At 44.8% G+C, this 144,179-nt stretch overlaps 4 protein-coding genes across 5 annotated transcripts; 1 reads left to right on the top strand and 3 right to left on the bottom strand.

Moving 5' to 3' along the window:
• Nucleotides 1-27,347: 27,347 nt before the first annotated feature.
• LOC106564425 (GTP-binding protein 1) lies at nucleotides 27,348-39,871 on the bottom strand. 2 transcript variants are annotated; one of them, XM_045691002.1, is made up of 15 exons: nucleotides 39,800-39,871; nucleotides 39,383-39,575; nucleotides 38,564-38,675; nucleotides 37,533-37,713; nucleotides 36,865-37,048; nucleotides 36,519-36,683; nucleotides 36,267-36,390; nucleotides 35,974-36,088; nucleotides 34,139-34,283; nucleotides 33,862-34,044; nucleotides 33,399-33,534; nucleotides 33,018-33,196; nucleotides 32,652-32,777; nucleotides 28,509-28,559; nucleotides 27,348-28,175 (listed from the first exon to the last, which is right to left on the bottom strand). In XM_045691002.1, exons 2-15 carry the CDS (start codon nucleotides 39,563-39,565, stop codon nucleotides 28,050-28,052), a joined length of 2,010 nt encoding a protein of 669 aa, XP_045546958.1. In that variant the 5' UTR covers nucleotides 39,566-39,575; nucleotides 39,800-39,871; the 3' UTR covers nucleotides 27,348-28,049. The 2 variants fall into 2 exon arrangements, with proteins under 2 accessions (XP_045546958.1, XP_045546959.1); XM_045691003.1 differs by lacking the exon at nucleotides 28,509-28,559 and having other exon boundaries at nucleotides 27,350-28,175.
• Nucleotides 39,872-40,653: 782 nt separating this feature from the next.
• On the top strand, nucleotides 40,654-45,493 carry LOC106564424 (galectin-2). Its single transcript, XM_045691004.1, has 4 exons — nucleotides 40,654-40,836; nucleotides 43,663-43,742; nucleotides 44,234-44,393; nucleotides 44,951-45,493. Exons 1-4 carry the CDS (start codon nucleotides 40,834-40,836, stop codon nucleotides 45,095-45,097), a joined length of 390 nt encoding a protein of 129 aa, XP_045546960.1. The 5' UTR covers nucleotides 40,654-40,833; the 3' UTR covers nucleotides 45,098-45,493.
• A 3,206-nt stretch (nucleotides 45,494-48,699) lies between these two features.
• LOC106564423 (urotensin-2 receptor-like) lies at nucleotides 48,700-51,898 on the bottom strand. The gene has a single exon (XM_014130513.2). It carries the CDS (start codon nucleotides 50,671-50,673, stop codon nucleotides 49,657-49,659), a length of 1,017 nt encoding a protein of 338 aa, XP_013985988.2. The 5' UTR covers nucleotides 50,674-51,898; the 3' UTR covers nucleotides 48,700-49,656.
• A 172-nt stretch (nucleotides 51,899-52,070) lies between these two features.
• LOC106594511 (arf-GAP with dual PH domain-containing protein 1) lies at nucleotides 52,071-89,678 on the bottom strand. Its single transcript, XM_045691001.1, has 11 exons — nucleotides 89,240-89,678; nucleotides 83,485-83,618; nucleotides 82,774-82,865; nucleotides 74,238-74,320; nucleotides 74,005-74,117; nucleotides 70,978-71,124; nucleotides 70,782-70,865; nucleotides 70,633-70,695; nucleotides 55,248-55,319; nucleotides 53,024-53,255; nucleotides 52,071-52,815 (listed from the first exon to the last, which is right to left on the bottom strand). Exons 1-11 carry the CDS (start codon nucleotides 89,325-89,327, stop codon nucleotides 52,787-52,789), a joined length of 1,137 nt encoding a protein of 378 aa, XP_045546957.1. The 5' UTR covers nucleotides 89,328-89,678; the 3' UTR covers nucleotides 52,071-52,786.
• Between the last annotated feature and the right edge of the window lie 54,501 nt (nucleotides 89,679-144,179).

Raw genomic sequence — 144,179 nt, 5'->3', positions numbered from 1 at the left:
CAGTGAAGGGCCCGCTCTGTCTGTCTCTCTGTCTGTCTGTCTAAAAATTTGGGGGCTGTCTCGCGCACTTGCCTCGTGGTTGGTATAGCGCCTCATAATAATGCCCCTCTGCTTTTGCTGCCTCAATCTCCTCCCTCGGGCAGCAATACTCCCCAGCCTAACTCCCGGGTCCTTTCCCATCCAGAATGTCTTCCCAAGTCCATTCCTGATAACGCTGCTTGGTCTTTTGGTGGTGGGTAGTTCTGTAACGGCTGTCGTAGAGAGGGAACCAAAGCGCAGCGTGTTGATTGCTCATGATGATTATTTAAACTCAGAACACTAAAGGAAAATAACAAAGCAAAAACGAAAGCGCACAGTTCTGTCAGGTACATAAACTAAACAGAAGACAACTACCCACAAACACAGGTGGAAAACAAACCCTACTTAAGTATGATCTCCAATTAGGGACAACGAGGACCAGCTGCCTCTAATTGGAAATCATCCCCAAAAAACAACAGCATAGAAATAGAAATACTAGAACCTAAACATAGATATACAAAACAAAGAAAAACACAAAACACCCCCTGTCATGCCCTAACCTACTCTACCATAGAAAATAACATTTTACTATGGTCAGGACGTGACAACCCTTTTAAGTAGATAGTACCATTCTTTCTATGAGTAGAGTTGGCCTGGGCTACAGTTTAATGATATAGTCATAGACTGAATTATACTGTTTCAAGGCATTGTTAATGATGGTTGATGAGTATTACAATATAATTAGTAGAGCATAATAAACTGTAATGAGGGAAAATATGTGGGTGGAATTCAAGTTACACATATTGATAATTATTTTGAATTATATTTCAGATTCTTGGCGACAGGGGACTCCTACAGGACCATAGGATTCAGCTTCCGAGTTGGACGGTCTACGGTGACAGGCATTGTCCCCTCTGTGGCACAAGCCATTTGGGACTGTCTGGTTGGTGAATACATGCCTGTCCCCAAGGAGGAAGACTGGAGGGCCATTGCTGCCAAGTTCCTGGAGAGGTGGAATTTCCCCAACTGTCTTGGGTCCATTGACGGGAAACATGTTGTAATCCAGGCTCCACCTTGCTCGGGTTCGCAATTCTACAACTACAAGGGTACATATTCAGTTGTACTCTTGGCTGTAGTAGATGCCATCTACTGTTTCCGTGTTGTTGATGTTGGTGCTTACGGCAAAGGAAGTAATGGAGGGACCCTCCGGGACTCTGCCTTTGGCCAGGCACTTCAGGATGGCACCCTGGAGATTCTACCACCTGCATCACTACCTGGGGCTGAAGACCTGGGACCTGTTCCCCACGTCTTCATCGGCGACGAGGCCTTCTCTTTAAGACCCAACCTCATGAGGCCCTACGCTGGACGCCAGTTGCCATTGCCAAAGTCTGTAAGGATCTTTAACAAACGACTGTCCAGGGCAAGGTTAGTTGTTGAATGCGCCTTTAGGATTCTGGCAGCCCGGTGGAGAATGTATCGGAGAGTGCTTGGTCTCAGCCCCTCAAATGTCGATGCCTGCGTGAAGGCCACATGTTCTCCACAACTACCTGCGGAGGTCATTCCAGGAGCCGCTCCGGATGGAGATGGGCACGCCAAATGGTCACCTACCTGATGTCACCAGGGCAGGTGCCAACAACGCCCCCAGACAGGCACTGAGGGAGAAGCTGACCACCTACTTCTCATCGCCAGCAGGTGAAGCTCCATGGCAGTATGCCGTGGAGTGATACTGCTCTTTTAAGAGCCCCATAACACAAAGGTTATTTTAATAAGAACCATCCACCATTGTCCATAAAATTGCATTTTTTTCCCCAGATGACTTTATGTATCATTGTCTCTCTTCATTTGGAAGCTATATTTAAGTGACATTTGGGAGTAAATACCACACCTTAACCCCTTCCCTCTCCCATTAACGTCTGTATTATACACACCTGGCATGGTACATCAGGTGAGTGGGAGCACTAATTAAGGTTATACGACATACAGTTAGTATGATAACAAAGGGAAAGGGTAACCTAGGGTCCATACAAATAGTACAGTTTACCACCATGTTCACTGGCCTGACAAAATACAGGTGGGAAAAAAACAAATTAGGAAGAGAATGTGTTTTTACCTTGATCTTGTCTTAGATCTGCGAAGGTGTAGGGAAGAAATAAGCAGATTAAGTCTAAATGAGTTTTAATAAACAACTGAAACAACTGACTATGAAAATATTATAATTTAATAAGTATTCAAGTACAGGAAAGAACATGGTAGGTATGTGTGTTGTAAAAATGTTTAAAAAAATAAAACTATTGAAACAGGTGTGTGTGCGCGTGTAAAAAAATAAAAATTAAAAAAAATGAATGTGTAACCTGTAATTTGTAAGAGAACAACAAGAGCATGTATTTTTGGCACAACTGCAGACAGATACAGGGACTACTCATAAAGCCTAGACGTAGTAGGGGAACTGCAGACAGATACAGGGACTACTCATAAAGCCTAGACGTAGTAGGGGAACTGCAGACAGATACAGGGACTACTCATAAAGCCTAGACGTAGTAGGGGAACTGCAGACAGATACAGGGACTACTCATAAAGCCTGGACGTAGTAGGGGAACTGCAGACAGATACAGGGACTACTCATAAAGCCTAGACGTAGTAGGGGAACTGCAGACAGATACAGGCACTACTCATAAAGCCTGGACGTAGTAGGGGAACTGCAGACAGATACAGGGACTACTCATAAAGCCTAGACGTAGTAGGGGAACTGCAGACAGATACAGGGACTACTCATAAAGCCTGGACGTAGTAGGGGAACTGCAGACAGATACAGGGACTACTCATAAAGCCTAGACGTAGTAGGGGAACTGCAGACAGATACAGGGACTACTCATAAAGCCTGGACGTAGTAGGGGAACTGCAGACAGATACAGGGACTACTCATAAAGCCTAGACGTAGTAGGGGAACTGCAGACAGATACAGGGACTACTCATAAAGCCTAGACGTAGTAGGGGAACTGCAGACAGATACAGGGACTACTCATAAAGCCTAGACGTAGTAGGGGAACTGCAGACAGATACAGGGACTACTCATAAAGCCTAGACGTAGTAGGGGAACTGCAGACAGATACAGGGACTACTCATAAAGCCTAGACGTAGTAGGGGAACTGCAGACAGATACAGGGACTACTCATAAAGCCTGGACGTAGTAGGGGAACTGCAGACAGATACAGGGACTACTCATAAAGCCTGGACGTAGTAGGGGAACTGCAGACAGATACAGGGATTACTCATAAAGCCTAGACGTAGTAGGGGAACTTCAGACATGGCCATAAAGAGAGAGAGGGCAGGGCACTGGAGATCTGAGGAACAGACAGGAGGGGAGGAGAGGTGTGTGTGTGTGTGTGTGTGTCTCTGAAAAAAAGAAAATAATATGTAGCCATAACACAGCGAAACAAACAAATGGCCCCTGGACGTCATGGACCAGTTGATGGAACATAACTTCAAAAAAAGTTTCTACACCCTGGTTGTCAAGACTCCATTTCTGGAAGGGAAGAGAAAAACAACACATACAAGCTTAACATAATAGAACAACATAAAAGGTGAGATTTATGTTAACTAAATACTGCTTGTATAGTGTAGTTAGAGGCATAAATATTGGAACAGCGCGGTAAAGTTGGTAATACTTGCTGTTTACTCATGGAATTTGTATTTCAGATCAAAAGATGAATATGACAGGCAAATACTTAGACAGAAAACTGTTGTTTTGGGATATTTTGTAACCTAGAAACAACAGCTATACATTTGCCTCATATTAATACTTTGATCTGAAATACCAATTAGCCTACATGAGTATATTGTAAAAAAAAATGACCTACTTTACTTGTCGCAACACTGTCGCAACACTTATGACACTACCTGTGATGTAGAGAAAAAAAAATGTACCATTGAACTCGGCTATGAAAAGCAGCTGATACATTTTAACCTTGACTGCTGCTTTTCTTTGCTGAGGCAGCCTCTTCAGGGTTGGCACCAGGCTCATGGCAAAGAGGGTCTCTTCATCCTCCTTCCTGTGAGCATCAGGTTGGGCTGCATCCCTCTCAACAGCTTGGAGGAGCATCTGCTGAAATTAGTTGAGTGGATCTGGGGGCTGGTACCTCCGATGACGCCTGGTGTGACGTTGTTCCTCTTCGTTTCTCTCTGTTTCTCTCCACGGCCACATCCTGTTCAACGAGGTCCTCAGTGGTCACTTCCGTGAGGTTCATAATAATCTCAGGTGGTCCTAGATCCAGAGGTGCTTCCTCCATTTCATCATCTTCCATGGCTGCACCGGTGGTGGTCATACTTGTGGATGATGTAGATGTTGTAGAGGGTCTCGCTGCACCGGTGGTGGTCATACTTGTGGATGATGTAGATGTTGTAGAGGGTCTTGCTGCACCGGTGGAGCCGATGGTCACACTTGTAGATGACGTTGAGGGTCTTGATGCACCGGTGGGGACAACACTTGTGGATGACGTAGTAGAGGGTCTGGCTGTAAAATTGACACTCGTTGCCATAGGCACAATAAATGGATCCAGAAAAGAAAGAATGTAGCAGAAGCGTCAAGGCTGCTGGCCTGAAGCTGCTGACCTAGACCTCTTCTCTTTCTCTGCCCTTCTCTCTCTCTGATACCTGTCCCCTGAGTCCTCTCCACTTCCTCCTAAAATCTTCTTCTACATAGACATGAACATGATAAGCCAAACCATTACCTAGCATAACTATAGTTATTAGATAGCTATCATGAACATATCACCTACTGTACACACAGACACACACAGTTATCTGACCAAATTATCAGGGGTACAGTAGTATCTACCATTTCTATTACTATTTATCTGACATACACACTCACACTCTTTCAAACATGATTATTTGGGCAAATTATCAGGGGTAGTAACTAGCATAATTTATATGACTATTTGTTTCACACACACACCTCATTGGCTAGGCTAGCTAGCTAGCTAACGTTAACTAGCCACATCTAGCACAAGCCCACTACTAAACTGACCTGGCAATCCTACTATCGTGGACACTTGTCTCCAAGCAGCATTTTTTATGTTTATGTCTCTCTAGCTGTCAGCAGTTGTGTCAAAAAGACACAGTTTTGAGGATACTGTGAAAATGATTCATGTGTCCAACCGCATGCGACAATCTGCAAAAGATACCTGCATCAGTATAGTTTCCTAGCTGCGCAAAATGTTATGCAGCAGTGATGCAATGATGCAGTCGGTGTGTTCGAAGGGTAAGGCAGGTGGTGCTGGAACAGCAGGTGATTACACTCCAGTCAGCACAGACCCAGACAACAGTCCAGCACAACAACACCCCCTTAACCAGACCCAGAGAGCTGGAGGTGGAGAGAGACAAATCTGCACTCTGGACTGTGGTGAAACAACTTCAACAGGAGAAAAAGCAGGAGGAGGAGAAGAACAGAGCACTAGAGGAGAGGATCAGACTGCTGGAGGAGAGTGTGAGGGGGATGGAGTGTGACAGAGAACAACCCACTAGAGAGGTGGCTACCCCCAAAAAGAAGCCAGCAGAACAGCCGAGCCTCTGACCAAAGTCTCGACACCACAGCAAAACAGTCCACCCCAGACCCTGACCACGTCGACATCACAGCAGGACAGACAAATGAAGAACCCCAACCCCGGGGGATCTCACCCCCTTTGAGCACCCCCCTGTCAGCCACCCTGATAGCCCTCCTGACAACCCCCCCACACCCACTGAGGACATACACAAGACACAGATTGTACTCCATATGGACTCAAATGGGAAATATATACAAGAAAAAAACTTTTTCCCAAACACAGTGTGTCTAAACTCTGGTGTCCAAACACCCAGAGCGCCCTAGACCTTCTGTCTGAGGACCAACTATGGTCACCCAGCCACATAATAATACACACAGGTACAAACGACCTGGGAGCACAGCAGGAAAGGGTGGCCACAGCACTCAAAGGAGTGATTGAAAATGCTTCTTCTACTTTCCCCAATGCACAAGTGGTTATATCCATCCTGCAACCACGAAAAGACTTCGACCCTGCTACCATACAGCGGGGTAAACGCAAGTATTTCCCATGACTGTGCCTCAAAACCAAATGTTTACCTGGCCCACCACTCCACCCTGGACTTGAACAGCCTCTATGACCAGGTCCACCTATACAAGGCAGCAGTGCCCACCTTTGCCCAGACCCTAAAGGACATTGCTCTCAAATGCAGCCCCAACACTTCACAGGAGCCACAGAGCAATAGACACCCCGCCCAGACCAGCAAGACACAACACCACCAGCCACGTCCACACCCCCACACCAACCAATCAACACCCCCCCAAGTCAACCACGCCCATACCCCATTTAGGGGTCCTCAGATCAGGCCTATTCACCTCTTGCCCACCGCATGCACCCCACCCCCGCAAAGAGGGCCTCAACATGGAAGTCACACATACTCCCAGGCCATGAGCGGGCAAACAGGCCCAAACCCCACTCTTACACTTGCCCAAGCCAATGGCATGTACCAGATGCTTAGCTGGCTCTGTTTACACTTACTGGCCTGAGGCCAAACCACACAACCAACAACATTGGACACTTTATGGAACACAAAGCCTTCACTATCTTATCCTGGAATATCCAAGGCCTGAGGTCATCTGCCTTTGGCCTAAAGAGCAGGAACCTGGACTTCATCAAAGAAATCGAAAAAACAGACATTGTAATCCTACAAGAAACATGGTATAGAGGAGACGGACCCAATGGTTGCCCTCTAGGTTATAGAGAGCTGGTAGTCCCATCCACCAAACTACCAGTTGTGAAACAGGGAAGGGACTCAGGGGGTATGCTAATTTGGTATAGAGCATACCTAAAAATGGCACCGGAGCAGAAGGCAGACGTTTTACATGCCCCCAACCGATTGTGTTTTTTTTATCTGCATTGTCTGTCCCCAGTGATCTGCGTAAAGAGGAGGCGGAGAAAGAGAGGCCGGAGAGCGGGCTGCCTGCTGAGAATTCGAAGACGATCGAATAAAACCCCACTTCCTTCAATTCTGCTAGCAAACGTGCAATCTTTGGACAATAAAATCAACGAGTTACGGGGAAGACTAAACTACCAACGGGACATTAAAAACTGTAACATCTTATGCTTCACGGAGTCGTGGCTAAACAACGACAATATCAACATACAGCCGGCTGGTTATACGATGTACCGGCAGGATAGAACAGCAGCGTCTGGTAAGACAAGGGACGGCGGACTATGTATTTTTGTAAATAACAGCTGGTGCACAATATCTAAGGAAGTCTCGAGCTATTGCTCGCCTGAGGTTGAGTATATCATGATAAGCTGTAGACCACAATACCTACAGAGAGAGTTCTCATCTGTATTCTTCGTAGCTGTTTACATACCACCTCATTCAGAGGTTGGCACTAAGATAGCACTGAATGAGCTGTATTCCGCCATAAGCAAACAAGAAAATGCTCACCCAGAGGTGGCGCTCCTAGTAGCCCGGGACTTTAATGCAGGGAAACTTAAATCAGTTTTACCAAATTTCTATCAGCATGTTAAATGTGCAACCAGAGGGAAAAGAACTCTGGACCACCTATACTCCACACACAGAGATGCATACAAAGCTCTCGGTCACCCTCCATTTGGCAAATCTGACCATAATTCCATCCTCCTGATTCCTGCTTACAAGCAAAAATTAAAGCAGGAAGCACCAGTGACTAGATCAATAAAAAAGTGGTCAGAGGAAGCAGATGCTAAGCAATAGGACTGTTTTGCTAGCACAGACTGGAATATGTTCAAGGATTCCTCCAATGGCATTGAGGACTACATCACATCTGTCATTGGCTTCGTCAATAAGTGCATCGATAACGTCGTCCCCACAGTGACTGTATGTACATACTCCAACCAGAAGCCATGGATTACAGGCAACATTCTCATTGAGCTAAAGGCTAGAGCTGCTGCTTTCAAGGAACGGGACTCTAACCCGGAAGCTTATAAGAAATCCCGCAATGCCCCCGACAAACCATCAAACAAGCAAAGCTTCAATACAGGACCAGGATCGAGTTGTACTACACCGGCTCTGATGCTCGTCGGATGTGGCAGGGCTTGCAAACCATTACAGACTACAAAGGGAAGCACAGCCGAGAGCTGCCCAGTGACACGAGCCTACCAGACGAGCTAAACTACTTCTATGCGCGCTTAAAGGCAAATAACACTGAAACATGCATGAGAGTACCAGGTGTACCGGAAGACTGTGTGATCACGGCGATGTGAGTAAGACCTTTAGGCAGGTCAACATTCACAAGGCCGCATCGCCAGACAGATTTTCAGGACGTGTACTGTGAGCATGCGCTGGACAACTAGCAAGTTTCTTCACTGACATTTTCAACCTCTCCCTGTCCAAGTCTGTAATAACAACATGTTTCAAGCAGACCACCATAGTATCTGTGCCCAAGAACACTAAGGTAATCTGCCTAAATGACTACCGACAAGTAGCACTCATGTCTGTAGCCACAAAGTGCTTTGAAAGGCTGGTCATGGCTCACATCAACACCATCATCCCAGAAAACCTAGACCCACTCCAATTTGCATATCGCCCCAACAGATCCACAGATGATGCAATCTCTATTGCACTCCACACTGCCCTTTCCCACCTGGACATAAGGAACACCTATGTGAGAATACTATTCATTGACTACAGCTCAGCATTCAACACCATAGTGCCCTCAAAGCTTATCAATAAGTTAAGGACCCTGGGACCAAACACTTCCCTCTGCAACTGGATCCTGGACTTCCTGATGGGCCACCCCCAGGTGGTAAGGGTAGGTAACAACACATCCGCCACGCTGATCCTCAACACAGGGGCCCCTCGGGGGTGCGTGCTCAGCCCCCTCCTGTACTCCCTGTTCACTCATGACTGCACGGCCAGGCACGACTCCAACACCATCATTACATTTGCCGATGACACAACGACAACAATGAGACAGCCTATAGGGAGGAGGTCAGAGACCTGGCCGTGTGGTGCCAGGACAACAACCTCTCCCTCAACGTGATCAAGACAAAGGAGATGATTGTGGACTACAGAAAAAAGAGCACGGAGCACGCCCCCATTCTCATCAACGGGGCTGCAGTGGAGCAGGTTGAGAGCTTCAAGTTACTTGGTGTCCACATCACCAACAAACTAACATGGTCCAAGCACACCAAGACAGTCGTGTATGGAACGCCGTTTGGGTCTTAAAGCACGTGATCAAAACGTGATCTTTTTAATGCTACGTGTGTAAAGTAAACAGGTGCAGGCACTAAATTAACGCGTGCACGTGTTAAATTAACGCCTACACGCGTCAAATAAGTGCGTGCGAATGTGCTTGCAGGCGGTTCAACATGTGCTAAATAAATGGCTGCAAGCGGTCCTGCACACTTCAAGTTAACGCCTACAGCTGCTAACTATACACCTACACACGCTAACTTAACGCGTTCCTCAATAAGCTAATTTTGCTAGCCAATTTCCATAGCTCCTCCTTTCAACCAGGTTTCAATAATCGGTGTACAGTCAGTTTGATGCAACAACACAACAATTGAAAATGCCGAGAAGAAACTTCCTGCAAACATACCCTAAATGACTGCACTCGGCTTCTGCTCTCCGATAATCCTGGACTTGATGCCCTTGAGTCCACGTTAACAAGGTTGATTATTTTTAAATACTATTATTAATCATAAAGTTGATCCGCACACCCCAGCCATCGCCGCAGTGAGCGGCGCAGTCTTGTAACATTTTTACAGCCCTGCCTGCTACATAAAGGTGATTTATTGTCGAGGAGTACTGACGTGAAACATGTTTTGTATTTTTTAGGCATTTTTTGTATTTTCAGGTATTTTTAGGCTGGCTATCTATAATTGCAATGCCACCTAGCCTTAGTCGCGCTAGCTTGTGATTAGCATGAAAACATTTACAAAACTCACATAAAGTTCATTTGACCTAAGACAACCCTGTAAAAATGTTGCTAATATCTACAACATACCAGCTTTCCAACGGCACAGATATTACTTTTGAATACCCTTTGAAATTGTAATATTTAATCTAAGTTTATGATGCAGTAATTAACAACTTCAGAACCAGGAACGTTAACGTTAGTACTATGGCACTGTTTTAACAGGAATCACAGCCCTATGGTCTCTATTTTAACAAAACGGTCGTCTTGCAGAATGGAAACCATGCAGAGGAGCCTTGACTGTGCTAGGGGGAGGCTGATAAATGTTGCTTCAGCAGATGATCTAATAGATCAAGTATCTCAGTTCATTCAGGAGATTCGTTCCTCTGGCTGGCATGCACAACAAGGTAAGCAGCATTGTAGTGGGTGTGGTTGGGTTTACTGTTGTTTTTTTTGTTCAATCTTGCTCCTCCTGCTGCCCATTGTATTCGTTCTTGGTCAACATTTCTATTTATGTCTTGCCTTTAAAATCCAATATTATAAAAACATTAATTGGCCGCAATTTGTGACAGTTACTATAATTTTGAAACAGTTTTTGGAATGAGGGGGGCGGGCGGTGTGACAATACATTAAGTAGCCTAAACACAGTGTGTTATTGTTACAGCCAGTTCCGGTCACCGGCTCCTCGGACTTGGAGAGGAGCTAGAGATGCACCTTGTTATGCCATCACTCAAGAGCAACTGAGGTTTCTGATGTCCTGTGCTTTCAGTGTGTCTCAGATGGCAGATATTCTACATGTGTCCCGATCAACACTCAAACATTGTCTAAGGTCAGTTGTGCTTGGGAGTAATGCTATAAACTACAGACTTTAGATGCATGGTTTCCAGTTTCTTACCAATCAAAAATTTTAGAATGACTACAATCAAGACAGGACTTTAAAATGACTATGATGATATACATTACCTCATCCCTGTCTATTGTTACACATTTTTGCCCAGACACTTCAATCTGTCACATGCACCATTATATTCTGACATGTCAGACTTGGCTCTGGATGAAAAGATTAAGGACTTGGTGGCTGGGAACGACAAACCTGGACCGGAGGCTGTTCGAGCACAATTAAGGACATTGGGAATCCGGGTGCAGAGACGCAGAGTGAGTGACAGCATGATTCAGAGGCTACATGGAAGGTCATACCGTGTTGCTGGACCAAACTCGTTATGGCACCTTGATGGAAACCATGAACTGATAAGGTAGATGTATCTTTGTGATAGAGACAATTATCTATATCACTGGTGAGAAGTTGTACATCTGAAATTGTTCATCAACAACTAACAGTTCAGTTTAGCAAGCAATGGCCCAATATGTCAATCATGTGGATAATAATTGTTTTATTGTGTTTCTGCTACTTCTGTGATCGATAGAATATCTGCATCATGAAATTAACAAACATGCTTATATTGAGGACATACTGAGGCAAAAACGGTTGGAACAAAGTATTTGTGTCTAAGTGTGAACAACAGGAGAGTCTGTCCTCTTCACTCATTAACTTGATTCATTAACATTGTTCCACATTTTGGATGTTCATTTAAAATCTGGTCTGCTGCTTTGTTATATACTGCAGGAACCTGATGCAGCATCTAAGTGGTAAAGGAGGAGGGTGATGTTTGTATATTTCATGTGGTCAGCTTTTGTATCAACCAGTGCTGTGTTTTCTGATTTAGGTGGAGGATAGTCATACACGGTGGCATTGATGAGTACAGCTGCCTCGTTGTGTTTCTCCGTGCTTCCAGTAACAATCGCAGCAGTACTGTGATGGATTGCTTCATAAATGCTGTCTCCAGATATGGTGTTCCCTCCAGAGTTAGGACGGACCATGGAGGAAAAAACAACACTGTCTGCTTGTTGAATGTAATACATATTGAAAATATTATTAAAAAAATAGAGCTACATGCATCCTTAAAATGTCTTCTTGATCTACACATTGATTACATTCTATAGTGAGTGATGTATGCGGCTACATTTTTTTTCTGTAAATAATTTCCAGAACGCAATCACATTGTGTTTGACAGCTTTATTGCTTTCTCCATGTTTTTGAAATGTCTAAGCCTATAAATGACCTTCTACAGACTACTTCTACAAACGAGGCTACACTTGTGGCAGCAGCTATTCCTGTGCCCCCCCATCTTCTGCACCACTTCCTGTGCCCCCCCTCCACCTATACCACTTCCTGTGCCCCCCCATCTTCTGCACCACTTCCAGTGCCCCCCTCCACCTATACCACTTCCTGTGCCCCCCCATCTTCTGCACCACTTCCTGTGGCCCCCCTCCACCTATACCACTTCCTGTGGCCCCCCTCCACCTATACCACTTCCTGTGGCCTCCCCTCCACCTATACCACTTCCTGTGGCCCCCCTCCACCTATACCACTTCCTATGGCCCCCCTCCACCTATACCACTTCCTATGGCCCCCCTCCACCTATACCACTTCCTGTGGCCCCCCTCCACCTATACCACTTCCTGTGGCCTCCCCTCCACCTATACCACTTCCTGTGGCCTCCCCTCCACCTATACCACTTCCTGTGGCCTCCCCTCCACCTATACCACTTCCTGTGGCCCCCCTCCACCTATACCACTTCCTGTGGCCCCCCCTCCACCATTCCCTGAGGTTTATCGTCCACCTTCACCACACTCGTCTGTTGATGTTGGTGATGATGACAATGAGTAAGTCATCCCTGTCAATAATTCAATGTCTTATTACAGATGTATTTGAGCTTTGTTATTCTGAATGTCTCTTTTAGTGTTGACCTCCAAACACTGCTGAAGTTAATGAGATGCCAACCAAATTAACGTGATGAGGGACAACGTTTATGATTGTGCAATGAGAGGCTTTAAGAGAGCCCGCTTTAATCCGGAGGTAAAAATAGACATGGTTTTTAGGGATGCTGATGGAAAAGGGGCAGCTGATGAGGGTGGTCCCTCAAGAGAATTTCTCCGGCTGCTAATGAGTGCCATCCATTCCTCTACAATATTTGAGGGACCTGATTGGCAAAAATGCCTTTCTTGCAACTCTCAAGGTGAGTTACACTTTTACACCAACAGACACATTTGTTTATGGCAATATATGACTTGAGTAAGATTTTAGATTTTTGTATGTAATGTGTCCTTTATTTAATGTCTGTCTTCTGTGTGACAGCACTCTATGATGGCGTATACAAGCAGGTGGGCCGCATGATTTCTGTCTGTCTGGTACACGGGGGTGTAAAGCCACATTTTTTCAGAGAGGCTATACAGGCAAGTGTGTGGCCTACAACCTCCTGTGCCAGAACTGAAAGAAATTGCGGAATATGACTTCAGAGAGAAGTTGGAGAAGGTAAGTACTGTGATGGATGTTATGTTACTGTTCATTTGCACTAAGTTTAAAAAAAAATTGGGTTGTAGTTCATGAGAATTTTTCCACATCGATTTGGTTTACTTTTGTTGGCAGTCAATCTTTAAGGGTAGTGATAATCAGTTTATTGTTTTGCTAATTTGTCCCAAAACACAGTTCAATAAACAATCTAAGATCCAGTTAGCACAAACTGTTGACGAGGCACAGGAAGTGGTCATGTTGGGTCCAGTGCGATACATTCGTACATTGGAGCGGGATGCCCTGGTGGAGTCAGCCACAAAGTTCTACTTAGAAAGAAGGACACGCGATGCCCTTGAGTAGTGAGTATCCATATATCTAAGGAATCTTAAGTTTTGTTAAATTCTTCAGGGCAAATTCATAGACTTTTTTTTAAACTTTAGATTCAAAGAGGGTCTGGAGTGTCTAGGTCTCCTGCCTTACATGAATAGACACTCAAGCCTCTTCAGAGAGGTTTTCATCTACACTGAGAAACCTATTTTGGCCAAAGACATAGCTTCTCTCTTCAAAGCAGAGCGCTCCCCACCTGGTACCAATCAAAGAGCAATAGAGAGAAGAGTCATGTTTCTGGAGGGACTGGCTGCTGGAGGTGGAAGGTTAGATGCAAAACCATGATCATTGAAGTAACACGGCCCACATCAGTAAAACATCACCTAATCACTCTCACAACTGTGGGACAGCATTTTATAGCCTTATTCTTCCATGGGCCCCCTAAGAACATAATAGATCAATTAAATCCCAAACTACTTTCACAAAGAGTATTGTGTTCTCCAACAAGTGTTACTTATGGACTTTAATGTCCCCCCCTTTCCTTTTTTCAGGGGGGAACTCACCCTTTAACCATGGAGAAGGTTTTCATTTTCACTTCAGGGTCTTCGGCATTCCTAGGCTGGGATTGCCAGTGGAGCCACAGCTACAGTTCTCTCTGCTACCGTACGGCAAGCGGTACCGGAGCACCAAGTCTAGGTCCAAGAGGATTCTAAACAGAATCTACCCCCAAGCCATAAGACTACTGAACATCTAATCAAATGGCTACCCAGACTATTTGCTGCTACTCTATCTATGCATAGTCACTTTAATATCTCTACCTACATGTATATATAAACTCGACTAACCAGTGCCCCCGCACATTCTCTGTACCGGTATCCCCTGTATATAGCCTCGCTATTGTTATTTTACTGATGCTCTTTAGTTATTTGCTTTTCTTTTTTTTAACTGCGTTGTTGGTTAAGGGCTTGTAAGGAAGCATTTCACTGTAAGGTCTACACCTGTTGTATTTGGCACATGTGACAAATACAATTTGATTTTATTTAAATAATTCATTTAAGGGGAATTATCCAAAACGTTTATGGCATGACCACCTAGTAAGTTCGGAATACTGCAGCCAATGTTAATTGATGTTATGAAAGTTTCCGACAGGATTGTCCATCAGCAAAAAAAAGTTGTGTAGTGATAGTTTTCAAAAAACATTACAACCAACCAGAATCAATTGGACACAGTAATACATAATACAGCTTTTAATATTTAAATAAATGTATGATTTCTTAGTGGGTAATCTGAGCATTATGCAAAATAGTTAAGTTATGTATGTCAAGGGACTATGTTACAATATGTGCAATGTTATCATAAATAAATCTTACAGTAAATATGGACATTTCATTTACATGTGTTATGGCAATAAGACACTCTAGTTGGTACATAGGTCGTGATGCAGCAGGTTTGTGGGTAGTGGAGAAGCACAAGTGGGACTTTGAGTGAAGTAACTGGTTCCCTTCTGCAAGACACAATTGTGTGAAAATAAAGCAGAAGGAATTCCTTTGAAGCTGTACTGGTTATATGCCTGAAGTTATTTTACCCTAAAGCTTCGATGGAATATGTTCAAAAGTGAACGTGCACATTAGTCTACTCTGTTCGAAAGCTGACATGTAACGTTAGATGTTAGCAAAGGTTTTACAAGGTTGTCACTAGCCAAATTTGCTTTGTGAACTTTTCTGTGTCTTCCTGCTAATCGCGAGCTAGCGCGGCTAATGCTAGAATTTAAATGAAAGCCAGTCAGTCTGAAGAAGTTGCCTATCTACAGCTGTTTTGCTTAAATACAAGGCTTTGGGCTAAAAACGTAACTCAAAAACATGTCCTGCTTCAGTACTAGGCGATAAGTCACATGTAGATAGCTTGTCTTCCTTAAGTCAATGATAAAGCATAAATAAAGACAACAGTCAAAAATAGAGAACTACCAGGATTTTGAGCATCTCCGTTGTCTAACCTATGTATGCCTGGCCCTGCATGCAAGCAACAATCTTGCTAGTATGTAAGTTAATTTACCTTGATAGTATTAACACAGTCCAATGTCTTTCCGTGGCTGTTATAGTGTAATAAAGATAATCTAACGTTTTACCTAATGATATATAAGGAGGGCATTTGCACAACATGTTTCACAACAGCACACAACAAAATTCCAGAGACATATTGAGCGACCAACTGATACCAATCACGACCACACCCAGAGACAGATGGCTGACTTAAGCCCTAGCCACACGAACTGACCACTGGTGTAAAGAACAACATTCCATGAATATCGCAAGCACCCAGACACGAATTACCAGAAATACACACACACACACACACACACACACTTAGGTGTGTTGGACTCCGAGGACAAAGGACACTGCCAAGGGCCAATGGGAAGTCGACACCACCTGGAGAGTGGACCGTCCCTCCACTCATCGACCAGTCAGGAGAGCGGACCTACTAGACTCAACGTCAACACACTGTTATTTCATTGTATAAATTGGATGTATACTATGTTTCGGGGCTCTCTTCTGCTAGTTCCCTATGAGCTAAACGAAGGAGTCCGTGCACGCTTTGCCAAATATCTTTGTCTCATAATAAACTGCCTTACTATAAACTGAATCACCCGGTCCAGCGTCTTGACTTGTCTCCTCCTCAAATAACTAATCATCAACAATAGTTTACATGTTTTTCAGCAGGGCTTTTAATAAAACACAAGACGGTACCGTTCACTGCGGCTAGCAGTATGACCGGGCAAAATTTGAGGCTAAAGATATGATATAATATAGCCGGGAATCGAGGCTACCGACGTTAGCTAAATTAGCTAGCAAAATATCTGACTTAGTTTATGTTAAGCACTGCTGATCCTGGTGCTAGATTAATGTTAGCTGAATTTTATAGCCAGTGATGAGAAACAGATCCTTCCACTGTAAACTAGCTGATAAACTTTACGATTCAGTAACAAATTTCAAAGACAAAACCTTTATCTTGTAAAGGTTCAAACTCTGCTTGCAGTGGAAAAGGAAGTTCCTTCAAACTGTGAAATCTGGTTGAAAGGAGGAGCTATGGAAATTGGCTAGTAAAATTAGCTTATTAAGGAACACGTTAAGTTAGCGTGTGTAGGTGTATATTTAGCAGCTGTAGGCGTTAACTTGAAGTGTGCAGGACCGCTTGCAGCCATTTATTTAGCACATGTTGAACCGCCTGCAAGCACATTTGCACGTGCTTATTTGACGCGTGTAGGCGTTAATGTAGTGCGTGAAGACGTTAATTTAACGCGTGCACCTGTTTACACAAGTAGCATTAATAAGATCGCGTTTTGACCACGTGCTTTAAGACCCAAACGCCGCTCCATAGTCGTGAAGCGGGCACGACAAAACCTATTCCCCCCAGGAGACTGAAAAGATTTGGCATGGGTCCTCAGATCCTCAAAACGTTCTACAGCTGCACCATCGAGAGCATCCTGACTGATTGCACCACTCCCTGGTATGGCAATTGCTAGCCCTCCGACCACAAGGCACTACAGAGAGTAGTGCGTACGGCCCAGTACATCACTGGGGCCAAGCTGCCTGCCATCCAGGAGCTCTATACCAGGCGGTGTCAGAGGAAGGCCCTAAAAATTGTCAAAGACTCCATCCACCCTAGTCATAGACTGTTCTCTCTGCTACTGCACGGCAAGCGGTACTGGAGTGCCAAGTCTAGGTCCAAGCTTCTAAACAGCTTCTAGCCCCAAGCCATAAGACTCCTGAACATCTAGTCAAATGGCTACCCAGACTATTCACATTGCCCCTCCCCTCTCTGTTGTCATTTGTGCATAGTCACTTTAATAACTCTACCTACATGTACATACTACCTCAACTAACCGGCACCCCCCTGTATTTATTGTTATTTTTTACTGCTGCTCTTTAATGACTTCTCTTAATCTTATGCGTATTTTTTAGGGGCTAGTAAGTAAGAATTTCACTAAGGTCTACACCGGTTCTATTCGGTGCATATGACTAATACAATTTCATTTGATAAATTAATCAAAACAGGAACATTTTACATTTGGCTAGAAATTCAAAAGGAAATGATCATAACAGAGAAAAATGTCCTCCTGTGTGCTACCTATATCCTCCCACTAGAATCCCCATACTTTAATGAAGACAGCTTCTCCATCCTAGAGGGGGAAATCAATCATTTCCAGGCCCAGGGACATGTACGAGTCTGTGGTGACCTAAATGCCAGAACCGGACAAAAACCTGACACCCTCAGCACACAGGGGGACAAACACCTGTCTGGAGATGACAGCATTCCCTCCACCATATTCCCCCCTAGCCACAACTATGACAACATAACCAACAAAAACAGGTCACAACTCCTGCAGCTATGTACATAGTCAATGGTAGGCTTTGATAAGACTCCTATGGTAGGTACACCTATAGCTCATCTCTTGGCAGTAGTACTGGAGACTACTTTATCACTGACCTCAACCCAGAGTCTCTCAGAGTGTTCACAGTCAGACCACAGCAAAATCACAGTCTACTTGAACAGAGCAATACTCAATCATGAGGCATCAAAGCCAAAGCAACTGAGTAATATTAAGAAATGCTATAGCTGGAATGTAGGGTGGAAACCTACCAAAAAACAATTAGGCTACAACAAATTCAATCCCCTTTAAACAACTTCCAGAACAAAACGTTCCACTGTAATAGTGAAGGTGTAAACTTGGCAGTAGAAAATCTTAACAGTATATTTGACCTCAGCTTCCCTATCAAATCTAAAAATGTCAAACAGAAAACTGAAGAAAATGAACAACAATGACAAATGTTTTGATGAAGAATGCAAAAACCTAAAAAATAAATTGAGAAACCTGTCCAACCAAGAACATAGAGACCCAGAAAATCTGAGTCTACGCCTTCACAATGGTGAATCACTAAAACAATACAGAAATACACAACGGAAAAAGAAGAACAGCCCGTCAGAAATCAGCTCAATGTAATTGAAGAATCCGTAGACTCTAACCACTTCTGGGAAAATTGGAAAACACTAAACAAACAACACGAAGAATTATCTATCCAAAATGGAGATGTATGGGTAAACCACTTCTCCAATCTTTTTGGCTCTATAACAAAGAACAAACAGTAGAAACATATACATGATCAAATACAAATCTTAGAATCACCTATTAAAGACTACCAGAACCCACTGGATTCTCCAATTACCTTGAATGAACTACAGTACAAAATAAAAACCCTCCAACCCAAAAAGGCCTGTGGTGTTGATGGTATCCTCAATGAAATGATCAAATATACAGACAACAAATTCCAATTAGCTATACTAAAACTCTTTAACATCATCCTTAGCTCTGGCATCGTCCCCAATATTTGGAACCACGGAATGATCATGCCAATTGTAACGGCCGTTGCAAGGAGTAGACCAAGGCGCAGCGTGGTGAGTGCTCATCATTCATTTATTTACTGAGAACACTTTAAACAAAACGACCAACAGTTCCGTCAGGTTCAACAAAACAGAAAGTAACCACCCACAAAACCCAGGGGCGGAAATCGCGGGGGGGACGGGGGGGACACGACCCCCCCATCCTGGGAAAAATATGATTTGTCCCCCCCAATATATCACTGAAACATAACTATGTAATTTAAATAATATTAATAATACGCAATGAAAGCAATTGTGCTGATTGTAGACACTTAATAGCGCGTTTTTAAAGTTCCAAAAGATTGCGACCCCCCCACCCTTTTCCTCACAATGGTTTGATCCACTGGCAAGGTAACAGAGGGGTCGTAGCCACTGTCTGAAAGGCACTCAATGAACGTAACTGACGTGAGGTTAATCCAGTCAATCGCGCACACACACTAGCTGAATATGCAGAGCTAGCGCGCAAATATGAACTATTAAGCTAGCTAGTACCTATTCCATTTATGTGGCCTCGTCAAAGATGGAATCTTTGCTATCGTCAATTTATTCCGAGATCAGCATGCAGATGATGTAAGTTAGTGCTTCAAAGTCCCTGTGATAAGGTTAGCGATAAACTGAAGTCCAAACTGAACAGAACTACACTCTCTTCTACCATTGTCTTAAATATATTTAATGGTCTCGTTGCAAAAGCTAAATTGTCGCAAGGGAACTTTTATTTATTTATTTTATTTAACCCGGGTAGCAAAGATTATAGCAAACACCACTGAAACTGAATTGGTGCTCGCTAGCTTTGCAAATTCAGCTATTGTTGGAAGCCAGCCAATATGAAACAAACTATTAAAATTACAAAAGGTTGCAGCATATGTTGTGTAAATGGTGAACTCATACAGCTGTCAACTCTTGTCATTTTAATCCGTTTCACATTTGCTAGCTACCTTTTAGATCGAAGCCCAAATAGAATGATAAAAGATAAGATGATAGAAGCCCATCTCCTACTGTAAATAACCTACACACTGTGTGTGTGTGTAGCCAGCCAGCCAGGTAGAAAAATGGCAGAAAAATAAAAGACGGACATCAGAGTATTTTTCAGTACACCAAAACGCAAAGTAAGAACCCTAGTAGCCTAATATCTCAAAGACTAGTTGATAAAATGTTCATAAGAAAGAAATGAAATTCTAATGGAAATGTTTCACAATGATGTCATTAGGCAGAGCAGGCAACAGATGGCACACAGACAGCAGAGTTGGGGACAGATATGCAGGGACAGACTGGCAGAGACAGGGAGTCTCAGGTAAGTTTGTTGAGTCTTTGTTTGGCAACATTATGAAAGGTTCTCAATTTTTTTTACTTGTAAAATAGGAACATTATTGGAAAATGCCATGGATACCCCCACTCTCAACTTAAACTGGTGACTGAACTAAGATTTGTTAAAGGCAATGGTATTGCTGTTGTGAGTAGTTGTGTAGTTTTGGGTACCGGTAGTTAGGAGTACGGCAAACACCTTATTTCTTTGGTTCCTCAATATACATTTACCATATTACAATGTAGGATATGTGTTACAGCACTACTTTTGGTGTCCCCCTCAGGAATTGCTCTTGAGAAAATTTCATGTAATTGTCCCCCCCAAAGTTGATATCAGATTTTCGCCCCTGACAAAACCCAAAGGAAAACAGGCTGCCTAAGTATGGCTCCCAATCAGAGACAACGATATACAGCTGTCCCTGATTGAGAACCATACCCGGCCAAAACAAAGAAATACAAAACATAGAAAAAAGGACATAGAATGCCCACCCAAGTCACACCCTGGCCTAACCAAAATAGAGAACAAAAACCTCTCTATGGCCAGGGTGTGACACCAATCTACAAAAGTGGAGACAAATTTGACCCTAATAACTACCGTGGGATATGTGTCAACAGCAACCTTGGGAAAATCCTCTGCATTATCATTAACAGCAGACTTGTACATTTCCTCAGTGAAAATAATGTACTAAGCAAATGTAAAATCGTCTTTTTACCAAATTATCGTACAACAGACCAAATATTCACCCTGCACACTCTAATTGACAAACAAACAAACCAAAACAAAGGCAAAGTCTTCAAACGCTTTGTTGATTTCAAAAAAGCCTTTGTCTCAATTTGGCATGAGGGTCTGCTAAACAAATTGATGGGAAGTGGTGTTGGGGGAAAAACATACAACATTATAAAATCCATGTACACAAACAACACGTGTGTGGTTAAAAAAGGGCCCAAAACAAAGACATTTCTTCCCACAGGGCCGTGGGGTGAGACAGGGATTAAGCTTAAGCCACACCCTCTTCAACATATATATCAATGAATTGGCGAGGGCACTAGAACAGTCTGCAGCACCCTGCCTCCCCCTACTAGAATCTGAAGTCAAATGTCTGCTGTTTGCTGATGATCTGGTGCTTCTGTCACCAACCAAGGAGGGCCTAGATCTTCTGCACAGATTCTGCCAGACCTGGGCCCTGACAGTAACTCTCAGTAAGACCAAAATAATGGTGTTTGAAAAAAGGTTCAGTCGCCAGGACCACAAATACAAATTCCCTCTAGACACCGCTTCCCTAGAGCACACACAAAACTATACATACCTTGGCCTAAACATCAGCACCACAGGTAACCTACACAAGAGGTGAACAATCTGAGAGACAAGGCAAGAAGGGCATTCTATTATGCCATCAAAAGGAACATACAATTTGACATACCAATTAAATGACCTATCAAATCGTACACAATGTGTAATGGAGGATGGTTGTAAATCTGAGTCCATAGAGGTGTGCTCAGGGTTCTATTTTGGGCCCACTGTTGTTCATTTTGGATATCAACAACATTGGGGATCTTATTGAAACAGCAGATGTTCATTTTTATGCAGATGATACTGTTCTTTATTCAAGTGGTGGTAGTTTATCTTTAGCTTTTGAAAATGCCCAAAGAGCATTTAATATCATACAATAGAATCTATATGATTTAAAGCTGGTTCTAAATTCAGGTAAAACAAAATGCATGGCATTTTCAAATGTCAGGCATGTTACTAATCATGTCAGCGCTACATTGGCTGGACATACTATAGAGCAAGTTAAAGTGTATAAATATTTGGGTGTGTGGGTTGATGACAAGCTGAGCTTCACTGTGCATGTAGAGAACTTGATAAGGAAGCTCAAGCTGAAAATAGGTTTTTATTACCGGCATAAGGCTTGTTTTTCTTTTGAGGCCAGGAAGGAGCTGGTACGATGTACATTACTGGCGGTTTTAGATTTTAGTAATGTTATATATATATATATACACATACATATACACTGCTCAAAAAAATAAAGGGAACACTTAAACAACACATCCTAGATCTGAATGAAATAAATAATCTTATTAAATACTTTTTTCTTTACATAGTTGAATGTGCTGACAACAAAATCCCACAAAAATAATCAATGGAAATCCAATTTATCAACCCATGGAGGTCTGGATTTGGAGTCACACTCAAAATTAAAGTGGAAAACCACACTACAGGCTGATCCAACTTTGAAGTAATGTCCTTAAAACAAGTCAAAATGAGGCTCAGTAGTGTGTGTGGCCTCCACGTGCCTGTATGACCTCCCTACAACGCCTGGGCATGCTCCTGATGAGGTGGCGGATGGTCTCCTGAGGGATCTCCTCCCAGACCTGGACTAAAGCATACGCCAACTCCTGGACAATCTGTGGTGCAACGTGGCGTTGGCGGATGGAGCGAGACATGATGTCCCAGATGTGCTCAATTGGATTCAGGTCTGGGGAACGGGCGGGCCAGTCCATAGCATCAATGCCTTCCTCTTGCAGGAACTGCTGACACACTCCAGCCACATGAGGTCTAGCATTGTCTTGCATTAGGAGGAACCCAGGGCCAACCGCACAAGCATATGGTCTCACAAGGGGTCTGAGGATCTCATCTCGGTACCTAATGGCAGTCAGGCTACCTCTGGCGAGCATATGGAGGGCTGTGCGGCCCCCCAAAGAAATGCCACCCCACACCATGACTGACCCACCGCCAAACCGGTCATGCTGGAGGATGTTGCAGGCAGCAGAACGTTCTCCACGGCGTCTCCAGACTCTGTCACGTCTGTCACATGTGCTCAGTGTGAACCTGCTTCATCTGTGAAGAGCACAGGGCGCCAGTGGCGAATTTGCCAATCTTGGTGTTTTCTGGCAAATGCCAAACGTCCTGCACGGTGTTGGGCTGTAAGCAAAACCCCAACCTGTGGACGTCGGACCCTCATACCACCCTCATGGAGTCTGTTTCTGACCGTTTGAGCAGACACATGCACGTTTGTGGCCTGCTGGAGGTCATTTTGCAGGGCTCTGGCAGTGCTCCTCCTGCTCCTCCTTGCACAAAGGCGGAGGTAGCGGTCCTGCTGCTGGGTTGTTGCCCTCCTACGGCCTCCTCCACGTCTCCTGATGTACTGGCCTGTCTCCTGGTAGCGCCTCCATGCTCTGGACACTACGCTGACAGACACAGCAAACCTTCTTGCCACAGCTCGCATTGATGTGCCATCCTGGATGAGCTGTACTATCTGAGCCACTTGTGTGGGTTGTAGACTCCGTCTCATGCTACCACTAGAGTGAAAGCACCGCCAGCATTCAAAAGTGACCAAAACATCAGCCAGGAAGCATAAGAACTGAGAAGTGGTCTGTGGTACCCCCTGCTGAACCACTCCTTTATTGGGGGTGTCTTGCTAATTGCCTATAATTTCCACCTGTTGTCTATTCCATTTGCACAACAGCATGTGAAATTTATTGTCAATCAGTGTTGCTTTCTAAGTGGACAGTTTGATTTCACAGAAGTGTGATTGACTTGGAGTTACATTGTGTTGTTTAAGTGTTCCCTTTATTTTTTTGAGCAGTATATATATATATATATATGCAGGGCACAACCACTACCCTGAGAGCACTTGATTCAGTGTATCATGCAGCCCTCAGGTTCATTACAAATCAAAGATGTCTAACACATCATTGTGATCTCTACAGCGCTGTTAGCTGGTCGTCATTGACCTTGCGTAGGCTTAAACACTGGTATACACTGATTTATAAGGTCATATTGGGTAAAATACCATTTTATCTCTGTTCTTTTTTAGTCAGGTTGGTAAATAAATATCAATTACGGTCCCACTCTCATTTGCTTTTAACAGTACCAAAAATGAGAACAGGTCATGGTAGAAATAGTTTTAGTTACTTAGCTCCGTGGTCCTGGAATTCTCTCTTGAACGTTTGTTTCAGAGTAGCAGGTCAATAATAGATTTTTCATAGTGAACCTCTTACCCTGTTTTCAAAGCTCAGCTTTCACCACTCCAGTATGAAATGGAAAATCTATTTTTAATGCAAAGCCATGGATCGATGAGTGATTTGATGAACGCAGCAGCGAGCGGGCGCTTCAAGGTCGTGGTGTGTGTTTCAGTACTCTCACGCCACCTCTCCCGCTCTCTCTCGCTCCTACTCACCTTACTGTGCGACAGCATTATTTGAAAAGGCCTCCCATTTACTCAAACTTGGACAGCAATTTCTGGCTGCATCCGGTTCGGTTATTATTGGCTTCATAAAGCATTTGATGTGAAGACAATAAATCTGCAGTGGCCTGAATAAACTCCTTAATCATATCAAAGCCATATCCCCTTGTTATCACTGTTTCAAATACAACTGAAGTGTGTGTGTGTGTGTGTGTTAGTGATTGACTATCTGTATGCAGTGTACTTCCACACCTGCAAAACTCACGACTGAAGTCAGCGGTTTCTCTGTCCTTCCTATAAAGGAAAAGTAACCCTCGTCACTCAACCTTACAACTCTCTCAGTGCTTTCTGTAAACCAAGGCCTCAGCATAGACCACTATCTAAGATCTGTTTGCCTTTTAGAGCACAATCATTAAGATTACATGGAAAGGGGGAGACCTGATCCTAGAACAGCATTAGCATCGGAATGTGAACTGGTCCCTTATAGAAGTGCTGGCAGCCAGGTGATACACACTCCCTGGAAGGCCCAGTATTGACAAAATATGACCAGACAACATGTTGATACTCTGAAACAGCTTTATTTAAAAGGATTTACAACAAACTGGCACCACTGTGTTAAGTTAAACGGCTTTCTTTTTCTTTCGGCGCAACTTTCCTTTTTGTACATAAGATGCATACACAAAAATGTGTTGCTCAGTCCATTCAAAAATAAATGTATACACTAATATTAGCTAAAAAATAAAATATGAAAAAAAAAAAAAAAAAGGTTGTTGAATGTACTGAGATCAACATCCATCATAAAAGCAAAGAATAAGAAATAAAATTAGGTTACCTTTAGACCTGATCTAAGGTCAGTTGTTTCCACCTCTAATACTTCAGGATAACATCTGTGGCTGGATAAACCGATCCTAGATCTGTACTAAAGTATAACTTCTACCTGGTGGTAACAACCAATTCAAGCCTTCCACCACTGAAACCTGTCCCAATACAAACCCAAAATAAAAATGCTCACACCACCTGATAAAACCATATCAAAGCTTAGATTTTTTTTATTTGAAATCATATCAAGTATGGAAATGGCTTAACCTAAACCTTCAATCCCAAAAACCCTAATTCCTCCAACAAATCTTATAGAAGGTGTGCATGACTAGAAACTGAATAAAAACAACAAATCTTAAAACTACTATTCCGCCTGCATTTTTGGGCTCAAACAATGTCCTTGAGAGGGTATTGAGGATAACATGGAAAACTTCTAAATCCTCCTGAAATACTTTTAAGCCATATTAGCCTTCTTGGATTTTCCAAACCCTTTCATCTATGAAAGCCAAATAAATAATCCAACACAGAACACGCTACATGGGTAGCTGAGCAACGATTCCCAAATCTATTGAAATTAATTATAGAACAGATATGCTGTCTGTCTTTTTCAGTTACACGTCAACATTTCTGACTGCAAAAGATGAACAGAACTTTGAACAAACTTTGCATCCATTTGAACAATGTAGCTCACTTAATTTCTCCAAGAGCAAAATCCATTATTTTAAAAACACACAGCCTTCATAGTTTCTACTCAATGCTTTTTTGGGGGGCAGACATGAAAAGGCACACATATCTAAATCATTGGTTCTGTATAGCAGGTTTTCCAAGGCCCAAATTAGTCGTTTTTCCTATTAAAATACAGACAGGGCAAAAATAAAACAAAACGTGACCTACAGTGAGTCCTGATTCAAATGTTTGAGAACCACTGTTATGTATAGTCAGAGGGCAGTGTATGAGCCTAGTGAACATTGTCCTTGGGGTTGGTTAGGTAGGCCTATCCCATGTCTGAACTACACCTACAGTGGGGGGGGGGGAGGTTTTGATCCCCTGCTGATTTTGTACGTTTCCCACTGATAAAGAAAGGATCAGTCTATAATTTTAATGGTAGGTTTATTTGAACAGCGAGAGACAGAATAACAAAAATAAATCGAGAAAAACGCATGTCAAAAATGTTATAAATTGATTTGCATTTTAATGAGGGAAATAAGTATTTGACCTCCTCTCAATCAGAAAGATTTCTGGCTCCCAGGCGTCTTTTATACAGGTAACGAGCTGAGATTAGGAGCACACTCTTAAAGGGAGTGCTCCTAACCGCAGCAGTAAAAAAGACCGGTCCACAGAAGCAATCAATCAGAATCCAAACTCTCCACCATGGCCAAAACTGACTATGACCACAAGAACACCATCTCCACCGTCTAACATGGAGGTGGAAACATTATGTTTTGGGGGTGTTTTTCTGCTAAGGGGACAGGACAACTTCACCGCATCATTTGACAGGGCAATGTACTGTCAAATCTTGGGTGAGAACCTCCTTCCCTCAGCCTGGGCATTGAAAATGGGTATTCCAGCATGACAATGACCCAAAACACACGGCCAAGGCAACAAAGGAGTGGCTCAAGAAGAAGCACATTAAGGTCCTGGAGTAGCCTGGCCAGTCTCCAGACCTTAATCCCATAGAAAATCTGTGGAGGGAGCTGAAGGTTTGAGTCGCCAAACGTCAGCCTCGAAACCTTAATGACTTGGAGAAGATCTGCAAAGAGGAGTGGGACAAAATCCCTCCTGAGATGTGTGCAAACCTGGTGGCCAACTACAAGAAACGTCTGACCTCTGTGATTGCCAACAAGGGTTTTGCCACCAAGTACTAAGTCATGTTTTGCAGAGGGGTCAAATACTTATTTCCCTCATTAAATGCAAATCATTATAACATTTTTGACATGCGTTTTTCTGGATTTTTTTTGTTGGTATTCTGTCTCTCACTGTTCAAATAAACCTACTATTAAAATGATAGACTGATCATTTCTTTGTCAGTGGGCAAACGTACAAAATCAGCAGGGGATCAAATACTTTCCCCCCCACTGTATCCTGTTCTATTAGATTGAGTGGAAACCTTGTGTCTAAATAATAATGAATCGAATAACAAATCTAAACCACGAGACTCCTATGCCAGGTCCGGTCTGTTAGATTTCATCTAAACCTTGTGACCTACGCCATTTATTTCCTGTTAGATTGAATCTTGAGTCAGTTATTATTAGACTGGATGACGACCCCTTAAGACAACAGTTAGATCTGTGTGCCTGAACAACACCATTTCGTTCCTGTCTACATAATGAATCTGTAATAAAAACTAAACCTTGTTTGTTTCTATTACTACACCGTGTCTGTTAGATTGAATAAACAGTTTCTTTCTGCTATATTCCAGGGGCCAGTTCAGTCGTTAGTTGCCATAGTGACATTTAACGATGTTCTAGAACTACTCTGTAATGGTGATCTAACTAGGATGTACATGTTAAGCTGTATCATTTAGGATTAATGCATGTTTCACTTCTAGTCCTCCTTTTCTTTGCTACATTCATTCCTTCTCCCCCAATTGGAAGAAGAATGATTACAAAACAAGATGTAGAGGAGGAGGATGTAGAGGTGAGTATAGAGAGAGGAAGGAGAGGACATGGTGGAGGGGTTAGGCAGTGGTGCCCACTCCTGCTGCAGCTGGTGTGTGTTGTGATGTTGGTGATGCTGTGCTGTTCAGGGCTTTTCCTCGGTGTCTCTGACCCCCTCTCCTCCTGCCTCCACCTCCTGACTTGGGCTGGAGGAGAACAGTCACAACAGAACAAGTGTTACTAAATGTTAAGCCAAGCACACAATTGACAACCACCTCTAACTTTTAGATAATATTTGACTTTAAAAATGAGAATAGACAAATTCTCATTGAAAATAGTTTTTTTATTACACAACATTAGTTCAGGCCTAAACGTCATTTTAATGTTTTCATTCAAGTAAATAACCTTTTTAGTACTTTTAGAAGTCAAAGTTCAGGCTTGCACAGGAAAACACTCTTTAGTGTTGGGATAAATGAAAGTCATGGCAGTACTTCTTTAAGACAAATGGCGCTGGTGTTTCCTTCCCTCGTTCCGTTTACCTGGTTCTCTTTGTTGCCGTCTTTACATAGCGTCTCCTCCTCCCCCACTGTCTGACGCAGACAGCCAACAAGACAGACGGAGGGAGAGGGTGAAGGAGAACGAAAGAGTGACGGGTGGGGGAAGTGTTAAGGAGGGGACGGGGAGACAAGTTTAATGGACGGAGGTCAGGAAAGATGAAAGGAACGAGTGATGGGTCCGACGATAATGGAGGAGAGGAGTGAACGAAAGTGGGATGAGGAAAAAAGATTTAAGTGGAATGAAAATTGAGAGCGGAAGAGAGGAATATTGGCAGACGAGTGAGGGTCAAGGAAAGAGGGCATTTGGAAAAAAAAAAATAGGGATTGCGAAAGACAGGGTGATGAACAATCAAAAGCGCGGGATTAAGAGAGAGAGAAACGAGATGGAGGGGCATCGGAAGAGAGATTAGCCAGCATATTGGAAAAGAGAAGAAAGCTGCTGTTATGACACACACGCCAACCCTGTCCAACTTTTCGAGTACCATACGCGCACGGCATATTTTAGAGTACCATACGCACGCGCCAAATTGGGGTTAGATTTAGCTTTACGCAGCAGGGCATCAGGGTAGACTTCTTTGTGGCAAACAGTTCCTCTGGCAATCATTGAAACCATATTGGTAACGAGGGCACTCAGCATGTCTGAGCAAATTGATTTTGTCCCCCCACACCAAAGGCAGGTTGAAATATTAAAACAAACGCCGAACCAATTATATTAATTTGGGGACAGGTCGAAAAGCATTAAACATTTATGGAAATGTAGCTAGCTCATTTGTCCTGGGATATAAACGTTTAGTTGTTATTTACCTGAAATGCACAAGGTCCTCTACTCCAACAATTAATCCACACATAAAATAGTCAACTGAATCGTTTCTAGTCATCTCTCCTCCTTCCAGGCTTTTTCTTCTTTGGACTTTATGGCAAATGGCATCTAACTGGCTGACTACACCGTTCACGTTGCATAATAAATTTAGACATACTTATTCAATTATTGCACCCACACTGCACGCGAGCGTCTGCGTTGTCAAGGGCTAAAATAGAAGTCAGTTCTGTTTCTGACGCAGATCGCGCTGCAAGTCCTGCCTCTCCCATCTCCTCTTTCCTCATTGGTTTATAGAAGCAGCTACCCACGTGCCAACTCCTCATTGGTTATACCCACGCGGGTGACTGAAAGACGAATGAGGTCAGTGCCGGTAATGCACCTAATTTATGAAAGTTGACAATCGCAATATAAAGTCAAGAGAAGAAAAGGCCTGGAAGGAGGCGATTCGGTAGACTGTTTTATGTGTGGATTAATTGGTGGAGTAGAGGGCCTTGGGCATTTCAGGTAAAATAACAATGTTTATATCCCAAGACAAATTAGCTAGCAACAATAAGCTAGCTAAATAGGACAAAAATAGCTAGCAACAACAAGCTAGCTAAATTGCCATCAATGCTTATCGACCCGTCCCCAAAATAATACTCTAAACCAATTACATTAATTTGGGAACAGGTCGATAAGCATTAAAACATTGATGGCAATTTAGCTAGTTAGTTCGTCTTTCAATCACCCACGTGGGTATAACCAATGAGGAAATGGCACGTGGGTACCTGCTTCTATAAACCAACGAGGAGCTGGGGAGGCAGGACTTGCATGGGAGAGGGAGAGGCAGGACTTATTTTAGCGCTTTTATTTATTTCATCACTTGGTCAGTAGTTTACAGACACTCAATTAGTATTTGGTAGCATTGCCTTTAAATTGTTTAACTTGGTTCAAACCTTTTCGGGACGCCTTCTACAAGCTTCCCACAATAAATTGGGTGAATGTTGTCCCATTCCTCCTGAGAGCTGGAGTAACTGAGTCAGGTTTGTAGGCCTCCTTGCTTTCCCACACATTTTCTATAGGACTGAGGTCAGGGCTTTGTGATGGCCACTCCAATACCTTGACTTTGTTGTCCTTAAGCCATTTTGCCACAACTTTGGAGGTATGCTTGGGGTCATTGTCCATTTGGAAGACCCATTTGCGACCAAGCTTTAACTTTCTGACTGATGTCTTGAGGTGTTGCTTCAATATATCCACATAATTGTCCTTCCTCATGATGCCATCTATTTTGGGAAGTGCACCAGGCCTCCCTGCAGCAAAGCACCCCCACAACATGATGCTGACACCCCTGTGCGTCACGGTTGGGATGGTGTTCGTCGGCTTGCAAACCTCACCCTTTTTCCCTACAAACATAACGATGGTCATTATGGCCAAACTGTTTTTTTGTTTGTTTCAACAGATCAGAGGACATTTCTCCAAAAAGTACGATCTTTGTCCCCATGTGCAGTTGCAAACCGTAGTCTGGCTTTTTTATGGCGGTTTTGGAGCAGTGGCTTCTTCTTTGCTGAGCGGCCTTTCAGGTTATGTCGATATAGGAATTGTTTTACTGTGGATATAGATACTTTTGTACTCGTTTCCTCCAGCATCTTCACAAGGTCCTTTGCTGTTGTTCTGGGATTGCTTTGCACTTTTCGCACCAAAGTACGTTCATCTCTAGGAGACAGAACGCTTCTCCTTCCTGCGTAGTATGACAGCTGCGTGGTCCCATAGTACACAAGTATAAACACTATTGTTTGTACAGATGAACATGGTACCTCCAGGCATTTGGAAATTGCACCCAAGGATGAACCAGACTTGTGGAGGTCTACACATTTTTTTTCCTGAGGTCTTGGCTGATTTCTTTTGATTTTCCCATGATGTCAAGCAAAGATGCACTGAGTTTGAAGGTAGGCCTTGAAATACATCCACAGGTACACCTCCAATTGACTCAAATTATGTCAATTAGCCTATCAGAAGCTTCTAAAGCCATGACATTTTCTGGAATTTTCCAAGCTATTTAAAGGCACAGTCAACCTAGTGCATGTAAACTTCTGACCCACTGGCATTGAGTGAATTATAAGTGAAATAATCTGTCTGTAAACAATTGTTGGGAAAAATTGAGTCCTGCACAAAGTAGATGTCCTAACCGACTTGCCAAAACTAGTTTGTTAACAAGAAATTTGTGGAGTGGTTGAAAAACAAGTTAATGACTCCAACCTAAGTGTATGTAAACTTCTGACTTCAACTGTAGTCCAATAATGATGTATTAATCTCCATGTCCGTTGACACAAACTCCATACATGTCTGTGTGGTGCAGCTCGAGAATCAAGACGTTAGAAATTACATCCACTGAGTGAATCTATTTAGATGTTAAATAAAAAAATAAAAATCAGGCCCCATTCATTTCTGTGTACTATTAACTCGGATCTCGTACATGGACAGAGAATTGCATAGTTGGTACGCAAAATGCTGTATGTTGGCAGGTCTGCACACACACAACACTAAAGACATGAAAGCATACAATGCAGCAGGGTAGAGTTTAACTTTCCTCCTACTCTTCTAGCAAGTCATTATATTACCTCTTACTCCAGGATGTTCTCTAACCCCCTCCCTTAGTTAGAAATATTTTGTGTAGAACAGATGATTGTCTGTCATGTAGAATTGGGAATTATGTCAGCTCTACTCATTACATCTCTGTCCAAGCCCCTCCCTCTACCTAATCCCCTCCCTCCTCCAGGTGTTCGTTCTAAGCCTCGGCCTCCCGGTAGCTCTGCAGTAGCTGTCCTGTGTTGTGGCTGTACCCAAGTGTTCTGTCTAATCCCCTCCTCCATGTCTAATGCTGCGTTCATAACCAAGTGGGAAGGCGTTAATTACCAGTTGTGAAGTCGTAAATACCACTTGAATGCATTCACGTGCTTTGAACTCGTTGAGAAAAGCTGATTGGCTAATGGCCAACAAGCTGCATCAACCATAATCTTGCTTGTAAACCAAGTAGTATTAAAAACAAATATTAATAGATTATAGATAATGAATTAAAGATTATAGATAATTAATTAATTATAGATAATTTCCTTAGTCGAAGACAGAGGTCAGCATGTGGGAGAAGTCAGAGCTCAGGGAAGATAGATGAGTTACCCACTAGTAATTACCAGTAGGAGGGGGCGTTCAAGTGGATTTTTCCCAGTCGTATGTGGTAAATACCACCTTCCCACTTGGTTATGAACGCAGGGTAGTCCCTTTCTTCACCAGTTGTTCAGTCTAAGCCCCTCCCTACCCCGGTAGCTCACCGGTAGCTGTCCTGCGTTGGGGCTGTCGGGCCGCGGTGCGGATCCTGCCTCCTCATTGGCTGACGTGGTGCCCTTCTTCGTGGACTGCATCTTGGCCTGCTGGGCCTTGGTGACTGACTGGAGCAGCTGGAGAGACACACGTACAGGTGGAGTTTGTTAGGAGGTAGTCTGGGACCCTTTAGAAAGAGGTACAAGCCCTTCATAACCCCTTATAACACTTGCCATGTGAGTGTGGTCAAATCTGGTGAAGAGACAGTGAGTTATTGTAACATTGTGAAATGTTTCTCTAAAGGGGTTTAATGCTCCATGACCTTTTATAAACTTATGACCATTCATAACCCCTTACAACTAGTTATAACCCCATACCTTGGTGATGGTGCCCACAGCCTTGGTGCGTCCCTCTCTGAACACCAGTCTCTGGTCTGTGTGGAGGTACTCAGGGGTCTTGATGAATCTGAAGTGGACTGAGGCCTTGTCCCCGGTACGTAGACAGTCTCTGTTCATGGTCAGAATGGTGGCTGTCTGTCTGATGCTGCCACAGTGCACTGAGGGAGAGAAAGTCGGAAAAATAACAAATTGACATACCAGTGGCATAGCAACTGTGGACGTGTCCCATTGTCTCATTTTTGTGTGATTGTAGGGGACAAAGACCTAATATGAATATGGCTGAAACTTTAATGCTAAATTGAGCATTGCCACAGTATACAAGCGATCACGAACACACCCACACGTTTGAAAGCCGCTCACCCATAGCCTGGTATCGTGGTGATATGGTGGTGGGGTGGTGCAGGACCAGTATCTCAGCCATGAACTCCCAGGTAGCCTGCGGTGTTAGTCTGGGAGAGATCATCACCATCCCCTTCCTGATGGAGGAACGCTTGATCTGGAGGAGAAGAAAGAGAGCGGGATGAAAAAGGGGCCCGGGTGGGAGAGGGGAAGAGGATAGAGAAACATTAGGACAGACATTGTGTCAGAAATGTGCCGATTGAGGATTTTTCCAATGGGAGTCATCCATTGATGGATTATGGACAGAGAATTTTCTGGAGAAAAAAAACTAATTGTCCATCTTTTTACATATTCAAATGTCGCTGACTTGAGCTGATCTTTTGACACACAAAAACAGACAACTTATGAATGCAAGTACGACTTCATCTGTGTTATTGTGTCCCTGTGTGGTTGTAGCCTTACAGTCAGATGCCTAAAAACACACCTTTTTGAGTGCGAAGGAGGCGGTCTGTCCCCCCCGGACCTCTTTGACTGGCATCCTCTTGCGGTGGATAGATTTGACAGCGATGGAGAGGAAACTGCCCAGGGGGTCTGGGCCGAGCAGCAGCGTGTCATTGAGTCGTATCAATCCACGTAACGTAGTGCCGGATACTACTGTGCCCACACCCTGAGGAGAGAAAGGAGACGTCAATACAACACAGGTTGTTAAATGATTAGAGTGTGTGTGTGTGTGGTGTTGATGGTTGTGTGTGTGGACTAACCGGTACTGAGTAGGTGTCATCGATCTGGAACTCGGCAGGCTCATCTTCTCTATAGGAGGTTTTAGAAGACAGTAGGTTGAGGAACATCTTCAGAAGGTCCATGTTCTCTCCTGTTACATTGGAGACCTGGAAGATTGGACACATCCTAGGGAGAGACACAGAGAGAGAGAGAGGGGAGAGGAGAGGGGAGCAGGGAGAAGAGAAAGGAAGAAAGACAAAGATGGGACGAAGAAGGAAAGAGTGGAGGAGTAAGGTGACATACGTTACCCATAAATCAATTCAAATGTTATTGGTCACATACAAAATGTTTTGCAAATGTTATTGCAGGTGTAGCGAAATGCTTGTGTTCCTAGCTCCAACAGTGCAGTAATATCTAACAATTCACAACATTACACAAACCTCAAAATAAAATGGAATTAAGAAATACATAAATATTAGGACGAGCAATGTCGGAGTGGCATTAACTAGAATACAGTATATTAACATATGAAATGGGTACAACAGTATGTAAACATTATTAACATGACCAGTGGTCCATGTCTATGTACATAGGGCAGCAGCCTTTAAGGTGCAGGGTTGAGTAACCAGGTGGTAGCCGGCTAGTGACAGTGACTAAGTTCAGGACAGGGCACTGGGTGGAGGCCAGCTAGTGATGCTATTTAACAGTCTGATGGCCTTGAGATAGATGTTTCAGTCTCTTGGTCCCAGCTTTGATGCACCTGTACTGACCTCGTCTTCTGGATGATAGCGGAGTGAACAGGCAGTGGCTGGGGTGGTTGTTGTCCTTGATGATCTTTTTGGCCTTCCTGTGACATCGGGTGCTGTAGGTGTCCTGAGAGCAGGCAGTGCTTCCCCGGTGATGCGTTGGGCAGACCGCACCACGCTATGGAGAGCTCTGCGGTTGCGGGCAGTGCAACTGTGAGGTTCTTAGGGACCAAGCCAAATTTCTTCAGCCTCCTGAGGTTGAAGAAGCGCTGTCTTCACCACACTATCTGTGTGGGTGGACCATTTCAGATTGTCAGTGATGGGTACGCTGAGGAACCGAGGACAGAGAGCAGGGAGAGCTTTTCGCCTTCTCCGCTGCGTTCCTGTTGATGTGGATGGGAGGTGTGCTCCCTGTCTCCTGAAGACCACGATCAGCTCCTTTGTTTTGTTGACATTGAGGTGATTTCCCTAGCACCACTCCGCCAGGGCCCTCACCGCCTCCTCATGAAACATACACCTCCGCCTTTCTTCTTCCAGGAGAGTTCCTTATTCCCGTCTGTGCGATGTACTGAGAACCCAGCTGGCTGTATGGACGGGGACAGTATATCTGGAGAGCCACGATTCCGTGAAACAAAGTATGTTACAGTCCCTGAGCTCATCTACTTTATTGTCCAGGGACTGAACATTAGCGAGTAATATACTCGGAATCGGTGGAAGGTGTGCACGCCACCCGAGTCGGAATATAGAAGTCCACTCCAAACACCTCTTCTGCCCGGTGGTGTTTTGGAGCAGCCTCTGGGATGCGTTCAGTTGCCTTGGGGGTTGCAAACAAAGGATGCAATTCAGAAAAGTCTTATTTCTGTTTGGGTCGCTGGTGAGTTACCGCCGCTCTGATATTCAAAAGTTTTCTGGCTGTGTGTAATAACACAAAAAACGTTCTGGGCCAATAATGTAAGGAATAACACACACACACACCAACAAAAATACTGCACATTTGCTTAGGAGCTAGAACAGAGGTGCCATGCCTGTCGGCGCCATTTTACACACAATGTGGCAAACTGTTCAGATGAAATCAGGAAAAGGACCAAAACCACCACAAGGAAACTGTGTGTTACTTCACTGGTATTTACCTCTCTGAGCTGAAGTTGGATGCAGTGACGATAACATCATCTTTGTTTTGAACCAGTACAGGGATCTTTCTACATCCTGGGGACTTCAGTAACCTCTGTAACAGATGCAGTGTCTCTGGAAAACACACACACAATTATTAACACACATTGTGTTCATTTGTTAACCAAACAGACTAACGGGGAGGAACTACCTGGATTTTTCCAATAAAAAAAAAAGAAGTTACATTTCACTATGATTAATTATCATGTTTTAATGATTTGAACAGGGCCATGTTCCACAGTCCATCTCTCACCTGCTAGGATGTTGGCTGGACACATGTCTATCTTGGTCACCACTACAAAGACTGGTACATTCAGGGCTAGAGCCAAACCTAGATGCTCCTTGGTCATCCCTACAATACCTGCATTACTGCCCACCTAGAGAGGAAAGGAGAGAGAGATGTAGAAGAGTGAGCGAGAGAAAGTCACTGACACAGTAAATGTCTGTGGTGATAAGCAACTGACCATGTGTGAACGAAAACAAACACACCACCCCCATCTCTCACCATGAGCATACAGAAGTCTGGTAGGTGTCCGGTCATTCCAAACACAGTGGTTTTCAGATACTTCTCGTGGCCGGCCAGATCTATAAAGGTGATGACCTTAGAGGACCTCTCACAGATCTTAGTCCAGTCCAGACTGCCCCCGTGATTGTCTGGCTTATTCACCACCTAGGAGCAGAGACAGAGAGAGGTTGGTTTAAATCAGAGTGCTGGACAACACGCTAGGGTCAAGATGAACCAGGCTCTAAGTCAGCTTCGTCCTGTCACTCTCCATCTCCTGCCCATGTCATCCCTATCTAACTTAAATGTCCATAGTGACTCCTAAGTCAACACCAAGTCATTATCTTACATGTCCCTCCTGGTCGAAGCCCAGGATGTCATTCCCCACACTGCTGGTCCTGCCGCTCTCCATCTCATGTTTGTGTCGGAAGAGCTTCTGCCTGGCGAACCCCCTGCCGTTGTCCAGCTCCCCGTGGGTCAACACCCCCAGCAGGGTGCTCTTACCGGCATCCACGTTACCCACCACCGCCACCCTGTATGTGAAGGGGAGAGAGAAGTTAAAGGACAGAGAGCTGTTATGTGCAACACCAAATGTTGCAGAACACTGATCCTGAAAGCAAACCAACTTCTTCTCCCTCTGAGAAGACCTAGTAATAAATTAACGAATGTCTCTCTTCCCCCCCCTCCCAGCATCCCATTCTCCCTCTGAGAAGAACTAGTAATAAATTAACAAATGTCTCTCTTCCCCCCCCTCCCAGCATCCCATTCTCCCTCTGAGAAGACCTAATAATAAATTAACGAATGTCTCTCTTCCCCCCCTCCCAGCATCCCATTCTCCCTCTGAGAAGACCTAATAATAAATTAACGAATGTCTCTCTTCCCCCCCTCCCAGCATCCCATTCTCCCTCTGAGAAGACCTAATAATAAATTAACGAATGTCTCTCTCCCCCCCTCCCAGCATCCCATTCTCGACTTGTCGGTGGATGAGGTAGTCTTGTACTCCCCCTCCCTCCTCACCTCACTTCCAGGAAGTCCTCCTCTCCGACCCGTCGGCGGATGAGGTAGTCTCGTACTTTCCCCCCTGCGTCACTACGTTCTCTCAGCAGGATCATGTCTGCCTCTATCTGCTCACACAGGGATTGAACAGTGGCCACTGACGCCTCCATGTCCCCCTCGTCCAGACCATAGTCACCTCCGTCTGATCGAGAAGGGGGGGGGAGCAGGAGAGAGGATGTAAGGAGATAGAAAGCCGCACACTAACCACACTGCCCATTACTCTGAGAACGCCCATGCTTGTGGCTTTACCCAGACATAAGGCCTTAATTACAGGGTACTTTACATCAGTTAATGTAGCTATAGTAGTTCCATTAATGTTTGGGCAAATTATAGGAACAATGGAGCAGAAGCTGAGAAGGTGGAGGCTTGTCGTTTTGCCAACTGACCATTAAAAGGGTTAAATCAGGATAAACATGTTAGCTAGTGTTTTTCAGACTAAACTGGCTAAGGATGTTACACTCACTGATAAACATTTGAATGGGGAACCGATGCTTAAGATACAAGTGCCTCACTCCACGGACCTCAGACCGATCCAAATGTAGCATGCATCAGTCAAGAAAACAATTAAAAAAATGTTTTGGTTATAATACATTCTTTCTACCATCCGAAAATACCTCTTATATTGTGACAACTGATGCACCCTCTCTTTCAGTGTTGAACTGCATGTAGGTCCAACTCTGTTGACAGTCATTGATCTACAAGTAATTCTGCATGCCAAATAAACCCAGGCAATACAAGTAGCCTAGTCAACCTGCGCACTGTGCCCAGCTTTGGGGGTTGACACTAGTCTGACTGGTCCCAGATCTGTTTGTGTTTAAACAACAGACAAAAAGCACAACTGATCTGGGACATCAGGTCTGTGTTCTGTAAGGGGGTCACCGTAGATCTGGGTTCTTATTGGAGATGTTTACACATGAGGACCATGTGTTCTGTTGTGTGGTTTAGGTATATGGACCGAAAATAAGGTAGGAAAGTAGGTTGACCCTTCTGACCTGAGCCCACTCCCACAACATAAATGGTCTCCCCACATCCTTCATCCATCCTCTCTCGGAGTTGCCGTAGTAACGAGTCATACTGTTCTCCTGTGGGGCTGACCAGAGTCAGCTAGGAAAGAGAGAAAATATATATTTTAGGTTCATTCACTGGTGTTACGGTTGTTTGATAAATTGACAGAAACTTAGATAAATGTGTTAACAATAACATTTTATTGTAAACTGGACTTGGTGATGCATCTAAATTTACAACGTAAATAAAAAAAACGTAACATTACAGTTTATGTCCAGTAGAGGACAGGGCAGAATAATACTAACAAAAAAAGTCAGAACGGCCAGACAGACAGCATGCAAATATTGAAGCAAGTAGCTAGAAGCTAGGCCTGGGTCGTTTGTTGATGTTACAATGCCCCAGCTAACACGCCTGACTCAGTTTAAACTTCAGTTTAGAATGCAATGAGTTTAAAATCAGCTGTGTTTGCTAGGGATGGGGGAAAAGTGACACCAAATCAGGCTCCCGAGGACTGGACTTGCCCAGGCCTAAATCTGGTCAAATCATCTTTGGTTGTTTCGCCAACTGTAGTGTCTACACAGTGGCACATATATACGTGTCATTCATTCATCATTGCATGTTTTGGTGGGTACTGGTCACTCGAAATGATACGTGTCCGGTCATACGTCAACCAAATTAAATGCTATTATAAAATTGTCACTTTCATAAAAATAGCAACATATTTTTGTTCAAGCTGTGGTCAAATTGAAATCCACGCATTTATATGCCATGTAGCTAGCTTTTGCTGAGTCGAGAGCAGGGCCTACCTTGCTAGTAAAGTCTAAATGATCCTCGGACTCGCCGTTAACATTCTCTCCGTCTTCGAAGCACTCTCCCCCTGAAAGGTCGTCCCCACAGTCCGGTGCGAATATAGAAACTGGTACTACGGATTCCTCTTTCAGTAATGTCCCTGGGGTTAGCCCTGGCTCTATTGCTGCCAACGACGCCATCTCCACAAACCTTTAGGAAAAAAAAGTAATTCAATCGCAAACTGCTAGCATAACATAGCTAAGCTAACGTTAGCTCACAAATCAAGCTTGCTACTGACACCAACATATTATGATGCAATGCATGCAACAATTTCGTACAGCAACTGCTTACGGTTTAAATTAGGCTAAAATGTTCCTAACTTTGAAATTCAGGTTGTATTAGTAATGTTAAGTAAACATATAAATTCAACATACCAGAAGTAGCAGTGTACATACAAGGTTTGCTTAGGTAGCCTACTTGAGTGTGGCCCGCCCCTATATTAAATACAGAAACGGGATTGGCTACAGTACTCAAAGCTCCACCCTCCTACCCCAGGTGCTTGAACGTTGACAGGTATTCAAAAAACAATGGAATTATTTCACAGAAACATTTTTCTCTTAAGACTTCTGACTCTCTTTGAATGTGTCATATGCACACGTAATATAGTGTGTGCACGATTATAGAAACGCCTTACAGCAAATATTTGAATAAAATATTAAAATACTGTATGGTAAGTAATGTGTGTAGTAGCTATATTGACCACTAGATCGTAGTTTCATTGGTCAAAATACAGTGGATGGACACCTACATTGACTGTACTAGAAAGGATCAAATGAATCACTAAAATGTTTTGTTGTGTAAGACTCAGAAAGACCCTACTACAGGCTGAAAGGGAGAAGAATAAAACGAGAAAGAATGAAACAAGAAAGAGAAAGAAATCAAATAGATAGAGCCCTCCACCCTGTTGAGAAATATGTCCCAAATGGCACCATATTCCCTACATAGTGCACTACTTTTGACCAGAGCTCTATGGGCCCTGATAAAAAACAAATGTCTACACTATATAGGGAATATGGTGCCATTTGGTACGTTCTCTGGCAACTCACTCCAAATATATTTGACTATCTTCCAGTGGAGGCTGCTAAGGGGAGGATGGCTCATACTAATGGCTGGAATAATGGCTGGAGTGGTTTCCATGGGGTTGATACCATTCCATTGACTCCATTCCAGCCATTACTATGAGCCGTCCTCCCCTCAGCAGCCTTCACTGCTTCCTTCTATTGCTTGGTTGGAAATGTAGGCTAGTGATATTCTTGGCCCTGATTGGTCACCACTTTTACAACTCATTCTCTTATTGGCTAGTACACAATTCTAAACCCTGCCCTTTCTACAATACCAGACTGTAAAATGAAAATTGTCTCACTTTTCAGGCTTTTTCTGCTGAGATTTCAGAAAGAAGTCCGCCAAGATGGTATGTATGACTGTAATTCATTCAGAACTATTCTTTTATCAACTTTCTCTGCTTTCAAACTATCTACACACTATAGCATGTCAGATACATTGTTTAAACACCTTCCTTTCAAAGGCAAATCAATACAAGGTAGTGGAACAGGGAGTTAGCTGGTAAAGTTTGTGTGCAGCTCCTGAAACTGATGTTTGGCTTTGATACTGTGTTATCATGATTATTATTATCACAGTACACATAACCTTGGGACAACTGGAATTGAATATGAGTCTGGGATTAAAGGACTTTCATTGACAATATTATTTATTCTACTACAGTGACAGTCCATAAAATCAATATGTGGTTCTTTGCAATAGTGTTCCTTATCTTGATGTACTTTGAATTATTGTGAGTGGTTAGAGTCTGGAGATTAGTTGCATTCAGGGTTGTAAAAAGTAAGAGGATGACACCTGTATATTCTACAGACTTTAGATCAGGGCTCTCCAACCCTGTTCCTGGAGAGATACCCTCCTGTATGTTTCCACTCCAACCCTGTTCCTGGAGAGATACCCTCCTGTATGTTTCCACTCCAACCCTGTTCCTGGAGAGATACCCTCCTGTATGTTTCCATTCCAACCCTGTTCCTGGAGAGATACCCTCCTGTATGTTTCCACTCCAACCCTGTTCCTGGAGAGATACCCTCCTGTATGTTTCCATTCCAACCCTGTTCCTGGAGAGATACCCTCCTGTATGTTTCCACTCCATCCCTGTTCCTGGAGAGCTACCCTCCTGTATGTTTCCACTCCATCCCTGTTCCTGGAGAGCTACCCTCCTGTATGTTTCCATTCCAACCCTGTTCCTGGAGAGAAACCCTCCTGTATGTTTCCATTCCAACCCTGTTCCTGGAGAGATACCCTCCTGTATGTTTCCACTCCAACCCTGTTCCTGGAGAGATACCCTCCTGTATGTTTCCACTCCAACCCTGTTCCTGGAGAGATACCCTCCTGTATGTTTCCACTCCAACCCTGTTCCTGGAGAGAAACCCTCCTGTATGTTTCCATTCCATCCCTGTTCCTGGAGAGAAACCCTCCTGTATGTTTCCATTCTATCCCTGTTCCTGGAGAGAAACCCTCCTGTATGTTTCCATTCCATCCCTGTTCCTGGAGAGCTACCCTCCTGTAGGTTTCAGCTTATCAACCAGCTAATTATTAGAATCAGGTGAGCTAGATTAGGGTTGTAGATGGTAGGATACCCAATAGTTCAGCAGTCTAGAAATATTCTGTGTCACAATATAAATGTGGCTAACTTTGTTGCTTTGAACCACAAGAAATGTACAACGTCAATGGATTCTATCCCCAACGAATTAGAGTTTTTGAGAATTCACTGGAGACTCCACCTGTTTGATGATTAACGTCATAATTGATCTGAGATACAGAGACAGGTGTTGCAGTGTTCCAAGGTACGCCCCAGGTATAGGGTCTAACTGCTATATCTTCTACGTGACTAATACCATGTGATACCAGGGACATTGACCCACTGATACAGAGGACACAATGACTACCATTTATTAGCTCCAACCAATGATTGTTTGAAGGGAGGTATTATGTGAATCTCAATAGCATCATTGACGATGCAGTGTCGCACGCACGCACGCACGCACACACACACACACACACACACACACACACACACACACACACACACACACACACACACACACACACACACACACACACACACACACACACACACACACACACACCACAGATTGTGGTACAGACAGAGGGTGTGGTGGGGTCTCACCTCGTCTTTGAATCACCAGTTTCATCCTCTATTTGTTTTTGAGTCTCAGTGTTGTAAACCATTTCTGACTTTACTACCTCCTTGTGACCACTTCGTGACCATCTCAACAGTCAAACATTCAAACAACGTTTAGTTCCCGTTTGCCTGCTTTTATGACCCTGTGTTCTGTATTTTATGACTGATCCCAGATATGATTGTGCAAACATGGCGTGACAATGACCATAGGAGTCGTCTAGTACAAACAGATCTGGGACCCGGATATGGTTTTATTACCCCTGGGTGTTTCACTCACTACCCCAATAAGGTTGATCATTAACACTGAACCAGATAACCTGACCGTAGGTTCTGTTCCCGTGGTTCCATGTGCACCACAGACGTGCTGATACGAATCTGTAAAGCACAGGTGGCTGGTGGCATCTTAATTGTGGAGGACGGGCTCATAGTAATGACTGGAACTGAATGAATGGAGTGGTATGGAACTCATCATGGTTTTCCATGTGTTTGATACTTTTCCATTCACTCCATTCCAGCCATAATTATGAGATGTCCTCCCCTCAGCAGCCTCCTGAGCTGTAAAGTTTATGCAGTAGTACATGCCACAGTTATGGATAACAACGTTTACAAAAACACAAAGGTCATACAAAGTTCATACAGATGTCATTGACACTTCAGGAGGATCAACTAAAGGTTCATAGCTCCATCGTCATGTCAGCTCCATCGTCATGTCAGCTCCATCGTCATGTCAACTCCATCGTCATGTCAACTCCATCGTCATGTCAACTCCATCGTCATGTCAACTCCATCGTCATGTCAACTCCATCGTCATGTCAACTGGGCCTAGATGAACATTATCCCTGTTATGGGAACCAAACTCTGCAGACCAATGAGTTTTATTTTCACCACTTCTCATTTACTCTGTCTGCTATTTGTACTGTTGATTTGGCAAGGTAACTGTTTTCTATGAGCTCAGTGCAGTAAGACGCTTATTACTGTGTATTTATCCCATTTGTTAACCCCATAGTTGTCTAATTTCTCCTCTCTTCTTCCTAGCCGTTCCGTGTGGAGGAGATGTCCTTCAAGCAGGGTCAGGAGATGACGTTCACAGGGAAGACCAAGTCTGGAGCCTCTAGGTAAGATCCTGACACTTCACCTTTCAACCCAAACCCAACACAGTGTTTCCCCTAGCATTAGTCCTAGAAACCCACTGCTCACTCCCAAGATTTAGCAGAACCCTGACACTCTTGGTTTCAATTGAATGTTTTGGTGCTTGTAGCCCTGATTGTACTTTTGAGGTATATGGGAAACACTGCAAACAGTGCACGTACAAGTCACTATTGGTTTCAACTATTGGTTTCAACTATTGGTTTCAGTGTTTGTAGCCCTGGATGTCACATTGGGGGCCTTTGCAGCCCACAATATACATACAAGAAGGTTGTCACGGTTATTGACATGGTTTCATTTCAATTTGGCTAAGCAAAATCAAACCACGAGCATAGAGAACTTATTGTGTTACATTTTTTGGGCTGAATTATCATATCTCATTTCCTGTTTCATTTTATCTCTCCCTCCCTCTCTCTCTTTCTCTCACTCTTTCTAAATCTCCCTCCTCCTCCACACATAGTTTCTCCATCAACATCGGCCACGACAGTGACAACTACGCCCTCCACTTCAACCCTCGTTTCACCCACGGACAGATTGTGTGTAACTCTCTGTCTGGAGGAAGCTGGGGAGACGAATTCAAGGAAGGCCACTTCCCCTTCCAGGATGGAGAGCAGTTCAAGGTGTGTGTGTGTGCTCGCGTGTGTGTGTGTGTGCTCGCGTGTGTGTGCTCGCGCGTGTGTGTGTGTGTGTGTGTGCTCGTGTGTGTGTCTGATAAGGTAATAATCACCAGTTTAACATTTGGTCATAGGTCAGTCTGGTCACACAGTCTGTTGACTCCAACTGCAAAATATAATATGTAACGGTTATAGAGTCCACAGTTAGTCTACACTGGGGATTATAACTGCATCTATTGTATAAGTAGGAGATACACGTTTTATAGTTTAGTCATCTCAATGGCTCATAGATTTGGCTCACTAGGAAGCCAGTGTAAGCCCGCCTAACTGTTGAATTGAATCATTACTAATAAGTGATTAACCAGGAGCCATACAAATAAAGTCTACAGAAATGAAGCAGTAGATCATTATAACATGCCTCAAAGATTCTAGCCTCCCATGCCTGACTGCTACAGACTGCAGACTACAAGACACATGGCTGGTAAATTAGATTCTAAACATTTCTCTCTCTCTCTCTTTCTGTCTCTCTCTCTCTCTGTCTCTCTCTCTGTCTGTCTGTCCAGCTGGTCCTCAACTTCACCAATGAGCAGTTCTACATCAAGCTGCCAGACGGTCACATGATGGACTTCCCCAATCGCCTTGGCGACTGCAAGTACAACCACATCATGGTTGACGGAGATGTCAAGGTCATCAGCTTCAAGGTCAAATAGAGGTGGACCTTTAACCTCTGACAGTTGTCTAAATCCTTTGAAACAATACCTGTGAATTTATTTATACCAACTCAGAGCTCTTATTGTGTTCGTTGTGTAGTGAGAGGAAAACCCACTAGGTGGCGCCACTGCCAAACGCACTTCTACCTGAAACCTGTGGAGAGACAATTCCAGATGTGTTAATAAAACCGCTGTGAAAGCAAACAATGTTTTCAATATTTTTATGTGGCCTTTGTACAATCTTTGAATGCTTTTGGTGTGTCCTTAACGAGAGCCTGAATCTTTATTTCCTTACTCACTAGTGTTGGAGATAGAAACACAAGCATTCCGATGCACCTGCAATAACATCTGCAAATCTGTGTACGCAAGCAATAAACTTCGATTTGATTTAGTGTATTCTCTTTTTCTCTTTCCCTCTCTCTCTCGCAAAACTCCCCCATACTCGTATAGCGGTCAGTCATGACATCATCAGAGCGAGACACATTACTGTTTATTAGACTGTAGCCTGGGTGTTAATCCTATTCTGCACACACACACACACACACACACACACTAGTGTAGCCTGGGTGTTAACCATGGTCTCCCACCATAGAATAATTGACTGTGAACTCACTAGGTCAGTGTACTCACTTATACAGTCTATTGTCACTGTCCTGCCTGTCTGCATGTTAGTCTGTCTCCTGCCTGTCTGTCTGTTTGCCTGCCTCCTGTCTGTCTCGTGCCTGTCTATCTGTGTCTCTGTCTGTCTGTCTGTCTGTCTGTCTGTCTGTCTGTCTGTCTCCTGGGTGAACTGGAACATCAGTAGAATGAACTCACACTTGGCCTTCTAGGAATTTTAGTAGCTTTTTAGTAGTAGTAGTGGTTGATACCAATTCAATGCTAACTCTCTTTACGACAGATGTTAATCAGTGCTGAGTCATGACTAAGGCTGAGCAACAAGCTATCAAGGATGGCTGGCAGCCTAGCGGATAGGGCGTAAGGCCAGTAACCAAAAAGTTGCTAGTTCAAATCCCAGAGCCGACAAGGTGAAAAATCTGATGTGGCCGTGAGCAAGGCACTTCACCCTAATTGCTCCAGGGTTGTCATTGATCATTGGCTGTGACCTCCCTCTCTGATAGGTGTCTCTGAGTGTCTCAGGGGGAGTTGGGTAAAAAAACACATCCAATTCACACATGTGTATAGGACAATTATGTGCAATACGACAAATATAATTCAGTTAACAGAGGACCAGCTTTTGATTAGATATTGACTGACATAAACTGGACTCAAGTAACTAACTTTCAGTTAAAGTAATTAAGTAAAGAACTGTCAGTTGAAGGACAATTAATATCAATCAACTCAAGTGATTCAGCCCAAATGGTTTGTATACAGTTGAAGTCAAATACATTTAAACTCAGTTTTTCACAATTTCTGACATTTAATCCTAGTAAAAATTCCCTGTCTTAGGTCAGTGAGGATCACCACTTTATTTTAAGAATGTGAAATGTCAGAATAATAGTAGAGAGAATGATTTATTTCAGCTTTTATTTCTTTCATCACATTCCCAGTGGGTCAGAAGTTTACATACACTCAATTAGTATTTGGTTGCACTACCTTTAAATTGTTTAAAACTTGGGTCAAACGTTTTGGGTAGCCTTCCACAAGCTTTCCACAATAAACTGGGTGAATTTTGGCCCATTCCTCCTGACAGAGCTGGTGTAACTGAGTCAGATTTGTAGGCCTCCTTGCTCGCACACGCTTTTTCAGTTCTGCCCACAAATTTTCTATAGGATTGAGGTCAGGGCTTTGTGATGGCCACTCCAATACCTTGACTTTGCTGTCCTTAAGGAGTTTTGTCACAACTTTGGAAGTATGCTTGGGGTCATTGTCCATTTGGAAGACCCATTTGCGACCAAGCTTTAACTTCCTGACTGAGGTCTTGAGATGTTGCTTCAATATATCCACATAATTGTCCTTCCTCATGATGCCATTTATTTTGTGAAGCGCACCAGTCCCTCCTGCAGCAAAGCACCCCCACAACATGATGCTGCCACCCCCGTGCTTCACGGTTGGGATGGTGTTCTTCAGCTTGCAAGTCTCCCCTTTTTTCCTCCAAACAGTTCTATTTTTGTTTCATCAGACCAGAGAATATTTCTCCAAAAATACGATCTTTGTCCCCATGGTGGTTTTGGAGCAGTGGCTTCCGCCCTGCTGAGCGGCCCTTCAGGTTATGTCGATATAGGACTCGTTTTACTGTGGATATAGAAGCTTTTGTACCTGTTTCCTCCAAAATCTTCACAAGTTCCTTTGCTATTGTTCTGGGATTGATTTGCACTTTTCGCACCAAAATACGTTCATCTCTAGGAGACAGAGCGCGTCTCCTTCCTGAGCGGTATGACGGCTGCGTGGTCCCATGGTGTTTATACTTTCGTACTATTGTTTGTACAGATGAACGTGGTACCTTAAGTTTGGAAATTGCTTTGTAAATTGCTCCCAAGGATGAACCAGACTTGTGGAGGTCTAAAAAAAAATTCTGAGGTCTTGGCTGATTTCTTTTGATTTTCCCATGATGTCAAGCAATGAGGTACTGAGTTTGAAGGTAGGCTTTGAAATACATCCACAGGTACACCTCCAATTGACTCAAATTATGTCAATTAGCCTGTCAGAAGCTTCTAAAGCCATGGCATAATTTTCTGGAATTTTCCAAACTGTTTAAAGGCACAGTCAACTTAGTGCATGTAAACTTCTGACCCACTGGAATTGTGATACAGTGAATTATAAGTGAAATAATCTGTCTGTAAACAATTTCTTTTTAAATTATTTGTGCCATGCACAAAGTAGATGTCCTAACCGACTTGCCAAAACTATAGTTTGTTAACAAGAAATTTGTGGAGTGGTTGAAAAACTAGTTTTAATGACTCCAACCTAAGTGTATGTAAACTTCCGACTATCCAAGCGGTCCAGTCTATGTTGTGGTTGTGTAGGTCCTGTTAGTCTATTTTGGCAGGATGAATAACGCTAGACATTCCTGAGAGACAATTTACAGGACAACACGAAGAGACCTGCCTCAAGGCTTTGGAATGTTGCATCGAGGGACCACATTCCCTGGTGAGAGGCGGCGGTCTGGAGAGTGTGTGTGTGTGGGGAAGGTAGGGGTAGGTGTGGGGGGGTAGGGGGAAGTGTGGGGGTGTAGGGATAGGTTTGTGTGTGTGTGGGGGGGAAGGTAGGGGTAGGTGTGTGGGGTAGGAGTGGGTGGGGGAGTGTAGGGGTAGGTGTGTGTGTGTGTGTGTGGGGAAGGTAGGGATAGGTGTGGGGGAGGTAGGTGTGTGTGTGTGTGTGTGTGTGTGTGTGTGTGTGTGTGTGTGTGTGTGTGTGTGTGTGTGTGTGTGTGTGTGTGTGTGTGTGTGTGTGTGTGTGTGTGTGTCTGTGTGTGTGTGAGTGGTGTCCATCATAGACACATAGAGTGAGGAAACTAGCCACCAACGGGAGACACACAGTGCATTCTTTACACTTGCTGATAAATGTGATGGCATGAGTGCCACACATCATACTGTATGTGAAAGTTAACTTACTCTAAAACGTTTGCCAGCAGAGGGCAATATCGTAGTCATTTTACCTCTAAATCAATCTGTCAAAACTTTATTAGAACAATCATGTAATAAAACAATACAAGATGAGAAAACCAACCAAGAACATTAGCTTGACACATTTTTGGCATTAAAGTCGAAGTAAGAAAAGAAAATACATAGTGTCTGGTTAAATGACATTCATATGTGACAAGAAATACAGCAGGCTACATGATGAATGCAAATTAGAATCCCCTGGCCGAATATATGTCAAACAGCTATTGCTGCAGATGTAGGATCTTAATCTGATCACTCTGTTGCAGAACAACTTTCCTGTAATGTGTGAAATTAAACAATTAGAGGATTGAGGTTTAACAAGGCTTTGTGGTATAAAAAGGTTTCTTACATTTTTTATTTCCACTTTGACATTTCAGACTTGATTTTCCCTACGAAAAATCTATCAATCCCTACAAAAAACATCCATTAATTATAATCCACATAATAATTCACATTTCCTGTTGCTGCTGGATTATTTTCCTGCTGTAGCAAACTGGCACAAATTAAGATCCAACATCTGTATAACTATATACCAATAATATTCAGATTATGTAAAAATACAAAAACTACTGAGTTTAGAGTAAGCCATGTTGTTAGGTCAAGTTTATGCCGCACTGATTACTCAAAAAACAATTTGTTTGTTTTGGAGGCTGCTCTTGCCCCAATAGCTATAAAGAAATGTCCTCATGTTTTCACCAAATCCAAGGTACTCCTCAGAGTGAAAAGATAAAAATGCTGTATCAGAAATGCTTTAGCAATAGTGCTCTTGGTGTCACGTCAGAATAACTCCCCCTCTTTTATAGTTCCTGCATGGATGACCTCTCCTCCCCAGGATAAAAAGGATTTAAGTCAAGTATAATAGTTCCTACTTGTGTCACGTCAAAATACTTCCCCCACTTCTCCTATATTTCCTGTTGGGGCTCTTCGGCAGCTGACCCCAGGTCGCCTCTACTCTGATTATAGATCCTGTAGAGGTGCTCCGGCTGCCGACCCCAGGTCTAACCTACTTGACCCTGTGCTCTGACCCTTCTGAGCCAGATAGTCCTTATAGTTTCGGGTCAGGAGGGTGTACAACAAAGGGTTAATACAGCTATTCCCATATGTCAGACACGTTACAAAGAAATTCATGTAACTATGAGTGGCAGGAGACAGAGCCCTGAGGGACTGTGGGGAAAATAACTGTGCCAACTGCCACCCCCAGAAAGGCAGGAAACACACCCAGTACGCCACAACGATACAAAAAATCATTGTTACTACCTTTTGTTTTAAGCCTCGTCTTCTCGCTGAACGGCTGCTTCCTCCCAAGCTAGCCTGAACAGTCCAATAGCGACGTGCTAGGCCAGCGTAGAGACCAACAATGACTAAGCCGGGTAGGAGGACGCTGGTCAGGAACAGGACGGTGAGGTAGGCCTTGAAGGCCTCCTGGGTCCACGTCGGGTAACACATCCGTTTGACGTTCCCGGCCGCGTTCGACTTCCCTTCCCTCAGCCGTATCATAATCATCATGGGTAGTGTCAGGACAAACGCCGCGAACCAGATGACGGCCGCCACTACCTTCCGTCCCCGCGTGCTGGATCGTCGGGCGTCAAACGGCTTCGCCACGGCCCGGTAGCGCTCCAACGACATGGCGACCAGGACGAAGACGCTGGCGTGCATGGTGAGGAGATCGAGACTCAGGAGGACCCGGCAACCGGCCTCGCCGAACAACCAGTCGTGAGCAAAGTAGGTGCAGATGACGAATGGGATCGTAGAGAGGTAGAGGAGGTCGGCGAGGGCAAGGTTGAGTATATAGACGTACAGAGAGCCAGATCGGCGGAGAGCCGCGGAACGCATGATGAAGAGGGTGTAGATGTTACCCGCCACCCCCATGGCGAGCATGATTAGGAGGGTAGCGCCGAGGAGAGAGGTCACCCACAAACCCCCACCCCCCGGAGCTACCCCCCCCAGAGACACCGCCTGAGCCCCCAGAACCATGCCCTGACTGGGGGGGAGATGGAGGTCACGATGGGCGTCTGGCTCTGGTTCATCGTTGGGGATAGGTTTGAGTTCCTAAATAAGGCCAGTACGTCCCTACAATGAAGTGATAGCTTTACTGGGATAAACTGTTATTACTATTAGTATTCAGAAAGATTTTAAAGAGTTGCTTATGGACTCCAAACGGATTTTAACGTTGGAGTGAATAGAGAATTATTAAGAATGTAAAGCGACTTTCAGCACTGCATAAGAGCCAGTGAAAAACAGAAAACTGTACAGCATTGTTGAGGGAGCTAGCATGTAAGCATTTCACTGCACCTTTTAAACCTGCTGGAAACTGTGAATGTGACAAATAAAATGTGACTTGAAAACACATAAATCGTCTTTGGCCTTCTGACTCTTTATCTAAATTGAATCTAAATCCAATAGGAAAACAGGCCCTGTGTAGTGATGCTTCAACAGTGGCTTCAGTTCCACTACTACTGTTAACCTGCAGTCTTAAGGTGAACCAGGACATGGCTGACAAGTCCACCTCATCGAGTGTCTCTTATCTCCTGATGTTTTCACGTCCCCGCTCCAGCTCCTCCGAGCTCCCATGATCCTTTCCTTCCCGCGGGTACCGGACGGAGCCCCGGCGATACTGTAGAACAGACAGACGCTTCAGTTTCTAGTGGACTTGAACCTCACCGGTGACTTGGGAGTGGAAGAAGCTTGATGTCCTGAGTTGACAGTGTGTTGTCGTTGGTTGGTTTGTGGTGATTCAGAAGCTCTCAGACTGTATCCAGAGGTTAGTTTGTCTTGTGTTCTCAGCTGGCATGGTGGACGGTCATTTATGGTACCTCTCAATAGGTCAATGTCGGGGTGTTCCAATAGAGTAACTGGGGCCCCTTCTAGTGTTTAATTCCAGAGCTCTTCATAAGCGTTTCGTTGTGTCCGTCTTCTTTGATGTCCTTCAACTGCACTCCTCTACTCTCTTTCCCTCTCTCTGTCCTCTGACCCCGTTCCTTCTTTCTCTTTGTCCCCTTTACCTCTCTCCTGCTCTCTTTCTCCTCTCTCTCTCCCCGTCCCCCTCACTCTCTCTCTGTCTCTCTCATATAGGTGTAACCCAGGATGACTCTATGGATTTATGAGCGATTCACCTCAGCCCTGGTCCCGCTCTCTTTAAACACCTGGGTGCAGTTTTAAACACCCCTGGTTGGCTGGCGCTAAAATACACACACACACGCACACACAATGCATTTGACACACAAACGCAGGTACGCACACATGCATGTACAAGGACGCATACAATCTAGCATACATAAACACACACACACACACTGACATATCATTCAATCTCTATATTTCACACATAAACTCATTAGAAGTCTTTTTCAAATAATTTACATACGAGAGGAGACCAATATATGGATTTATTAAAAAAATGGTGAAACTGATGGTTTGTAGTGCCTCAAACGTGATCATTTCTAACCAATCTTCTTCTCTAATGGAAAACACCCTTGACAACACGTATAAAAGCATGACATGGGATGAATGACAAATATGGATCAATCAATGATATATTCCTTGCATGTCTCCTCAGTCTAAATATGTTGTATTATACCTTAAAAGAACAGGGTGAAAATATCTTAGGTCATACAGGATATGTAGAAAGAGAGATGTCATATTCTTGAAACACCACAAGATGGCACTGTCAAAAAAACCCACTAACTGTTTATACACAACCCTAAGAGAGTCGAACATTATCCATCGTTATATTCAAATGTATATCTTACATATCTCCTAACCAAACTCACCCATCAAACATGTCCATTTCTAAGATATTAATAGAGAACTTTAAAAGTAAACATTTAAATTCACATTGACCTGAGACATTAAAATAATGACTTAGTGTAAGGCACAATGGTTAACCATGATGACAGGTCCTGCTGCAGTCTAGTGTGTTTGTACATCTTTCTTTCTTAGGCAAGGACAGTCTAACCTAACTCAAACGTCTTGGTGATCTCCAGGAGGGCAGAGGAGAGGAGGAGGAGAGGAGGAGGAGAGGAGGAATAGAAGACGGGTAGAGGAGAGGAGGATGGGAGAAGGAAGGATCCATCAGGCCACAGGTCCATCAATGCTTGTGTCTGAACATAGCCTCCACTGCAAAACACAAACATCAGGTCAGATGTTTATAAACACTTTATAACCAAACAATAACAGCAATATGTGTTTATAAAGCCTTTATAAATAGTCATAAATGGTCCTCTCTTACTGGAGTCCTCCTGAGGGGACATCGGTATGCTTATAAACACACATAGATGTTAATAAACCCTTTATAAACCCTTAATAAGAGGTTGTAATCTCTTACTGGAGTACTCCTGAGGGGACATCTGGATGCTGATGACATCATTGAAGTGTTTCAGCCAATCCTGTTGCTCAACTTCCGTCTCGCAGGTAAACAGGAAGCTGCGCTCGGGTGTTACTATGGTGATGCCATGTTGCCAGGCGCCGTTGCAGTGGGTTCCGGCGGGAAGGCCGGGGCTAGCGCTGTAACCATGGTCCTGGTGCCCTAGGAAAGCCTCACCCTTGGCAAAGGCATCCTGGCAAGGTAGGGGAGGGAGGGGAGGTAGAGGGGGTGAGGTGAGAGTGAGGTAAGGGAGGGAGGGTGAGGTAGAGGGGGTGAGGTGAGAGTGAGGTAGAGGGGGTGAGGTGAGAGTGAAATAGAGGAGGTGAGGTGAGAGTGAGGTAGGGTGAGGTAGAGGGGTTGAGAGTGCAGTAGAGGGGGTGAGGTGAGGTAGACAGGGTGAGGCAGAGGGGGTGAGGATGAGGTAGAGGGGGTGATGTGAGGGTGAGGTAAGGGAGGGAGGGTGAGGTAGAGGGGGTGAGGTGAGAGTGAAATAGAGGAGGTGAGGTGAGAGTGAGGTAGGGGAGGGAAGGGAGGGTGAGGTAGAGGGGGTGAGGTGAGAGTGAGGTAGGGTGAGGTAGAGGGGTTGAGAGTGCAGTAGAGGGGGTGAGGTGAGGTAGACAGGGTGATGCAGAGGGGGTGAGGTGAGGGTGAGGTAAAGGGGGTGTGGTGAGAGGGGTGAGGTTAGAGTACAGGCGCCAACTATGCCATAACTATTTACAGTCTACACACAACTTAACCTGCCCCGTTACGTTCTGTACAGTATATCCATACAGTTACACTGTAGCGTTGACTTATTCTTAAAACTGCCATTCACTGACCAGCTTCTGTCATGTAAAACCTTTGCAGCATTTATCCTCTAACACTGCTCATGTATTTATATTTTGCTGGCAACAGAGTGCTGCTCAAAGCCTGTCTCTGGCTGGCTACATTGGCTGGCTACAAAACTTGGTCTACTTCAAACAGACAAGGCTGCAATCCCAAATGGTCCCCTATGCTCTTTATAGCGCACTACTTTTGACCAGAGCCTTAAGATTCCTGGTGAAAAGTAGTGCACTATAAAGGGAATAGGGTGCCATTTAGGATGGAGAAGAAGTCTTCAATCTCTTTATTTCCATAAGGACTCCACACCTCACCAAAGCGTGGCTCTCTGTAACAGCCCCAGTGTGAAACCTTGATGAAGGCAGCTTGTCCTGACGTTGCTTTATTCAACCTATTGCATCTGAGCCATTAGTGTGAGGCTCCCCTTTTCTTCTCTAAAGTGCACTAGTGAGCTATTTGATCTGGCCAGGTCTGGCTCTCCCCAGCGCTCCCCTGTGCTTTCCACTTTCCATTGTTGTAAGTGTGTGATGATTAAAACCAGACTAGCACGCTATGTAGAGCACGACATCATACCAACTCTACAGAATCTCCATAGTGTTACATCTAGCCAATATTAGTTTAGGTGTTGATGTGAGGTGAGTTGAGAGACGGTGCTAGTGAGTTCTCTGCCTCTTTGGAGTCGTGGTTTGGGGTGCGTGTGTGTGTGTGTCACTGGTAGTTTCTGTGTGCAACTGTGCACAGTCTTTGGAGTCGTGTGTGAGTGAGTATGTAAGTGAGTGAGTGAGTGAGTGAGTATGTAAGTGAGTGAGTGAGTGAGTGAGTGAGTGAGTGAGTATGTAAGTGAGTGAGTGAGTGAGTGAGTGAGTGTGTGAGTGTGTGTGTGTGTGTGTGTGTGTGTGTGTGTGTGTGTGTGTGTGTGTGTGTGTGTGTGTGTGTGTGTGTGAGTGTGGTTTGATGGTCCTCTGATAGAAGTATCAGATTACTGTCTAGCGAGTCTCCTCTACATAGCAGCTCCTTGTTAAAACTAACAGAGAACATGTTGAACTAACCTGATACAGCAAGAGGAAACTTTATCAGTCATTACGAAGTCCTTTCAAACCTTTTGATATCAATCATATTCCTATAAAACATGAGCTTCTCTCTAGTAACTGGACTGTAAGAGCCTACCTGGGAGAAGTGTGTGTGTGCCTGTGTGTGTGTGTGTGTGTGCCTGTGTGTGCCTGTGTGTGTGTGTGTGTGTGTGCCTGTGTATGTGTGTGTGCCTGTGTGTGTGTGTGTGTGTGTGTGTGTGTGTGTGTGTGTGTGTGTGTGTGTGTGTGTGTGTGTGTGTGTGTGTGTGTGTGTGTGTGTGTGAAACCAGTCTTACCAGGGGATCTTTGTAGTACATGAGACGTCTGTGGTCTAGGGTGAACCAACGCTTCTTAAACCCTTCTGTATGCTGCAGAGAGAGAGAGACAGAAAGTCAGTATATGTCTGCTCCTCCCCCACTGAGAGATTGTTGTCCTCTGTTTGGCATCAAGGACACACAGCAGGTGTATAGATGGATAAGCTACCGCATAGCAACTACAGAAGGATAAGACACCACCAGGACTTCTAATGGCAACTACAGAAGGATAAGACAATACCAGGACCTCTGATGGCAACTACAGAAGGATAAGACAATACCAGGACCTCTAATGGCAACTACAGAAGGATAAGACACCACCATGACTTCTAATGGCAACTACAGAAGGATAAGACAATACCAGGACCTCTGATGGCAACTACAGAAGGATAAGACACCACCATGACTTCTAATGGCAACTACAGAAGGATAAGACAATACCAGGACCTCTAATGGCAACTACAGAAGGATAAGACACCACCAGGACTTCTAATGGCAACTACAGAAGGATAAGACAATACCAGGACCTCTGATGGCAACTACAGAAGGATAAGACACCACCGGGACCTCTAATGGCAACTACAGAAGGATAAGACACCACCAAGACCTCTAATGGCAACCACAGAAGGATAAGACACCACCAGGACTTCTAATGGCAACTACAGAAGGATAAGACACCACCAGGACTTCTAATGGCAACTACAGAAGGATAAGACACCACCGGGACCTCTAATGGCAACTACAGAAGGATAAGACACCACCAAGACCTCTAATGGCAACTACAGAAGGATAAGACACCACCAAGACCTCTAATGGCAACTACAGAAGGATAAGACACCACCAAGACCTCTAATGGCAACTACAGAAGGATAAGACACCACCAAGACCTCTAATGGCAACTACAGAAGGATAAGACACCACCGGGACCTCTAATGGCAACTACAGAAGGATAAGACACCACCAGGACTAAATGTATATATTTTTTTGTCATTTAGCAGATACTCTTATCCAGAGCGACTTACAGGAGCAATTACGGTTAAGTGTCTTGCTCAAGGGCACATCAGTAGATTTTTCACCTAGTCGGCTTGGGGATTTGAACCAACAACATTTTGATTACTAGCCCAACGCTCTAAATGCTATCTGCTGCACCAGGACCTCATATAGCAACAACAGAGGGACCAAGGCCCATATCCACAAAGCATCTCAGAGTAGGTATGCTGATCTACGATCAGCCCTCCCTGTTATTCATTAGGATTTAGAAGGCAAAACTGATCTTAGAACAGCACTCCTACTCTGAGACACTTTGTGGACACTCCTACTCTGAGACACTTTGTGGACACTTCTACTCTGAGACACTTTGTGGACACTACTACCCTGAGACACTTTGTGGACACTTCTACTCTGAGACACTTTGTGGACACTCCTTCTCTGAGACACTTTGTGGATACAGGCCCCAGATCAGTCACAACTATCAACTCACACAGTAGATAGAAAATTAGGACCAAGGGTCCTGTCGAGAAAGGCACACGGTAGCAATTCTTTTTGCAACAGATAACATAATCTGGGTTCTTATTGGTTCAGGTGGTCTTTTCTGATACTTTTTCACCTACTGAATACAACCCAGGAGTTTTTCTTCTGGTCCTAGGGACAATACACCACATCATAGAGCAGCCACTTTGATCTCCTTTGAGCCAGTCATGCTTCAAATAATTATGACATTTCAGTCCCCGCTGACTGACAAATTGTCCTCTTTAAATGTTGTAATATCCTTATGTCAAGAGTGTGTATAAAAGTGTTCCTGATTAATTTAGGGAGCGTCTCTTTCTCTTTACAAATGTGTGGGGAAATGGGTTCTATTGTAGAATGAGTCAAACGCAGCAGGTTAGAAAACTCTTTCATGTGGTAACATGACAGTGACATATTAAACACATTGTGTGTGTGTCTGTGTGTGTGTGTGTGCATGTGTGTACGCATGTGTGTGTGTGTATGCATGTGTGTACGCATGTGTGTGTGTGTATGCATGTGTGTACTCATGTGTGCGTGTGTGTATGCATGTGTGTGCGTGTGTGTGTGTATGCATGTGTGTGCTCGTGTGTCTGTGTGTGTGTGTATCTCTCCCTAAGTGATTAAGTCTATCAGTGTACCAGCCCTTTATTCCCTCTAGTCCCTGGCAGGCCTCTCCATACAGTGATTAAACACAGTTTGTGTGTGTGTGTGTGTGTGTGTGTGTCGGTGTGTCTGTGCGTGTGTTCATGTTCTGCTCCCTGGCAGGCCTCGCCACACAGTGATTAAACACAGTTTGTGTGTGTGTGTGTGTGCGTGTGTCGGTGTGTCTGTGCGTGTGTGTGTGTGTGTGTGTGTGTGTGTGTGTGTGTGTGTGTGTGTGTTCATGTTCTGCTCCCTGGCAGGCCTTGCCACACAGTGATTCAGCTGTCAGTCAAACAGAGTCGATGGAGACATTTTGAAATTGAGAAATAGAGCAACCGACAGGTTAGTTTGACTCTGAATATCTCTATGTTATTTAGTCTTAGTTTATCTCCATGTTTAGTCTTAGTATCTCCATGTTACTTAGTCTTAGTTTGACTGAAAATACCACCAGGAACTTGGTCTCTCTCTGCAGTTACATTTGTACCACTCTCAAACACAACTGGACCTACACTTGATGACATACTTCCAACATCTCAAACTACTGAATGCCTTTTTTTCTGTGTCGAAAGACAATGGTGCTGGCTCCACCAAGTCCTCACGCATTGTGCAACTGAGATATATTGTTATGCTTGTATTGTTGATCTCTGGTAATGTTTAACCAAACCCTGGGCCGGTAGATACCGTGCACCATCTCTACTCCCTATGATTTAAAAACAGAGCAGGTGTTGGCCTCTTGCATGTTAATGTCAGAAGTATAAACATGATTAGAATATGGGCCAAAATGACAAACACAGACATAATGGTTTTATCAGAAACTTGGTTAAAGAAATTTGTGTCAAATAACTGGATTTCTATTGATGGGTCCACTGTTATTAGAACGGATCGGATGAATAAAGGAGGAGGGGTTACAATTTATGTTAAGTCTGAGTTAAACACCTCTGAAATTCTCTCCATTACCAAAACCAAACATTTTGAATTGCTTGCGGTTATAGTGAATGTTTATAAGAACTCCCACATCACTGTAGTCGGCTGCTGCAGACGGCCCTCGGCTGCTACAGACCGCCCTCGGCTGCTACAGACCGCCCTCGGCTGCTACAGACCGCCCTCGGCTGCTACAGACGGCCCTCTGCTGCTACAGACCGCCCTCGGCTGCTACAGACGGCCCTCGGCTGCTACAGACCGCCCTCGGCTGCTACAGACGGCCCTCGGCTGCTACAGACCGCCCTCGGCTGCTACAGGCGGCCCTCGGCTGCTACAGACGGCCCTCGGCTGCTACAGACCGCCCTCGGCTGCTGCAGACCGCCCTCGGCTGCTGCAGACGGCCCTCGGCTGCTACAGACCGCTCTCGGCTGCTACAGACCGCCCTCGGCTGCTACAGACCGCCCTCGGCTGCTACAGACCGCCCTCGGCTGCTACAGACCGCCCTCGGCTGCTACAGACCGCCCTCGGCTGCTACAGACCGCCCTCGGCTGCTACAGACGGCCCTCGGCTGCTACAGACCGCCCTCGGCTGCTACAGACCGCCCTCGGCTGCTACAGACCGCCCTCGGCTGCTACATACCGCCCTCGGCTGCTACAGACGGCCCTCGGCTGCTACAGACCGCCCTCGGCTGCTACAGCCCGCCCTCGGCTGCTACAGACCGCCCTCGGCTGCTACAGACCGCCCTCGGCTGCTACAGACCGCTCTCGGCTGCTACAGACCGCCCTCGGCTGCTACAGACCGCTCTCGGCTGCTACAGACCGCTCTCGGCCTCGGGAGACGCACTTAACTCTCTTTCTGATGTCCTGCACAAGCTAGGAGATTTAGGAGATTTGAACTGGGATATGCTTACATCTGTATCTGACTCTTTTAAAGAACTGTGTGGCTCTCTGAATCTCGCTCAATTAATTAATGCGCCTACAAGACCGAATCCCAGAGCACCTAACAAATGAACGCTATTGGACATTATTCTAATGAATACCCCTCACAAATACACATCGACTGGGATATTCTGTAATGATGTCAGTGATCACTCTGCAATTGCTTGTGTTAGAAATACAAAAACGACCAAAGCCAAACCCCGTTAGATTTTAAAACAAACATTTGAAACAGTTTGATGAGCAAGTGTTCTTACATGATCTGTACCATAATATTGACAGAGTAAGTCTGATTCCCAATGTTGACACTGCCTGGGACTATTTGTATATGAAATTTGTGATAAGTATACCCCTGTGGAGAAGTTTAGAATCAGTGGAAGGGACAATCCCTGGTTTGCAGATAACTTGGCAGAATTAATTAGAAAGAGAAATATCTCTTGGGCTCAAGCTAGACATACAAATGCTCCTGTTGACTGGGCCTCCTTCAGAGCACTAAGAAACAAATACACAGGATTGATCAGGAAGTCCAAATCATATGACTATTTAAATGCAGTCACAGAGAACCTAAACAACCCTACCAAGTTCTGGAAGCTAATCAAATCAGTGTCAGGTTCTAGTGTATCCTCTGGCCTTCCTGACCATTTAGTGATGGATTCTAATGAAGTGAACGATAAAGCTGATATTGTAGGGGTTTTTAACAAGCACTTCATATCTGCTGGCTCAGTTTTTGATAATGGTGGGGCCCAGGCCTCTAATGTAAACTCTGTTACAGTAAACTAGGATATAGGCCCTCTTGTGAACCATTTTAACTTTGAGCCTGTTTCTTATACTGAGGTCTAGAAAGAACTAAAGGCAATAAACACTAAAAAGTCTGCAGGTCCAGACAACCTGGACCCCTACCTCTTAAAGATAGCAGCTGGTATTATTACTGAACCTGTGGCTCACATTTTCAACTTGAGTCTCTTGACCAATTCCATACCCAGCATTTGGAAATCAGCTTATGTCCTCCCACTGCTAAAGAGTGGAGATCCCTCTAATGCTAATTACTATCGTCCAATGTCCAAACTCCCTATCCTGGCCAAAGTCTATGAATCCCTAGTGAACTCACAGTTACAAAACTTCTTAATTGAAAAGAACATACTGAGGGTGTCACGTCCTGACCAGTAGAGGGTGTACTTGGGTCAGGACGTGGCAGAAGAGAAGTGTGTGTTTTGATTGTTTCGTTTATTTTGGCCGTGTGACTTCCAATCAGGCACAGCTGTAGAGGGTTGTGGCTGATTGGGAGTCACACATAAGTAGCCTACTTTTCCTTTGGGGGTTGTGGGTAATTGTTCTTGTTACAGTGTTTGCACCTGACAGGACTGTGTTGGCTGTCAGTTTATTGTTTTTGTAATTGTATAGTGTTCCGTGTCATTAAATATATCATGAACACTAACTCCGCTGCATTTTGGTCCACTCTAAAGGCAGCCGTTACAGAGGGGTTCAGTCTGGCTTTAGATCGGGGCACAGCACCACAACTGCAGCTATGGCAGTGGCAAATTATAACATAAATGCACTTGATAAAAAGCAACATTGTGCTGCACTGTTTGTGGATTTATCAAAGGCATTTGATTCAGTTGACCATTCATTGTAGCTAGCTAGACTCAGAAACATTGGTCTCGGTGAAGGGCAGTAAATTGGTTTAGGAACTATCTTTCTGACAGAACACAATGTGTATATACTGACAATCACAAGTCTAGCATTCTTGAGATTAATAGAGGTGTGCCCCAGGGCTCCATTTTAGCTCCTGTGTTGTTCTCAATATGTATTAATGATTTTGGAAATGGGATGCAACCAGCAAAGTTACATCTATATGCAGATGATACAGTCATATACTCATGTGCTCCTTCTGTGGTTCAGGCTGTTGAAGAGCTCCAGACTGCTTTTCAGTCCTGCAGATCTCCCTTTATGGTCTCAAACTTGAATGTACAAACAACTAAATTCATGACCTTTACCAGAGCTAGAACTCTAGTTTACAATCCATGCTTCATCTAAATGTTAGTGCCACTGAATGAATTTAAAATATTGATGGGAGACTCTGTTACGGAGGAGTGTAAAATGCTTTTTTTAGGCTGGATCATGTTGTATTGTTGTATGTTTTAATGATGTAATGTATTGATTGTTGCTGCCTTCTTGGCCAGGTCTTCCTTGAAAAAGAGACTCTGGGTCTGAGACTCTGACTCTGAGACTCTGGTATTTAACCTGGCATTTCCTGGTTAAATAAAGTTTAAATAAAAATTAAAAATATCTCCATGTTACTCAGAGTCAAACTAAGACTACGTATCGCCATGTTATTTAATGAGACCAGATAGAAAGACAATACAGAGAGTCAGGTCGAATGTAACAGCAGGTTGAAATACAATGGGAGAAACTAATAGAATTCATTGAAGGTGGATTGCATGGTTTAAGGGTGTGGAGGAATGTCTTGTTATCAAGGTCCTTGAACTTGACTGCTAAAGAATCACCCATTTACAAAACAGTGTGTGTTTTGGGTTTTACTATCATTGTGAGGACCAGAAGTCCTTGAACTACCCATTTACAGGACAGTGTGTGTTTTGGATTTTACTATCCTTGTGAGGACCAGAAGTCCTTGAACTACCCATTTACAGGACAGTGTGTGTTTTGGATTTTACTATCCTTGTGAGGACCAGAAGTCCTTGAACTACCCATTTACAGGATAGTGTGTGTTTTTGGTTTTACTATCCTTGTGAGGACCAGAAGTCCTTGAACTACCCATTTACAGGACAGTGAGTGTTTTTGTGAGTTTTGTTTTTACTATCCTTGTGGGGACCAGAAGTCCTCAAAAGGACGATAAAACAAGGAAAACCCGGACCAGTGGGGACATTTCGCCGGTCCCACAAGGAAAAATGCTATATTAGGCATCAGGGTTAGGTTTAGGGTTACAATTAGGGTTATAATTAGGGGTTAGGTTTAGGAGTTAGGGTTAGGTGTTAAGGTTAGGTTAAGGGGTCATCACTTCCTGTTGAACATTTCCTGTTGAACGCGGAACGAGGGAGAGCTCGGTTTGTTGTTTTGAAAAGTAGTTTTTTTTGAAAGTGTATTTGAAAGTTTCTTAGTAGCTAGCTAACTTTTTAGTTTGAATCCTGCAACGCATTTGGTATCAGTTGCTGGTACCGCTACTCTCCGTCCAGTGATCCTGCACACCAAGGCCAGGTCTTAGGAGCTATTTGGCGTAGCAGCTAACCTAGCTGCTAACTAGCTGCCTATCAAGCTAGCGGGGATCCTTGAGGGCTTGAATGCAGCCCGCAACGCAGTTAGCCATTATGGTTGGGACTGTGGATTGTCCCGGGTTTGTGGCTGTCTAGATCCCTGCTGTTTGTTGTGTTCAATCTTCCCTGTGACCTGGCCTGTCTGGAACTGTGAGGAGTAACAGCGTAACTGTAACGGGCGTCGTAAGGATTAGACCAAGGTGCAGTGGGAACGTGTATACTCATCTTCTTTATTAACTCAAAAGAAGGAAAAAACAAACAAATCACGTATACAAAACAACGAACGACACTAAACAGTCCTGTCATGTGCACAGACACTAAACAGGAAACAACTACCCACAAATCCCATAGAAAAAACACCCCTCTTAAATAAAACCTTCAATTAGAAGCAACGAGGAGCAGCTGCTTCCAATTGAAGGTCAACCCCATTAACTAAACATAGAAATAGAAAGACTAGAATGAACATAGAAAAACACTAACCTAGAACATAGACCAAAAACCCCGGAACACGCTAAACAAATACCCCTCTTACATAATAACATAGCCCAACAAACCCCGAACCACATAAAACAAACACCACCTGCCACGTCCTGACCAAACTACAATATCAAAATACCCCTTTACTGATCAGGACGTGACAGTAACCTACATCGCTAGCTACCATGACAAAGACCAAAGCCGGCGGGGGTACCATTAAATAAACAAAAATACTTCTCCAAGCAGTTGTTTCTACAACAAGAAAATAGCTTCAAGTGTTTTGTCCAAATACTGGTCGATTCAATTTATAAAATAATGGACGACCTGACCAGAGAGGTCCAGGACCTGAAAACAGTTTGCAATTCTCCCAGGGTCAGCTCGATGAGTTGAAACAGGAGAACGGCAAGATGACAGTAATCTGTAAGTCATTGAGAGAGGAAATCAGTTCTGTGTGTGAATCCATGATAACAATGATGGAGAAATCAGATTATCTCGAGGGACAATCAAGGTGGAACAACATTGTTGTAGACGGAATTGCAGAATCTTCACATGAGATCTAGACGGAATCTGAGGACAAAGTGTGGGAAATGATCTCGGAGAAACTGAAGATGGACCACAGGAAGATTGAGGTGGAGCACGCCTAAAGGACTAGAATACCCACCACCGGCCCAGGTGATAGGCCCAGGCCGATAGTGGTCAAGTTCCTGAGGTTCAAGGACAAGGTAGCTGTTCTGGAAGGAGCCAAGAACTTGAGAGGAACATATATTTTCCTCAACTAGGACTATCCTGAAGCTGCGCGCCAGAAGGGGAAAGAACTGATCCCAGCCATGAAAGCTGCCAGAGCGCGTAGAGACATTTCTTACATCCGCTATGACAGGCTCATTATCCACACTCCCTATGACAGGCTCATTATCCACCCTCTCTATGACAGGCTCATTATCCACCCTCCCTATGACAGGCTCATTATCCACCCTCCCTATGACAGGCTCATTATCCACCCTCCCTATGACAGGCTCATAATCCACCCTCCCTATGACAGGCTCATTATCCACCCTCCCTATGACACGCTCATTATCCACCCTCCCTATGACAGGCTCATTATCCACCCTCCCTATGACAGGCTCATTATCCACCCTCCCTATGACAGGCTCATTATCCACCCTCCCTATGACAGGCTCATTATCCACCCTCCCCTATGACAGGCTCATTATCCACCCTCCCTATGACAGGCTCATTATCCACCCTCTCTATGACAGGCTCATTATCCACCTTCCCTATGACAGGCTCATTATCCACCCTCTCTATGACAGGCTCATTATCCACCCTCCCTATGACAGGCTCATTATCCACCCTCCCTATGACAGGCTCATTATCCACCCTCCCTATGACAGGCTCATTATCCACCCTCTCTATGACAGGCTCATTATCCACCTTCCCTATGACAGGCTCATTATCCACCCTCTCTATGACAGGCTCATTATCCACCTTCCCTATGACAGGCTCATTATCCACCCTCCCTATGACAGGCTCATTATCCACCCTCCATATGACAGGCTCATTATCCACCCTCTCTATGACAGGCTCATTATCCACCTTCACTATGACAGGCTCATTATCCACCCTCTCTATGACAGGCTCATTATCCACCTTCCCTATGACAGGCTCATTATCCACCCTCTCTATGACAGGCTCATTATCCACCCTCCCTATGACAGGTTCATTATCCACCCTCCTTATGACAGGCTCATTATCCACCCTCCCTAAGACAGGTTCATTATCCACCCTCCCTATGACAGGCTCATTATCCACCCTCCCTATGAGAGGCTCATTATCCACCCTCCCTATGACAGGCTCATTATCCACCCTCTCTATGACAGGCTCATTATCCACCTTCCCTATGACAGGCTCATTATCAACCCTCTCTATGACAGGCTCATTATCCACCCTCCCTATGACAGGCTCATTATCCACCCTCCCTATGACAGGCTCATTATCCACCCTCCCTATGACAGGCTCATTATCCACCCTCCCTATGACAGGCTCATTATCCACCCTCCCTATGACAGGCTCATTATCCACCCTCTCTATGACAGGCTCATTATCCACCCTCCCTATGACAGGCTCATTATCCACCCTCCTTATGACAGGCTCATTATCCACCCTCCTTATGACAGGCTCATTATGCACCCTCTCTATGACAGGCTCATTATCCACCTTCCCTATGACAGGCTCATTATCCACCCTCTCTATGACAGGCTCATTATCCACCCTCCCTATGACAGGCTCATTATCCACCCTCCCTATGACAGGCTCATTATCCACCCTCCCTATGACAGGCTCATTATCCACCCTCTCTATGACAGGCTCATTATCCACCCTCCCTATGACAGGCTCATTATCCACCCTCCCTATGACAGGCTCATTATCCACCCTCCCTATGACAGGCTCATTATCCACCCTCTCTATGACAGGCTCATTATCCACCTTCCCTATGACAGGCTCATTATCCACCTTCCCTATGACAGGCTCATTATCCACCCTCTCTATGACAGGCTCATTATCCACCCTCCCTATGACAGGTTCATTATCCACCCTCCTTATGACAGGCTCATTATCCACCCTCCCTATGACAGGCTCATTATCCACCCTCCCTATGACAGGCTCATTATCCACCCTCCCTATGAGAGGCTCATTATCCACCCTCCCTATGACATGCTCATTATCCACCCTCTCTATGACAGGCTCATTATCCACCCTCCCTATGACAGGTTCATTATCCACCCTCCTTATGACAGGCTCATTATCCACCCTCCCTATGACAGGCTCATTATCCACCCTCCCTATGACAGGCTCATTATCCACCCTCCCTATGACAGGCTCGTTATCCACCCTCCCTATGACAGGCTCATTATCCACCCTCCCTATGACAGGCTCATTATCCACCCTCTCTATGACAGGCTCATTATCCACCTTCCCTATGACAGGCTCATTATCCACCCTCTCTATGACAGGCTCATTATCCACCCTCCCTATGAGAGGCTCATTATCCACCCTCCCTATGACAGGCTCATTATCCACCCTCCCTATGACAGGCTCATTATCCACCCTCCCTATGACAGGCTCATTATCCACCCTCTCTATGACAGGCTCATTATCCACCCTCCCTATGACAGGCTCATTATCCACCCTCCCTATGACAGGCTCATTATCCACCCTCCCTATGACAGGCTCATTATCCACCCTCCCTATGACAGGCTCATTATCCACCCTCTCTATGACAGGCTCATTATCCACCTTCCCTATGACAGGCTCATTATCCACCCTCTCTATGACAGGCTCATTATCCACCCTCCCTATGAGAGGCTCATTATCCACCCTCCCTATGACAGGCTCATTATCCACCCTCCCTATGACAGGCTCATTATCCACCCTCCCTATGACAGGCTCATTATCCACCCTCCCTATGACAGGCTCATTATCCACCCTCCTTATGACAGGCTCATTATCCACCCTCCCTATGACAGGCTCATTATCCACCCTCCCTATGACAGGCTCATTATCCACCCTCCCTATGAGAGGCTCATTATCCACCCTCCCTATGACAGGCTCATTATTCACCCTCTCTATGACAGGCTCATTATCCACCCTCTCTATGACAGGCTCATTATCCACCCTCCCTATGAGAGGCTCATTATCCACCCTCCCTATGACAGGCTCGTTATCCACCCTCCCTATGACAGGCTCATTATCCACCCTCCCTATGACAGGCTCATTATCCACCCTCCCTATGACAGGCTCATTATCCACCTTCCCTATGACAGGCTCATTATCCACCCTCTCTATGACAGGCTCATTATCCACCCTCCCTATGAGAGGCTCATTATCCACCCTCCCTATGACAGGCTCATTATCCACCCTCTCTATGACAGGCTCATTATCCACCCTCCCTATGACAGGCTCATTATCCACCCTCCTTCCCAAAGCCTGGATGGAATGAGAGAGCCAAGCCTATGGGTTCGTAGCTTCAACCCCGCAGCACACACACACACACACACACACACACACACACACACACACACACACACACACACACACACACACACACACACACACACACACACACACACACACACACACACACACCAATTGATTAATGGACTGCTGAATGTATACATTTTTTCTCTTGCTTTGTTTGATCTTTTCCATATTATGTCTATCTCTGATAAGATACCCAGGAAAGGGCTGAAAATAGCTCATATTAATACATGTAGCCTTAGAAATAAGGTTCACGAAATCAATAACTTACTAATATCAGATAACAATATATGAGCCATTTCTGAGACTCACTTAGATAATTCATTTGATGATACAGCAGTAGCAATACAAGGATATAGCATCTATAGAAGAGACACATGGGGGAGGTGTTGCTCTATATATTCAGAGCCATATCCCTGTAATGCTTAGAGAAGATCTCATGTCAAGTGCTATTGAAGTGTTGTGGTCGCAGGTTCACTTGGCACATCTAAAGCCTTTTCTTTTGGGGTGTTGCTATAGGCCACCAAGTGCTAACAGTCAGTATCTCAATAATATGTGTGAAATGCTTGATAGTGTATGTGATGTAAACAGAGAGGTCTACTTTCTTGTGGACCTGAATATTGATTGGTTTTCATCAAGCTGTCCGCTCAAGAGGAAGCTTCTCACTGTAACCAGTGCCTGTAATCTGGTCCAGGTTATTAATCAACCTACCAGGGTGTTTACAAACACCACAGGAACAAATGGTGTATAAGAGATACATTTACATTTACATTTTAGTCATTTAGCAGACGCTCTTATCCAGAGCGACTTACAGTAGTGAATACATACATTTCATTTCATGCATTTTGTACTGGCCCCCCGTGGGAAACGAACCCACAACCCTGGCGTTGCACACACCATGCTCTACCAACTGAGCCACAGGGAAGACCATGCGGAAGACACATTTCAGTTGAAGGTATTCAGTTGTACAACTGACTAGGTATCCCCTTTCCCTTTCCAGCATTGGGGAACATCCGGCGCCTCGTTGTGCACGTTGCATCTATTTCTATGGGCACAAGCACTGTTCATGACACAAACTGTTCACACCCCTCTTGTTGGTGGAGAGAATCTTTCAGGGTTAAAGCTTATTTCCTGCAATTCTGCACATTTTGTCTTGGGGTGAAAAGAACATTTTGCAGTTTTAAAGCTCATTTTCTTGCAATTGATTGACAGGGGATTGACCTCTATGAGATCATACAAAATATTTTTCGGTGACTCTTATGTGGATGATGTTAAAAATCTTTGTTGGTATGATGTGATTAATAGAGGATCTAGACGCTGCACTTGATGAATTTATGAAATTGCTTCTTCCAATTTTTGATAAACATGTTAAGAAACTGACTGTTAGAACTGTTAAGGCTCCATGGATTGATGAGGAATTGAAAAACTGTAAGGTTGAAAGAGATGGGGGAAAGGAATGGCTAATATGTCTGGCTGCACATCTGACTGGCTGACTTACTGCAAATTAAGAAATGATGTGACTAAACTCAACAACAAAAAATAAGAAACTGTATTATGAAGCCAAGATCAATTATATAAAGAATGAAGGAAAACAACTTGAGTACTTTAAATGAAATTATGGGCAGAAAGACAAATTCCATTCATCACAAAACCATTTGATGTTGGCAATCATTTTAATGATTACTTCATTGGCAAAGTGGGCAGACTTAGGCAGGAAATGACAACAACGAATAGAGAGCCATCGTATTCATGCATAAAAAACAAATAATGAAAGAAAAGCATTGCAAGTTTGAATTTTGTAAAGTTAGTGTGGGAGAGATGGAAAAATTATTGTTAATGATAAAAAATGACCAACCTCCTGGCATCGACAACTTAGATGGAAAGCTACTGAGGATGGTACCTGACTCTATAGCCACTCTTATCTGTCATATCTTTAATCTGAGTCTAGAGTAATGTCTTTGTCCTCAGGCCTGGAGGGAAGCCAAAGTCATTCCGCTACCCAAGAGTGGTAAAGCAGCATTTACTGGTTCTAACAGCAGACCTATCAGCTTGCTGCAAGCTCTTACCAAACTGTTGGAAAAAATTGTGTTTCACCAAATGCAACGCTATTTCTCTGTAAACAAATTAACAACAGACTTTCAGCATGCTTATAGAGAAGGGCACTCAACATGTACTGTACTGACACAAATGACTGATGATTGGTTGAAATAAATTAATAATAAGAAGATTGTGGGAGCTGTACTGTTAGATTTCAGTGCAGCCATTGATATTATTGACCATAACCTGTTGTTGAGAAAACGTATGTGTTATGGCTTTTCAACCTCTGCCATATCGTGCATTTAGAGCTATCTATCTAATATAACTCAAAAGGGTTTTCTTTAATGGAAGCTTCTCTAATGTCAAACATGTAAAGTGTGGTGTACCGCAGGGCAGCTCTCTAGGCCCTCTACTCTTTTCTATTTTTAGCAATGACCTTCCACTGGCATTAAAAAAAGCACGTGTGTCCATGTATTCTGATAATTCAACCATATGCGCATCAGCAACCACAGCTAATGAAGTCACTGAACCCCTTAACAAAGAGTTGCAGTCTGTTTTGGAATGTTTGGCCAGTAATAAACTGGTCATGAACATCTCTAAAACTAAGAGCATTGTATTTGGTACAAATCCTTCCCTAAGTTCTAGACCTCAGCTGAATCTGGTAATGAATGGTATGGCTGTTGACCAAGTTGAGGAGACTAAATTACTTGCCCTTACCTTAGACTGTAAACGGTCATGGTCAACACAAATAGATTCAATGGTTGTAAAGATGGGGAGAGGTCTGTCCATAATAAAGAGATGCTCTGCTTTTTTGACACCACATTCCAAAAAGCAAGTCTTGTAGGCTCTAGTTTTGTCTTATCTTGATTATTGTCCAGTCGTGTGGTCGAGTTCTGTAAGAAAATACCTAGTTAATCTGCAGCTGGACCAGAACAGAGCGGCACGTCTTGCTCTTCATTGTAATCAGAGGGCTGATATAAATACTATGCATGCCAGTCTCTTTTGGCATAGTCAACTTACACACAGCTCTGACACATACACTTACCCCACCAGACATGCCACCAGGGGTCTTTTCACAGTCCCCAAATCCAGAACAAATTCAAGAAAGCGTACAGTATTATGTAGAGCCATTACTGCATGGAACTCCCTCCCATCTCATATTGCTCAAGTGAACAGCAAACCTGGTTTCAAAAAACAGGTAAAGCTACACCTCACGCCTCTCCCCTATTTGACCTAGATAGTTTGTGTGTATGTAATGATATGTAGGCTACGTGTGCCTTTTAAATTCATGTAGTTCTGTCCTTCAGCTGTTCTTGTCTATTAATGTTCTGTATTATGTCATGTTTCATGTTCTGTGTGGACCCCAGGAAGAGTAGCTGCTGCTTTTGCAACAGCTAATGGGGATCTTAATAAAATACCAAATACCAAAGAGGAGAGGTTAGGTAAAATAGGATTTTGAATGGGAATCAATTGTTTGGTCCCCACAACGATAGTAAAATAAACGTGTGAGTGTGTGTTCTCGCGCGCATGGGTGTTTAAACTTACCCTGGGTCCTGTTTTTTCCATATAGCCCTCCTTCAGAAAGTTGCGGGTCAATTTGGGCATCAGCTGAAAAATATGATTAAATACAGAGTGATATTGTGTGTGTACTTGTATGCGTCCGTGTGTGTGTGTGTGTGTGTGTGTGTACTCACCTCTGCATCATTAGCCCCTGGGAAGGCCACCTTTAGATAGTGGAGCTGGATGGCCCTTATAGAGTTGAACCAGTCTACTATCTCCTGATGGAGGGATGGAGAGAAAGAGAAATAGAGAGAGGAAGGAGTGAGCTACTTTGCTGAATTGATCCATACACATCCATATACAGTGACAGACACACCCCCACACAGCTACCTTGCCGTTGTCGTGGTAGAGGAAGATGTTTCTGGTGCTGTAGTCTTTCAGGTAGGTGATCTGTAGTCCGTTGGGGTTACCTATCTTCTCTGGCTGGAAGGCTGCGTTGATAGAGTCCACCTTGATCACCGCTTTAGGCTCCTTGGCCTGGAGAGACGGGAGGGACAGAGAGAGTTAGGGGTGGTGGAGGGAGAGAGAGTTATAGTAGGGGTGTAGAGAGGGAGGGGAGACAGTTAGAGAGAGAGTTAGGGGTGGAGAGAGGGGAGGGAGAGTTAGGGATGGTTAGAGGGGAGGGAGAGAGAGAGTTAGGGGTGGAGAGAGGGGAGGGAGAGTTAGGGATGGTTAGAGGGGAGGGAGAGAGAGAGTTAGGGGTGGAGAGAGGGGAGGGAGAGAGTTAGGGGTGGAGAGAGGGGAGGGAGAGAGAGAGTTAGGAGTGGTGAGAGGGGAGGGAGAGAGAGAGTTAGGGGTGGTGAGAGGGGAGGGAAAGAGATAGTTATGGGGGTGAGAGGGGAGGGAGAGAGAGAGTTAGGGGGGGTGAGAGGGGAGGAGTTAGAGAGTTAGGGGTGGAGAGAGGGGAGGGAAAGAGATAGTTATGGGGGTGAGAGGGGAGGGAGAGAGAGAGTTAGGGGGGTGAGAGGGGGAGGAGTTAGAGAGTTAGGGGTGGAGAGAGGGGAGGGAGAGTTAGGGATGGTGAGAGGGGGATGAAAAGAGGAGAACAGAGGGGTGGTGGAGGGACGTTGGAGGGTAGGGTGGCAGGTAAGGTGTGGATGGGTGGCTGAAGGGGGAGTGGAGGTAAGGGGGAGAGAGGGGTAGGGTGCACCCGGAATCTCTCCTGGAGGGTTGTCTACCCGTGGTCTAGGTTTTAGGTGGAGGAGCTGCACATCTTTGTTGACACAAGCACTGCCTTTGTATATTATGAATAATACTTTGCCAACAGTAGTTACTGTATATGCCAAGGACTCATTGGGGGGTTGAATTAGCACTTTAGAAGGAGAACAAATGGGCTACAACAGCTTAAGTGGAACGAATACAAGAGTAACTTAGACAAGTTGGCTTAATCCCCTTTCAAATCCCCAGGAGGCATACCTGGACATCTGATAGACTTCAGGACTCTCCAAGTGCAACCCAATTGGAAGGTTTCCATGAGAACTACAACTAAACACTTCCTCGGCTGACTGTGTAAGTAGGCATTGCCTTCCCCCAGGCACTCGACTCGACTCACAGTAGCACCCACACTGCATCTCACTCACTCACTCACTCACTCACTCACTCACTCACTCACTCACTCACTCACTCACTCACTCACTCACTCACTCACTCACTCACTCACTCACTCACTCACTCTCAATCCCCTTTCACTGTTGTAAAATGCAAAGTGAAATACTTTCTGGAAGCCAAAAGAGTTAGGTATTAGACACAAAGTTACTTAACAAAGTTTAATGTGACAACTGCAGTACTTAGCACAGGATTTGTCTCTAATAGGTTTAATACTGTTAAACTGAGACAGAGTTGGCAGGTTTTGGTAGCAGAGACACACGGGGGGGGGGGGGGGGTTGTCTGAACTTGCTGTATTGTAACGTGGCAGGCCTTCCTGTGACTCAGTGGTTAGGAAGGTGTGTGTGTTGTGTGTCCTACAGGGTAGGGCAGGCTGCAGAACAGTATCAAAGCTAAAACAGTTTTTCTCAGTATTTGTATGATTATAACAGTGCATTCAGAAAGTATTCAGACCCCTTGACTTTTTCCACATTTTGTTACGTTATAGCCTCATTCTAAAAAGGATTCAATTACTTTTTCCCCTTATCAATCTACACACAATACCCCAAAATGACAAAGCAAAAACTGTTTTTTATACATGTTTGCAAATGTATAAGAAAAATCAAACAATATAACACATTTACATAAGTATTCAGACCCTTTACTCAGTACTTTGTTGAAGCACCTTTGGCAGCGATTACAGCCTTGAGTCTTCTTGGGTATGACGCTACAAGTTTGGCACACCTGTATTTGAGGAGTTTCTCCTATTCTTCTCTGCAGATCCTCTCAAGCTCTGTCAGGTTGGATGGTAAGTGTCGCTGCACAGATCTCAACAGAGATGTTAGATCGGGTTCATGTCCGGGCTCTGGCTGGGCCACTCAAGGACATTCAGAGACCTGTCCCGAAGCCACACCTACGTTGTCTTGGCTGTGTGCTTTGGGGTTGTTGTCCTGTTGGAAGGTGAACCTTCATCCCAGTCTGAGGTCCTGAGCCCCCATGGAGCAGGTTTTCATCAAGGATCTCTCTGTACTTTGCTCCGTTCATCTTTCCCTCGATCCTGACTAGTCTCCCAGTCCCTGCCGCTGAAAAACATCCCCACAGCATAATGCTGCCACCAACATGCTTCACCGCAGGTTTCCTCCAGATGTGACGCTTGGCATTCAGACCAGAGCATCTTGTTTCTCAGGGTCTGAGTCCTTTAGGTGCCTTTTGGCAAACTCCAAGCGGGCTGTCATGTGCCTTTTACTGAGGAGTAGCTTCCATCTGGCCACTCCACCACAAAGGCCTGATTGGTGGAGTGCTGCAGAGATGGTAGTCCTTCTGGAAGATTCTCCCATCTTCACAGAGGAACTCATCGGATTCTTGGTTACCTCCCTGACCAAGGCCCTTCTCCCCAGATTGCTCAGTTTGGCTGGGCGGCCAGGTCTAGGAAGAGCCTTGGTGGTTCCAAACTTCTTCCATTGAAGAATTATAGAGGCCACTGTGTTCTTGGGGACCTTCAATGCTGCAGAAATGTTTTGGTACCCTTCCCCAGTTCTGTGCCTCGACACAATCCTGTCTCGGAGCTCTAAGGACAATTCTTTTGACCTCATAGCTTGGTTTTTGCTCTGACATGCACTGTCAACTGTGGGACCATAAATAGACAGGTGTGTGCCTTTCCAAATCATGTCAGATCAATTGAATTTACCACAGGTGGACTCCAATCAAGATGTAGAAACACTTCAAGAAACAGATGCACCTGAGTATCATAGCAAGTATCATAGTCAGACTTACATCATACTTGGTGAAGTATTTCAGTGTCCCCTCTCTTTCTGAGAGAACGAATCGTCGGTTGAGGAACTGGCCGTTGTCCCGCCCCCTTTTCATCAACATTCCATCCCTCGTTCCTGTCAGTGACACAGTGACAAGCTTCTCATCAGTGCATATCTGTGTGTGTGTGTGTATGTGAGCATGAGTGTGTGATGCGTTGTGTGTGTGTGTGTTTGTGTGTGTGTGTGTGTCCTCACCCTCCTCATAGGTCCATTTCTTCCCTTCCCCTGAAAACTCTTTCCTCTCGTACTTCGCTCTGATCCACTGCTCCCTCAGGACCCTGGACACACACACACACACACACACACACACACACACACAAAATCCCCAGACAACCAAACTACATGAAAGCTCTACACACAAAACGTATACTAACTAATTATGGTCATTGTGAGAACAGCAGAACAGAGTGTTACAGTGAGTGTTACAGTGAGTGTTACAGTGAGTGTTACATTTGAGCATTTGTGAGGACAGATACTCTCTGTAGGCCAGGTGTAGAACAGATACTCTCTGTAGACCAGGTATAGAACAGATACTCTCTGTAGACCAGGTATAGAACAGATACTCTCTGTAGGCCAGGTATAGAACAGATACTCTCTGTAGGCCAGGTATAGAACAGATACTCTCTGTAGGCCAGGTATAGAACAGATACTCTCTGTAGGCCAGGTATAGAACAGATACTCTCTGGAGGCCAGGTATAGAACAGATACTCTCTGTAGGCCAGGTATAGAACAGATACTCTCTGTAGGCCAGGTATAGAACAGATACTCTCTGTAGGCCAGGTATAGAACAGATACTCTCTGTAGACCAGGTATAGAACAGATACTCTCTGTAGGCCAGGTATAGAACAGATACTCTCTGTAGGCCAGGTATAGAACAGATACTCTCTGTAGGCCAGGTATAGAACAGATACTCTCTGTAGGCCAGGTATAAAACAGATACTCTCTGAAGGCCAGGTATAGGACAGATACTCTCTGTAGGCCAGGAGTAGAACAGATACTCTCTGTAGACCAGGTGTAGAACAGATACTCTCGGTAGGCCAGGTGTAGAACAGATACTCTCCGTAGGCCAGGTATAGAACAGATACTCTCTGTAGGCCAGGTGTGAACAGATACTCTCTGTAGGCCAGGTATAGAACAGATACTCTCTGTAGGCCAGGTATAGAACAGCTACTCTCTGTAGGCCAGGTATAGAACAGATACTCTCTGTAGGCCAGGTATAGAACAGCTACTCTCTGTAGGCCAGGTATAGAACAGATACTCTGTAGGCCAGGTATAGAACAGATACTCTCTGTAGGCCAGGTATAGAACAGATACTCTCTGTAGGCCAGGTGTAGAACAGATACTCTCTGTAGGCCAGGTGTTGGACAGATACTCTCTGTAGGCCAGGTATAGGACAGATACTCTCTGTAGGCCAGGTATAGAACAGATACTCTCTGTAGGCCAGGTATAGAACAGATACTCTCTGTAGGCCAGGTGTTGGACAGATACTCTCTGTAGGCCAGGTGTAGAACAGATACTCTCTGTAGGCCAGGTGTAGAACAGATACTCTCTGTAGGCCAGGTATAGAACAGATACTCTCTGTAGGCCAGTTATAGAACAGATACTCTCTGTAGGCCAGGTATAGAACAGATACTCTCTGTAGGCCAGGTATAGAACAGATACTCTCTGTAGGCCAGGAATAGAACAGATACTCTCTGTAGGCCAGGTGTAGAACAGATACTCTCTGTAGGCCAGGTATAGAACAGATCTCTCTGTAGACCAGGTGTTGGACAGATACTCTCTGTAGGCCAGGTATAGAACAGATACTCTCTGTAGGCCAGGTGTGGAACAGATACTCTCTGTAGGCCAGGTATAGAACAGATACTCTCTGTAGGCCAGTTATAGAACAGATACTCTCTGTAGGCCAGGTATAGAACAGATACTCTCTGTAGGCCAGGTATAGAACAGATACTCTCTGTAGGCCAGGTATAGAACAGATACTCTCTGTAGGCCAGGTGTAGAACAGATACTCTCTGTAGGCCAGGTATAGAACAGATTCTCTCTGTAGACCAGGTGTAGAACAGATACTCTCTGTAGGCCAGGTATAGAACAGATTCTCTCTGTAGACCAGGTATAGAACAGATACTCTCTGTAGGCCAGGTATAGAACAGATACTCTCTGTAGGCCAGGTGTAGAACAGATTCTCTCTGTAGACCAGGTATAGAACAGATTCTCTCTGTAGACCAGGTGTAGAACAGATACTCTCTGTAGGCCAGGTATAGAACAGATTCTCTCTGTAGACCAGGTGTAGAACAGATACTCTCTGTAGGCCAGGTATAGATCAGATTCTCTCTGTAGACCAGGTATAGAACAGATACTCTCTGTAGGCCAGGTATAGAACAGATTCTCTCTGTAGACCAGGTATAGAACAGATACTCTCTGTAGGCCAGGTATAGAACAGATACTCTCTGTAAGGCCAGGTGTAGAACAGTGGTAACTAAGCTTAGGTCTGAGCTCTACACCTGTTTCTCTGCGGAGCTGCTATAAACACAGTGATCATGTGAATAGTGTGGTGTGTGTGTGCTGTGTGTAGAGAGAGAGAGAGAGAGAGAGAGAGAGAGAGAGAGAGGGAGAGAGAGAGTGTCTGTATGCATGGATGTCTGTGTGAGTCCTTCCTAAGAGCTGCCTAATTGTCCCCTTCCAGCGTACAGAGATACAGGGGCTTCTATAAACCTCTGAACTGAGAGTGAGAGGGATGGAGGGAAGAGAGGGAGAGGGATGGAGGGAAGAGAAGGAGAGGGATGTAGGGAAGAGAGGGAGAGGGATGTAGGGAAGAGAGGGAGAGGGATGGAGGGAAGAGAGGGAGAGAGGGATGGAGGGAAGAGAGAGCGAGAGGGATGGAGGGAAGAGAGAGCGAGAGGGATGGAGGGAAGAGAGTGAGAGAGGGATGGAGGGAAGAGAGGGAGAGAGGGATGTAGGGAAGAGAGAGAGAGGGATGGAGGGAAGAGAGAGAGGGATGTAGGGAAGAGAGGGAGAGAGGGATGTAAGGAAGAGAGGGAGAGGGATGGAGGGAAGAGAGGGAGAGAGGGATGGAGGGAAGAGAGAGAGAGAGGGATGGAGGGAAGAGAGAGAGAGGGATGGAGGGAAGAGAGAGAGGGATGGAGGGAAGAGAGAGAGAGGGATGGAGGGAAGAGAGAGAGAGGGATGGAGGGAAAAGAGGGAGAGAGGGATGGAGGGAAAAGAGGGAGAGGGATGGAGGGAAGAGAGAGAGAGGGATGGAGGGAAGAGAGAGAGAGAGAGGGATGGAGGGAAGAGAGAGAGAGGGATGGAGGGAAGAGAGAGCGAGGGATGGAGGGAAGAGAGAGAGATGGATGGAGGGAAGAGAGAGAGAGGGATGGAGGGAAAAGAGGGAGAGAGGGATGGAGGGAAAAGAGGGAGAGGGATGGAGGGAAGAGAGAGAGAGGGATGGAGGGAAGAGAGAGAGAGAGAGAGGGATGGAGGGAAGAGAGAGAGAGAGACAGAGAGAGAGGGATGGAGGGAAGAGAGGGAGAGAGGGATGGAGGGAAGAGAGAGTGAGAGGGATGGAGGGAAGAGAGAGAGAGAGGGATGGAGGGAAGACAGGGAGCGAGGATGGAGGGAAGAGAGGGAGAGAGGGATGGAGGGAAGAGAGAGAGAGGGATGGAGGGAAGAGAGAGCGAGAGGGATGGAGGGAAGAGAGGAGAGAGGGATGGAGGGAAGAGAGGGAGAGAGGGATGTAGGGAAGAGAGAGAGAGGGATGGAGGGAAGAGAGAGAGAGGGATGTAGGGAAGAGAGGGAGAGAGGGATGGAGGGAAGAGAGGGAGAGAGGGATGTAAGGAAGAGAGGGAGAGGGATGTAGGGAAGAGAGGGAGAGAGGGATGGAGGGAAGAGAGAGCGAGAGGGATGGAGGGAAGAGAGAGAGAGGGATGGAGGGAAGAGAGGGAGAGAGGGATGGAGGGAAGAGAGAGAGAAGAGAGAGGGATGGAGGGAAGAGAGGGAGAGAGGGATGAGGGAAGAGAGAGAGAGAGAGAGAGGGATGGAGGGAAGAGAGGGAGAGAGGATGGAGGGAAGAGAGGGATGGAGGGAAGAGAGCGAGAGGGATGGAGGGAAGAGAGAGAGAGGGATGGAGGGAAGAGAGAGAGAGGGATGGAGGGAAGAGAGAGAGAGAGAGAGGGATGGAGGGAAGAGAGAGAGAGAGAGGGATGGAGGGAAGAGAGAGAGAGGGATGGAGGGAAGAGAGAGAGAGAGGGATGGAGGGAAGAGGGAGAGAGGGATGGAGGGAAGAGAGAGAGAGGGATGGAGGGAAGAGAGAGAGAGAGGGATGGAGGGAGGGAAGAGAGAGAGAGAGGGATGGAGAGAGAGAGGGATGGAGGGAAGAGAGAGAGAGAGGGATGGAGGGGAGAGAGAGAGGGATGGAGAGAGAGAGGGATGGAGGGAAGAGAGAGAGAGGGATGGAGGGAAGAGAGAGAGAGGGATGGAGGGAGAGAGAGAGAGGGATGGAGGGAAGAGAGAGAGAGGGATGGAGGGAAGAGAGAGAGGGGGATGGAGGGAAGAGAGAGGATGGAGGGAACAGAGAGAGAGGGATGGAGGGAAGAGAGAGAGAGGGATGGAGGGAAGAGAGAGAGAGGGATGGAGGGAAGAGAGAGAGAGGGATGGAGGGAAGAGAGAGAGAGAGGGATGGAGGGAAGAGAGAGAGAGAGGGATGGAGGGAAGAGAGAGAGAGAGGAAGAGAGAGAGAGAGAGGGAAGAGAGAGAGGGATGGATGGAGGGAAGAGAGAGAGAGAGGGATGGAGGGAAGTGAGAGAGGGATGGAGGGAAGAGAGATAGAGAGGGATGGAGGGAAGAGAGAGGGATGGAGGGAAGAGAGAGAGAGAGGGATGGAGGGAAGAGAGAGAGGGATGGATGGAGGGGAGAGAGAGAGAGGGATGGAGGGAAGAGAGAGAGAGAGGGATGGAGGGAAGTGAGAGGGATGGAGGGAAGAGAGAGAGAGAGGGATGGAGGAAGAGAGAGAGGGATGGAGGGAAGAGAGAGAGGGATGGAGGGAAGAGAGATAGAGAGGGATGGAGGGAAGAGAGAGAGGGATGGATGAGGGAAGAGAGAGAGAGGGATGGAGGGAAGAGAGAGAGAGGGATGGAGGGAAGGAGAGAGGGATTGAGGGAAGAGAGAGAGAGGGATGGAGGGAAGAGAGAGAGGGATGGAGGGAAGAGAGAGAGAGAGGGATGGAGGGAAGAGAGAGAGGGATGGATGGAGGGAAGAGAGAGAGAGGGATGGAGGGAAGAGAGAGAGAGAGAGGGATGGAGGGAAGTGAGAGAGGGATGGAGGGAAGAGAGATAGAGAGGGATGGAGGGAAGAGAGAGGGATGGAGGGAAGAGAGAGAGAGAGAGGGATGGAGGGAAGAGGGAGAGAGAGGGATGGAGGGAGGAGCGAGAGGGATGGAGGGATGGAGACAGCAGTAGGAGACAGGAGTACAACAGGGTCAGTCCTTAACCCTCCCTTTCTCCCTCCCTCCCTCCCTCCCTTACAGCGCTCTCTCTCGGAGCTTGCTCTCTTATACCCCCTCCCATGGGACTGATTCTACATGAAATAACTGTTTATTTCAGACATTTTAAAAGGTTCTGAGGATGTCGATATATATGCCTTCCTCAGTGCTCACCAAAACAACACCACCACAGCACTGGGCCTGACCTCACGAGGCTCAGAGTCAGAGAACACTACTGATACCACTGTACCACGGCACTGGGCCTGACCTCACGAGGCTCAGAGTCAGAGAACACTACTGATACCACTGTACACGGCACTGGGCCTGACCTCACGAGGCTCAGAGTCAGAGAACACTACTGATACCACTGTACCACGGCACTGGGCCTGACCTCACGAGGCTCAGAGTCAGAGAACACTACTGATACCACTGTACCACGGCACTGGGCCTGACCTCACGAGGCTCAGAGTCAGAGAACACTACTGATACCACTGTACCACGGCACTGGGCCTGACCTCACGAGGCTCAGAGTCAGAGAACACTACTGATACCACTGTACCACGGCACTGGGCCTGACCTCACGAGGCTCAGAGTCAGAGAACACTACTGATACCACTGTACACGGCACCGGGCCTGACCTCACGAGGCTCAGAGTCAGAGAACACTACTGATACCACTGTACCACGGCACTGGGCCTGACCTCACGAGGCTCAGAGTCAGAGAACACTACTGATACCACTGTACCACGGCACTGGGCCTGACCTCACGAGGCTCAGAGTCAGAGAACACTACTGATACCACTGTACCACCGCACTGGGCCTGACCTCACGAGGCTCAGAGTCAGAGAACACTACTGATACCACTGTACCACGGCACTGGGCCTGACCTCACGAGGCTCAGAGTCAGAGAACACTACTGATACCACTGTACCACGGCACTGGGCCTGACCTCACGAGGCTCAGAGTCAGAGAACACTACTGATACCACTGTACCACGGCACTGGGCCTGACCTCACGAGGCTCAGAGTCAGAGAACAGGAAAATGTGAAGTGTTCATTAACATTAGAGCTGGGATCAGTGTACAGCTTCAGAGACAAAGAGAAGCACTCTCCCTCTTTCTCTCTCTCACTCTCTCCTCCCTCCCTCCATCTCTTCAGACACAACCTTCCATGTCAAGTACAGCAATCAGACAGACTACATAATAACCAGATGGGAGGTGTGTGCGTTTATGCATTGTGTGTGTGTGTGTGTGTGTGTGTGTGTGTGTGTGTGTGTGTGTGTGTGTGTGTGTGTGTGTGTGTGTGTGTGTGTGCTTGTGTGTGTGGGTGTGTGTCCATGCTGCTGTCTGATGACTGCTGGGAAGCCCAGAGAGCTGATGAAAGGATTAGCGCTGCTGATTACGAGACGCAGACGAGACGACAGTGAGACGAAACTGACGAGACAAGCCATCGGTCCTAGCGGGAGATAAACACTTGACAGTAACAACCGACTACATGCATTCAAACAAACCATCAAACACACAGAAAACACCAGGTATCTCTGACACTCATTAAAACACGACATAAGGATTCATGATAGTCCCAAGATTACCTGCCACATAACAGCAGAGAATGTTTTCTGTCTAAAACCCTGGCGAAAGGGGCCAAAACACAAAACACACTGAGACGGTTGTTATCTCACTATTTCTGTCACGCTGGTATGAATGATTCGGGAGACAGGCGCAGGAATGATTCAGACACCGTTGCCCTAGAGCACACAAAAAACGATCCATACCTCGGCCTAAACATCAGAGCCACAGGTAACTTCCACAAAGCTGTGAACGATCTGAGAGACAAGGCAAGAAGGTCTTCTATGCCATCAAAAGGAACATAAACTTCGACATACCAATTAAGATCTGGCTAAAAAATACTTGAATCAGTTATAGAACCCATTGCACTTTATGGTTGTGAAGTCTGGGGTCCGCTCACCAACTAAGAATTCACAAAATGGGACAATCACCAAATTGAGACTCTGCATGCTGAATTCTGCAACAATATTCTCAGTGTACAAAGCCATCACCTACAGAGAGATGAACCTGGAGAAGAGTCCCCTAAGCAAGCTGGTCCTGGGGCTCTGTTCACAAACACAACAGAACCCACAGAGCCCCAGGACAGCAACGCAATTAGACCCAACCAAATCATGAGAAAACAAAAAGATAATTACTTGACACATTGGCAAGAATTTACAAAAAACAGAGCAAACTAGAATGCTATTTGGCCCTAAACAGAGAGTACACAGTGGCAGAATACCTGATTACTGTGACTGACCCAAAATTAAGGTAAGCTTTGACTATGTACAGACTCAGTGAGCATAGCCTTGCTATTGAGAAAGGCCGCCGTAGGCAGACCTGGCTCTCAAGAGAAGACAGGCTATGTGCACACTGCCCACACGATGAGGTGGAAACTGAGCTGCACTTCCTAACCTCCTGCCAAATGTATGACCATATTAGAGACACATATTTCCCTCAGATTACACAGACCCACAAAGAATTAGAAAACAAATCCAATTTTGATAAACTCCCATATCTACTGGGTGAAATACCACAGTGTTCCATCACAACAGCAAGATTTGTGACCTGTTGCCACAAGAAAAGGTCAACCAGTGAAGAACAAACACCATTGTAAATACAACCCATATTTATGTTTAGTTATTTACCCTTTTGTACTTTAACTATTTGCACATCGTTACAACACTGTATATAGACATAATATGACATATGAAATGTCCTTATTTTGGAACTTCTGTGAGTGTAATGTTTACAGTACATTTTTGATGGTTTATTTCACTTTTATTTATTATCTATTTCACTTGCTTTGGCAATATAAACATTTGTTTCCCATGCCAATAAAGCCCTTAAATTGAATTGAGAGAGAGAGAGAGAGAGAGAGAGAGAGAGAGAGAGGAAATAATGACCAAGGAAACCTATCCTATAACTAGTCTAAAACACATGACTGAAACTCAATGATTCCTCCTCCTACACATCAAACAGGAAATCAACGTCATCCTAATGTCTTTCTAATGGATTGATCATGATAGAGAATAGACAGGTGTGTGTGTGTGTGTGTGTGTGTGTGTGTTCCTTTCAGTATCCTGCCTTAGCCAGCGCCTCTTTGCCATGAGTCCCCAAAAATATCCCCCTCATCACAATGTCATTATTACAATGGTCACGTTGCCATGGTCACCACACACACACACACACATGCACAGACACACTTACTGGCAGTCTTTGTGGGTAGGTTTGTAGTAGTAGACAGGAACAACCGCCTCATATTTCTGCTTCATCATTTCGTTCCCATTCTCCGCCATGAACTGTAACACACACACACACACACACACACACACACACACACACACACACACACACACACACACACACACACACACACACACGCAAAGAAAGAGAGAAGTTGAGAGAGAACAAACGGGCGGATGAGTCATGATTGCATGTGTCATACCGTGTATTAGCTAGACACAGACAATTCCTTCCAGTGTTTGAGTGGATTGTTTTGAATGTGATATATGCAGCATAACCATTCATTTTCTACAGGATAATGTCCTATTCTTCAGACAGAGGATGGATGGAACAAAGCCTGTCTGAAATCATTTCATATTCATATCAAGTTCATCACTGAGTTATGGCTCAGTCATAAATGACTATGTATAGTCATGGATTCAGACCTGGGTTCAAATACTATTTAAAATCTTTCAAGTGCTTTGAGCGTCGGCTCTAGTCTGCCTGGAGTGACAGATGGGCGGGGTTTGCCATTTTGGGACTACTCTATCTGTCTGTTAAGCCAGGCAAGCTCAATCAAGCACAGATAAAGCATTTGAAATGATTTAAAATAGTACTGAACCCAGAGCCGATTGGATTTGAAGAAATGTATGTTTGCGAATATTCCGTTTTGGGGGATTTTGGTGAGCAGCTCACCTTTACTTCCTGGTCTTCCCAGCGGGAGAGGCCGAGGGATTTGACCTTCATTCCGATGTCGGGAATATTCCTGTGGATCCCGGAACACTGAACACAGATGAACACTCCTAAGGAACAGGAGCCCCAACTAGGATCTGATGGAGGGATGGATGGAGAGAGAGAGAGAGAGAGAGAGAGAGAGAGGAAGAGGAAGAACAGAGAACAACAGAGAGAGGTATGTGGTTTCATTGGGAGTTTGTGGTAATAGATCAAATGGAATACCTTTAGAAAAATCGACATTTCACATAGAGAACATTGGAATGCTTGCTTTGACCTTTGTCCTCTTGAGCAAGGAGCAGATTCTCTGTAAAGATCCAATGATAAGGTGTATAGGATGGACAACAACATACCACACTACAACTCAGTACAAAGTGCTGGTCCACATACCTTCAGAGCAGATATGAAGGCAGTCAGGGAAGAGAAACCTTCATCTTTCTACTGAATGTCTCCCATCTCCCTCGATTGGCTCATACCTGTGTTTACTTTAGCTTGACCACACCTATCTTATCTACCTGACACAGCCTGGTGCAGGGCCAGCTACCAACCCACGGAGTGTGTGTGTATCTTAACCTACTACACCGTTTTATCCCCACAGACAAAGTCAGCGTAGGCCACAGAAACACTGTGTTGGTCTACATTGCGGTAGGCCTTGACCTATAGGTCTGTTCTGTTGGAAATAATCCGGTAGCCTACAGTAGTGTTAACCTACACAATGTCTTACTGCTGTGCCCTTTCATATCCTACTTTGTTTCATTGTGATAATCACATGATGATATCTGGAGCGCTGAGTAGGCCTGTTTCACATCTAGATGTGCCTTAATAACCAGCACGCATTTCAGACTGTGGGGGAATCAAATACAAAAAGATTTGAATGTGTCACGTCCTGACCAGCAGAGGGTGTAATGGTGTTAGTTTTGGTCAGGATGTGGCAGGGGTTTTGTGTGTGTGAATGGTTGTGTTGGTGATTGGGACTCCCAATTGAAGGCAGGTGTGTTGAGTTGCCTTTGATTGGGAGTCCTATATAGGAGTGTGTGTTTTTCTTTGGGGTTGTGGGTAGTTGTTTGTGAGCACTGCGTTTGTGAGCCTGCTACACTGTTGCCGTCGTGAGTTTTGTTTATTGTTTTGCCTGTGGATGCTTTACTTAAGTTTATTAAAAGAAACTATGAGTATCCACATTCCCACTGCGCCTTGGTCCATTCTTGACGACGGTTGTTACAGAATGCTACTTAAAAATGCATGTTATTGCCCCGTGTATTGGGACCTTTAGGTACTAAACTGGCCTATTCCCCATACATAAATTACATTTTATGAGTGACTTGGCAGATGCCAATATTAACGTGTGAGTGTAGTCAGTGCATGTCTTGTCCAGGGACTACTGCAGTATCCAGCATCTGCCCAGCATGCTTCTGTCCTCATGCCATAAGACTGCCAAACAGCTAACAAAATGGCGACCCAGACTATCTATGTTGTCCTTTGTCTTTTGTTCTTATTGTTGTACTGTCTGTAAGCACCCTCACAGGGCCCTACACACGACACACACTGACACTCCAACACACACAACCTTTACTAAGGACATGCCACTGGCCCTGAGTAAAGCCAGTGTGTCTATGTATGTGGATGAATCAACACTATACATGTCAGCTACTACAGAGAGTCAAATCACTGCAACACTTAATGAAGAGCTGCAGCTCGTTTCAGAATGGGTGGCAGGGAATAAGTTAGTCCTAAATATTTTAAAAACTAAAAGCATTGTATTTGGGACAAATCACTCACTAAACCCTAGACCTCAACTAAATAATATAATGTGGGGGTGACTAAACTGCTTGGAGTAACCCTGGATTGTAAACTGTCATGGTTAAAACATGTTGATACAACATTAGCTAAGATGGGTAGAAGTCTGTCTGTAATAAAGCGCTGCTCTGCCTTCTTAACAACACTATCAACAAGACAGGTCCTACAAACTCTAGTTTTGTCGCACCTGGACTACTGTTCAGTCGTGTGGTCAGGTGCCACAAAAAAGGACTTACGAAAATTGCAATTGGCTCAGAACAGGGCAGCACGGCTGGCCCTTGGATGTACACAGAGTAGAGGTCGACTGATTATGATTTTTCAACGCCGATACCGATTATTGGATGACCAAAAAAGCTGATACCGATTAATCGTCCGATTTTTATATATATATTTGTAATAATGACAATTACAACAATACTGAATGAACACTTTTATTTTAACTTAATATAATACATCAATAAAATCAATTTAGGCTCAAATAAACAATGAAACATGTTCAATTTGGTTTAAATTATGCAAAAACAAAGTGTTGGAGAAGAAAGTAAAAGTGCAATATTTACCATGTAAGAAAGCTAACGTTTAAGTTCCTTGCTCAGAACATGAGAACATATGAAAGCTGGTGGTTCCTTTTAACATGAGTCTTCAATATTCCCAGGTAAGAAGTTTTAGGTTGGAGTTATTATAGGAATTATAGGACTATTTCTCTCTATACCATCTGTATTTCATATACCTTTGACTATTGGATGTTCTTATAGGCACTACAGTATTGCCAGCCTAATCTCGGGAGTTGATAGGCTTGAAGTCATAAACAGCGCAATGCTTGAAGCACAGCGAAGAGCTGCTGGCAAACGCAGGAAAGTGCTGTTTTGAATGAATGCTTATGAGCCTGCTGCTGCCTACCATCGCTCAGTCAGACTGCTCTATCAAATATCAAATCATAGACTTAATTATAATATAATAACACACAGAAATACGAGCCTTAGGTCATTAATATGGTCAAATCCGGAAACTATCATTTAGAAAACGAAATGTTTATTATTTCAGTGAAATACGGAACCGTTCCGTATTTTATCTAACGGGTGGCATCCCTAAGTCTAAATATTCCTGTTACATTGCACAACCTTCAATGTTATGTCATAATTATGTACAATTCTGGCAAATTAATTACGGTCTTTGTTAGGAAGAAATGGTCTTCACACAGTTCGCAACGAGCCAGGCGGCCCAAACTGCTGCACATACGCTGACTCTGCTTGCACAGAATGCAAGAGAAGTGACACAATTTCCCTAGTTAAAAGAAATTCATGTTAGCAGGCAATATTAACTAAATATGCAGGTTTAAAAATATATACTTGTGTATTGATTTTAAGAAAGGCATTGATGTTTATGGTTAGGTACACGTTGGTGCAAAGACAGTGCTTTTTCGCGAATGTGCTTGTTAAATCATCACCCGTTTGTCGAAGTAGGCTGTGATTCGATGATAAATTAACAGGCACCGCATCGATTATATGCAACGCAGGACAAGCTAGATAAACTAGTAATATATCAACCAACCATGCGTAGTTAACTAGTGATTATGTTAAGATTGATTGTTTTTTGTAAGATAAGTTTAATGCTAGCTAGCAACTTACCTTGCTAGTTACCTTGCTCCTTGCTGCACTCGCGTAACAGGTAGTCAGCCTGCCAGGCAGTCTCCTCACGGAGTGCAATGTAATTGGCCATAATCGGTGTCCAAAAATGCCAATTACCGATTTTTATGAAAACTTGAAATCGGCCCTAATTAATTGACCATTCCGATTAATCGGAACTTTATCACTACTTGTATTTATGAGAGGTATTGACAAGCTGAACGTACAGAGCTTGTCTGTCTGTACTGGCACACAGCTTGGACACCCATGCATACCATACCCCACAAGACAAGCCACCAGAGGTCTCTTCACAGTCCCCAAGTTCAGAACAGACAATGGGAGGCACACAGTACTACATAGAGCCATGACTGCATGGAACTCTATTCCACATCAGGTAACAGATGCAAGCAGTAAAACAGATAAAAATACGCATTATGGAACAGAAGGGACTGTGAAGCAACACAAACATTGGCACAGACACATGCATACACACACACGATAACATACGCACTATACACACACATACACATGGATTTAGTACTGTAGATATGTGGTAGTGGTGGAACAAGGGCCTGAAGGCACACAGTGTGTTGTGAAATCTGTGAATGTATTGTAATGTTTTAAAATTGTATAAACTGACTTAATTTTGCTGGACCCCAGGAAGAGTAGCTGCTGCTTTGTCAGCTAATGGGGATCCATAATAAATACAAATACACTTACTCCATCATTTACTCACACACACATAACATACACACACATTTATAGACTACACACACCCACTCGGATACAATCATTACATATGCTGCTGCTACTCTGTTTATCCTGATGCCTAGTCACCTTAACCCTATACATACCAACCTCTATAGATCCCTGTACATTATAATATGGTACTGACCCTGTATATAGTATGTTTACCCCTATACATATCTACCTCTATAGATCCAGTATCCCTGTACATTATAATATGGTACTGACCCTGTATATAGTATATTTACCCCTATACATATCTATACATCAATATCTTGCCTCCCTGCCTTTGACAAAGTGGGCACTGCTTATCAGAGTTAGGCATCAGCGCTCACCTAAAAAGCCCATAATTATGCCATTGGTTGAAATATGTCATTATTTTTGGGCACAATTAAGTGAGGTCTTATGTGTTGTTGGAGGTGGGTCTTGGTCAGTTTAGCTCAGAAAATGCCACCCTCGCCAATCTCCATGCATAGGCGGCCACCTAATCCTGCATAATGAGCGGGCCCGGTGTTGTGCCGAAAATCTCCCCCCTGCCAGAATTCTGCCCCCCTTCCCGTTCTTCATTATTGCGACTTGCTAGTTGAGATTTCTGCTCTTCACTCCATTGTCAGTTTAGCCTACATTTCACTGATCTTAGTAGTGGAAAGCATTTTTGTCTGCAGTTTTCGGGTTTGGCTATTTGTTTCAAGTGTATGGGGCGGTTCTAGCTTGTATGGCGCCCTGGGAGAACCCCCCCCCTTCAGCGCCCGCCCGCACCCGGGGCGGCATCTACTCCCTCCTCTGATTAATATAACACACATACATGAATTATTCATTTCGGTTGCCTATCCTGACGTGAAGTTTGTTCTATAGAAAGTATTTGACTCTGATGTGTGCCACTGAAAGTATTTGACTCTAGCCACAAAATTAAGGAAATTAGAAGGGGGGTCTGGCAGGGGGGGATTTTCGGCACAACACCTGTTCAGCTCCTAACCTTAACCCCTAACAAATAGACCTAGCTAACATTAGCTACAACAAATTTGAATTCGTAACATGTCATAAGTTTAGCAAATTCGTAAAATATTGTACGAATTGCATTTCAGAACATATTGAACAAATTGCTATTCGTAACATATCATACGAAATGGAGACGGACATCCACAAATGAATACGAAACATATCATACTAAATGGTGTTTCGGATTTAAGTACAGAATAATATGAAATGCTCTGAGACCTGGTTGCAGACTGAAGCCCACAGAAATACATACTTTTGGAAACAATATGCTTACTTTTTGCACCGTTAGGCTGAACCAACGTCTCGTGTAAGGTCTGATTCTGGTTCACCGTTAGGTTACAAATGAAAAATCGATTTAAAATGCAAGTAGGCCTATTCTGCTCCTACATTTCCCAGAGCAACTCAAATAGGCCTAAAATAGGCTAAATGTATTTTTCTACCTGTACATGTCAGCGCCTGTTGCATGCCAACTCCCACCCTCTCTCATCTACAATGTCTAGGCTAGAAGGTTCTTTGCAGCAAAGCTAGAACATCAGTAGCAAATGTCTATTTACCAGGCGCGCCACAGTCTGCGCACGCGTCGTTCCCTGGCTTTTGAATGATCTCTTTCAAGAGACGAGAAACTCTCTCGTTCCCAGGCATTTCCAATCCTTTAAATCAGTCCTGAACCGAGAAGACAACCGACAAATCACAGCATAAAAGTGTGTCTTCGGGTGGGACCTCGGCTGCCTACACACGCAGGCGGTAGCCTACACACGAGAGGATGAGGTATGCCAGACTCAACTGAAAGAAGAAGAGAAAGAAACTTCCACTCAAATCGATTCTTCCGTTCGGTCCATTCAGTGAAACACTTGCATGGTTCTCACCGCCCAACTTGAGTTTTGTGCGAACTCCCTTGTCCTTGATAAAAAAGGATTTGTCACAACTTGTTGGTTGAGCCTCTCTCTCTCCGACACCTTTCCGAGAGGGTGTGTGTGAGGGGAGGGAGCCTAACCTACACTCGGAAGTGAACTGCCGGTTTTGTTCAGACTTGCTGTTCCGCATAATTGTAGGGTGCTCAATCAGATAAGAAAATGACTGTTCTGTAAAGGTTGTAGTGCCACATTCCACCGCTAGATGGTAGCAGTCCACCAGCAAGGAGAAGTCAGCGCATAGCTCAGTAGCGCTCCAAGGAAACCAAATCATGTTCAGTGTGTCTGTGGATGTGTTGTCCTTTTAAGTCGCTGTTTCGTATTGAGTATAGACTATTACAGGAGCGTAGGCTATTTATTTTTGCACCTCGGGCGTTTGTGGTATATGGCCAATATCTGCCTTGTGTCGTGGGTAAGAACAGCCCTTAGCAGTTAACTACTGAAAACACTACTTAGATTTGAATTTAGTTCAACTACCACCAAGCTATTACAAAATGTACTTACCAGTTGAACTGCATGTAGTTGACTTCTCCCCAACACTGCAGGCCCAGAGCCATGGCTCACATAGCCCCCCACCAATCCCAATGTATGTTCATGCACAATTGTATGTGAGGGACAGTCATAATATTGGCTATATTATAAGACGTAAAAAATAAATTATATTAGACATGGTTATGTTGGCCTACAACCTTATTCCTTTATTGGTATTGAAAGTAAAGAATTATATCTAGCCTATTGCTTTTGTTCAATCTGCCCCATGCGCCAAAGCACATTACAGCACAATACGCTAGAACGTTTTTTTTTTGTATCTATACAGAGCCACTGGAGTAAGAAATGGTTATTTAAGTGCTGTAGTGAGAAAAAAAATGTATTTGTTGTGCAACATTTGTTATCGTTGAGCAGGAGGCGTCAGGGCAATAAGTGAGACAAATGGGTGTTATTTAACGGCTAGATGAGCAAACCGGGCTTGACGTGACTTTGTTCTACCACACCGGATTTCCACGGTGACAGCAAACGCTAATGTTCACCACGGCCCGTTACTGAAAGCTAATTTGTCAAAAACGGGACTGAGTATAGGCTAGCGTTTTATCTTTGAGCCGCTGCCGCCCGCTGGAATGTAGAATGGAATTTCGTTTTTAGATTCAGACCCTTAACGATTCTTCTTACAGTTTTGGAATGGGTGGCCAGTAATAAACTGGTCCTGAACATCTCTAAAACTAAGAGCATTGTATTTGGAACAAATCCTTCCCTAAGTTCTAGACCTCAGCTGAATCTGGTAATGAATTGTGTGGCTGTTGAACAAGTTGAGACTAAATGACTTGGTGTTACCTGATTGTAAACTGTCATGGTCAATACATATAAATTCAATGGTTGTAAAGATGGAGAGAGCTCTGTCCTTAATAAAGAGATGCTCTGCTTTTTTGACACCACATTCCAAACAGCAAGCAATGCAAATGTAGAAGCGCGGTGGCTAGGAAAAACTCCCTAGAAAGGCAGGAACCTAGGAAGAAACCTAGAGAGGAACCAGGCTCTGAGGGGTGGCCAGTTCTCTTCTGGCTGTGCCAGGTGGAGATTATAACAGAACATGGCCAAGATGTTCAAATGTTCATAGATGACCAGCAGGGTCAAATAATAATAATCACAGTGGTTGTCGAGGGGGCAACAGGTCAGCACCTCAGGAGTAAATGTCAGTTGGCTTTTCATAGCCGATCATTCAGATTTAGAGACAGCAGGTGCGGTAGAGAGAGAGTCAAAAACAGCAGGTGCGGGACAAGGTAGCAAGTCCGGTGAACAGGTCAGGGTTCCATAGCCGCAGGCACAACAGTTGAAACTGGAGCAGCAGCACGACCAGATTGCCTGGGGACAGCAAGGAGGTAGTCCTGAGGCATGGTCCTAGGGCTCAGGTCCTCTGAGAGAAGAGAGAAAAAGAGGAAGAGAGAGAGAATTAGAGAGAGCATACTTAAATTCACACATGACACCGGATAAGACAGGAGAAATACTCCAGATATAACAGACTGACCCTAGCCCCCCGACACATAAACTACTGCAGCATAAATACTGGAGGCTGAGACAGGAGGGGACAGGAGACACTGTGGCTCTGTCCAACGATACCCTGTCCGACGCCCACTTTGCCAAAGCACAGCCCCCACACCACAAGAGCCCCTGCCTCTAACCCCTGTAAAAGGGTTAGAGGCAGAGAATCCCAGTGGAGAGAGAATCCCAGTGGAGAGAGGGGAACCGGCCAGGCAGAGACAGCAAGGGCGGTTCGTCACTCCAGTGCCTTTCCGTTCACCTTCACACCCCTGGGCCAGACTACACTCAATCATAGGACCTAATCAGAGGGATAATATTTATACTATGCATGCCCATCTCTCTTAGCTAAGAGTTGAGGAGAGACTGGCTGAGTCACTTCTTGTTTTTATAAGAAACAATAATGTGTTGGAAATTCCAAATTGTTTGCATAGTCAACTTACACACAGCACTGGCACACACACTTACCTCACCCGGCATGCCACCAGGGGTCCAGAACACATTCAAGGAAACGTACAGTATTATACAGAGCCAGGAGTGCATGGAACTCCCTTCCATCTCATATAGCGCCAGGGAACAGCAAACCTGGTTTCAAAAACAAAGAAAGCAACACCTCGCGGCACATCGCCTCTCCCCCATGTGACCTACTTGTTGTGTGTATGTGCTGACATGTCTGGGGAACTGATAGATGCACACACACACTACATGTTCATGTTTTTAAATGTATGTAAATTGTAAAGTCTTTCGTCTGTAATGTCTTTTTCATTATGTGTCAGACCCCAGTAAGAGCTGTCGCTATCGCCGTCGGCTAATGGGGATCCTAATGAATCCCATCACACCACTGGGTTAGCAAGGCTAAATGATCTGGGTAAAAGTTTATGGACAAAATGTTGGAGGAGTGTTTTGTTGGCATGTGTGTGTGTGTCTGAGAGAGAGAGAGAGAGAGAGAGAGAGAGAGAGAGAGAGAGAGAGAGAGAGAGAGAGAGAGAGAGAAGCAGATCTGTGAGTTAGGGACCAATGTTATTCATCTATTTTGTCTGTGTCATTTATTTCAGTTACACAAGATCACTTCTCCTTGACGAGGCCATTAGACAATACAGTTTCTGATTTGATTCTCTCTTTCTCACTCTCTCTCTCTCCCTCTCTCTCTCTCATCACTGCATGTCATTTATATGCAAATGTTTTTTGAGGCTTGCTGGGCATGACGGGCTGAATGCCGCTGCCTTTAGACCATCAGCACACAAGGCTGTGTTGCACTGACGAAGCCCTCGATTCATTCAGATGGAGCGTTAACCCGCGTTGGCAGACATCCGCATAGCTTCTGGTGTACCCACAAAAATCTAGCCCTCATACTGTATATCTCTCCTTTGTTATAGCGTCACAATTCTTTCTCATATAGATTCAATTCCCCTTCTCTCTCACACATACACCCCCCCCCCACACACACACACACAAATGATAATGGTGTTGGAGGGGAAATTAGATGTTTGGTTACGCTCACCCTAATTAATCACATCACTATAATAATGCATGGGTTCATGGATGAAGCATGGTAATCCATTTGTAGGCCTAAATACACACACACGCACGCACGCATGCACGCACACAGACACAGACACACACACACACACACACACACACACACACACACACACACACACACACACACACACACACACACACACACACACACACACACACTATTCAGACCCCCACCATTCATTTCGTCACTGGCTTTAATGATGCATACAGTTTAATTGTTCTGTAATGTATCCCCCTAATGCCTGATGAGCCCATGTCACACCCATGTGAACCCCTTTAACCCACAACAACCACACAAGCTGAGAGCCCTCGTTCTGTATTCATCCCGAGTGCCACGCGCTTCACAGTATCGTTGAGGGTTGAGATGATATTGATTACAGCCTGAACCCTCTGTCAAGCATCTCGCGCTGTCGCTTATGATGATGGTGACTCACAGTTGGAAGCAATGCCGCCTTCCACCGCGCCATGCCGTTCCTGACTTCAAATGCACAAACTGTCTAGGCTGAGACGGACGGCGGCTAATTTGTAGATTGCCTGAAGCTCATTTATTCTATCTCGCCTCGGTGGTTAAGAAAAACACGTGGAGCGAGAGAAAGAAATAGATAGATAGAGGGAGGGGGGAGAGAGAAGGAGCGCGACAGAATAGCCTCGTTTCATTGACTGACTCCTCTATTCCGTTAATATGGATTTGCCTCTCCGTATCAGCGCAGTGCAGTTTCAACACAACACAATCATACATTTTCAGCACAGGCCCCTCGTGGGGGTTCCGTTTTCCCGCCATTCGCCAGGGATTGCCAGGAGAGCCCGCGTGCTGAGGTGGTTTGTTCACTGTGTGAAGGACGGAACGCCCCTTTTCTTGTAAAGCCTGGAGCTTTTCAAAGCTTTTCATGTAAGAAGATAAGGACATTGTTACATAGGCTAATGAACTCCCAGCTTACAGCTGGGGATGTTTTTGAAGTGAAAAACCATAACGATGTTGAGTCTTTGATCTTCCTTATGAAATACCCAGAGGCTCCAGCTCTGCCTGCTTATGGACACTGTGCCTAGGATCAGTAGCCTAGTCTAACATAAAGGGCTGGTTTAGGTGAATTGACTGTCCAAATCACAACTGTCAGCAATAAAAGCATGACAAGAAAAGACAGAAGATGAAGCACTGTGTCGGATAGGTTCTGTAGTCCTAAAGTGTTGGAATGGGATTCTTGCTGATGTCCTTGGTTTGACTAGATAGATGGGCCAGGGCCGGAAATGTTTTGTGCAAAATGATCATTATTTGGCTACTAATGCGGGCCTTGAGGAAAAACATGGGCAGGTGTGTTAGAAATGCACAGGACGACTTCTGGTCCCAGTCCGCCCCTGGGTCAGACTGTAGGCTATAGCAAGCAGGTTAGCGTCTTGTTCTGGAGGAAGCTCTGCAGAGAGGTCCCTAGCTGGCACAGCCACAAAGTCATCACATCTGATTTTAAACCCAACCCTAACCTTAACCCTAACCTTAACTATACTGCTAACCCTAATGCCTAACCCTAACCTTAAATACATTTTTAAATATAGCCAATTTTGACTTTATAGCTGGCCCATTTAGTGGAAATCGCTCAGTTCTGCCTCCAGGACAAGACTCATGAAAATAAACGTCAACCTGTGAATAGCAAGCAGTATGGGAGGATGGGGGTAGTGGAGCGATATACGGGTGGACAGATGAAACATTTGCCAGGCAAGCCAGAGAGTGAGAAGAATAGCTGTGTGAGGAACGGAGGATGAGTAACGGAGGAGAATGACAGGACTAGATGGAGGTCAGTGACTCAGTGCCCATCTATCGTTCTTCTCCTCCCTCTCCTGCATTGCCACATGGCGAATGAAACAACCGAAACTCACACAGGTTGATGAAGAGGAATTTATTGAAGATCAAGCATACAACAGCTGTGTGTGTGTGCCTGTGTGCTTGTGCATCAGTGTGTGTGTGTGTGCGTGCGTGCGCGCGTGCATCTGTGTGTGTGTGACAGTGTGTGTGTGTGTGTGTGTGTGTCAGTGTGTGACAGTGTGTGTGTGTCTGTGTGTGTGTGTCTGTGTGTGACAGTGTGTGTGTGTGTGTGTGTGTGTGTGTGTGTGTGTGTGTGTGTCTGTGTGTGACAGTGTGTGTGTGTGTGTGTCTGTGTGTGACAGTGTGTGTGTGTGGGTCTGTGTATACTCCAACAGTGCATAATCAATCAGAGCTCTGATCTTCAGGCCGAGCAGACCGTGATGACAAGGTGAGAAATACAATTACAACTACGACAGGGCGAATGTGGGGGGGTGGGGGGGGGGGGGTGGGGGGGTGGAGAGAGAGAGAGAGAGAGAGAGAGAGGTGATGAACCACATATGGACTTGTATTGAACTGTGTGACAGACAGATTTAAAGTAAGAGAATGACAGAGGGAGTGAGCAAAACAATGGCATAGAAAAGATGAAGAGGTGAAATAGAGGACGTCATGGAAACAACAGATTGACACCAACCACTTGGGCACCAGAGCTATCCTCTGGTTGTCATAGTGAATGATCAAATGTTGGAGTAAACATTTTCACTATTTGATACTGAAAGACCTTGATCATGATAGAAATGTTTGTTTACAATCAATCACTTAGACAGACTTGAAAAGAGACCTCTCTAAATATGTTTGGATTTCTGTGTTTGTTTTTGACAGACAGAGAGACCGGAGAAGGACAAAGTGCGCAGCAGGTAACCGGATGAACGGATAAGAAGGGAGCGAGGTAAAGAGAGAGACAGAGACAGAGCGAAAGAGAGAGAGAGAGAGAAAGCACATAACACTTCCCTCTTCATGATGAGTGGGCGTCAGTATGGAACACAAATACTTCTTCATCATCAACGGTTGTCAACAACAGATAGGACCACCACCATACTCCCCTCTCCGCACACACACACACACACACACACACACACACACACACACACACACACACACACACACACACACACACACACACACACACACACACACCCTTTATTGTCTTGAAGTAAATCCTTCACTGCACATTCCTCTATTTACGTAGCATCCAGCATTCATATTTGTTTGCATCAGTTGCCATGCAAATGCATTACGCGTCGCAAAGTTCATCCATGATCATGGACCGCTTACGCAGTAGCTAGGTGTACAGTGTGTGTGTGTGTGTGTGTGTGTGTGTGTGTGTGTGTGTGTGTGTGTGTGTGTGTGTGTGTGCGTGCGTGTATTTAGGCCTACAAATGGATTAGCATGCTTCATCTGTGAACCCATGCATTATTATAGTTGTCACGGCTGTCTGAATGATCGGACCAAAATGCAGCGTCTGTTTCGTTCCACATATTTATTAAACTGTGAAACTTAATGCAATACAAAAAATAAACTGAAGGACACAACAACCATCCGTGACGCAGGAGGAACAAACACTACTCACAAAATATAATCACTCACAAAAAACAAGTGGGACAACCATCAACTAAATATGACCTCCAATTAGAGACAACAACAACTGGCTGCCTCTAATTGGAGGTCATGCCAAACAAAAACCAACCTAGAAATACAAATCTAGAAACTAAACATAGAAATACAAAAACGGACAAACTCCCCCTGTCACGCCCTGACCTACTCTACCATAGAAAATAACAACTTACTATGGTCAGGATGTGACAATAGTGATGTGATTAAACAGGGTTGTATTATGGTGAGCGTAGCCAGACATGCTATCTAACACACCGTTTGTATTAGAGATCATGTAGATCTAGTCCAAGACCTATTTCCAAATGATACCCTATTTCCTATTCTGCGCACCACTTTTGACCACAGTCTTAGAAAAAAGGGTTCCAAAAGGGTTCTTCGGCTTTCTCTATTGGAGAACCCATTTTGGATCCAGAAAGAACTCATTTGGGTTCCATGTAGAACCCTTTTAAAAAAAAAATCTAGATGGAACTCAAAAGGGTTCTATCTGGAACCAAAAGGATTCTACCTGAAACCAAAAAGGCTACTTCAACGGGTTCTCCCATGAGGACAGCCGCATAACCCTTTTAGGTTCTAGATAGCACCGTTTGGTCTAAGAGTGCAGGGCACATAGGGTTCTGGCCAACAGTAGTGCACTATAGATGGAATAGGGATACCATTTGGTACGCAGACCACGTAATCTACTCACTACCTCTCAATCTACGTCTTTAATTGTCATCATTAAACATTTCCACCAACACCATGTGTATTAGAAATAATATACACTGCTCAAAAAAATAAAGGGAACACTTAAACAACACAATGTAACTCCAAGTCAATCACACTTCTGTGAAATCAAACTGCCCACTTAGGAAGCAACACTGATTGACAATAAATTTCACATGCTGTTGTGCAAATGGAATAGACAACAGGTGGAAATTATAGGCAATTAGCAAGACACCCCCAGTAAAGGAGTGGTTTTGCAGGTGGGGACCACAGACCACTTCTCAGTTCTTATGCTTCCTGGCTGATGTTCTGGTCACTTTTGAATGTTGGCGGTGCTTTCACTCTAGTGGTAGCATGAGACGGAGTCTACAACCCACACAAGTGGCTCAGGTAGTGCAGCTCATCCAGGATGGCACATCAATACGAGCTGTGGCAAGAAGGTTTGCTGTGTCTGTCAGCATAGTGTCCAGAGCATGGAGGCGCTACCAGGAGACAGGCCAGTACATCAGGAGACGTGGAGGAGGCCGTAGGAGGGCAACAACCCAGCAGCAGGACCGCTACCTCCGCCTTTGAGCAAGGAGGAGCAGGAGAAGCACTGCCAGAGCCCTCCAAAATGACCTCCAGCAGGCCACAAATGTGCATGTGTCTGCTCAAACGGTCAGAAACAGACTCCATGAGGGTGGTATGAGGGCCCGACGTCCACAGGTGGGGGTTGTGCTTACAGCCCAACACCGTGCAGGACGTTTGGCATTTGCCAGAGAACACCAAGATTGGCAAATTCGCCACTGGCGCCCTGTGCTCTTCACAGATGAAAGCAGGTTCACACTGAGCACGTGACAGACGTGACAGAGTCTGGAGACGCCGTGGAGAACATTCTGCTGCCTGCAACATCCTCCAGCATGACCGGTTTGGTGGTGGGTCAGTCATGGTGTGGGGTGGCATTTCTTTGGGGGGCCGCACAGCCCTCCATGTGCTCGCCAGAGTAGCTTGACTGCCATTAGGTACCGAGATGAGATACTCAGACCCCTTGTGAGACCATATGCTGGTGCGGTTGGCCCTGGGTTCCTCCTAATGCAAGACAATGCTAGACCTCATGTGGCTGGAGTGTGTCAGCAGTTCCTGCAAGAGGAAGGCATTGATGCTATGGACTGGCCCGCCCGTTCCCCAGACCTGAATCCAATTGAGCACATCTGGGACATCATGTCTCGCTCCATCCACCAACGCCACATTGCACCACAGACTGTCCAGGAGTTGGCGGATGCTTTAGTCCAGGTCTGGGAGGAGATCCCTCAGGAGACCATCCGCCACCTCATCAGGAGCATGCCCAGGCGTTGTAGGGAGGTCATACGGGCACGTGGAGGCCACACACACTACTGAGCCTAATTTTGACTTGTTTTAAGGACATTACATCAAAGTTGGATCAGCCTGTAGTGTGGTTTTCCACTTTAATTTTGAGTGTGACTCCAAATCCAGACCTCCATGGGTTGATAAATTGGATTTCCATTGATTATTTTTGTGTGATTTTGTTGTCAGCACATTCAACTATGTAAAGAAAAAAGTATTTAATAAGATTATTTATTTCATTCAGATCTAGGATGTGTTGTTTAAGTGTTCCCTTTATTTTTTTGAGCAGTATATATATATCTGGTCCAAGTCATCATCTCAATGCAGCCAGTCCATCATTGTCATCGATGTATCATTGTCATCTATGTGTCATTGTCATCTATGTGTCATTGTCATCTATGTGTCATTGTCATCGATGTATCATTGTCATCGATGTATCATTGTCATCTATGTATCATTGTCATCTATGTGTCATTGTCATCTATGTGTCATTGTCATCTATGTGTCATTGTCATCTATGTAAAGATATATTAGCACGCGTGAAAGCAAAGGCTGTGACACAGAGATCCAATTACTTAGATTCTACACGTAATTCTGTGGGCTGTGACAAGTTAAGTGTTGGAATGTCAGAATCATGACGACAGAACAATGTAATAGATTATATTCCGGAATAGAATGTTATACGAAGGGTGTGTTGTCTTCTATAGAGTCTGTCACACATTAACATGTATTAACATCTAACAGTGTCTGAAATCAGTATGTGGTCTATCCACCTCCTACACAGAAAACACAAGGGGGAAATGGCTTTTTGCTAGCGCTGTCAAAGGGAAATGGAAAGTCAGTGGGACATGGGTTAATCCTTACATTGGTACAGGGCAAGTTAACTAGATGAGTTAACGAACTGAGTTAACGAATGTACAAAAGAGCAGCGGTGAAGTCGGAGCACGAGACAAGGAGAGGGTGTCAAGAATGAAGTGAAGTTCAGGTTTAAACTAGACTAGATTGAGGATTGTAGTCAAGACTGTTCTTGCATTTCAGTCCTTGTTAAAATATTTAATTTATCTGACAGAAAAGGAAAAGTTAATTGTGTCGGCTTCTTCTTTGACAGGATGTGCTCAAGGGGTTTCTCTCTCAACGCCCTCATTCACAGAGAGAGAGAGAGAGAGAGAGAGAGAGAGAGAGAGAGAGAGAGAGAGAGAGAGAGAGAGAGAGAGAGAGAGAGAGAGCTGATTAAATGTGGGAGGGAAAGAGAAATATAGAAAGAGAAAAAAGCTGAGGAAACGAGTGGGTGAGACAAATAGAGAGGAAGAGAGAATGATATATATATATAGAGAGAGAGAAAGAGAAAGAGCTGAGGAAATTATTAGAGAGGTAGAGAATGAGAAAAAAAGAAACAAAGACAGTTTAGGGAATGAGGGAGAGAATAAGGGAGGGGCAGATAGAGAGAGAAATTAAACGAGGGAGAGATAAAGAGAGAAATGAAACGAGGGAGAGACAGAGCTAAGGAAATGCATTACAAGCACTGCTGCAAAAACTAGCCTCATTCTTCAACACCGCAACAGTGCTCCCTGGTCATCTGTCCACTTACCCTCATTCTCTCCTTTTTATCACTCTCCATTCCTCATCTCTCTCTCTCTGGTCATCTATCCATTTACCCTCATTCTCTCCTTTTTATCACACACACACACACACACACACACACACACACACACACACACACACACACACACACACACACACACACACACACACACACACACACACACACACACACACACACACACACACACACACACACACACACACACACACACACACACACTAACTTCTCTCCCTGTCTTCTTAATATTGGCTTGTTTGTCGCCTCTCAGTCTTCTAACCCATGAACGTTTTGTTATGGTGTGTTTGTGATTGTGTGTGTGTTTGTGTGTGTTTGTAACAGTTTGACATTTGGGTTTTGATGTCTGGGCTCAAGCTGAAGCAGCTGTCACTGCCAGTGCAACAACCTGCCAGAGCAAGTGTGTGTGAGTTGTGTGTCTCCATGTGTGCATGTGTGCATGTGTGTCTGTGTGTGTGTGTGTGTGTGTGTGTGTGTGTGTGTGTGACGTCAGGGAGACTGCTGGAAAGGTTTCCCTCTATCTTTCTCCGTGACTGAGCCACTGGAGCAAATATACAACACGCATCTCCACAGCCACCCACCTATCCAGCCTGATCACTAGAAACAGACGACAGTTTCAGACGTCTGAAAAGGTTCTGAGAACATTGATATATGCCTTCCTCTGTGCTTCTTACAAAAGAAGACAAATAATTTCCCGGCACTGGATACAACCTCATGATGCTGGATCCAGAGCACGCTTCTTAGACCACTGCGCCATCACAGTTTACAATGCTTTGCAAGCCGCAAATACTGTTGATACTTGATGGTAATAGTGGGTCGTTTTTAATGTTTTATTTTAAGCCTTCCCCAAACCATAGCCCCATCCTTAAGCACTCAGAATGAATACATAAACGTAACCCTTTGAGTTGTTTCTGTTTTACCCTGTAACCACACGGAATTAACCCTGTAACCACCATAATACGTTGAATTTGGAAGGGAAACTATAAGATCTTGTTGACCCATGAACTATCAAATCATATCTGCTCTCTCTCTCTCTCTCTCTCTGTCACTGTGTCTCTCCTCTCTTTATCTCAGTCTCTCTCACACACAAACACTAACTCAAATAAATCCTTTTTGCAGACTTTCCCTCGCTCCTCCTCTCCCCCGAGACCCTGCCGTGTCTCTATCACAATTTTCCTGATCCATCTACCGTTGCCACATTATTATTAAGTTAGACTAACAACATCTCAGTGGACCTGACAAATACTGGCCCCATCTCTCCTGAACCAATCACACTCACTAGACAAGAGGGGACCTGCCACATAGTGACCCCATCTCTCCTGCTCCAATGAACCACAGTGAGAGTGACACCAATCAGTCGCCTTTCCTCCGCATATGATTATGAGTCATCACCTCATCACCCATGACCAGAATTTACTTTAAAGGCACTCCACGTTAATTAATGTAGTCGAAGATGCTGCTGTATCTAGCAGGCAGGCAGGCAGGCCGGCAGGCAGGCAGGCAGGCAGGCAGGCAGGCACACACACACGCACACACACACGAGGGCAGACACATAAAAGCACGCACGCACAAACACACTGTGTTCCACACACACACAATCAAACACACACACAAAGGCATGCACGCACACACACATTCACACAAAAGGTCCAATTGTCACACTTTAAGTGTGTCTGTGTGTCATTAACTCAGTGTGTGGGACAGTAAATACGATGTCTATACGTATGGGAAGAGTGAGGTGTTAGCCTGTGCTACAGAGGTCAAAACACACTGTTCATTGCAGAATTGTGAGAGAGTTTTTTATTTAATCAGTTGTGAAATAGAGGACAGTAGGGGATGGTTATGTTGTATTGTCCTCCCCCCTCCTCCCTCCCTATACCGTATCTGTTATATTACTATTACCCCTCCACATGTTATTTCATTTAGGCCTACTAGAATTGAATCAACAAAATAGATACAGCTGAAGTCAGAAGTTTACATACACCTTAGCCAAATACATTTAAACTCAGTTTTCCACAATTCCTGACATTTAATCCTAGTAAAAATTCCCTGTCTTAGGTCAGTTAGGATCACCACTTTATTTTAAGAATGTGAAATGTCAGAATAATAGTAGAGAGAATGATTTATTTCAGCTTTTATTTCTTTCATCACATTCCCAGTGGGTCAGAAGTTTACACACACTCAATTAGTATTTGGTATCATTGCCTTTAAATTGTTTGACTTGGGTCAAACGTTTCAGGTAGCCTTCCACAAGCTTCCCACAATAAGTTGGGTGAATTTTGGCCCATTCCTCCTGACAGAGCCGGTGTAACTGAGTCAGGTTTGTAGGCCTCCTTGCTCGCACACGCTTTTTCAGTTCTGCCCACAGATCTTCTATATGATTGAGGTCAGAGCTTTGTGATGACAACTCCAATACCTTGACTTTGTTGTCCTTAAGCCATTTTGCCACAACTTCGGAAGTATGCTTGAGGTCATTGTCCATTTGGAAGACCCATTTGTGACCAAGCTTTAACTTCCTGACTGATGGCTTGAGATGTTGTTTCAATATATACACATACTTTTCTTACCTCATGATGCCATCTATTTTGTGAAGTGCACCAGTCCCTCCTGCAGCAAAGCACCCCCACAACATGATGCTGCCACCCCTGTGCTTCATGGTTGGGATGGTGTTCTTCGGCTTGCAAACCTCCCCCTTTTTCCTCCAAAAATAACGATGGTCATTATGGCCAAACAGTTCAATTTTTGTTTCATCAGACCAGAGGACATTTCTCCAAAAAGTACAATCTTTGTCTCCATGTGCAGTTGCAAACCACAGTCTGGCTTTTTTATGGCTGTTTTGGAGCAGTGGCTTCTTCCTTGCTGAGCGACCTTTTAGGTAATGTCGATATAGGACTCGTTTTACTGTGGATATAGATACTTTTGTACCTGTTTCCTCCAGCATCTTCACAAGGTCCTTTGCTGTTGTTCTGGGATTGATTTGCAATTTTCGCACCAAAGTACGTTCATCTCCAAAAAACAGAACGCGTCTTCTTCCTGAGTTGTATGACGGCTGCGTGGTCCCATGGTGTTTATACTTGCGTACTATTGTTTGTACAGATGAATGTGGTACCTTCAAACGTTTGGAAATTGCTCCCAAGGATGAACCAGACTTGTGGAGGTCTACAATTTTTTTTCTGAGGTCTTGACTGATTTGTTTTTATTTTCCCATGATGTCTAGCAAAGAGGCACTGAGTTTGAAGGTAGGCCTTGAAATACATCCACATGTACACCTCCAAATGATGTCAATTAGCCTATCAGATGCTTCTAAAGTCATGACATCATTTTCTGGAATTTTCCAAGCTGTTTAAAGGCACAGTCAACTTAGTGTATGTAAACTTCTGACCAACTGGAATTGTGATACAGTGAATTATAAGTGAAAACATCTGTCTGTAAACAAGTGTTGGAAAAATTACTTGTCATGCACAAAGTAGATGTTCTAACCAACTTGTCAAAACTATAATTTGTTAACAAGAAATTTGTGGAGTGGTTGAAAAATGAGTTTTAATGACTCCAACCTAAGTGTATGTAAACTTCCGACTTCAACTGTACACCTTTTACAGATGACCTTTTTGTACAGATCAAATTCATCTTGTCAACATTTACTTCAAAGTTGTTTACAAAGCTATAGACACTATGACCCCAATGTACTGGAACTTTAAACCATATCATAGCCCTAACTCCAAAGGATACCATTGAAATACATTGATTTTGCAGGCTCTGTAGCTACACACTAACTGACATAGTAATGAAACGGAATGACATGGAGGTCAAACTTCATTTCATTTTTCTTATCATCATGACACTCGTAGAGTGGTGGCTGCCATCTTGGATTTAAATTGTAAAAGCCTCAGAAGGGGGTGAGGAAAGTCAAAGAGCCCTCAAATTCAACTCTGGACCTCGAAGCCAGTACCAATTTTTTTATTCTTCCCCATCAGGGACTGATTTAGACCAGGGACACCAGGCGGGTACAATTAATTATCAGGTAGAATAGAAAACCAGCAGGCTCCGGACCTCGTAGAGTAAGAGTTGACATAGACCATTACAATATAGTACAGGGTAATGAAACAGTCAGTCTTAATTGACTTGATCTGGATTGTGTGAGAGAGAGAGAGAGAGAGAGAGAGAGAGAGAGAGAGAGAGAGAGAGAGAGAGAGAGAGAGAGAGAGCGAGAGAGGGAGACAGAGAGAGAGAGAGAGAGAGAGAGAGGGAGAGCGAGAACGAGAGAGAGAGCGAGAGAGAGAGTACTGCACTAAATAGGGAATAGGGTGCCAGTGAGGAACATGATTTAGTCATGGTCAGTGTGAGATACATTCTCTTAGCCTATCACACGTTAGTTACCATAGAGACCGGCTTGACTTCCCTCACCCCCGTCTGAGGCTTTGACAACTTAAATCCAAAATGGCAGCCATCACTCTGCGAGTGTCATGATGATAAGAAAAATGAAATGAAGTTTGACCTTTCCTAAAGTCGGTGAGGAGCGGAGAGAGCGTGAATGGGGTATTTTCTTCCAGGAAGAACGTTATTGAAAATCAAAATGAGAAGTTCGTGGCCTATAGCCATCCGCGTGGATTATAGCTCCTTAAAGAGAGATTTCTACATCCGAGAGGTTTGATTCTACTGTGCATAACAGAACAAGATCATCCCCACTGTAACGCCATAGCCATATCATAAGCACACTTCAACACATGGCAAGGCTATATAGGTCTTCCTCCCATCCTGTTCTGTTTGACTCTAGATACAGTGCCATGTGAAAGTATTTACCCCCTTGGCATTGTTCCTATTTTGTTGCATTACAACCTGTAATTTAAGTGGATTTTATTTGGATTTCATGGAATGGACATACACAAAATAGTCAAAATTAAAAATGGAAAAGTGGTGTGTGCGTATGTATTCACCCCCTTTGCTATGAAGCCCCTAAATAAGATCTGGTGCAACCAATTTCCTTCAGAAATCACATAATTAGTTAAATAAAGTTCACCTGTGTGCAATCTAAGTGTCACATGATCTGTCACAGGATCTCAGTATATATACACCTGTTCTGAAAGGCCCAAGAGTCTGCAACACCACTAAGCAAGGGGCACTATGAAGACCAAGGAGCTCTCCAAACAGGTCAGGGACAAAGTTGTGGAGTAGTACAGATCAGGGTTGGGTTATAAAAAAATATCTGAAACTTTGAACATCCCACGGAGCACCATTAAATCCATTATTTAATATTGGAAAGAATATGGCACCACAACAAACCTGCCAAGAGAGGGCCGCCCACCAAAACTCACAGACCAGGCAAGGAGGGCATTAATCAGAGAGGCAACAAAAATACCAAAAATAACCCTGAAGGAGCTGCAAAGCTCCACAGCGGAGATTGGAGTATCTGTCCATAGGACCACTTTAAACCGTACAATGCACAGAGCTGGGCTTTACGGAAGAGTCAGAAAAAAGCCATTGCTTAAAGAAAAAGGTAAACAAACATGTTTGGTGTTCGCCAAAAGGCATGTGGGAGACTCCCCAAACATATGGAAGAAGGTACTCTGGTCAGATGAGACTAAAATTGAGCTTTTTGGCCATCAAGGAAAATGCTATGTCTGGCGCAAACCCAACACCTCTCATCACCCCGAGAACATCATCCCCACAGTGAAGCATGGTGGTGGCAGCGTCATGCTGTGGGGATGTTTTTGGAGCAGTTTTGCCTTGAAGAATGGCAAAAATCCTTGTGGCTAGATGTGCCAAGCTTACAGAGACATACCCCAAGATACTTGCAGCTGTAATTGCTACAAAAGGTGGCTCTATAAAGTATTGACTTTGGGGGGGAGGGGTGAGTAGTTATGTACGCTCAAGTTTTCTGTTATTTTGTATTATTTCTTGTTTGTTTCACAATAAAACATATTTTGCATCTTCAAAGTGGTAGGCATTTTGTGTAAATCAAATGATACAGACCCCCCAAAAAAATCTATTTTAATTCCAGGTTGTAAGGCAACAAAATAGGAAAAATGCCAGGGGGGTGAATAATTTCGCAAGCCACTGTACATCAGGAGAATCACCATCCCCTTGTAACGCTCTGAGAATGTCAGAATTAAGCAATAAGGCCCGAGGGGTTTAGTATATTGGCCATACACCACAAACCCCCGAGGTGCCTTATTGCTATTATAAACTGGTTACCAACGTAATTAGAGCAGCAAAAATACATGTTTTGGCATACACGTGGTATACGGTCTGATTTACCACGGCTGTCAGCCAATCAGCATTCAGGGATCAACCCACCCAGTTTACAATCATTATTAAATATGTGGCAAGGCTATATAGATTCCTTCCCCACCCCACTATCACCATCCCTTCAGTTTATCTTTTATTTAAAATTAGAAGTCAAACTTTTTCATTGCCAATTAGAATATACAGTATAGTGTATAAATAGAACCATGTCTGACTCATTGAGTTAGCTTACGGGCTGTAACAGATGGTATAGCAGTCAGTGGATGATTCTTGTGTTTTCCGTGTCTTTGGCTCTCTTTAGGTCTTGACTAGGATCAGCTGTTCCTCCTTTAAAGGCCGCTTGTCCAATTACTCATGGAAACAATTTCATTAACATATGTTCAGACATTTGTGCCTGTGCTTTAAATGAATGTGTGATCTGTGTACGCATGCAACACATGTACACATGACAAATACACTGCTAATTAACACTCATTGAAACTTGAGACAGTCTTTTCTCATAAACAATTTCAATGTATTTTTATTTTCATACAATACATTTTACAACGGAGTCAGGTACTGCAGCAAAGCTACCAAGGAAGGGTTTGTGAAGGACAACATGGGTTTAACGTTCTAGAGTTTTCTTTCTCTTCTTTCTAACATCTCTTCTGTTCTATTCCAGTGGGAAATTACCATGTTTATATTGCCACCTGGCTTGATATTTACAATACATTTGACACATGTTCATCATTCAATCTTTATATTTCTTCATTATTGCACAGTTTCAGTTTGGTGAACCGAAAAGAAGCGATGAAAAAAACGGAGGTTGCTTTTACTGTTCAATTGTACAAAGTAATATTAAATCAGATACATTAGGCTGTGTCAATGTTTTGATACGTTCACAATGATTGGACCTTTTAATAATCTGTAGAGGAAGCAAATTTTGGCCTCAAAATGCGTTCTGCCTTTCTAGGGAGTTTTTCCGAGCCACCGTGCTTCTACATCTGCATTGCTTGCTGTTTGGGGTTTTAGGCTGGGTTTCTGTACAGCACTTTGTGATATCAGCTGATGTAAGAAGGGCTATATAAATACATTCGACTGATTGATTGAGGAAGTGGGAAGACAAACAGGAAGAGAAAATAGAAACAGATATAGGAATAATGCCTGAGGTTGAGCATGAGGTTTGTTGATGTTGTTAGATAGAGGTGATTGGTTGAAAAAGGTGTTATGCATATGAAGTCATTATGGAGCCCTTTCAATAATCTCTGCCTTAATACACAACCTATAGATCGTCCTTACACTTTTACACCATTTTAAATAATTCACCTTTCTCCCGTATCTCCCAAAGCAGCACCGTCAAGACCAGACACATGGATCGTATATCTAGCCTTATACAGTAGATCTTTATGCAAATAAACCCTTCAATATGTCATCATTCCCTAAACATAGCAGCACTGGACCAGGCATACATACAGTACAGAACATGGAGAATGGTTATATTGTGTATGTTAATGTGTATATACTAGTATCTCTCTCTCTCTCTCTCTCTCTCGACAATGGTCAGTGTGCAAAAGTCTGGGACATGGTGATTGACAAGATAAACAGATAATATGATGTCGTACAGTCCTTCAGAGTGTAAGTAATGATAATGGTGACAATAAAATGGAAATGGTATAATGTAGTACAGTCCTTATAGGAAACTCTACTTCAACAACCTGGACAGCTGAAATGTCAATCGCAATAAAAGCGAATAACATTTAGTAGTGTTCGATGAAGTGCCATCTTGGCTGCTAGCCCGTAACGGTGGAGTGTGTGTGTGGACAGGGTGCATCCACCACAAATTGTGTCTGATAAGCCAAGTGGGATTGGCTACAAGACAAAGCATGTGGCACCAATACAAACACAGATGAATTGAAATTGCTTCTGAGCGGCTTGATTCGATTTTGCAATCCAACACAACTGGGCCGGACTCTTTCTCTCAGTCTCTCTCTCTCCCTCTATAGACTCTGTCTCTCTCTCCCTCTATAGACTCTGTCTCTCTCTCGCTCTATAGACTCTGTCTCTCTCTCCCTCTATAGACTCTGTCTCTCTGTCTCTCTCTCTCCCTCTATAGACTTTTTCTCTCTGTCTCTCTCTCTCTCCCTCTATAGACTCTTTCTCTCTGTCTCTCTCTCCCTCTATAGACTCTTTCTCTCTGTCTCTCTCTCCCTCTATAGACTCTGTCTCTCTGTCTCTCTCTCCCTCTATAACCTCTTTCTCTCTGTCTCTCTCTCCCTCTATAGACTATTTCTCTCTGTCGCTCTCTCCCTCTATAGACTCTGTCTCTCTGTCTCTCTCTCCCTCTATAAACTCTTTCTCTCTGTCTCTCTCTCCCTCTATAGACTCTTTCTCTCTGTCTCTCTCTCCCTCTATAAACGCTGCCTCTCTCTCCCTCTATAGACTCTTTCTCTCTGTCTCTCACTCTCCCTCTATAGACTCTTTCTCTCTCTCGCTCTATAGACTCTTTCTCGCTGTCTCTCTCTCCCTCTATAAACTCTGTCTCTCTCTCCCTCTATAGACTCTTTCTCTCTGTCTCTCTCTCCCTCTATAGACTCTTTCTCTCTGTCTCTCTCTCCCTCTATAGACTCTGTCTCTCTCTCCCTCTATAGACTCTTTCTCTCTGTCTCTCTCTCCCTCTATAGACTCTTTCTCTCTGTCTCTCTCTCCCTCTATAGACTCTTTCTCTCTGTCTCTCTCTCCCTCTATAGACTCTGTCTCTCTGTCTCTCTCTCTCCCTCTATAGACTCTGTCTCTCTGTCTCTCTCTCCGTCTATAAACTCTTTCTCTCTGTCTCTCTCTCCCTCTATAGACTCTGTCTCTCTCTCCCTCTATAGACTCGTTCTCTCTGTCTCTCTCTCTCCCTCTATAGACTCTTTCTCTCTGTCTCTCTCTCCCTCTATAGACTCTGTCTCTCTCTCCCTCTATAGACTCTTTCTCTCTGTCTCTCTCTCCCTCTATATACTCTGTTTCTCTGTCTCTCTCTCCCTCTATAAACTCTTTCTCTCTGTCTCTCTCTCCCTCTATAGACTCTGTCTCTCTCTCCCTCTATAGACTCTTTCTCTCTGTCTCTCTCTCCCTCTATAGACTCTTTCTCTCTGTCTCTCTCTCCCTCTATAGACTCTTTCTCTCTGTCTCTCTCTCCCTCTATAGACTCTGTCTCTCTGTCTCTCTCTCTCCCTCTATAGACTCTGTCTCTCTGTCTCTCTCTCCGTCTATAAACTCTTTCTCTCTGTCTCTCTCTCCCTCTATAGACTCTGTCTCTCTCTCCCTCTATAGACTCGTTCTCTCTGTCTCTCTCTCTCCCTCTATAGACTCTTTCTCTCTGTCTCTCTCTCCCTCTATAGACTGTCTCTCTCTCCCTCTATAGACTCTTTCTCTCTGTCTCTCTCTCCCTCTATATACTCTGTTTCTCTGTCTCTCTCTCCCTCTATAAACTCTTTCTCTCTGTCTCTCTCTCCCTCTATAGACTCTTTCTCTCTGTCTCTCTCTCCCTCTATAAACTCTTTCTCTCTGTCTCTCTCTCCCTCTATAGACTCTTTCTCTCTGTCTCTCTCTCCCTCTATAGACTCTGTCTCTCTGTCTCTCTCTCTCCCTCTATAGACTCTGTCTCTCTGTCTCTCTCTCCGTCTATAAACTCTTTCTCTCTGTCTCTCTCTCCCTCTATAGACTCTGTCTCTCTCTCCCTCTATAGACTCGTTCTCTCTGTCTCTCTCTCTCCCTCTATAGACTCTTTCTCTCTGTCTCTCTCCCTCTATAGACTCTGTCTCTCTCTCCCTCTATAGACTCTTTCTCTCTGTCTCTCTCTCCCTCTATATACTCTGTTTCTCTGTCTCTCTCTCCCTCTATAAACTCTTTCTCTCTGTCTCTCTCTCCCTCTATAGACTCTGTCTCTCTCTCCCTCTATAGACTCTTTCTCTCTGTCTCTCTCTCCCTCTATAGACTCTTTCTCTCTGTCTCTCTCTCCCTCTATAGACTCTTTCTCTCTGTCTCTCTCTCCCTCTATAGACTCTGTCTCTCTGTCTCTCTCTCTCCCTCTATAGACTCTGTCTCTCTGTCTCTCTCTCCGTCTATAAACTCTTTCTCTCTGTCTCTCTCTCCCTCTATAGACTCTGTCTCTCTCTCCCTCTATAGACTCGTTCTCTCTGTCTCTCTCTCTCCCTCTATAGACTCTTTCTCTCTGTCTCTCTCTCCCTCTATAGACTGTCTCTCTCTCCCTCTATAGACTCTTTCTCTCTGTCTCTCTCTCCCTCTATATACTCTGTTTCTCTGTCTCTCTCTCCCTCTATAAACTCTTTCTCTCTGTCTCTCTCTCCCTCTATAGACTCTTTCTCTCTGTCTCTCTCTCCCTCTATAAACTCTTTCTCTCTGTCTCTCTCTCCCTCTATAGACTCTTTCTCTCTGTCTCTCTCTCCCTCTATAGACTCTGTCTCTCTGTCTCTCTCTCTCCCTCTATAGACTCTGTCTCTCTGTCTCTCTCTCCGTCTATAAACTCTTTCTCTCTGTCTCTCTCTCCCTCTATAGACTCTGTCTCTCTCTCCCTCTATAGACTCGTTCTCTCTGTCTCTCTCTCTCCCTCTATAGACTCTTTCTCTCTGTCTCTCTCCCTCTATAGACTCTGTCTCTCTCTCCCTCTATAGACTCTTTCTCTCTGTCTCTCTCTCCCTCTATATACTCTGTTTCTCTGTCTCTCTCTCCCTCTATAAACTCTTTCTCTCTGTCTCTCTCTCCCTCTATAGACTCTGTCTCTCTCTCCCTCTATAGACTCTTTCTCTCTGTCTCTCTCTCCCTCTATAGACTCTTTCTCTCTGTCTCTCTCTCCCTCTATAGACTCTTTCTCTCTGTCTCTCTCTCCCTCTATAGACTCTGTCTCTCTGTCTCTCTCTCTCCCTCTATAGACTCTGTCTCTCTGTCTCTCTCTCCGTCTATAAACTCTTTCTCTCTGTCTCTCTCTCCCTCTATAGACTCTGTCTCTCTCTCCCTCTATAGACTCGTTCTCTCTGTCTCTCTCTCTCCCTCTATAGACTCTTTCTCTCTGTCTCTCTCTCCATCTATAGACTGTCTCTCTCTCCCTCTATAGACTCTTTCTCTCTGTCTCTCTCTCCCTCTATATACTCTGTTTCTCTGTCTCTCTCTCCCTCTATAAACTCTTTCTCTCTGTCTCTCTCTCCCTCTATAGACTCTTTCTCTCTGTCTCTCTCTCCCTCTATAAACTCTTTCTCTCTGTCTCTCTCTCCCTCTATACTCTTTCTCTCTGTCTCTCTCTCCCTCTATAGACTCTTTCTCTCTGTCTCTCTCTCCCTCTATAAACTCTGTCTCTCTCTCCCTCTATAGACACTTTCTCTCTGTCTCTCTCTCTCTATAGACTCTTTCTCTCTGTCTCTCTATCCCTCTATAGACTCTTTCTCTCTGTCTCTCTCTCTCTCTATAGACTCTGTCTCTCTCTCCCTCTATAGACTCTGTCTCTCTGTCTCTCTCTCCCTCTATAAACTCTGTCTCTCTCTCCCTCTATAGACTCTTTCTCTCTGTCTCTCTCTCCCTCTATAAACTCTGTCTCTCTCTCCCTCTATAGACTCTTTCTCTCTGTCTCTCTCTCCCTCTATAGACTCTTTCCCTCTCCCTCTCTCTCCCTCTATAGACTCTTTCTCTCTGTCTCTCTCTCCCTCTTTAGACTCTTTCTCTCTGTCTCTCTCTCCCTCTTTAGACTCTTTCTCTCTGTCTCTCTCTCCCTCTATAAATTCTGTCTCTCTCTCCCTCTATAGACTCTTTCTCTCCGTCTCTCTCTCTCCCTCTATAGACTCTTTCTCTCTGTCTCTCTCTCCCTCTTTAGACTCTTTCTCTCTGTCTCTCTCTCCCTCTATAAATTCTGTCTCTCTCTCCCTCTATAGACTCTTTCTCTCCGTCTCTCTCTCCCTCTATAGACTCTGTCTCTCTCTCCCTCTATAGACTCTTTCTCTCCGTCTCTCTCTCCCTCTATAAACTCTGTCTCTCTCTCCCTCTATAGACTCTATCTCTCTGTCTCTCTCTCCCTCTATAGACTCTTTCTCTCTGTCTCTCTCTCCCTCTATAGACTCTTTCTCCCTGTCTCTCTCTCTCCCTCTATAGACTCTTTCTCTCTGTCTCTCTCTCCCTCTATAGACTCTGTCTCTCTGTCTCTCTCTCCCTCTATAACCTCTTTCTCTCTGTCTCTCTCTCCCTCTATAGACTATTTCTCTCTGTCGCTCTCTCCCTCTATAGACTCTGTCTCTCTGTCTCTCTCTCCCTCTATAGACTCTTTCTCTCTGTCTCTCTCTCCCTCTATAGACTCTTTCTCTCTGTCTCTCTCTCCCTCTATAAACGCTGCCTCTCTCTCCCTCTATAGACTCTTTCTCTCTGTCTCTCACTCTCCCTCTATAGACTCTTTCTCTCTCTCGCTCTATAGACTCTTTCTGCTGTCTCTCTCTCCCTCTATAAACTCTGTCTCTCTCTCCCTCTATAGACTCTTTCTCTCTGTCTCTCTCTCCCTCTATAGACTCTTTCTCTCTGTCTCTCTCTCCCTCTATAGACTCTGTCTCTCTCTCCCTCTATAGACTCTTTCTCTCTGTTTCTCTCTCCCTCTATAGACTCTTTCTCTCTGTCTCTCTCTCCCTCTATAGACTCTTTCTCTCTGTCTCTCTCTCCCTCTATAGACTCTGTCTCTCTGTCTCTCTCTCTCCCTCTATAGACTCTGTCTCTCTGTCTCTCTCTCCGTCTATAAACTCTTTCTCTCTGTCTCTCTCTCCCTCTATAGACTCTGTCTCTCTCTCCCTCTATAGACTCGTTCTCTCTGTCTCTCTCTCTCCCTCTATAGACTCTTTCTCTCTGTCTCTCTCTCCCTCTATAGACTCTGTCTCTCTCTCCCTCTATAGACTCTTTCTCTCTGTCTCTCTCTCCCTCTATATACTCTGTTTCTCTGTCTCTCTCTCCCTCTATAAACTCTTTCTCTCTGTCTCTCTCTCCCTCTATAGACTCTGTCTCTCTCTCCCTCTATAGACTCTTTCTCTCTGTCTCTCTCTCCCTCTATAGACTCTTTCTCTCTGTCTCTCTCTCCCTCTATAGACTCTTTCTCTCTGTCTCTCTCTCCCTCTATAGACTCTGTCTCTCTGTCTCTCTCTCTCCCTCTATAGACTCTGTCTCTCTGCTCTCTCTCCGTCTATAAACTCTTTCTCTCTGTCTCTCTCTCCCTCTATAGACTCTGTCTCTCTCTCCCTCTATAGACTCGTTCTCTCTGTCTCTCTCTCTCCCTCTATAGACTCTTTCTCTCTGTCTCTCTCTCCCTCTATAGACTCTGTCTCACTCTCCCTCTATAGACTCTTTCTCTCTGTCTCTCTCTCCCTCTATATACTCTGTTTCTCTGTCTCTCTCTCCCTCTATAAACTCTTTCTCTCTGTCTCTCTCTCCCTCTATAGACTCTTTCTCTCTGTCTCTCTCTCCCTCTATAAACTCTTTCTCTCTGTCTCTCTCTCCCTCTATAGACTCTTTCTCTCTGTCTCTCTCTCCCTCTATAGACTCTTTCTCTCTGTCTCTCTCTCCCTCTATAAACTCTGTCTCTCTCTCCCTCTATAGACACTTTCTCTCTGTCTCTCTCTCTCTATAGACTCTTTCTCTCTGTCTCTCTATCCCTCTATAGACTCTTTCTCTCTGTCTCTCTCTCTCTCTATAGACTCTGTCTCTCTCTCCCTCTATAGACTCTGTCTCTCTGTCTCTCTCTCCCTCTATAAACTCTGTCTCTCTCTCCCTCTATAGACTCTTTCTCTCTGTCTCTCTCTCCCTCTATAAACTCTGTCTCTCTCTCCCTCTATAGACTCTTTCTCTCTGTCTCTCTCTCCCTCTATAGACTCTTTCCTCTCCCTCTCTCTCTCCCTCTATAGACTCTTTCTCTCTGTCTCTCTCTCCCTCTTTAGACTCTTTCTCTCTGTCTCTCTCTCCCTCTTTAGACTCTTTCTCTCTGTCTCTCTCTCCCTCTATAAATTCTGTCTCTCTCTCCCTCTATAGACTCTTTCCCTCTCCCTCTCTCTCCCTCTATAGACTCTTTCTCTCTGTCTCTCTCTCCCTCTTTAGACTCTTTCTCTCTGTCTCTCTCTCCCTCTTTAGACTCTTTCTCTCCGTCTCTCTCTCCCTCTATAGACTCTGTCTCTCTCTCCCTCTATAGACTCTTTCTCTCCGTCTCTCTCTCCCTCTATAAACTCTGTCTCTCTCTCCCTCTATAGACTCTATCTCTCTGTCTCTCTCTCCCTCTATAGACTCTTTCTCTCTGTCTCTCTCTCCCTCTATAGACTCTTTCTCCCTGTCTCTCTCTCTCCCTCTATAGACTCTTTCTCTCTGTCTCTCTCTCCCTCTATAAACTCTGTCTCTCTCTCCCTCTATAGACTCTTTCTCTCCGTCTCTCTCTCCCTCTATAGACTCTGTTTCTCTCCGTCTCTCTCCCTCTATAGACTCTGTCTCTCTGTCTCTCTCTCCCTCTATAAACTCTGTCTCTCTCTCCCTCTATAGACTCTTTCTCTCTGTCTCTCTCTCCCTCTATAAACTCTGTCTCTCTCTCCCTCTATAGACTCTTTCTCTCTGTCTCTCTCTCCCTCTATAGACTCTTTCCCTCTCCCTCTCTCTCCCTCTATAGACTCTTTCTCTCTGTCTCTCTCTCCCTCTTTAGACTCTTTCTCTCTGTCTCTCTCTCCCTCTTTAGACTCTTTCTCTCTGTCTCTCTCTCCCTCTATAAATTCTGTCTCTCTCTCCCTCTATAGACTCTTTCCCTCTCTCCCTCTCTCTCCCTCTATAGACTCTTTCTCTCTGTCTCTCTCTCCCTCTTTAGACTCTTTCTCTCTGTCTCTCTCTCCCTCTTTAGACTCTTTCTCTCCGTCTCTCTCTCCCTCTATAGACTCTGTCTCTCTCTCCCTCTATAGACTCTTTCTCTCAGTCTCTCTCTCCCTCTATAAACTCTGTCTCTCTCTCCCTCTATAGACTCTATCTCTCTGTCTCTCTCTCCCTCTATAGACTCTTTCTCTCTGTCTCTCTCTCCCTCTATAGACTCTTTCTCCCTGTCTCTCTCTCTCCCTCTATAGACTCTTTCTCTCTGTCTCTCTCTCCCTCTATAAACTCTGTCTCTCTCTCCCTCTATAGACTCTTTCTCTCCGTCTCTCTCTCCCTCTATAGACTCTGTTTCTCTCCGTCTCTCTCCCTCTATAGACTCTGTCTCTCTCTCCCTCTATAGACTCTTTCTCTCTGTCTCTCTCTCCCTCTATAGACTCTTTCTCTCCGTCTCTCTCTCCCTCTATAGACTCTGTTTCTCTCCGTCTCTCTCCCTCTATAGACTCTGTCTCTCTGTCTCTCTCTCCCTCTATAAACTCTGTCTCTCTCTCCCTCTATAGACTCTTTCTCTCTGTCTCTCTCTCCCTCTATAAACTCTGTCTCTCTCTCCCTCTATAGACTCTTTCTCTCTGTCTCTCTCTCCCTCTATAGACTCTTTCCCTCTCCCTCTCTCTCCCTCTATAGACTCTTTCTCTCTGTCTCTCTCTCCCTCTTTAGACTCTTTCTCTCTGTCTCTCTCTCCCTCTTTAGACTCTTTCTCTCTGTCTCTCTCTCCCTCTATAAATTCTGTCTCTCTCTCCCTCTATAGACTCTTTCCCTCTCCCTCTCTCTCCCTCTATAGACTCTTTCTCTCTGTCTCTCTCTCCCTCTTTAGACTCTTTCTCTCTGTCTCTCTCTCCCTCTTTAGACTCTTTCTCTCCGTCTCTCTCTCCCTCTATAGACTCTGTCTCTCTCTCCCTCTATAGACTCTTTCTCTCCGTCTCTCTCTCCCTCTATAAACTCTGTCTCTCTCTCCCTCTATAGACTCTATCTCTCTGTCTCTCTCTCCCTCTATAGACTCTTTCTCTCTGTCTCTCTCTCCCTCTATAGACTCTTTCTCCCTGTCTCTCTCTCTCCCTCTATAGACTCTTTCTCTCTGTCTCTCTCTCCCTCTATAAACTCTGTCTCTCTCTCCCTCTATAGACTCTTTCTCTCCGTCTCTCTCTCCCTCTATAGACTCTGTTTCTCTCCGTCTCTCTCCCTCTATAGACTCTGTCTCTCTCTCCCTCTATAGACTCTTTCTCTCTGTCTCTCTCTCCCTCTATAAACTCTGTCTCTCTCTCCTTCTATAGACTCTTTCTCTCCGTCTCTCTCTCCCTCTATAGACTCTTTCTCTCTGTCTCTCTCTCCCTCTATAGACTCTGTCTCTCTCTCCCTCTATAGACTCTTTCTCTCCGTCTCTCTCTCCCTCTATAGACTCTTTCTCTCCGTCTCTCTCTCCCTCTATAGACTCTGTCTCTCTCTCCCTCTATAGACTCTTTCTCTCTGTCTCTCTCTCCCTCTATAAACTCTGTCTCTCTCTCCCTCTATAGACTTTCTCTCCATCTCTCTCTCCCTCTATAGACTCTTTCTCTCTGTCTCTCTCTCCCTCTATAGACTCTGTCTCTCTCTCCCTCTATAGACTCTTTCTCTCCGTCTCTCTCTCTCCCTCTTTAGACTCTCTCTCTCTCCCTCTATAAACTCTGTCTCTCTCTCCCTCTATAGACTCTATCTCTCTGTCTCTCTCTCCCTCTATAGACTCTTTCTCTCTGTCTCTCTCTCCCTCTATAGACTCTTTCTCCCTGTCTCTCTCTCTCCCTCTATAGACTCTTTCTCTCTGTCTCTCTCTCCCTCTATAAACTCTGTCTCTCTCTCCCTCTATAGACTCTTTCTCTCCGTCTCTCTCTCCCTCTATAGACTCTGTTTCTCTCCGTCTCTCTCCCTCTATAGACTCTGTCTCTCTCTCCCTCTATAGACTCTTTCTCTCTGTCTCTCTCTCCCTCTATAAACTCTGTCTCTCTCTCCTTCTATAGACTCTTTCTCTCCGTCTCTCTCTCCCTCTATAGACTCTTTCTCTCTGTCTCTCTCTCCCTCTATAGACTCTGTCTCTCTCTCCCTCTATAGACTCTTTCTCTCCGTCTCTCTCTCCCTCTATAGACTCTTTCTCTCCGTCTCTCTCTCCCTCTATAGACTCTGTCTCTCTCTCCCTCTATAGACTCTTTCTCTCTGTCTCTCTCTCCCTCTATAAACTCTGTCTCTCTCTCCCTCTATAGACTTTCTCTCCATCTCTCTCTCCCTCTATAGACTCTTTCTCTCTGTCTCTCTCTCCCTCTATAGACTCTGTCTCTCTCTCCCTCTATAGACTCTTTCTCTCCGTCTCTCTCTCTCCCTCTTTAGACTCTCTCTCTCTCCCTCTATAAACTCTGTCTCTCTCTCCCTCTATAGACTCTTTATCTCCGTCTCTCTCTCCCTCTATAGACTCTGTCTCTCTCTCCCTCTATAGACTCTTTCTCTCCGTCTCTCTCTCCCTCTATAGACTCTTTCTCTCTGTCTCTCTCTCCCTCTATAGACTCTGTCTCTCTCTCCCTCTATAGACTCTTTCTCTCTGTCTCTCTCTCCCTCTATAGACTCTTTCTCTCCGTCTCTCTCTCGCTCTATAGACTCTTTCTCTCTGTCTCTCTCTCCCTCTATAGACTCTTTCTCTCTGTCTCTCTCTCCCTCTATAGACTCTGTCTCTCTCTCCCTCTATAGACTCTTTCTCTCTGTCTCTCTCTCCCTCTATAGACTCTTTATCTCCGTCTCTCTCTCCCTCTATAGACTCTTTCTCCCCCGTCTCTCTCTCGCTCTATAGACTCTTTCTCTCTGTCTCTCTCTCCCTCTATAGACTCTTTCTCTCTGTCTCTCTCTCCCTCTATAAACTCTGTCTCTCTCTCCCTCTATAGACTCTTTCTCTCCGTCTCTCTCTCCCTCTATAGACTCTGTCTCTCTCTCCCTCTATATACTCTGTTTCTCTGTCTCTCTCTCCCTCTATAAACTCTTTCTCTCTGTCTCTCTCTCCCTCTATAGACTCTTTCTCTCTGTCTCTCTCTCCCTCTATAGACTCTGTCTCTCTGTCTCTCTCTCTCCCTCTATAGACTCTGTCTCTCTGTCTCTCTCTCCGTCTATAAACTCTTTCTCTCTGTCTCTCTCTCCCTCTATAGACTCTGTCTCTCTCTCCCTCTATAGACTCGTTCTCTCTGTCTCTCTCTCTCCCTCTATAGACTCTTTCTCTCTGTCTCTCTCTCCCTCTATAGACTCTGTCTCTCTCTCCCTCTATAGACTCTTTCTCTCTGTCTCTCTCTCCCTCTATATACTCTGTTTCTCTGTCTCTCTCTCCCTCTATAAACTCTTTCTCTCTGTCTCTCTCTCCCTCTATAGACTCTTTCTCTCTGTCTCTCTCTCCCTCTATAAACTCTTTCTCTCTGTCTCTCTCTCCCTCTATAGACTCTTTCTCTCTGTCTCTCTCTCCCTCTATAGACTCTTTCTCTCTGTCTCTCTCTCCCTCTATAAACTCTGTCTCTCTCTCCCTCTATAGACACTTTCTCTCTGTCTCTCTCTCTATAGACTCTTTCTCTCTGTCTCTCTATCCCTCTATAGACTCTTTCTCTCTGTCTCTCTCTCTCTCTATAGACTCTGTCTCTCTCTCCCTCTATAGACTCTGTCTCTCTGTCTCTCTCTCCCTCTATAAACTCTGTCTCTCTCTCCCTCTATAGACTCTTTCTCTCTGTCTCTCTCTCCCTCTATAAACTCTGTCTCTCTCTCCCTCTATAGACTCTTTCTCTCTGTCTCTCTCTCCCTCTATAGACTCTTTCCCTCTCCCTCTCTCTCCCTCTATAGACTCTTTCTCTCTGTCTCTCTCTCCCTCTTTAGACTCTTTCTCTCTGTCTCTCTCTCCCTCTTTAGACTCTTTCTCTCTGTCTCTCTCTCCCTCTATAAATTCTGCTCTCTCTCTCCCTCTATAGACTCTTTCCCTCTCCCTCTCTCTCCCTCTATAGACTCTTTCTCTCTGTCTCTCTCTCCCTCTTTAGACTCTTTCTCTCTGTCTCTCTCTCCCTCTTTAGACTCTTTCTCTCCGTCTCTCTCTCCCTCTATAGACTCTGTCTCTCTCTCCCTCTATAGACTCTTTCTCTCCGTCTCTCTCTCCCTCTATAAACTCTGTCTCTCTCTCCCTCTATAGACTCTATCTCTCTGTCTCTCTCTCCCTCTATAGACTCTTTCTCTCTGTCTCTCTCTCCCTCTATAGACTCTTTCTCCCTGTCTCTCTCTCTCCCTCTATAGACTCTTTCTCTCTGTCTCTCTCTCCCTCTATAAACTCTGTCTCTCTCTCCCTCTATAGACTCTTTCTCTCCGTCTCTCTCTCCCTCTATAGACTCTGTTTCTCTCCGTCTCTCTCCCTCTATAGACTCTGTCTCTCTCTCCCTCTATAGACTCTTTCTCTCTGTCTCTCTCTCCCTCTATAAACTCTGTCTCTCTCTCCTTCTATAGACTCTTTCTCTCCGTCTCTCTCTCCCTCTATAGACTCTTTCTCTCTGTCTCTCTCTCCCTCTATAGACTCTGTCTCTCTCTCCCTCTATAGACTCTTTCTCTCCGTCTCTCTCTCCCTCTATAGACTCTTTCTCTCCGTCTCTCTCTCCCTCTATAGACTCTGTCTCTCTCTCCCTCTATAGACTCTTTCTCTCTGTCTCTCTCTCCCTCTATAAACTCTGTCTCTCTCTCCCTCTATAGACTTTCTCTCCATCTCTCTCTCCCTCTATAGACTCTTTCTCTCTGTCTCTCTCTCCCTCTATAAACTCTGTCTCTCTCTCCCTCTATAGACTCTTTCTCTCCGTCTCTCTCTCCCTCTATAGACTCTTTCTCTCTGTCTCTCTCTCCCTCTATAGACTCTGTCTCTCTCTCCCTCTATAGACTCTTTCTCTCCGTCTCTCTCTCTCCCTCTTTAGACTCTCTCTCTCTCCCTCTATAAACTCTGTCTCTCTCTCCCTCTATAGACTCTTTATCTCCGTCTCTCTCTCCCTCTATAGACTCTGTCTCTCTCTCCCTCTATAGACTCTTTCTCTCCGTCTCTCTCTCCCTCTATAGACTCTTTCTCTCTGTCTCTCTCTCCCTCTATAGACTCTGTCTCTCTCTCCCTCTATAGACTCTTTCTCTCTGTCTCTCTCTCCCTCTATAGACTCTTTCTCTCCGTCTCTCTCTCGCTCTATAGACTCTTTCTCTCTGTCTCTCTCTCCCTCTATAGACTCTTTCTCTCTGTCTCTCTCTCCCTCTATAGACTCTGTCTCTCTCTCCCTCTATAGACTCTTTCTCTCTGTCTCTCTCTCCCTCTATAGACTCTTTATCTCCGTCTCTCTCTCCCTCTATAGACTCTTTCTCCCCGTCTCTCTCTCGCTCTATAGACTCTTTCTCTCTGTCTCTCTCTCCCTCTATAGACTCTTTCTCTCTGTCTCTCTCTCCCTCTATAAACTCTGTCTCTCTCTCCCTCTATAGACTCTTTCTCTCCGTCTCTCTCTCCCTCTATAGACTCTGTCTCTCTCTCCCTCTATATACTCTGTTTCTCTGTCTCTCTCTCCCTCTATAAACTCTTTCTCTCTGTCTCTCTCTCCCTCTATAGACTCTTTCTCTCTGTCTCTCTCTCCCTCTATAGACTCTGTCTCTCTGTCTCTCTCTCTCCCTCTATAGACTCTGTCTCTCTGTCTCTCTCTCTCCGTCTATAAACTCTTTCTCTCTGTCTCTCTCTCCCTCTATAGACTCTGTCTCTCTCTCCCTCTATAGACTCGTTCTCTCTGTCTCTCTCTCTCCCTCTATAGACTCTTTTCTCTCTGTCTCTCTCTCCCTCTATAGACTCTGTCTCTCTCTCCCTCTATAGACTCTTTCTCTCTGTCTCTCTCTCCCTCTATATACTCTGTTTCTCTGTCTCTCTCTCCTCTATAAACTCTTTCTCTCTGTCTCTCTCTCCCTCTATAGAGCTCTTTCTCTCTGTCTCTCTCTCCCTCTATAAACTCTTTCTCTCTGTCTCTCTCTCCCTCTATAGACTCTTTCTCTCTGTCTCTCTGTCCCTCTATAGACTCTTTCTCTCGGTCTCTCTCTCCCTCTATAAACTCTGTCTCTCTCTCCCTCTATAGACACTTTTCTCTGTCTCTCTCTCTCTATAGACTCTTTCTCTCTGTCTCTCTATCCCTCTATAGACTCTTTCTCTCTGTCTCTCTCTCTCTCTATAGACTCTGTCTCTCTCTCCCTCTATAGACTCTGTCTCTCTGTCTCTCTCTCCCTCTATAAACTCTGTCTCTCTCTCCCTCTATAGACTCTTTCTCTCTGTCTCTCTCTCCCTCTATAAACTCTGTCTCTCTCTCCCTCTATAGACTTTCTCTCTGTCTCTCTCTCCCTCTATAGACTCTTTCCCTCTCCCTCTCTCTCCCTCTATAGACTCTTTCTCTCTGTCTCTCTCTCCCTCTTTAGACTCTTTCTCTCTGTCTCTCTCTCCCTCTTTAGACTCTTTCTCTCTGTCTCTCTCTCCCTCTATAAATTCTGTCTCTCTCTCCCTCTATAGACTCTTTCCCTCTCCCTCTCTCTCCCTCTATAGACTCTTTCTCTCTGTCTCTCTCTCCCTCTTTAGACTCTTTCTCTCTGTCTCTCTCTCCCTCTTTAGACTCTTTCTCTCCGTCTCTCTCTCCCTCTATAGACTCTGTCTCTCTCTCCCTCTATAGACTCTTTCTCTCCGTCTCTCTCTCCCTCTATAAACTCTGTCTCTCTCTCCCTCTATAGACTCTATCTCTCTGTCTCTCTCTCCCTCTATAGACTCTTTCTCTCTGTCTCTCTCTCCCTCTATAGACTCTTTCTCCCTGTCTCTCTCTCTCCCTCTATAGACTCTTTCTCTCTGTCTCTCTCTCCCTCTATAAACTCTGTCTCTCTCTCCCTCTATAGACTCTTTCTCTCCGTCTCTCTCTCCCTCTATAGACTCTGTTTCTCTCCGTCTCTCTCCCTCTATAGACTCTGTCTCTCTCTCCCTCTATAGACTCTTTCTCTCTGTCTCTCTCTCCCTCTATAAACTCTGTCTCTCTCTCCTTCTATAGACTCTTTCTCTCCGTCTCTCTCTCCCTCTATAGACTCTTTCTCTCTGTCTCTCTCTCCCTCTATAGACTCTGTCTCTCTCTCCCTCTATAGACTCTTTCTCTCCGTCTCTCTCTCCCTCTATAGACTCTTTCTCTCCGTCTCTCTCTCCCTCTATAGACTCTGTCTCTCTCTCCCTCTATAGACTCTTTCTCTCTGTCTCTCTCTCCCTCTATAAACTCTGTCTCTCTCTCCCTCTATAGACTTTCTCTCCATCTCTCTCTCCCTCTATAGACTCTTTCTCTCTGTCTCTCTCTCCCTCTATAAACTCTGTCTCTCTCTCCCTCTATAGACTCTTTCTCTCCGTCTCTCTCTCCCTCTATAGACTCTTTCTCTCTGTCTCTCTCTCCCTCTATAGACTCTGTCTCTCTCTTCCTCTATAGACTCTTTCTCTCCGTCTCTCTCTCTCCCTCTTTAGACTCTCTCTCTCTCCCTCTATAAACTCTGTCTCTCTCTCCCTCTATAGACTCTTTATCTCCGTCTCTCTCTCCCTCTATAGACTCTGTCTCTCTCTCCCTCTATAGACTCTTTCTCTCCGTCTCTCTCTCCCTCTATAGACTCTTTCTCTCTGTCTCTCTCTCCCTCTATAGACTCTGTCTCTCTCTCCCTCTATAGACTCTTTCTCTCTGTCTCTCTCTCCCTCTATAGACTCTTTCTCTCCGTCTCTCTCTCGCTCTATAGACTCTTTCTCTCTGTCTCTCTCTCCCTCTATAGACTCTTTCTCTCTGTCTCTCTCTCCCTCTATAGACTCTGTCTCTCTCTCCCTCTATAGACTCTTTCTCTCTGTCTCTCTCTCCCTCTATAGACTCTTTATCTCCGTCTCTCTCTCCCTCTATAGACTCTTTCTCCCCGTCTCTCTCTCGCTCTATAGACTCTTTCTCTCTGTCTCTCTCTCCCTCTATAGACTCTTTCTCTCTGTCTCTCTCTCCCTCTATAAACTCTGTCTCTCTCTCCCTCTATAGACTCTTTCTCTCCGTCTCTCTCTCCCTCTATAGACTCTGTCTCTCTCTCCCTCTATAGACTCTTTCTCTCCGTCTCTCTCTCCCTCTATAAACTCTGTCTCTCTCTCCCTCTATAGACTCTTTCTCTCTGTCTCTCTCTCCCTCTATAGACTCTTTTCTCTGTCTCTCTCTCCCTCTATAGACTCTTTCTCCCTGTCTCTCTCTCTCCCTCTATAGACTCTTTCTCTCTGTCTCTCTCTCCCTCTATAAACTCTGTCTCTCTCTCCCTCTATAGACTCTTTCTCTCCGTCTCTCTCTCCCTCTATAGACTCTGTTTCTCTCCGTCTCTCTCCCTCTATAGACTCTGTCTCTCTCTCCCTCTATAGACTCTTTCTCTCTGTTCTCTCTCCCTCTATAAACTCTGTCTCTCTCTCCCTCTATAGACTCTTTCTCTCCGTCTCTCTCTCCCTCTATAGACTCTTTCTCTCTGTCTCTCTCTCCCTCTATAGACTCTTTCTCTCCGTTTCTCTCTCCCTCTATAGACTCTTTCTCTCTGTCTCTCTCTCTCCCTCTATAGACTCTTTCTCTCTCTCCCTCTATAGACTCTTTCTCTCCGTCTCTCTCTCCCTCTATAGACTCTGTCTCTCTCTCCCTCTATATACTCTTTCTCTCCGTCTCTCTCTCCCTCTATAGACTCTTTCTCTCTGTCTCTCTCTCCCTCTATAGACTCTGTCTCTCTCTCCCTCTATAGACTCTTTCTCTCCGTCTCTCTCTCCCTCTATAGACTCTTTCTCTCCGTCTCTCTCTCCCTCTATAGACTCTGTCTCTCTCTCCCTCTATAGACTCTTTCTCTCTGTCTCTCTCTCCCTCTATAAACTCTGTCTCTCTCTCCCTCTATAGACTCTTTCTCTCCATCTCTCTCTCCCTCTATAGACTCTTTCTCTCTGTCTCTCTCTCCCTCTATAAACTCTGTCTCTCTCTCCCTCTATAGACTCTTTCTCTCCGTCTCTCTCTCCCTCTATAGACTCTTTCTCTCTGTCTCTCTCTCCCTCTATAGACTCTGTCTCTCTCTCCCTCTATAGACTCTTTCTCTCCGTCTCTCTCTCTCCCTCTTTAGACTCTCTCTCTCTCCCTCTATAAACTCTGTCTCTCTCTCCCTCTATAGACTCTTTATCTCCGTCTCTCTCTCCCTCTATAGACTCTGTCTCTCTCTCCCTCTATAGACTCTTTCTCTCCGTCTCTCTCTCCCTCTATAGACTCTTTCTCTCTGTCTCTCTCTCCCTCTATAGACTCTTTCTCTCTGTCTCTCTCTCCCTCTATAGACTCTTTCTCTCTGTCTCTCTCTCCCTCTATAGACTCTTTCTCTCCGTCTCTCTCTCGCTCTATAGACTCTTTCTCTCTGTCTCTCTCTCCCTCTATAGACTCTTTCTCTCTGTCTCTCTCTCCATCTATAGACTCTGTCTCTCTCTCCCTCTATAGACTCTTTCTCTCTGTCTCTCTCTCCCTCTATAGACTCTTTATCTCCGTCTCTCTCTCCCTCTATAGACTCTTTCTCTCTGTCTCTCTCTCCCTCTATAGACTCTTTCTCTCCGTCTCTCTCTCCCTCTATAGACTCTTTCTCTCCGTCTCTCTCTCGCTCTATAGACTCTTTCTCTCTGTCTCTCTCTCCCTCTATAGACTCTTTCTCTCTGTCTCTCTCTCCCTCTATAAACTCTGTCTCTCTCTCCCTCTATAGACTCTTTCTCTCCATCTCTCTCTCTCCCTCTATAGACTCTGTCTCTCTCTCCCTCTATAAACTCTGTCTCTCTCTCCCTCTATAGACTCTTTCTCTCCGTCTCTCTCTCCCTCTATAGACTTTGTCTCTCTCTCCCTCTATAGACTCTTTCTCTCCGTCTCTCTCTCCCTCTATAAACTCTGTCTCTCTCTCCCTCTATAGACTCTTTCTCTCTGTCTCTCTCTCCCTCTATAGACTTTCTCTCTGTCTCTCTCTCCCTCTATAGACTCTTTCTCTCTGTCTCTCTCTCCCTCTACAAACTCTGTCTCTCTCTCCCTCTATTACTCTTTCTCTCCGTCTCTCTCTCCCTCTATAGACTCTGTCTCTCTCTCCCTCTATAGACTCTTTCTCTCCGTCTCTCTCTCCCTCTATTGACTCTGTCTCTCTCTCCCTCTATAGACTCTTTCTCTCCGTCTCTCAACCCTCTATAGACTCTGTCTCTCTCTCGCTCTATAGACTCTTTCTCTCTGTCTCTCTCTCCCTCTATAGACTCTTTCTCTCCGTCTCTCTCTCTCTCTATAGACTCTTTCTCTCCGTCTCTCTCTCCCTCTATAGACTCTGTCTCTCTCTCCCTCTATAGACTCTTTCTCTCCGTCTCTCTCTCCCTCTATAGACTCTATCACTCTCTCCCTCTATAGACTCTTTCTCTCTGTCTCTCCCTCTATAGACTCTTTCTCTCTGTCTCTCTCTCCCTCTATAGACTCTTTCTCTCTGTCTCTCTCTCGCTATATAGACTCTGTCTCTCTCTCCCTCTATAGACTCTTTCTCTCTGTCTCTCTCTCCCTCTATAGACTCTGTCTCTCTCTCCCTCTATAGACTCTTTCTCTCTGTCTCTCTCTCCCTCTATAGACTCTTTCTCTCCTCTCTCTCTCCCTCTATAGACTCTTTCTCTCTGTCTCTCTCTCCCTCTATAGACTCTTTCTCTCTGTCTCTCTCTCCCTCTATAGACTCTTTCTCTCTGTCTCTCTCTCCCTCTATAGACTCTGTCTCTCTCTCCCTCTATAGACTCTTTCTCTCTGTCTCTCTCTCCCTCTATAGACTCTTCCTCTCTGTCTCTCTCTCCCTCTATAGACTCTGTCTCTCTCTCTCTATAGACTCTTTCTCTCTGTCTCTGTCTCCCTCTATAGACTCTTTCTCTCTATCTCTCTCTCCCTCTATAGACTCTTTCTCTCTGTCTCTCTCTCCCTCTATAGACTCTGTCTCTCTCTCCCTCTATAGACTCTTTCTCTCTATCTCTCTCTCCCTCTATAGACTCTGTCTCTCTCTCTCCCTCTATAGACTCTTTCTCTCTGTCTCTCTCTCCCTCTATAGACTCTGTCCCTCTCTTCCTCTATAGACTCTTTCTCTCTATCTCTCTCTCCCTCTATAGACTCTTTCTCTCTGTCTCTCTCTCCCTCTATAGACTCTGTCTCTCTCTCCCTCTATAGACTCTTTCTCTCTGTCTCTCTCTCCCTCTGTAGACTCTCCCTCTCTCTCTCCCTCTAAGAGCTCTTTCTCTCTGTCTCTCTCTCCCTCTATGGACTCTGTCTCTCTCTCCCTCTATAGACTCTTTCTCTCTATCTCTCTCTCCCTCTATAGACTCTTTCTCTCCGTCTCTCTCTCCCTCTATAAACTCTGTCTCTCTCTCCCTCTATAGACTCTTTCTCTCCGTCTATCTCTCTCCCTCTATAGACTCTGTCTCTCTCTCCCTCTATAAACTCTGTCTCTCTCTCCCTCTATAGACTCTTTCTCTCCGTCTCTCTCTCCCTCTATAGACTCTGTCTCTCTCTCCCTCTATAGACTCTTTCTCTCCGTCTCTCTCTCCCTCTATAAACTCTGTCTCTCTCTCCCTCTATAGACTCTTTCTCTCTGTCTCTCTCTCCCTCTATAGACTCTTTCTCCCTGTCTCTCTCTCTCCCTCTATAGACTCTTTCTCTCTGTCTCTCTCTCCCTCTATAAACTCTGTCTCTCTCTCCCTCTATAGACTCTTTCTCTCCGTCTCTCTCTCCCTCTATAGACTCTGTTTCTCTCCGTCTCTCTCCCTCTATAGACTCTGTCTCTCTCTCCCTCTATAGACTCTTTCTCTCTGTCTCTCTCTCCCTCTATAAACTCTGTCTCTCTCTCCCTCTATAGACTCTTTCTCTCCGTCTCTCTCTCCCTCTATAGACTCTTTCTCTCTGTCTCTCTCTCCCTCTATAGACTCTGTCTCTCTCTCCCTCTATAGACTCTTTCTCTCCGTCTCTCTCTCCCTCTATAGACTCTTTCTCTCCGTCTCTCTCTCCCTCTATAGACTCTGTCTCTCTCTCCCTCTATAGACTCTTTCTCTCTGTCTCTCTCTCCCTCTATAAACTCTGTCTCTCTCTCCCTCTATAGACTTTCTCTCCATCTCTCTCTCCCTCTATAGACTCTTTCTCTCTGTCTCTCTCTCCCTCTATAAACTCTGTCTCTCTCTCCCTCTATAGACTCTTTCTCTCCGTCTCTCTCTCCCTCTATAGACTCTTTCTCTCTGTCTCTCTCTCCCTCTATAGACTCTGTCTCTCTCTCCCTCTATAGACTCTTTCTCTCCGTCTCTCTCTCTCCCTCTTTAGACTCTCTCTCTCTCCCTCTATAAACTCTGTCTCTCTCTCCCTCTATAGACTCTTTATCTCCGTCTCTCTCTCCCTCTATAGACTCTGTCTCTCTCTCCCTCTATAGACTCTTTCTCTCCGTCTCTCTCTCCCTCTATAGACTCTTTCTCTCTGTCTCTCTCTCCCTCTATAGACTCTGTCTCTCTCTCCCTCTATAGACTCTTTCTCTCTGTCTCTCTCTCCATCTATAGACTCTTTCTCTCCGTCTCTCTCTCGCTCTATAGACTCTTTCTCTCTGTCTCTCTCTCCCTCTATAGACTCTTTCTCTCTGTCTCTCTCTCCCACTATAGACTCTGTCTCTCTCTCCCTCTATAGACTCTTTCTCTCTGTCTCTCTCTCCCTCTATAGACTCTTTATCTCCGTCTCTCTCTCCCTCTATAGACTCTTTCTCCCCTCTCTCTCTCGCTCTATAGACTCTTTCTCTCTGTCTCTCTCTCCCTCTATAGATTTCTCTCTGTCTCTCTCTCCCTCTATAGACTCTTTCTCTCCGTCTCTCTCTCCCTCTATAGACTCTGTCTCTCTCTCCCTCTATAGACTCTTTCTCTCCGTCTCTCTCTCCCTCTATAAACTCTGTCTCTCTCTCCCTCTATAGACTCTTTCTCTCTGTCTCTCTCTCCCTCTATAGACTCTTTCTCTCTGTCTCTCTCTCCCTCTATAAACTCTGTCTCTCTCTCCCTCTATAGACTCTTTCTCTCTGTCTCTCTCTCCCTCTATAAACTCTGTCTCTCTCTCTCTATAGACTCTTTCTCTCTGTCTCTGTCTCCCTCTATAGACTCTTTCTCTCTATCTCTCTCTCCCTCTATAGACTCTTTCTCTCTGTCTCTCTCTCCCTCTATAGACTCTGTCTCTCTCTCCCTCTATAGACTCTTTCTCTCTATCTCTCTCTCCCTCTATAGACTCTGTCTCTCTCTCTCCCTCTATAGACTCTTTCTCTCTGTCTCTCTCTCCCTCTATAGACTCTGTCCCTCTCTTCCTCTATAGACTCTTTCTCTCTATCTCTCTCTCCCTCTATAGACTCTTTCTCTCTGTCTCTCTCTCCCTCTATAGACTCTGTCTCTCTCTCCCTCTATAGACTCTTTCTCTCTGTCTCTCTCTCCCTCTGTAGACTCTCCCTCTCTCTCTCCCTCTATAGACTCTTTCTCTCTGTCTCTCTCTCCCTCTATAGACTCTGTCTCTCTCTCCCTCTATAGACTCTTTCTCTCTATCTCTCTCTCCCTCTATAGACTCTTTCTCTCCGTCTCTCTCTCCCTCTATAAACTCTGTCTCTCTCTCCCTCTATAGACTCTTTCTCTCCGTCTATCTCTCTCCCTCTATAGACTCTGTCTCTCTCTCCCTCTATAAACTCTGTCTCTCTCTCCCTCTATAGACTCCCTCTCTCCGTCTCTCTCTCCCTCTATAGACTCTGTCTCTCTCTCCCTCTATAGACTCTTTCTCTCCGTCTCTCTCTCCCTCTATAAACTCTGTCTCTCTCTCCCTCTATAGACTCTTTCTCTCTGTCTCTCTCTCCCTCTATAGACTCTTTCTCCCTGTCTCTCTCTCTCCCTCTATAGACTCTTTCTCTCTGTCTCTCTCTCCCTCTATAAACTCTGTCTCTCTCTCCCTCTATAGACTCTTTCTCTCCGTCTCTCTCTCCCTCTATAGACTCTGTTTCTCTCCGTCTCTCTCCCTCTATAGACTCTGTCTCTCTCTCCCTCTATAGACTCTTTCTCTCTGTCTCTCTCTCCCTCTATAAACTCTGTCTCTCTCTCCCTCTATAGACTCTTTCTCTCCGTCTCTCTCTCCCTCTATAGACTCTTTCTCTCTGTCTCTCTCTCCCTCTATAGACTCTGTCTCTCTCTCCCTCTATAGACTCTTTCTCTCCGTCTCTCTCTCCCTCTATAGACTCTTTCTCTCCGTCTCTCTCTCCCTCTATAGACTCTGTCTCTCTCTCCCTCTATAGACTCTTTCTCTCTGTCTCTCTCTCCCTCTATAAACTCTGTCTCTCTCTCCCTCTATAGACTTTCTCTCCATCTCTCTCTCCCTCTATAGACTCTTTCTCTCTGTCTCTCTCTCCCTCTATAAACTCTGTCTCTCTCTCCCTCTATAGACTCTTTCTCTCCGTCTCTCTCTCCCTCTATAGACTCTTTCTCTCTGTCTCTCTCTCCCTCTATAGACTCTGTCTCTCTCTCCCTCTATAGACTCTTTCTCTCCGTCTCTCTCTCTCCCTCTTTAGACTCTCTCTCTCTCCCTCTATAAACTCTGTCTCTCTCTCCCTCTATAGACTCTTTATCTCCGTCTCTCTCTCCCTCTATAGACTCTGTCTCTCTCTCCCTCTATAGACTCTTTCTCTCCGTCTCTCTCTCCCTCTATAGACTCTTTCTCTCTGTCTCTCTCTCCCTCTATAGACTCTGTCTCTCTCTCCCTCTATAGACTCTTTCTCTCTGTCTCTCTCTCCATCTATAGACTCTTTCTCTCCGTCTCTCTCTCGCTCTATAGACTCTTTCTCTCTGTCTCTCTCTCCCTCTATAGACTCTTTCTCTCTGTCTCTCTCTCCCACTATAGACTCTGTCTCTCTCTCCCTCTATAGACTCTTTCTCTCTGTCTCTCTCTCCCTCTATAGACTCTTTATCTCCGTCTCTCTCTCCCTCTATAGACTCTTTCTCCCCGTCTCTCTCTCGCTCTATAGACTCTTTCTCTCTGTCTCTCTCTCCCTCTATAGACTCTTTCTCTCTGTCTCTCTCTCCCTCTATAAACTCTGTCTCTCTCTCCCTCTATAGACTCTTTCTCTCCGTCTCTCTCTCCCTCTATAGACTCTGTCTCTCTCTCCCTCTATAGACTCTTTCTCTCCGTCTCTCTCTCCCTCTATAAACTCTGTCTCTCTCTCCCTCTATAGACTCTTTCTCTCTGTCTCTCTCTCCCTCTATAGACTCTTTCTCTCTGTCTCTCTCTCCCTCTATAAACTCTGTCTCTCTCTCACTCTATAGACTTTCTCTCCATCTCTCTCTCCCTCTATAGACTCTTTCTCTCTGTCTCTCTCTCCCTCTATAAACTCTGTCTCTCTCTCCCTCTATAGACTCTTTCTCTCCGTCTCTCTCTCCCTCTATAGACTCTTTCTCTCTGTCTCTCTCTCCATCTATAGACTCTTTCTCTCCGTCTCTCTCTCGCTCTATAGACTCTTTCTCTCTGTCTCTCTCTCCCTCTATAGACTCTTTCTCTCTGTCTCTCTCTCCCACTATAGACTCTGTCTCTCTCTCCCTCTATAGACTCTTTCTCTCTGTCTCTCTCTCCCTCTATAGACTCTTTATCTCCGTCTCTCTCTCCCTCTATAGACTCTTTCTCCCCGTCTCTCTCTCGCTCTATAGACTCTTTCTCTCTGTCTCTCTCTCCCTCTATAGACTCTTTCTCTCTGTCTCTCTCTCCCTCTATAAACTCTGTCTCTCTCTCCCTCTATAGACTCTTTCTCTCCGTCTCTCTCTCCCTCTATAGACTCTGTCTCTCTCTCCCTCTATAGACTCTTTCTCTCCGTCTCTCTCTCCCTCTATAAACTCTGTCTCTCTCTCCCTCTATAGACTCTTTCTCTCTGTCTCTCTCTCCCTCTATAGACTCTTTCTCTCTGTCTCTCTCTCCCTCTATAGACTCTTTCTCCCTGTCTCTCTCTCTCCCTCTATAGACTCTTTCTCTCTGTCTCTCTCTCCCTCTATAAACTCTGTCTCTCTCTCCCTCTATAGACTCTTTCTCTCCGTCTCTCTCTCCCTCTATAGACTCTGTTTCTCTCCGTCTCTCTCCCTCTATAGACTCTGTCTCTCTCTCCCTCTATAGACTCTTTCTCTCTGTCTCTCTCTCCCTCTATAAACTCTGTCTCTCTCTCCCTCTATAGACTCTTTCTCTCCGTCTCTCTCTCCCTCTATAGACTCTTTCTCTCTGTCTCTCTCTCCCTCTATAGACTCTTTCTCTCCGTTTCTCTCTCCCTCTATAGACTCTTTCTCTCTGTCTCTCTCTCTCCCTCTATAGACTCTTTCTCTCTCTCCCTCTATAGACTCTTTCTCTCCGTCTCTCTCTCCCTCTATAGACTCTGTCTCTCTCTCCCTCTATATACTCTTTCTCTCCGTCTCTCTCTCCCTCTATAGACTCTTTCTGTCTGTCTCTCTCTCCCTCTATAGACTCTGTCTCTCTCTCCCTCTATAGACTCTTTCTCTCCGTCTCTCTCTCCCTCTATAGACTCTTTCTCTCCGTCTCTCTCTCCCTCTATAGACTCTGTCTCTCTCTCCCTCTATAGACTCTTTCTCTCTGTCTCTCTCTCCCTCTATAAACTCTGTCTCTCTCTCCCTCTATAGACGCTTTCTCTCCATCTCTCTCTCCCTCTATAGACTCTTTCTCTCTGTCTCTCTCTCCCTCTATAAACTCTGTCTCTCTCTCCCTCTATAGACTCTTTCTCTCCGTCTCTCTCTCCCTCTATAGACTCTTTCTCTCTGTCTCTCTCTCCCTCTATAGACTCTGTCTCTCTCTCCCTCTATAGACTCTTTCTCTCCGTCTCTCTCTCTCCCTCTTTAGACTCTCTCTCTCTCCCTCTATAAACTCTGTCTCTCTCTCCCTCTATAGACTCTTTTCTCCGTCTCTCTCTCCCTCTTGACTCTGTCTCTCTCTCCCTCTATAGACTCTTTCTCTCTGTCTCTCTCTCCCTCTATAGACTCTTTCTCTCTGTCTCTCTCTCCCTCTATAGACTCTTTCTCTCTGTCTCTCTCTCCCTCTATAGACTCTTTCTCTCTGTCTCTCTCTCCCTCTATAGACTCTTTCTCTCCGTCTCTCTCTCGCTCTATAGACTCTTTCTCTCTGTCTCTCTCTCCCTCTATAGACTCTTTCTCTCTGTCTCTCTCTCCATCTATAGACTCTGTCTCTCTCTCCCTCTATAGACTCTTTCTCTCTGTCTCTCTCTCCCTCTATAGACTCTTTATCTCCGTCTCTCTCTCCCTCTATAGACTCTTTCTCTCTGTCTCTCTCTCCCTCTATAGACTCTTTCTCTCCGTCTCTCTCTCCCTCTATAGACTCTTTCTCTCCGTCTCTCTCTCGCTCTATAGACTCTTTCTCTCTGTCTCTCTCTCCCTCTATAGACTGTTTCTCTCTGTCTCTCTCTCCCTCTATAAACTCTGTCTCTCTCTCCCTCTATAGACTCTTTCTCTCCATCTCTCTCTCTCCCTCTATAGACTCTGTCTCTCTCTCCCTCTATAAACTCTGTCTCTCTCTCCCTCTATAGACTCTTTCTCTCCGTCTCTCTCTCCCTCTATAGACTCTGTCTCTCTCTCCCTCTATAGACTCTTTCTCTCCGTCTCTCTCTCCCTCTATAAACTCTGTCTCTCTCTCCCTCTATAGACTCTTTCTCTCTGTCTGTCTCTCCCTCTATAGACTTTCTCTCTGTCTCTCTCTCCCTCTATAGACTCTTTCTCTCTGTCTCTCTCTCCCTCTACAAACTCTGTCTCTCTCTCCCTCTATAGACTCTTTCTCTCCGTCTCTCTCTCCCTCTATAGACTCTGTCTCTCTCTCCCTCTATAGACTCTTTCTCTCCGTCTCTCTCTCCCTCTATTGACTCTGTCTCTCTCTCCCTCTATAGACTCTTTCTCTCCGTCTCTCAACCCTCTATAGACTCTGTCTCTCTCTCGCTCTATAGACTCTTTCTCTCTGTCTCTCTCTCCCTCTATAGACTCTTTCTCTCCGTCTCTCTCTCTCTCTATAGACTCTTTCTCTCCGTCTCTCTCTCCCTCTATAGACTCTGTCTCTCTCTCCCTCTATAGACTCTTTCTCTCCGTCTCTCTCTCCCTCTATAGACTCTATCGCTCTCTCCCTCTATAGACTCTTTCTCTCTGTCTCTCTCTCCCTCTATAGACTCTTTCTCTCTGTCTCTCTCTCCCTCTATAGACTCTTTCTCTCTGTCTCTCTCTCCCTCTATAGACTCTTTCTCTCTGTCTCTCTCTCGCTATATAGACTCTGTCACTCTCTCCCTCTATAGACTCTTTCTCTCTGTCTCTCTCTCCCTATATAGACTCTGTCTCTCTCTCCCTCTATAGACTCTTTCTCTCTGTCTCTCTCTCCCTCTATAGACTCTTTCTCTCCGTCTCTCTCTCCCTCTATAGACTCTTTCTCTCTATCTCTCTCTCCCTCTATAGACTCTTTCTCTCTGTCTCTCTCTCCCTCTATAGACTCTGTCTCTCTCTCCCTCTATAGACTCTTTCTCTCTGTCTCTCTCTCCCTCTATAGACTCTTTCTCTCTGTCTCTCTCTCCCTCTATAGACTCTGTCTCTCTCTCTCTCTATAGACTCTTTCTCTCTGTCTCTCTCTCCCTCTATAGACTCTTCCTCTCTGTCTCTCTCTCCCTCTATAGACTCTGTCTCTCTCTCTCTATAGACTCTTTCTCTCTGTCTCTCTCTCCCTCTATAGACTCTTTCTCTCTATCTCTCTCTCCCTCTATAGACTCTTTCTCTCTGTCTCTCTCTCTCCCTCTATAGACTCTGTCTCTCTCTCCCTCTATAGACTCTTTCTCTCTATCTCTCTCTCCCTCTATAGACTCTGTCTCTCTCTCCCTCTATAGACTCTTTCTCTCTGTCTCTCTCTCCCTCTATAGACTCTCTCTCTCTCTCTCCCTCTATAGACTCTTTCTCTCTCTCTCTCTCCCTCTATAGACTCTTTCTCTCTGTCTCTCTCTCCCTCTATAGACTCTGTCTCTCTCTCCCTCTATAGACTCTTTCTCTCTCTCTCTCCCTCTATAGACTCTTTCTCTCTCTCTCTCTCTCCCTCTATAGACTCTTTCTCTCTGTCTCTCTCTCCCTCTATAGACTCTTTCTCTCTGTCTCTCTCTCCCTCTATAGACTCTTTCTCTCCGTCTCTCTCTCCCTCTATAGACTCTGTCTCTCTCTCTCCCTCTATAGACTCTTTCTATCTGTCTCTCTCTCCCTCTATAGACTCTTTCTCTCTGTCTCTCTCTCCCTCTATAGACTCTTTCTCTCCGTCTCTCTCTCTCCCTCTATAGACTCTGTCTCTCTCTCCCTCTATAAACTCTGTCTCTCTCTCCCTCTATAGACTCTTTCTCTCCATCTCTCTATCCCTCTATAGACTCTGTCTCTCTCTCCCTCTATAGACTCTTTCTCTCCGTCTCTCTCTCCCTCTATAAACTCTGTCTCTCTCTCCCTCTATAGACTCATTCTCTCTGTCTCTCTCTCCCTCTATAGACTTTCTCTCTGTCTCTCACTCCCTCTATAGACTCTTTCTCTCTGTCTCTCTCTCCCTCTACAAACTCTGTCTCTCTCCCTCTATAGACTCTTTCTCTCCGTCTCTCTCTCCCTCTATAGACTCTGTCTCTCTCTCCCTCTATAGACTCTTTCTCTCCGTCTCTCTCTCCCTCTATAAACTCTGTCTCTCTCTCCCTCTATAGACTCTTTCTCTCCGTCTCTCTCTCCCTCTATAGACTCTGTTTCTCTCCGTCTCTCTCTCCCTCTATAGACTCTGTCTCTCTGTCTCTCTCTCCCTCTATAGACTCTTTCTCTCTGTCTCTCTCTCCCTCTATAGACTCTGTCTCTCTGTCTCTCTCTCCCTCTATAAACTCTGTCTCTCTCTCCCTCTATAGACTCTTTCTCTCTGTCTCTCTCTCCCTCTATAGACTCTGTCTCTCTGTCTCTCTCTCCCTCTATAGACTCTTTCTCTCTGTCTCTCTCTCCCTCTATAAACTCTGTCTCTCTTTCCCTCTATAGACTCTTTCTCTCTGTCTCTCTCTCCCTCTATAGACTCTTTCCTCTGATTCCTCTCCCCTACAAAAATAAATAGTTATCCAATTGTGGATGAGCCATTGACTTATCTTAGAAAAACATGTTCAGATGGATTCAGGAAGATCGTTAAGAGGATGGGGGAGGAGGAGTGACAGAAACGGAGGAGTACATGGGTAGAGGAGAAGAAGAGAGGATGGGGGAGGAGGAGTGACAGAAACGGAGGAGTACATGGGTAGAGGAGAAGAAGAGAGGATGGGGAGGAGGAGTGACAGAAACGGAGGAGTACATGGGTAGAGGAGAAGAAGAGAGGATGGGGAGGAGGAGTGACAGAAACGGAGGAGTACATAGGTAGAGGAGAAGAAGAGAGGATGGGGAGGAGGCGTGACAGAAACGGAGGAGTACATAGGTAGAGGAGAAGAAGAGAGGATGGGGGAGGAGGAGTGACAGAAATGGAGGAGTACATGGGTAGAGGAGAAGAAGAGAGGATGGGGGAGGAGGGGTGACAGAAACGGAGGAGTACATGGGTAGAAGAGAGGATGGGGGAGGAGGAGTGAAGGGTTGAGGAGAAGAATAGATGTTCTTTCACTCACATCTCCTTTAACACCTGTGTTACTGTAGAAACCAGAACAACCACTATACAGAACAACCACTATATACCAGAACAACCACTAAGTTCTTGGAGATGACAGTATAGCCTACCCTAGGTGCTTATGGCACAGTCACACCAATACACTCTGAGTCCTCAGTAACACCAATACACTCACAGTCCTCAGTCACACCAATACACTCACAGTCAGTAGCCTAGACACTTGTTCTACAGATTTACTGCTGTGTGTGTTTGTGTGTGTGTGTGTGTTTGTATGTTTGTGACTCATTCATTTGAGTCGTTATTTTTTAAACAACTCAGTTTACTGACTCGAGAGTCGTTATCTGAATGACTTATTCATTTGAGTGGTTATTTTCGAACAACTCCTTTTACTGACCCGAAAGTCATATCTAGGTGACTCATTCATTTGAGTCGTTCTTTTCGAACAACTTCTTTTACTGACTCGGGAGTCATTTCTGAGTGACTCATTCATTTGAGTCGTTCTTTTCGAACAACTCCTTTTACTGACTCGAGAGTCATTTCTGAGTGACTCATTCATTTAAGTCGTTGGTTTGACCTGCTGGCCTCAATGAGTCCTACAACAAGAGGAATGATGCGCTCCTCACCTGTCTGTTATATATGAGCGCACCACACCTGTCTGTTATATATGAGCGCACCACACCTGTCTGTTATATATGAGCGCACCACACCTGTCTGTTATATATGAGCTCACCACACCTGTCTGTCATATATGAGCGCACCACACCTGTCTGTTATATATGAGCGCACCACACCTGTCTGTTATATATGAGCGCACCACACCTGTCTGTTATATGTGAGCGCACCACACCTGTCTGTTATATGAGCGCACCACACCTGTCTGTCATATATGAGCGCACCACACCTGTCTGTTATATATGAGCGCACCACACCTGTCTGTTATATATGAGCGCACCACACCTGTCTGTTATATATGAGCTCACCACACCTGTCTGTCATATATGAGCTCACCACACCTGTCTGTCATATATGAGCTCACCACACCTGTCTGTTATATATGAGCTCACCACACCTGTCTGTCATATATGAGCGCACCACACCTGTCTGCTATATATATGAGCTCACCACACCTGTCTGTCATATATGAGCTCACCACACCTGTCTGTCATATATGAGCTCACCACACCTGTCTGTCATATATGAGCTCACCACACCTGTCTGTTATATATGAGCGCACCACACCTGTCTGCTATATATGAGCTCACCACACCTGTCTGTCATATATGAGCTCACCACACCTGTCTGTTATATATGAGCTCACCACACCTGTCTGTCATATATGAGCTCACCACACCTGTCTGTCATATATGAGCTCACCACACCTGTCTGTTATATATGAGCTCACCACACCTGTCTGTCATATATGAGCGCACCACACCTGTCTGTCATATATGAGCGCACCACACCTGTCTGTTATATATGAGCTCACCACACCTGTCTGTTATATATGAGCGCACCACACCTGTCTGTTATATATGAGCGCACCACACCTGTCTGTTATATATGAGCGCACCACACCTGTCTGTTATATATGAGCTCACCACACCTGTCTGTCATATATGAGCTCACCACACCTGTCTGTCATATATGAGCTCACCACACCTGTCTGTCATATATGAGCTCACCACACCTGTCTGTTATATATGAGCTCACCACACCTGTCTGTCATATATGAGCGCACCACACCTGTCTGCTATATATATGAGCTCACCACACCTGTCTGTCATATATGAGCTCACCACACCTGTCTGTCATATATGAGCTCACCACACCTGTCTGTCATATATGAGCTCACCACACCTGTCTGTTATATATGAGCGCACCACACCTGTCTGCTATATATGAGCTCACCACACCTGTCTGTCATATATGAGCTCACCACACCTGTCTGTTATATATGAGCTCACCACACCTGTCTGTCATATATGAGCTCACCACACCTGTCTGTCATATATGAGCTCACCACACCTGTCTGTAATATATGAGCTCACCACACCTGTCTGTCATATATGAGCTCACCACACCTGTCTGTTATATATGAGCTCACCACACCTGTCTGTCATATATGAGCTCACCACACCTGTCTGTCATATATGAGCGCACCACACCTGTCTGTTATATATGAGCTCACCACACCTGTCTGTCATATATGAGCGCACCACACCTGTCTGTTATATATGAGCGCACCACACCTGTCTGTTATATATGAGCTCACCACACCTGTCTGTTATATATGAGCGCACCACACCTGTCTGTTATATATGAGCGCACCACACCTGTCTGTTATATATGAGCGCACCACACCTGTCTGTTATATATGAGCGCACCACACCTGTCTGTCATATATGAGCTCACCACACCTGTCTGTTATATATGAGCGCACCACACCTGTCTGTTATATATGAGCGCACCACACCTGTCTGTTATATATGAGCGCACCACACCTGTCTGTTATATATGAGCTCACCACACCTGTCTGTCATATATGAGCTCACCACACCTGTCTGTCATATATGAGCTCACCACACCTGTCTGTCATATATGAGCTCACCACACCTGTCAGTTATATATGAGCTCACCACACCTGTCTGTCATATATGAGCGCACCACACCTGTCTGCTATATATATGAGCTCACCACACCTGTCTGTCATATATGAGCTCACCACACCTGTCTGTCATATATGAGCTCACCACACCTGTCTGTCAAATATGAGCTCACCACACCTGTCTGTCATATATGAGCTCACCACACCTGTCTGTCATATATGAGCTCACCACACCTGTCTGTCATATATGAGCTCACCACACCTGTCTGTCATATATGAGCTCACCACACCTGTCTGTTATATATGAGCTCACCACACCTGTCTGTCATATATGAGCTCACCACACCTGTCTGTCATATATGAGCGCACCACACCTGTCTGTTATATATGAGCTCACCACACCTGTCTGTCATATATGAGCGCACCACACCTGTCTGTTATATATGAGCGCACCACACCTGTCTGTTATATATGAGCTCACCACACCTGTCTGTTATATATGAGCGCACCACACCTGTCTGTTATATATGAGCGCACCACACCTGTCTGTTATATATGAGCGCACCACACCTGTCTGTTATATATGAGCGCACCACACCTGTCTGTCATATATGAGCTCACCACACCTGTCTGTTATATATGAGCGCACCACACCTGTCTGTTATATATGAGCGCACCACACCTGTCTGTTATATATGAGCGCACCACACCTGTCTGTTATATATGAGCTCACCACACCTGTCTGTCATATATGAGCTCACCACACCTGTCTGTCATATATGAGCTCACCACACCTGTCTGTCATATATGAGCTCACCACACCTGTCTGTTATATATGAGCTCACCACACCTGTCTGTCATATATGAGCGCACCACACCTGTCTGCTATATATATGAGCTCACCACACCTGTCTGTCATATATGAGCTCACCACACCTGTCTGTCATATATGAGCTCACCACACCTGTCTGTCAAATATGAGCTCACCACACCTGTCTGTTATATATGAGCGCACCACACCTGTCTGCTATATATATGAGCTCACCACACCTGTCTGCTATATATATGAGCTCACCACACCTGTCTGCTATATATATGAGCTCACCACACCTGTCTGTTATATATGAGCTCACCACACCTGTCTGTCATATACGAGCTCACCACACCTGTCTGTCATATACGAGCTCACCACACCTGTCTGTCATATACGAGCTCACCACACCTGTCTGTCATATATGAGCGGACCACACCTGTCTGTTATATATGAGCTCACCACACCTGTCTGTCATATATGAGCTCACCACACCTGTCTGTCATATATGAGCTCACCACACCTGTCTGTCATATATGAGCTCACCACACCTGTCTGTCATATATGAGCTCACCACACCTGTCTGTCATATATGAGCGCACCACACCTGTCTGTCATATATGAGCGCACCACACCTGTCTGTCATATATGAGCGCAGGCTCAACAGATTACTCTGCAGTCAGCGTAGAGAATACAAAGACATCAGAACTGATAAATGATCGCATGATGCAACAATGACTGCAATTCATTGATTATTTAATGTTTCAATGGACACTGATTTGTAGAACCAAAAACATGCACAGCCTCTGCTCAACAAACTCAATCTAGAGAATCGTTTGGGGGGCAGCAGTTCTCCAACGATATTGTGCTGATCACCCTCACGGCAGTCAAGCAAAGCATTCCGCCAAGAGTCGTTCACAATCTAGTCCGGCTGCGGCCACATCTACACCTCATTTCAAATGTACCAAGAAATCATCTCATTTCTATGCCTAGCAATCAACAAATGTACATTGTTTAAAGCACACGTTTACAAGTCTCAGTCACAAATGGCAGCTTCATTACGCTGAACGAGTCGAAACACACACACACACACACACACACACACACACACACACACACACACACACACACACACACACACACACACACACACACACACACACACACACACACACACACACACACACAGCACCTCTCCCTCCAACCTCAATCAGACACACACTGACACCACACACAGACCAGATGAGAGAGGAAACCTCATCAATAATGACAATAATTTGCTTTCCATTATATTTCTCTTCACTGTGGTTTCAGTAATTGAAATAGGGGAGGGGATATCAAGTATCTTATTGGGCTGTACTAATACCACTTTGACTGGCTATTTGGCTAATGAAAAGCATACAGACACACACACACACACACACACACACACACACACACACACACACACACACACACACACACACACACACACACACACACACACACACACACACACACACACACACACACACACACACAGACTGTACTCATTAACTCCTTGCACTATTCATGTACAGTACTTTAGGCGACGGGATATGGTCCTTATATGGTCATAAACCCTAAGCCTAGATAAGGAAATAGGCTGGTAATTGCATGTCTTCATCTACAGGCTCTTGTTGTCATTCACCTCCATTAAACAAAGACTCCGAGACAGCAAAACTGTCACGTCGTGGCCAGTATAAGGGTTAATTGTCATTGTAGTTTGGTCAGGACGTGGCAGAGGGTATTTGGTTTATGTGGTTCGGGGTGGTGTTTTTGTAGTAAGGGCATTTGATTGAAGTATTCCGGGGTTTTTGGGCACTGTTTGAGATTCATGTAATTCTATGTTTAGTCTAGGTAGTCTGGTTCTATGTTTAGTTAATTGGGGTGGGGACTCTCAATTGAAGGCAGGTGTGGTCTATTTGCCTTTGATTGAGAGTCCCATATATTAGGGTGTATTTGTGTTTGTCATTTGTGGGAGATTGTTCCTTGTCTAGCTTATGTGAGCCTGAGAAGACTGTCTGTAAATCGTGAGTTCGTGTAGTTATTTTTGTATGTTCATTTTGAGTTTATTAAATGTTCAAGATGAACAATCTCGATCCTGCTGCATATTGGTCCTCCTTTTCCGACGATGATTTCGCCATATCGTCTGACGACGAAGAAATCTGTGACAAAAACAAAACACGTTGAGGCTTCAGTGATTAATTGGCTATCTGAGCCCACCAGTTTCTAAAACCCACTAGAGTTGCATTGCAATATTTTTTGGGTTGAGGAATTCCAATTAAATTGAGAGAGTTTTTATTTCTGTAAACAATGCTATCAAGTAGTAAAGCTCTTAAGTTTGGTCTTAATTTGTGTGCATGTACGTATAATCCACATTCCCCTGCAACAAAACATGAACCATTTACAAAATCACATTATGTTCCCACATGAATGCATTCTCTACAGTTCATAATGATCCATTTTTATTCAGTTCTCATTTCCCCACTTTGTTATGAAAACTGCTTTTGGATTATGAAATGTGAATAGATTCATCCCACCTTTTCTACATGATCATTTAAAAACCACCCAGGTTTCATTCAACGGAACACAATATGAAGACAATCACATAAAGGCGCAAACTGGAATATTTGCAAGTGTTTTTGGAAATCAGTGATATATTCCCATTGGTTTGAGAAGACCAGTCAGACTGTAGCTTTAAATCAGCCTATTGTATCACACTGTGTAAAGCCGTCTGAACTCCATCCATTATAACCGACGTGACAGAAGTAGTCTATAACAGGCGCCTACCATCTTAATTAGTGTTCAATTAAGTCAATGTGACGGCTCAATCTGTCTGTCAGACGGAAGTCGCATCACCTCTACGCTACTTGTCAAGCTAAATCAATCAAGACACGCTAGATTACAGGTTAGCGTTAGCCGCAGCACTAACAGTGTAGGGAGATGGGGACGTTGGCTTGAACAATGCTTAATTACTGTTGACACATTAGGACCCCACGGGTGGTCTTGTCACTGCCTGTGTTCAAATGGCAGGTGAATAGACACCTCCATATGCTGCGTTGCTGCCGAAGGGTCCTATAACTGAGTGACACACACAGCAATGACAGCATGAATTCACACATCACATGCACTGTCTCCCCCCCCCCACTCTATCTCTCTTTACTCTGAGGTGATGGCACTTTGCACAGTGTTAAACTGCATATCTATTCCATTATATCAACTGTTCTGAGATGTGAGAGAAGAGAGAACCTGTGTATCCTGAGGGTGACAACTTCAAAGGACCATCCCTCCCTCCCTCATCTCTCTCTCACTCGCTACCCCCCCCCCCTCCCTCCCTCCCTCCCTCCCTCTGTGTATCCCAGATGTCCATACTTACCCAGAACACGATTCAACATCAACCCTCTCCACTGCTGGCCAACATCTAACAAGCTAAGGCTGGGGCCATGCCAGCGAAGGTGTGTGTGTGTGTGTGTGTGTGTGTGTGTGTGTGTATACACACTACACACCTATCACCATCACCATCCTTTCACTCTCATTCATCCTATTCATTTCTATTCTTCCTTCTCTTGTGTTAGTCTGATCAAACACACCTAGTAACCTTTGTGCTGCTCTGTCTGTCTCTCTGTCTGTCTCTCTGTCTGTCTCTCTGTCTTCATCTAATTCAATAGAATGTGAGTACAGTACATCAAGGGCTTGTAGATTGCTGTGGACAGCTGTGTGTTAGTGGTTAAATGCCTGTTCACGTAAGCAGTCTTTTGATCAGACAGGCTCTCTCCAGGGGGAGGAGGGAGCCGCAGGTGTACCAGCGTATCAAGCTGTGTGTGTGTGTGTGTGTGTGTGTGTGTGTGTCTGTATGTGTGTGTGTGTGTGTGTGTGTGCGTGTGTGTCAATGTGCGTGCGTGTGTGCGTGTGTGAGTGAGTGCGTGTGCTTTTTGATCAGTCTGGTTCTCTCCAAGGGAGGTAAACCCCAGGTGTACAAGTGTTAGACTTGTCCCAAATGGCCCCCTTTTCCCAATATAGTGCACTACTTTTAACCTCAGGGTGTTATAGGGAATAGAGGGCCATTTGCAATGCAACCATAGATTGATGTTAAAAACCCTTTCAAATTTAGAGGACGAGACCCAGTCACAGAAAGCTAGTGTTGTTAGCACTTAATAGTGTTTGAATGAAGGCTAGGCTAGGCTAGGCTAGGCTAGCTGATAATGTGCATGTTGCTGCTGAATACCAAGAAACCCACAGGAAAGATTGTGACTGGGATCAATGACTTTCATACATCTATTTTTTTTCTTCAATTGCAGCCGTTTCCTACAATGGTGTAGTAGGCCATATCTCGGGCAGAGGGACGAACATTCACAAACACACACACTCATTCAAGCAGACAAACACACCTGCTGCTAAGAGTCATACGCTTCTCTTTGTTACTTATAGATGTCAAACACACTCTAGTGTTAGAAGCTGTGTGAGGAAGACTGTGATGCTACGGTTCATCATTTAAGACACTAAACAGTGAGACACGGCTCTGAAGACAGCAGGACATGAAAAACAGAGGAAAGAGAGGGGA

This window comes from Salmo salar, chromosome ssa12 (genome assembly GCF_905237065.1).
Source record: "Salmo salar chromosome ssa12, Ssal_v3.1, whole genome shotgun sequence".
NCBI classification, from domain to species: domain Eukaryota; kingdom Metazoa; phylum Chordata; class Actinopteri; order Salmoniformes; family Salmonidae; genus Salmo; species Salmo salar.
Note: the sequence above shows the minus strand (reverse complement) of the source record. Positions and strands in the feature narration are given on the sequence as shown.

What these genes read in the sequence shown, in the direction of transcription:
- LOC106564425 (XM_045691002.1), bottom strand. Translation starts at nt 39,565, where the DNA reads ATGGCGTCGTTGGCAGCAATAGAGCCAGGGCTAACCCCAGGGACATTA. An exon ending in TGTTGTGGGAGTGGGCTCAG is followed by an intron (nt 37,714 to 38,563) that starts GTCAGAAGGGTC and finishes CTTCTCGATCAG; the next exon opens with ACGGAGGTGACTATGGTCTG. An exon ending in CCAACGCAGGACAGCTACCG is followed by an intron (nt 28,560 to 32,651) that starts GTGAGCTACCGG and finishes TGTCTGCGTCAG; the next exon opens with ACAGTGGGGGAGGAGGAGAC.
- LOC106564424 (XM_045691004.1), top strand. An exon ending in ACCAAGTCTGGAGCCTCTAG is followed by an intron (nt 43,743 to 44,233) that starts GTAAGATCCTGA and finishes CTCCACACATAG; the next exon opens with TTTCTCCATCAACATCGGCC. An exon ending in AGGATGGAGAGCAGTTCAAG is followed by an intron (nt 44,394 to 44,950) that starts GTGTGTGTGTGT and finishes CTGTCTGTCCAG; the next exon opens with CTGGTCCTCAACTTCACCAA.
- LOC106564423 (XM_014130513.2), bottom strand. Translation starts at nt 50,673, where the DNA reads ATGGTTCTGGGGGCTCAGGCGGTGTCTCTGGGGGGGGTAGCTCCGGGG.
- LOC106594511 (XM_045691001.1), bottom strand. Translation starts at nt 89,327, where the DNA reads ATGCCTGGGAACGAGAGAGTTTCTCGTCTCTTGAAAGAGATCATTCAA. An exon ending in GAAATGGACCTATGAGGAGG is followed by an intron (nt 74,118 to 74,237) that starts GTGAGGACACAC and finishes TGTCACTGACAG; the next exon opens with GAACGAGGGATGGAATGTTG. An exon ending in TGTACTACAAAGATCCCCTG is followed by an intron (nt 53,256 to 55,247) that starts GTAAGACTGGTT and finishes CTACCTTGCCAG; the next exon opens with GATGCCTTTGCCAAGGGTGA.